General features: G+C 40.1%; 3 protein-coding genes across 4 annotated transcripts; 1 reads left to right on the forward strand and 2 right to left on the reverse strand.

Annotated features, from left to right (window-relative positions):
- Window positions 1-14,090: 14,090 nt before the first annotated feature.
- On the reverse strand, window positions 14,091-17,042 carry tnfsf13b (TNF superfamily member 13b). Of its 2 annotated transcripts, none has more exons than XM_023415844.2 (6): window positions 16,527-17,042; window positions 16,286-16,400; window positions 15,927-15,983; window positions 15,518-15,618; window positions 15,072-15,222; window positions 14,091-14,850 (listed from the first exon to the last, which is right to left on the reverse strand). In XM_023415844.2, exons 1-6 carry the CDS (start codon window positions 16,758-16,760, stop codon window positions 14,738-14,740), a joined length of 771 nt encoding a protein of 256 aa, XP_023271612.1. In that variant the 5' UTR covers window positions 16,761-17,042; the 3' UTR covers window positions 14,091-14,737. The 2 variants fall into 2 exon arrangements, with proteins under 2 accessions (XP_023271612.1, XP_023271611.1); XM_023415843.2 differs by having other exon boundaries at window positions 15,518-15,642; window positions 16,527-17,038.
- Window positions 17,043-17,388: 346 nt separating this feature from the next.
- On the reverse strand, window positions 17,389-23,140 carry abhd13 (abhydrolase domain containing 13). Its single transcript, XM_023415951.2, has 2 exons — window positions 22,960-23,140; window positions 17,389-21,349 (listed from the first exon to the last, which is right to left on the reverse strand). The coding sequence occupies exon 2, from the start codon at window positions 21,313-21,315 to the stop codon at window positions 20,260-20,262; it is 1,056 nt and encodes a 351-aa protein (XP_023271719.1). The 5' UTR covers window positions 21,316-21,349; window positions 22,960-23,140; the 3' UTR covers window positions 17,389-20,259.
- A 17,444-nt stretch (window positions 23,141-40,584) lies between these two features.
- Window positions 40,585-117,880, forward strand: nalf1b (NALCN channel auxiliary factor 1b). Its single transcript, XM_023415961.2, has 3 exons — window positions 40,585-41,895; window positions 109,095-109,266; window positions 112,173-117,880. Exons 1-3 carry the CDS (start codon window positions 41,164-41,166, stop codon window positions 112,472-112,474), a joined length of 1,206 nt encoding a protein of 401 aa, XP_023271729.1. The 5' UTR covers window positions 40,585-41,163; the 3' UTR covers window positions 112,475-117,880.
- Window positions 117,881-144,179: the final 26,299 nt, after the last annotated feature.

The raw sequence follows: 144,179 nt of genomic DNA on the forward strand, positions 1-144,179 counted from the left end.
AAAGAGAGGAGACACTGAGCTAAGGATTGTGATTGGCCTTGTTGTGATCTCTAGCCCCTGCTCTTCAGTTCTGTCTGTTTGTCCCTCAGGGGTCAATGCAGGTCAGCTTCATCATTAATCACACATCCAGATGACTGGCACAGGCTTTGCCGATGAACTCACAGCAGGGAGAAGACCACCCTTGAATTGAAGGAGCCCGTTTCACACTGCACTGTTGAGAAGCAGCTTCTCTGCAGAAGTGTTTTTCAGCGAGACTTCACCAGCTCCGAGGGTGCTGTTCAGTAGCTGACCCTGTGCTTTGATCTCACTGTGGAGTGATAAGACAATTTTCCAAAAGGTGCCAGAGCATTGTCACATGAAAACTGAAAGTATCAGCACACCAAGTTTCTTTACAACAACACCACAACAAGACAGCATGTCTCTCTCTAACAGACATAAACATAATCACAACAGGTTCATGCTCAAGTACAGCACTCAAGTGTGACAACCTATACATGTACCCCAGATTTCTCACAGCACACTGAAATCATTCCTGCACAATCAGCTGTTCATTCCCTGTCGGAAACACACACATTCTTCCACACTAAGCATCTCATGATATATTTAGACCAATGACAACTGCACAGCACATCTGCCTTTCCTTTCATTCCCTGTGGCATGCTGGGAGCAGCACATGACATCTATGACCACTATCACACACATGTCCCCTATCTCTCTGTGTTCGTCTCACATGTTGTCATGACCTGAAGACAGTTACCAGAGCGAAAATCACACATACACTCGCCATCGTCCTCAAAATCAGCCTTCGCTCTAATGAGAAAGGAGGGAACAGAGGAAAAGCGGAGCCTTACCGGTGAGAGCCCGACCACAGGAGACACCAGGGTACGGAGGAGAGAGAAATGTGTCTACCCGACGAAAAACCCAACAAGAGCCGCCTCCCCGTGCTCCGCCACCAAATCAATTTCACACTCTCTCACCTCCCCGCCACTGTGATGTCACTCATTCATCCGTTTCTCCGTAGCCATGGCAACTCTGCCGCTTGGACCTGTTCATTCTTCTACGTCTGCCTTTCTTTCTCTCTGTCTATGTCCCTCCCCCTCTCCAGACCCCAGTGAAGCCAGCCCACTTACTCCATCTGAGGGGTACAGTTACACCCCAAGCCTCACTTGCATCCACCCCCTTTCTTCTCCTTTATTACACTGCCGGGCTGGTGTAAAAAATGAGTAGGAGGGTACAAAACACAAAAAGGGGAGGCGTCCCAGATTCACCTCATGTAGCATACACGCCCTGAGGGAGTTTGTGGTCAAACAAACATACTTTTTTCAAGGCGACCCATAAAGACAGAAAGGGCAAAGAGAACTGCCGGATGAGGGAGACACAACAGAGCCTCATCAGGGTCGCCTTGAAGTCTCTCGTTTGGACGTAAGGCAGCTGTCTTATTTGCACACAGACATACAGAAAAAACACAACATGTAATGCAGCCTAAATGCTGATGCATAGATGTGTTTGTAACTCCCCAATGCACTCACACATAAAACCAAACACTCGGCCCTGCAGTGCACCGTGAGGTGATGAATAGTTAATGACCACCACCGTCATTATTAAGGTGCCCCTCTGCTAATAATCCCCATGTTGACCTTGGAAAGGCGTGGGGGAAAACATGGTCATTGAGAGACAAATCAAACAAAGACACACACTTACACACACTATCACCCTGTCTGAAGCCTTCTCCTTTATTCAAGCACAAGCTGCCTTCTTGCTCAGTCCACATTTCTTCTCCGAGCAAGCCCCCACAACCGTCACAGGCTCAAGATGTTGATGACGGCCTCACTTCAACCATTTCACCCTGCACACTCACCACTCACGATCCCACTGTTTTCATATTTTAATTCTCCAATATGTATCTCAACCACACACACAGAGAGGAACAGATCAAAAACAGAGACAAAGACACATGGGGTTAAAAAAAAATTAAAAAATCTACTTGTCAGACATTATCTGAGGACACAGTCTGCAGTGAAACAAAAGACACAGAGGCAGAGGTACAAAAAGTAATTAAGCAGTGACCAAGTAAATAAAGAAGCCCCAAAGGAAGACAGAAAGAGAGCAGGGTATGTCTGAAATAAGGGGGATCTCCTTTCTCCCCTATCGCTTCCCGCATCATCTGGTTTTTAATTAGCTTCGCCTGCTGCTCTTCTGGAAAATCTTTCCATCTGTCTGCACCAATCCCTCGCTTGACATTGTTAATCTCACAGTTACTTCTCACATAATTAATGGTTAGTCTTACACTGAGATAGGTCTGGACATACTAGTCTTACCCTACCACTAATTACGTACAAGTTTTCAGTCAACTAATGTATCCTGATATCATAAACTGCAGGGAGAGGTTACCTAATAAAAGTTTGTATTTTTTTTTTAATCTCTATTATTTCATCACTATTAGAGCTGAAAACCTAATTTTGGACAGTCGAGCAGCTTAGCCACATACACTGTACATATAGTCGACATTATGGATTACTAACTTATGCTGTTTGAGTCACAGCTAGTTTAAGCCAGTCCCTTCAGGCAGAGGCTCGTTAGATTATTTATATCCGCATAAGGCTAACGCTAACGTCAAGTCAGTAAAAATCCACTGCATAGATAATATTGCTCCACACTGTTAAAACCGAAACTCAAACCAATGCAATCATTTTAAACCATAATAATTGTTCTGACCTTTTCAGTGAACAGCGGTTATGTTCCCCTTGTCCTTCTCATAGTAGAGGAGTTTGGCCAACTAGCATCAATTAGCATCTAACTAGCAACTAAGTGACGCAGAGTGTTTGCATTGTCGTGATGCAGTTGGTTTACCTCTTTCAAACCTGTAGGGTGCTTCCTTGTAGCCAGTAATACTCCCGTTCAAAGATATGAACTTAAAAGTTATCATGCCTAATTTTACCTCTTCTTCCCCACTCTTGTGTGTCTGTCCCATTGCAGTATCGTTACCGTAAAGTAATGCGTTAATTTGGGAACAGGTTGGGTAAGGCGTCGGCCGACCGGAACACATGAACTACATGGACAAGAGGATAAACTGATTTGTTAAAGTTAATAAAATAACCTACGGTACTGCAGGTGAAATCCCTTTTTTGTGTGTTCTCAGAAATATAATAGGTCAAATGTAATTAATTTTATTAATTATTTTATTAATTTACAAATCTGAAATTGTTATTAACTTGTCCGGGACAGGCTCTTAAAATGTAGCTGTTATTGATATGGACCTGGTCCAACGTGGTCTAGATGGGAAAAACGCAGGGAAACCATCCTCTCTTGCTTTGATAAATAAAATAAAGTTGTCACAGTTTGAAGTTTAGGGGGAGGTTTTAAATATATGTAAAGTATAGATATAAAATATATCTCTATAGTATACACTCTTCCACAACAGTAAGAGGTGCAAAAGACAGAGTTTGCTCAGTACTGTAACTTAAGTTTCCCCTTAGCTGTGAACCTGAAGCTAACTTTAACATTCCTGTAACTAACTTTTACATTAGCAATAATAACAATAGTAGCTTGGTGAGATTAGCCAACTTTTCTCTGAAAGTTACAAAGCTACAAATTTTTGTCTGTCAGATGATCTGGCACAGGCTATGGTATCTTTATTTTTTGTTTTATTAGGGCTACTTTGCTTATGTTACACCCCCCCAGTTCTTTCTTCAACGAATTGCAATACAGACTGTAGATCCTTAACAGTAAAATGTCTGAAATACAGATAAAGACGATATGCTATTGATTTGTCTTAAATGTTAATCAATATCTTACTTATCTGATGTTTAAATTGAATAATAGTCTGCAGCTCTGCATACCCACTCATCAGTAATAGTCTGCACAGAAAGAAAATTAGTGTGTTTGGACATGTTGGAAGCTTTGACCTTCATTTTTCACAATTAACAGCATAATGTGCCTCTCATCAGTTCAGTCTGTCTGTGACTATATGTTGGACTGCTAATACTCATACAGCAATCTGTCATGCTGTTGTTAAATCTATAAGCACTGCACCAGTACAGTATGTGCCCTTGAAGTTATCACACTTTACTCTGACAACTCTTTATTGCATTCATCTTCATCTCATCCCCCAGTCACACAGGTAAGTCTGTGGTCATGGCTCCAGCTGCAAGCTAAACTCCCTCTTCTCTGGTTTAAGGTCAATTGGTAAATGTAAGAAGGATCAAAAGAGGTGGAGGTAAGTACAGAGAAAAAGAGACAGGAGAAGTTCAGGGATGAGTGAGTGTTAAATCTTGGAATTGAGGTCCATCAGGGGAATGAAAAATTCACACATACATAGAATTCACACATACACACCTGAGGGAGGGACCTGTAATCCAAAGCCGAAGCAATTCCCTTCACAGTATATATAGCCTGAATTGTTGCTTCAACTAGACATTATTCTTCTCTTCAGATCTCTTATCCACAGTTAGAGAAATGAACAGAGAATACAAGACTAACTTTAAGTCCTTTAGTGCTCCTTCCTCCATATGTTCTCTGTCTCCTCTCCTCTCACATTATCCTTCACCTTCAGTCCTCTCTCTCCACCGTCACTGTGTTCCACCATCAACATATCCTCTGTCTCTCTCATGCCCACTGTTATAAACTACAGTTTGACAGAGATCCACAGAATATCAGCATGATAGTAAGTGGGAGTGTATCATAGTGTTTTCAGAGGGGAGCATCATGCCCCATTAAGTATTGACCTAATTTGATTATGGGTTGAATGTGAGAGATGACATGTTTGAAATAAGGCACACAAACATCACAGCCAGACATTATCTTTCATCTCAGTGTAAAATCCCCCCACGGCTTCTCAGTCAGATCAAAGCAGAGTTTTTAAAGGGAATACTTAACCAATGCTGTTCAAATCATTAACACGACTCTGCAGCTGGGCTCCTACTCAGCACTCTAATATACGCTACATTGTCTAGCTGCAAGCAAGACAACCTGGTAGGTGGACAAGTGTTTGTTTGCAAGGGGGAGGGTCCATGTGTGCGTGCGTGCGTGCGTGTGTGTGTGTGTGTGTGTGTGTGTGTGTGTGTTGGAGGCTTGATAGAGATGGGAGCAGTGAAGCGGCTACATGTCATGCACCTGCCCTCATACACATTCCAGAAAGAGGAGAGAACCAGCTGCTTCCTGAGATACTCTCTCGGCCCCTCTTTTCTATCTTTTCTTCTATCTCGCCTCTCGCTGAGAAGGACCTCTACCATCTTCCGCTGTCACCATCCTTTCCATGTCACACAATCTAGTCATTTCAGCTCCCACTCCTACACACTAAATTACCCTCATAACGTTCAAGTGCCGCAAAATATGGGCTGCTCTTTTTTTTTTCTTTTAACAAGTGTAAATTCCAGCACTGCCCACTTCAGCTAGATTTTTTTTTTTTTTTTACCACTCCATCTACAAATAAAATTCAGCTCTGCCATTTCAGTTCAGGGTCCAAACAGGTGAGAGGCAATACATGTTCATACACACACACACAAATGTAGCAGAGTCAAGTCCTGGCAAGCCCAGACACTGACCCTGACATCGATGTCCCTTACTGACATCATGTCCAATGATAGCCCTGGAAGGGAAACAAAGTCTGCAAGGCCGCCAGTCACATGCCAGTGGCAGCAAGCCTGCATTAGTATGAGGAAGTCTTCTATAGAAAGATGAGGTCACTTGGGGAGCAGCTTCCCCCCCCCCCACCTCTGACAAAGACTATCATATTGGTCAATCTTTGTATGCACCTGTTTATTACTGAACCCATGTGGACAGCTCTGCTTTGATGATATTGTTTCATCAGATGGGGAAAATCTCAGACCAAAGGTCTTGGATTTAATCTTAGCCTGCTGGAAATGTTCCACGCCCAAATAACATGTTGTTGCTGCTGCTGCCAGCAGTGCTTCCCACCACCTGTCATTAGCTATAGCTGCTGTTTGAGTCGACCAACTGTCCAGTCCCTTGGGCCTCACTTATAAGAATAGTCTGGGATTTCATCCGCATCTCAAAATCACTCTTCAACTCATTCGGACGCCAGAGATATGTATACAGGAGGAAGAAAGGTTATGCATTAAATCTCCTGTTTTCATTTTGAGTTCATCCACTTAAGCTCCTACTTCCAGCATTGGACATGATCAACTGACTGTAACAGCAAAATAATTCTCTGAAGCAGATTACTCAATACAACTTTAATTTCACAATTTAAGTAATTCAATTATCTTCTAAACATTTTCCAAGTATCCACTGATTTTATGCATTTGTTGAAAAAAATTGTATGAAGCCTCAGATGGACAGAAACCGTCTTAATCCCATCCCACCCCCACTTCTGTCTGCGCAGTCAGCTGTCTGCTCTCTGACGTCAGGCACATGAAATGCATCTATCTAGTCTGTGTCTGTGTATACATGTGCCTGTGTACTGGTGGGTGGGGGGTGAGTTGGGATGTCTGTCTGAGGAGCTGGAAATCCAGTAAGCATGGTAACCGGCTAGTCCCGTCTAAGAATAGATCAACTGGTAGACAGACCAAGGGTTAGACATAAGAAATGCAGACAAAGGCTTCTGACCAATAGGAGGCCCACAGTTAGAGGTGTTAGCAAACAGGAATTTCTCTCCAGCTTGACTTGACTGATCAGAGAGCAGACAGAAATATTCAAGTAAACAGGTGGTGGCAGTATTTTTTAGTTTTAACTTTCTGAATATTGTGCAGCCGTGACTTTCACAACCACTGAAAATGTCCTCACAGACCTCTGCGAATACATATTGCCCTCTTTAATCATGCATAAAAGGTGTCATTTAAATCTTGCCAAAGCCACGGGGCTTCAGCATCGCAACACAGCTGGTGGGCTGCTTTACATGAGTGAAACGGTGGGGGGGGCCTGTATATTCCTTGAACACCTCTGGAGTTCTGACAGCAGCAGATCCATCAAAAACCTTCCTTGTGGGGATAAGTCTTTGCACAGCCATCCCATCCTCCCCCTTCATCCCGCTCTTCGTCATCATCCACTCTTGCTCATAAATCAACCCATAATTATCAGGGAGGGTGGTGACTAAGTCTTGAGACCATGTGGCTCAACAGCTGACCATAGCACAGGGGACTGGGCTGCGTCCTGACACAGACCGTCAGACAACAGTTTTCAGACATTTGTTTCTTGCCAGTTACACCCAAAGACCAATGCACTCATAGTCATACAGTATTATAAAGTGTAGAAGAAGGAGAAGAAACAAAAGAGACTGGAATGCATTTGCTGGAAAATGGCGTGTGGTGGAGATAAAGAGAGAGTGATACCTCCATGCTGCCAGACAGAGGCCCACAATCTGGCTGAGTAAGAGGACAGATGGGTGTATCACACACACACACACACACACACACACACACACACACATACACACATACACACACATCTTGCTAAAGGGATGGAGGTGGGGGGTGATTGAAAGCGCTGTTCCTTGCTGTACATCAGTTTACCATGATTTATTTTTTACACAGTGTTTAACACACCAACAACTTCAACCCACATGAACTCACTTCTCACACACACACACACAAACACACGCTGGGGTGTGTAGACTCTCAGCCGTCTGAAAGAGCCCATCTGTGAGCCCCTATGAAACAAAAGCAGAGTTTTGTGGGGTGACACATCCAGAGTTATGTTCTACATTCTGTCACATTAGCTTTACAGAGTACAAAATGTGTTCTTCTCTCTGTCTCTTCTCTGCTTTTTATGTCTGCCCACCACTATGCTCTGTTTTTTGTCTCTAATTCCCTCCCTTATGTCTTCCGTCTCTGCCTCTCTTGCTTTTTGACTCTCCCTCTATCTCACTTTCTCTAAATAATGAGACACAGGCAAACACTGTGCACATCACACCACCACACAGCTTTTGGGTGAAAGTTGCCCAAGGTCCTCTGAAACTGGGACGATTCCCAGCTGACATCCAGTAGCCCAAGGGCTTTTTGGAGGGGTGCATGTTTGTGTGTGCAGCGAACAAGCCAACAAACCTGTTTCCCTTTTGCTGCGCTGCCAGCCGGCACACATGCAACATCTCAGGGCAAACAACAGCATGCAAGAAGGGAAAAAAGGGGAAAGAAACAAAGGGCATTCTACGGGCAGTGAACAAAGATAATGCCATTTAAGAAAAAGAAATAGTCCTTGGAAAAATATATAAACCTTAATGAATACAGACAGAAAAAAGACTTTTGACTTTTTTGTGAGATGTTTACTTATGGAAATGAATCAATGCAAAGGATAAAGCATTCAAAATCATAGTGAGAACAAACTGACAGTGGCCCAACAGTGTGTCATCGGGCCTTCTGTGACCAGAACTCACAGAGTAACACACACATAGCAACAGCGAACAACAGAGAAAACACACAGACAAAAAGGAGACAAGTGGCATCGTACCTCACTGTAACATTCCCCCGTAGGTCTTGATGCTTTCTTTCCAGCTAAGAAATAAAATCCAGAGACAATCTGGTCTCAGCTGCAAAGGCTTGAAACACAAGAGAGAGAGACACAAGAGAGGAATCAGCTCCCAGCTCCCACTACATCTACACCCATAGGCAAAAATCCACCACTGACATCCCATCAGAGAGAGAGAGAGAGAGAGGGGGGGAGAAAAAGAGAGAGAGGGAGTGTGCCAATTTGGCTGAATGAAGGGGGAGTAGTTGAAAGGGAGAGCAAGCATGAGTCAGTTAGAGAGAAAAGAGAGAGAGAGAGAGATTTAGGAGTTTGTCAGCGAGTAAGGGTGCGCGTTTGTGTGAGAAAGAAGTAGAAAGAGAGTGAGACGGGAGTTTAAATCTCTAATTACAACTGCTTATCACAAGCCCATAAGCAGCTGGTGGGAATGATTGACACAGGACTCCATGTACACACTCTGTTGCGCCTGAATGTGTGCATGTGTGTACGCTTTGCATTAGTGTTAGGGGGAGGAGAAGCAAACACTCCAACAATGGACCAAAAGCGAAACCAGAGAGTAAAAACTGGAGGACAAAAAAAAAGCAAAACACAGCAGATGTGCCGAGCAGCTCCTGCCTACTACGTGCCTCCTCTCTCCTTTCCTCGCATCCCCTTAACTCCTTCCTTCACCTCACCTCTGCACAGTTTCTCCTCCTCTGTTGGTGCTCTTTAACTCTATTCTTCATCAGCATGACAAAGACTGGCTGGTGTATGAAAACAGAGAGAGAGACATAGAGACGGACAGATGGAGATGTATGATATTATAGTTACATACACTGCTGCTCATAAAGTTGGAATAAAATATTTTTCACCTCTTTCCATGAAATGATTGTGACAATGTCATTTATTTCATTTCACCTGGGTAACTGGGACACATAATGTAATCATTGCACCTGGTCAAAAGTGATAACTGATGCATTTAAATAGGAATAAACAGAGGATTGTGTCTGAAAACAAAATTATTCCAACTTTATTGGCAACAGTGTATAATACTTCACATCTGTCTTGTTTTTCATGATCAATTTTTTTTTTCACTTTCAGTCATGCTCGCGGCACAGCTCTAGGAATGGCAATGTCCATGTTGCTGATGTTCAGACTGAAATAGCTTGAATGAATTGTCATGAAATGTTGTGCAGACATTCATGGTCATCAGAGGATGAACCCTACTCACTTCGTTGACTGCCTGGCTTTTCCTCCAGTGCCAGCATGGGGGTAACGTGTTTGATGTTTGAATAAATTGAACAGCTATTTTGATGAATTGCCGTGAAAATTTGAACAGACATTCTTGGTCCCCAGAGGATGAACCTGGCTCATTTTCGGTGTGCCCTTTTACTTCTCATCTATATCCACCAGCAGGTCGGCGTGTTCACTGATCCACTGAAGTTTTTTCTACATCTACTTGATGGATTAGCACAACATTTTGTACAGGCACTGATGGTTCCAAGACGATGTAACTACTGGATGGATTGTCATTAAATTTAGCAGAGATTACCGCGTTCCTCTGGGCATTTCCTCTAGCACCATCATAACTGTTAGGGTAAGGGTTATCATAATTTCTATTTATCCAATACTTTATGAATAAATACCTGTTGAAATATTCCCATCGCCCTCAGCTGTACTTTGTGTTTAGTACTAAAAAGCAGATGTTAGCATGCTAACACTCTAAACTAAGATTGTGAATATGTTAATGATTATATTTGCTGAGCAGATGTAGCTTGCTTGCATTGTAAACCTGTCAGCATGCTGATTTTAGCATTCAGCTCAAAACACAGCTGCGGTTAAATAAAGCCTCACGGAGCTGCAATTTCGTTCAAATAGACATATTAAACAAATAAATAACACAGAACATGTTTTAGCACAACACAAAAACAAACCTAGACAAATATTGTTGCTTCTGTGAGCGTGCCTGCCAAAAAGAGCCATTATGCGGAGCAGAGAGTGGGAGTCTGGAGATGGAGTGGGGGTGGGGGTGGGTGGGGTGGGGTGGGGGGTATCAGAGTTGTGGCAAACCAAAATTCTTCTCTCCTCTCATCCATTTGATGTTTTTCCTCTCCTCTGTAATAGGCTGATGTCCTTGAGAAAAAGACCAGGAAAAAAAAAGGCAAGATTCATCAGATTCAGCTTTTAAATCTGCTCTTACTTTTCTTGCACACATGCAGATTGCACGACTGGCGCTTCGTTGTGGTTTGATTCCAGGCAGAGGCAGAACCATATGAATTATAGATCAGCTTACATTCCAACAGATCCTATGTACTCCGCAGGGGGGGAAACTAAACCTGTTCAAATATTGCTGTTAAAAACAAACAACACCTCCCATTCTGCTGGGTCAGTCACATTTTTCAGATCAGAAACAATTAGTGTCTCCTCAAGCTGAATCGATTAAGAATCTACAGCATGGCAAGCACAGAACATGGTGTTTAGAATTTAGAGTAACGGATGCCACAATCCAGTTTGTTGATAAACCAAATCCTCACTTAAATGAGAAATCCGCACAGTGCTGCTGCCAGTTCAGCTTGAGGGCTCTGGATCAGCCTGATTACTTTGGGCTGACTGCAGCAGATCAAAGTAATCCCCAAATACTAGAGAAGTACATGGAGCAACTGTGTAGTACACTGAGGCACATGTGGGTGCTGTACATTTTGCTAGCATTTAGTGTACATTGAGGTGCATGTGTGTGTATAGGGCGGATGTGCAAATGTGTGTCAGTCTGCAGAAGCTGCAGCACGTGTTGGAGTGCGTTTGTGGTGGTTTGCTGCAGAAACAGAACATGCTGGGTTTTATAATCAGGATTCAGGGTTCACCTTTAGCCCCTGTCATCAGTCAGACCTGCCCTAAAGCTCACAAACAGGGAGAGAGGGAGGAGGGAGGAAATGAAAGGACAGCTGGGGACAAATGATGCAGCCTGAAAAATGAGAGAGAAAGAAGGAGACAGAGTCTAGGACAGCGTTTCCCAACCAGTGGTACTTGTACCCTGGGGGGAACCTCTGCAGTTGCTATGGGGTATGTGGAATGATTGTAGAGTAGCTCAACTCATTTGAAATTATGATTATATATATATATATATATATGGAATCAGCTGCACCTCAAATAAACACTTGGCCAAACCACAAACATTAACAGTTCAATTGTATCAAAACATTATTATAACAATATCCACTTTTTATATGATTAATGAACGCATTTGGAACAGGATGGGTGGAGTCAAGGAAGGTGGTACTTGAGGTCATTTGATGGAGCTACATCTGCTCTAAAGCACTGGAACTGATTATTCCATGAAATTAACCACTTTACACTGCAAGAAAAAAAACAGCATATCATGTAATGTTGAGAAATGTACTTATATAAAAAAAAACTTAATATAAGGTTATTGTTATTTCTTGCAGATATTAATAGCTATTGAAAAATAAACAAAAATAAAAATAAAATAGGAAAAAAATGCATTTTCTGGTGTTTTTTTCAAAAAAGATGATTCTGATTCTGTAAATAAGACGAGTAAGCGTGGGATCTGCTAAGCGTGGCGATCACTTTTCAGACTCGATTCTTATGATTTGCTAAAAAATGACTAGCAACATGTATGAGTGTGTGAACGATACACAGCATGCCAGCATGTGTACACAGCAGGTCTCATTTCCTGATTCTCCAGTCAGATGCTGGTTTCTCTTTTGAGAGCCGAGCCCACAATGACATCAGCTTCCGCCGCCACACCAGCCGTCACTATGGCACCACACAAAGACATTTCTGACCCAGAGGGAGGGGGAGCATCATGCTTGACACATTTATAGGAGAGGTCTGTGCTCTACTCAGCCTCTTCTCTCATACCCTCCTCCTCCTCCTCCTCCTCCTCCTCCTTCGTCTTCTTTTTCTCGTTTTGTGTTTGTACAGCCGCCTGCTCTGTTTACTAGATCATCAAAGAGCTTCTCTGACTTCTATGGCTGTAGTACCCTGGTTCTGGCCTCCTCTCCTTATGTGTTTTAGCTTCATAGCCTCTCTCTTCTCTTCCGCTCACTCTTCCACTAATGGCTACTTCTATCCATTAAGTCCATTTGAAATCTTTCTTTCCAAGAGTTCTATTTCAGACTTTCTTCCTCCCTCCTCCCCCTCTTCTGGTCTCTCTTCTTGTCAAATGGAGCCATGACTCCGAGGGCAAAATGCCTAGAAAAGAAGTGACCACCCACTGGGCTTTGTCTAACTCTTTGCCCCAGCAGACAGAAGGCCTGTGTGTGTGAGAGAGAGTTGCACAGAGAGGGAGAGACAGACGGGACAGAGCGTGGCAGGTAGTGAAGAGCACCAATGCAAAAAATATTCATTTCCTTCAAAATGAACAAGTTAAATTAAAATACTGATTAAAATAATGTCATAGTTAACTTAAACATGCTCCTGAAAAAGAATTATGTCACCATTTCAAAGAGGTCTATGGCTGAATTATGGTTCATTCTTCACTAATAATTTTGATTTGAATATTAATTGTAGTTAGGAGTTTGTTTTTTGCTCTAAGCATTTCCGGAGAATAAGCTGCTCTCATGTCCTTTCATTGTTTTTGTTTTTTTCATGGGATCATCTTGTGTCTTTTATTCATTTTTACACATCAACAAAAAGGAGGAGGTGAGGGAAGATTTCCCTGAGGCATTTTGCCCCAAACCACTAGGAGGCATTTTGCCCCAGATGTGGATTTTTCACATTTTTATAATCAGTAAAATCATTTAAAAAATGTTTCTCACATGAATCTCCTATTTGCATTACCAAGAGTCTGCCTCTGTCAAAACAAACAGCTCCTTAAAAACCAACGAGGAAAAATTTGATTATCTCAAAATTTGCAGAGTTCCCAGAGAGGAGTGACCACCGAAACCAAACCCCTGAAATGAGGCACTTAGTGTTAGTGTGTGTTAGTCGAGTTGTTCCTTGAGAACCAGATAGCAGCGAGCTTGTTTCAATCAAACTATATGTTTATGGGAAGTATATTAGCATATTAGCATATTAGCAGTAGGTGATGTGATTGAGATCAACATCACAATATTTATAGCTTTCCGTTATCAATACACAGTACATTGTGATATGCAAAATGATGTGAAATGAACAATTAACTTTAAACATAATGAATTTTCACAGCTGTGAACTCTGCTTCACTGTTATTTAAGACAAAACAAACTAACTTTGTAGTTCAGTTTATGATTATACAATTTGTTTTGATTCATTAATTCGTGGGGCAGAGGCTAATGAAATATGTGATGACATCATGATGCTATCAAATAGTATCATCACAATTCTGTGATCAATAAGAGATTGTAAGAGATTATAATGACTTATTGCTCAGTCAAACTGTATCATGCACTCCAAATGTCATGTACATTAATAACTTAACATAATATAAACTGGAGAATCATCCATTGAAGATATTTAACTGTTTCCTCCATGGTCCTCAGGCACTATAAATTCATTGAGCAGCCCCTCGAAATGTGCAAATATCAAATGCAGACAGTTTTGCCTCAAGCTAAAAGTCTGCTCTTTTCCTTTACTTTGTTTTCACTTCGCTTTAGTTTGATTTGTGTCTGTGCTGCGTGGCAGGATGTCGTTTTCCTTCTAGTGGCCAACATTTGAACAACAACCTCCACCTCGACTCCGGATGATGTCATCTCTTGAGCAAGAACTGTCCCCTTTATTGTATCTGAATTTTCATATCATTTAAGACATATACAGTTAAACTGGAATCAAATTGTGGCATTTGGATGATAACCAGACTCTTGTTTGGGTTAAAATATCTAAAAGAAAATACAAAAAACAAATGAAGCATGTGAGAAGAACTATTTCAGCGACATAGTAATGCTGCTGCAACAGTAGAAAAGATTATTGATCAGTGCATGTAAGAATATAAGAATGATTTCACACAAATAACACACTTCCTTCCAAGTCAGCCTATGTCATGTGTTTGTGATTATTTGAAGAAAAAGTACTAGATCCTGGCAGATTTTTATAACATTTTGTCTTGGTGTGTGGTAGAAATGAACACAATAAAGCCGTGGCTATAAGGTGTATATAAACTGTATGTAAAGAGTAAAGACTATGACATCAACTCATCATCCCCGTCATGTCTGCTCACTAGCAAGGAGTCACACAGTCTGTCTTACAGCAAGAGCACAAATGGCTGCTTCCTGTATTCTTCTCTCAAACACCCAAGGTCAGGCAAGGTCAGCAGAACTGTGCCTCGTTGCTCCCTCTCCTCCCAATGTGGCACGTGTTTCCCCTGACAACAGCGTCCCTCAGGTCCAAAACAAGCTGACACACTTTAAGCCAGTTTGACGGCACCGAGGAAGGTGACGTCTCCGTCCAGGGACACGTTGGCTGTGGAACGGGGGATCAGAAGCTCCAAGTGGTCCCCGACCTCCAGTTTCACAATACCTGAAGGATGTAAATGTACTGTTCAGACCTTGAACTGGCATTTTCTCTTTGTTTCCCCCCTTCCACAGACATCTATCACACGTACCCAAACTACTGACACACATATGCAGCCACTTAGGCAAGTAAAAACACACACGAATGCTTGAGCTTGACTGAAGAGGAGAACACACTGTTTGAGCCTCCCCTAAGAGCTGCTGTAAAAAGGGTGATCATAGGCTCACCTCCTGTGTAGCAGGTGTTGAAAGGGAAGACAGGGTTCATGCTCTGGATGCAGCGGAACAGGACTGCAAAAGGATCGTCGTTTCCCACCACATTACTCTTCCACCGGATCACCACGTGACCCATTGCAAAGGTACTGTCCATGTAGAAGACCTGTGAAAATCAGAAACACTAGGTGAAATCTAGGAGGTACGGCACCGGCATGGGTTTTAACATGCATAAACAGTCAGCTGGGTGGTGTAGCATTTTCTATGTCTTTTATTTTGAGTGCATCATTTACATTTTCTCTTCAAGGTCTGCTAACCACCTCATGCTAAGATCGAGCACACCCTTTTTCATGCACTATATGGAGACATGTGCCCCCTCCTATGTAAAATCTGGTGATTGGCAGACAGAGCAGCAGCACCTCCCTGTGGAAAAACTATGCAATGACGACAAATGGACGTACCTGACTGTACACAAAGAAGAAGCCCTCCTGTCTAACTAATATGCGGTCTCCCTCTGCCTCCAGGGCAGAGCCCCTCCTCAGTCCTGTCTGCCAGGGGATACCTGTGTAGAGAGTCGATTCCAATTCTGATCAAAACAAATAAGAATATATTAGAAAACATGTCAAAGCACCTAAAGCTTAATATCCATCCCAGGAGTCCACCTGTTTGAGAGTTAGTTGCTGCTTGGGGTTGATGCATACATGTTTATATCATTTTCTGTGTGAAATGTATTTTGACTCAGTATTTATGGGTGTATTTAATGTTAACTTACAAAGCTCAAACAACAACCAATACGAAATAGTAGAGTGCAAATAAATACATGTTTCAAATAAAAAATATCTGTCACAGAAAAGGCGAGGCACACTGTACCTTTGCTGAAGGTTGTCCTTTTCCTGTTTGCCAACAGCTGCAGGCAAGGTTGAGAAACTGTGACACAACATAGGAGAAATTTAGAGATGTTAACACTGGTCAGCTGTGTCCTGAACGTTGCTCACTCCATGGATGTCTCTCTTTTTCCTTCTGCCCCTTCCAATTTTCCTTGTAGGGTGAAATTCCACTGACAGCACCCAGCAGCAGTATAAACACTGGTGCCCGAGAAATAGAACTGGTCACATAGTGTATTTAATATCTTTTTGGAAGTGAAGCAAAACATTTATATCACAGATTTTGCTACTAATAACTGAATCTCTTTAGCAGTTAACTGTCAGGTGTGCACCACTGTGTCTTACCTAATGTGTCTGCTCCAGCCACGACTCTCCTTTTCCTTAACAGGGTGGAAGCATGTTGAGACTCAGGTTGCTGGAGCGGCTCTTGGTTGCTTCTCCTGCTACTGATATTCTCAGTCTGTACAGACACAATACAGTCCTTAGAAACACCATAAATGCAAGTGAAATATAGTATCTTGCCAATCTTCACCACCCTGTTCAGATGGGGTTTTGTTTTTATGTTATGAGGATAGTTGTCTCTCACCTGGCCTCCATGCTTGGCCTCTTGTCCCTCCTCTCTCCTGCGACAGACCTCTGATTTGAGTCCCTCTACCTCCGCTCTGAGAGCCACCAGTTGGTACAGGGACAAAGCGGAAAGAGAGGAGCAGGTGACAGCAGCTAGTGTCAGCAGGAAAACTGGCCAGGACAGCCTCCCTCCACCTGCTTGTTGTCCAGTCCCAGGCTTCACACCTGCCAAAACTGCCATCGCAGGGCCCATACAATCTCCCGAGAGCTCACGCCGGCAACATGACTCGTCTCACACCTGAACTATGAGGCCTCTCTTCAAGCTTTCTCTGGAGCCTCCAGCTTTACCTTAACCACTCTCTGTAGGCTCCACTGTCCCTCCTAACTCTCACTTTTATCCACCAGTTCCAGTTTTAGTCGGAGGGACTACGCAGAACAAATACAGTAAAAAAAAACAGCTTCCCGTCTACTGTTCCGCTCAGCTAACCGCACTCAGCTTCCTGCCTGACCAGCAGCTCTGACGAGTCTCTCTCCCCTTATCTTCATCCTGCTTCCTTCAAAATGATAAAGCTCATCAAGCGCAGCTTTGCCACATTTTAATAAAGTGTGTGTGCGTCACAGAGTGGGCACAAGAAGCAAACAGTCTTGGCAGTTAAGATGAGTGATTTTATACTAATAAGGAGAAAAAGACAATAGATTTGAACTTGGCAGCCAGAGGAGCCAGCACTCACCGAAAGAAGGAAGTGCAAAAATTATTCAACTGTGAATGGCAACATAACAGAAAAACAATCAAACTGCTATTCTCAGAATATAAAAAGTGAAGTGACGGCAATTTAAATGAGTCAAATTGGAACTTACACAACAAAAATCCAACACGAAAAGAAATTTCAATGTATCAATTTATTGCATGTTACAGTACAGAAAATAGAAAGTGACAATGTGTGCTTACAAAAGAAGTTGTCAACATTGTTTTTGAAATAGAAAAAGAAACACAACTCTAAAATGGAGAACTCACTCAAACTGACTGCTTTATACTGAAGATAAAGATGAATCATTCAGATGTCTAACTGTTCACATATCCCATCAACGTTTCTTCAGTGTGGGGTTACTGGAGGTCATGGTAGATGTACACAAAGTCATGTCGTCACTGTGCAGCTTCATTACAGAAATTTACCAAGACTCAACATAATCACGCCAGCTTGCAAATGCAACTTGTAAATTTGAAATTATGCCAGCACTTTCAACAGCATTGATTCCACTATTCATAATTGTATGAACATATAAAAATATGTTCCATAGTGTACACAGTACCTGGCAAGTGATTTTCTTTATAAAAAAATGAAAAGACATTCAGTTTGAACAGGGCGTTGGACAATACACTTGCCTAGGATAGAAACTCTTATATTCTATTAATTATTAAATTTGCTTTAGGCCAACCACCAAAACAATAAATCAAATAAATGATGACAAGTTCCCACATCTTTTCTTGAATGAAGAAATGGCACAATGCAAACTAACAGCAGAAGTGTGTAAAGCGAAGCGTGTGAAACAAAATCAGTGTATATTCACATGGTTGAATTCAGATTGCACAACGTGCTCTCCCAATGTGTGATGGGATAAAAATCTTTAAACTGGATGCATCAAACTCAGCTCATGGATTTGATATAATACAAAAATATCTTAAACTGTTCAGTGCCACTGGTGGAAAAATGTCACACACAAGGGAGAAAAGACTATAAATTATTTCTTATAAAGCACACTTGTTAATTTAAGACCACATTTTACATTCATGGTAGCCTTTAGACCATTTTTCAAGTTGTCACACTGACACAAACAAATTTTGGTCTTTTGGTGTTGTTAAATTTTGTTTAGCATACTGTTTACAAACAGTATCAAATATGGCTAAGGAGATCTGTTGAGTGTATTCAAATGGCTTTGTTACCACTGCAGTGCAGCGTGCTGCATTTGGAAAGCAGGAGCAGTGTTTTAATCATCAAGCTCTGCTCCACCCCCTGGAAGACATGCAGGAAAGGTTAATTAACTCATTAAAAGCCCTCCAAGTGAGTAAAGCCATTTTGCCACATGAGCATGGGGCGAGATGATAGTAGCTAACAAATAATTACAACATTTGATTAAAAGAAGCTCACATATTACTTTTAGTTCTTGAGATAGGTTCAGGCTTTTTCCAAGACAATATTAATACAGTACTCCAATGCCCATATGTATGCATGTTGAAAGAGCAACTGGTCACTAATCATTCTTCCTGTCTGTACTGGCGGTCAAGAAATCCCCTCCTAATGCGACTCCAAAGAGACAAAACCCACAGTGCTCTTGCAGTGTAAAAAATTCATTCCAAAGTTCAATAAAAGTTAATATGAGGTCTTAGTGGTCTGAGTTAGACAAATAAAGTAACCATCTTCAGTTGAGTCTTTTGTCCTCTTTTCTTTTAATTCAAAATTTCCCAGAATGTTTCCGTGTTGATCTGCACTGGGGGAAAGGGAACAAGTGGTGGTATTTTCTACTCAGACCTTACTTTGGAAAATCCCTAATTAGTTTGTCTTCCTCGTGCGAGGTTCTGCTCAACTTTATTTTTGTGCATAAAATGACCTCTTCATGCTCAGTAACAAGTCCGACCATCAACTCTTTTAGTACAGAAAGACATGTATTATAGTGCTGTACTAAGATAGACTTAAAGAAATCTGAACCCACCCTTTAATAACAAACTACACACAGAGCAAATAATCTTGCTCACCAGACTACTGGAGCCAAAGTTACTCCATAGCAACCCTAGCCCATTTAAGAGTAAATGCTATCCTGTGTGCTAGTTGTTTTAAAATGACACAGTAATAGAGAGAATATCTTGTGGCTTATCCCAATCACACTGAAACAGAGGCAGTTTGACAGGAAATAAGATCTCAAGAACTTATTTTGAAAGACAAAAGTATCAACGTCACCTTATCTTACTGACCACTTTATCTCAGTCAACAGTTTTTGTGACAGTTACTCAAGTTTTTTATGCTACTTTGCCAGACAAAATTTTCGAGGGAATATATAAATATTAACCACTACAATGTCATGACATGCCAAGCTGCTGCAAATACTCAATATTAATGTCCCTTGCCAAAAGGGCAGAGAAAAAAAAACATCCTTATGCTCCTCCAAGTATTGCTCATAAGATGTTAGCCTACACAAGTCAACACTTAAATCTGAACAAAAAAAAGTGCAAAAATATTAACAAAAAAATGTATATATATATACCAGTATAGACCTACATATTATCAGTGTCTCATTTTGTATATTAGAAGGAGTGTCATTTTAATTCTAGTAGTAATCAATTTGAAACATGGTCCTTATGCGGTCATTGTACAATGTGCAACTGTTTCATTTTAATTGATTTCAGCAGACCCATTCTAGCAAGTTCTTCTGTAGTTGTGACATGTCTTGCAGTGTGGGCATGTATGCTCTGGCTTCATTCATAAAAGGTCATAAATACATGCATTCATAGCTGAAACACAAAAGATCCCATGAGGGATTGTTACCCTCTCTTAAAACCTTGAAATAGTCAAATCATTTAGACAAATATGTTACATTTACAGAAGAATAAAATAAAATAAAAACCCAGAAAAAGCATAGAAAATGTACATTCTTTCCAAAAATTAATTAAGTCCCTCCAAGCAATTTCCTTAACAGCCTTCACTTCATCCTGCCCATAACCTGTAGTCACCAACAGTCACTCCCTGACTGGATTTTTTTCAGATAATGGTGACACTAGCTGAGGGCTGAGCACTCTCCTCGTGGGCATGGCTCTTCAACAGGTCCTTCATGAACTGCTCCAAAGCAGCAAAGTAGCCCTGACACTGCCACGTGTCATTGTGTGTTCCCTCTGGAAAGATAGCCAGGCGTTTAGTCCGTGCAGGAGACAGCTCATACAGTTGTTTCATCATAACTGGTGGGATGAGCTGGTCTGACAGACCAGACACAAACAGCGAGGGCATGCGGCACAGCGCCACCTGTCGATAGGACAGGAACTGATTCCTATAACACCACAAGGGCAGCAAGCGCATGGGCAAGAAGGAGAAGAGCGTCGCTGCCATGTGAGGGATGCTGAGAAAGGTGTTTTCAACAATAATGGCTGCTACACGGTGAGGGTTGACTGAGGCCAAGCGCACAGCCACAGCGCCTCCTAGTGAACGGCCAAAGAGTACCACCTTTGTCTTGTCCAGATCAGGACGGGTCATGACATAATCCAGTGTGGCTTCTGCATCCAGGTACAGCCCATCCTCACTAGGCTCACCTTCACTCTTTCCATAGCCACGATAGTCCACCAGCACTACATTGGCTTTCAGATTGACCAGCATCAGTAGGGCGTTTGGCACCCTGTGGCCAATATTACCTGCATTACCATGGAAATAAAGGATGGTGGGTGGAGCAGAGGATGTGGGGCTGCTTTGATTGCCAGAGGTGACACCAGGCGGTGTGTCCCCTCCTGTGTAGCGAAGCAGGATGAGGTTGAGCTTCACACCGTCCTTGGTGCGGATGTACACATTCTCATGGGGGATTCCTGTTGGCATGGGAACATAAAGGCGAGAGGAGGAGGGCTGGTCAGGGAAGTAGAGGAGCACATCCTGAAATTTGTAGAGGATGCCAGCCACAGAGGCTAGGATGAGAGCGAGGAGAAAAAATCCTCCATACAGGTGGAAGGTGAGAATGAGGGCCAAAAGGGAGACTCGACAGGCACCCCAGGACCAGGAGGCCAGAGTTAGGGTACAACGCTCCATTGCCCCCCACAGCCTCCACGGTTTCTCCATGGCTAGACACAAGCTGACTCACACAACACACACTCTGTAAATACAGAAAGAACGAAAGACAAAGTACAGGGGAGAGAAAGGGGAATGCTTTAGTGAATCTGTAAAGAAATCGTTTGACAAAGAAAACAAATGATTTATTTAACAAACATAAAATAGTTACAGAAGATCACTCCAGCATTATAACATAACAGTGCACATCATATTCATTATGAATTAGTGTATTTATTAGCTGACCACTTCATATAAATATAATGACAAGTACCCAGCAAATTACGTGTGTGATTTTACAGGCCAAAATCAATGTGTAATTGCATGAAACGGAGGAAGAACAAATTCTCACATTTGAGAAATCATGACATTTTATGTAAATGACAATTGATTATCAGAAATGCCACCTATTAATGCTCATGTACTTATAGGATGCACTCAGTCATGTTTGTGGAATGCAGTATTGTATAAATTATAAGGAAATATCATTGGAATTGCAATATGGCCAAAACATAATTAAGCTTTGTGGTGCAACAGAGATGCCCCTGCCTACAAATCATGCTTGCAAAATGTAAAGGAACCTGCCTGTTTGATACAAGACCCACACAGGTCACACAGTTTATTCAGCCACTGTAACAGCACTGTCCATTTCCATCCTGTGTTCAGGGTAATACACTATGGCTTAACAATATGAAATAGTAATAATAATAATAATAATAATAATATAAAATCATATTGCAATTACTTTGGCAGATATTGCAAGTGATATGTGAGTCACAATTTGAGTTGGAATGGTAATTTTTGCCTTTAATTTTAAGTTAAAAAACATTAAAAAATTATGTGATTTTTGTTGGGTCTTGTACTGAACGAGAAATGGATAGTTTATTTTTCCTTCATCGAGAAAATTGCAGCTGCTGCGATTTAAATATTGCACAAATTTCTATAATTTCTATAGAATTAGCAGTGCTCACTGTTGGTCCTGGAGAGCCCCAGCACTTTTTCTCCCTTACCCTGTTGTACCTACACCTTATTAGATGGATCAGGGGGGGTCGGCCACTCAAGACCAAATGGGCACGAAGTCTTGATGAAGTGTAAACCCCAACTTTAGTTAATTAGGTGTGGACAGACGTAGAAACAAATGTTGCAAGCATATGCTGTAGCGGTACTCCCCAGCGCCAGGACTGAGCACCACTGAAGGGAATACGTTACGTTAACGTTAGTGTTGCTTGGAATAAACGGAGTATACATAAATATTGCAAGACTTCAAAGTCTCTTGACCCCACCCAGAAGGAAGAGCTGTTAACGGCTGCTGCTAGCCTGAGAATCTCATACGACTAACGTGAAGAGAGCTTTGACAGTTAGCATTAGCTAGCTAACATTAACTAACGTTTAACGTTAATGTCACCAATCACTCAGAAATCTGTGTATGGACTGCCAAAAGAAGTTGTAAAATCAGCGACGGCAACACACCAAGCTTTGAAGTTACCATACAACCAAAGTAAAGCCTATTTAAATTAACGTTAGCTAGCAGTAAGTTAGCTCAAGTTAGCTCAGTAAAAAGCGTGCTAACTATTAAGCTATCATTTGCTCCCTATGTATATGGCTACTGCTATCGGAACTGCTATAACTAGCCACCTAGAGCAGCCACATACTCACCTTTCTCTCATTTTTAGCGCCTCAGCTGCATGAAATGTTGACAAATCGGAGACGCATAGACAGCACAGTCAATGTCATCCAGCTTTGTACCAGTTAATTAAATTACAATGAGCGTTAACTTGTGAAAACGCGAGGTGAGTGACTGACAGCTGCAACCGGCAAGGCTAGCTACACAGCTGGTTAGCATTACTGGTGTAGCTTTAATGAGGTCCGTGTTGAGCTCAGCACAAGAAAAAGGTTCCGCGAAAATGGTTTTCACACACGTCCATTAAAACAGTGCTGCAACATGTTAAAGTGCTGTAATAGGGAGCTCAGCAACCACTACTAATGTCTCACATTAATCTTATAATGTTTATTTATATTATTTATTTATATAATACAACAGGCGGGATGTGTGTTTTAATATTGGTCTGGTCTAAAGCTGAGCCATCACCATTGCATGTGCTACTCGACTGTTGTCCACCAGGTGCTGCTCTTAGAAAGAAAATAATAATGACTGTTAATCCAACAGTTCTCAAGTAAACTCCCCAAATGTGAGTGGCTGGTTTCGTGATGCTTCATGAATAATGAACAGTGCCATGTATAGAGAGCACGAATAAGCAGGTTACTGGAACTCAGCTATCAGCTAGCAGCATGCATAACAAAGCAAAAAGCAAATACAGGAAGTTGTTTTTTTAGTTGTATTTTTAATGTTGATGTAGGGATACAAGAATCAGCACTGGTCACTACAAAACTATGTTACAAGGAAAAACAGTCTCAAAGGTAGAGACTGCTGTAAGCCATTCATTCCTAACACATGATCCTAATATAAAGCATAACTCCACAGTTTATATTAGCCTGCTGCTTTGATCTCAAAAGCAGACTATAAAAAAAAACTTTTTTTTTTTCCTTTTTGCCTTGGTAGAGTCACAGTTGACACATCTCACAGCCTACAAAAGTGGGTCAAATTGTAGATGTGACAGGGAGCTGTAACACTCTTGACTGCTGGCAGATAGGGTGATGAGAGAAATGTCCTTGAATGAAATGTCCCTTGATGAAAGAACAGTGAGGACAGATAGCATGTCAACCTGCACACAATGCTCATCTCAGTTACTGTTTAAGTGGGAGAATGCTTCAACCCAGACTCTGATAATAGCCTGAACAGTGTGAGGTCAGCAAAATAAACAAAGGTACGATTACTTTGGATTTAAGTTGACTGATTGTGACTGTATATAGAACTGACAATGACTTTACAAATGATGATCTATCGAATTAATCAGAAAATACACACCTGACATAGAAATATGAAGCAACGTGCTTGTTAAATACATATTTGAATTACTGTATGTTGATGTTTTCCCCTAGTCCTAGGTTGCCCATTGGTATTTCTGTATTTAACATCTTGCTCACACTCAGCGTGACCTTGGAGGAGACAGACAGATTATGTGCAGACTAGCACAGCTGTTGGCCATTCAGCTCTGTCCTTGAGGATCGTTGATTTGATTCTGTGGTGTCTAAGTCAGCATCAAAACCCCTATATGGAGCATGCTGTTCTATTCTGTTAGATAAAACTCATAGGCTACCAAAATTAAGTTAGTATACACTTGAAAGCATATGGTTAGTGAGAATTAATTACTGCTGAGGCAGAAATGCTGACACTGCAGTAATGAGCCTTTAAGATACAGCAGAGATGCAGATGAGGAGAGGTTTGCTGTGCACTACTTTGGAGGAGGTGGTTAATTTCTACAATGGCATGACCATTGTATAGCTGACCATATACTGTAGGTAAGTAAACAAATTGTTATCTCAACAGATATATGTTTATCTATATACTGTGGTTGGCCTGCTGACAATTTACCAGGCAAATTGCAGGATTTGATGAAAACCTTCCAGGGCCCTTGCCGTTTCAGAACTACAGCTGATAACCTGCATTAGCCTAGCCGTGTTGTTGCACTGTTGTTTGTATAAGAACAAGGAGTTCTGACTCAAGTCCTGATTTTCAGGCCTCGTGACTCGACTTGGACTTGAGAATTGATGACTCCGACTTGGACTCTGACTTAATCATCGACTGCATTGACACTCGGAAGTTGGATACGATTACTCTAACTTTTTTATCTTTGTTGCAGTGTGTGCTTGCATGTCAGCTCTTTGACTGGAGCCCATACTTGGGTAATGTGGACTCGACTTGGACTTGACTCAAATTCGTCTTTGGTGACTTGGACTTGGACTCAGACTCTAACACTTGGGACTCGAGACTCGACTCGGACTCGAGGTTTAGTGACACTACGACAACACTGCTATGACTCAAGTTATTGAGACTGAAGAATATGGATGAGGGACTTTAGTTTTTCAACTTGAGCGAATTGACTTTGATATTATATCTATGTTCATACTCCATTCATTATATGCACGCACACACACTGAGCTGAGACTGACAGCTGGCAGGTTCACTCTCTCTTACCTACTACTCAATTACCTTTGACATGGCAGTCAAAACATCTATTACACACATCCACTGATGGGTATATGCGCATGCGCATGCGCGCACGCACACACACACACACACACACACACACACACACACACACACACACACACACACACACACACACACAAACAACCTCTCATACACACTTATACACACACACTCTCTGTCGCTCCACTCCCGTATCCGACGACTCAATTACTTGAAATATAGCACTCCAAACAGCTGGAGGGCCCAAGCTCAATAATACAAAGTCAGAGCTGCTATAGGATGAGGAGTGACTTTGATGACCTGGCTGGGCATATCATATCATCAGGCCAAGGGACATGCTTAACATTCACCTCATGCCATGCACCCAGTGGTCTCCTAGGGACACCAGAGCAACAGAATATAAATCTACAAGGCACCCATGGTTCCCACTGATAGAATGAGAAATTGCACTTGGCTTTTATGCAGAAGCCAACCTATTGATACACATTGATTTTTCTGTCAGTCAGCATCTTTTATGACTGGTGCTGTGACTTTATCTCTGCAAGTGTAAGAGTTGCTATAATTGCATTTTTGCTGGGTTTATGAAAGACATAGTTGAGCTCGCCTGACATCATCGTGAGTGATTCATCTTTGATTTGCAAGTCACTGAATGCCGTGCACAGGGTGATGCAGTGTCCATGGCTACAATGTAAATGTGTTGTCACAGAGACAGAGTCAGAGTCAGAGAGGACAGCTTCATAATAGCAACAGTAGGAGCTGTTGTAGATGCAATGGCTCTGTTCAAGTGTCAGTCAACAAGGTTGAATGAGGCTGTATATTGTACTGTGATTGCCTTATCGACTAAGTGAGAAGACGAGCCTGCCTGGCATTGTGGGCATGTAGCAAAGAGTTCCATCATGTCAAGTCAGGTTTATTTGAATATTGCCAAATCATAACAGAAGTTATCTCAGGGCACTTTTCATACAGAGGTCTCAACCATCCTCTTTACAGGATTACTAGATTAGTAGACCCAGCATTCCCCCATGAGCAAGCACTGGGTGACAGTGGCAAGGAAACAATGGAAAGAAACCTCGACCAGGAAATAACTCTTGGCAAGACAATAATAATAATAATAATAATAATGATAACGATAATAATAATGACAATAATAATAATAATAATGATAATGATAATGATAATAATAATGATAATGACAATGATAATGATAATGATAATGATAATAATGACAATAATAATAATAATAATAATACTTGTAGCAGTGGGTGTTGAGTAGGATTTTTTGTGGCAGTAGGTGGCTTGCAATCTCAGATCCAGACTGCAGCTCCGGAGGAATAAATACCTGCAGAAAGCGACAAGAGTGCCCTATACACTATATGCCTGCCAGGAATAAATTGGTTGGAAATTGCTGTATGTCTCAGGCAGCAATTAGGGGCCTCCTGTGGTGAAAAGGCAGACGTTTAATACAGGCTACATTTCCCTCATTTCCCTTGCAAATAAACCTTCTGCCACACCTATGATGATATCAATCACTGTAATTAACCTGCAGATATAAGTTTGTGTGTGCATGTGTCTTTGTGTGTGTGCTCCTGTGAAGGACCCATCTTCCTAAAGTGCATGGAGTGGTGTGGGTTTGGAGAGTAAGGTTGTAAAAAGAACCAAGCCAAATCAAAGCCATTCAGTAAAGTAATAAGGAGTAATAGCGATACAGATGGTAGTTACATGTTGACACAAAGTTTCCTAATCGTGCTGGATTTGAAAAAGGTGCTGGATTTTGTGCAATGATGAACTATCCTTCACAGGTCTTGGAGCTCCTTCTGTTTACATTCCTCACCGTGTTTACGATATTCAACATGATACGTAGGACATTAAGAAAGATGGTCACCACTTACCCTAAAATGCTCCGAACATTATCCTAAGCATCTTTAGAGTGGGAATGATGCTATCGAAACCATCATTAATCTCCTGGTCTTTGCCCAACCTCCGGTGATGGTAGAGATAGATAATTAGCACATTTGTCCATTGTGCCAGAAATAAAGATGAAACGATGACTTTCTGAGAAAGCTTTCTTTGGCTCTCCAGACACTTGAACAGCCTCCACAGTGGTAAAGTAATTTACCAGAGCTGCTAAATCAAGCAGTCTTCAAGTGGTTTATTAATGCACTTCATCCAAGTCTGTTTTCCCTTCCTCATTTATTTGAGATAAGATAAGATAAGAAGATAAGAAAGAATGCAAGCTTTGGTCTTTGACAATCTTTGTTTATGATAATGCCATCGCAGAATTTAAGTTAAAGATTTAGTTCAACATTTTGGAGAAGTAAATGAGAGCATGAAAACCACTCTCATGCCTATGCCCAAGTATGAAGCCAAAGCCAGGAAACGATTAGCTTAGCTTAGCTTAGCATAAAGACTGGAAGCAGGGGAAAGGATATGCCTTCCAGCACCTCGAAAGCTCACTAATTAACATGCTGTGTCACAGTGCTTTATTCCATATACACATACAGGTTGTCTTTTACAGAGAATTACATGCTGTAACTATTTGAGAACGGTGGCCGGGTGCAATGACTTCCTGGAGTTTCTGCTGTTTGCCTGCTAACCTTACAGTGATTTGCCTGATGAAGGTCTACTTCTGAACTGTTGCATTAAATTGTTTGTTACAAGTCAGACAGTGTGCAGGATTTTTTGATTGCCACTTTGGATCCACTCATCCTGCTCCTCCTACGCACCTGCCTCACAAAATAGATGTGCAAAGATTTCTCCTGCTTTGAAACCTCACAGTGATGCCAAACTCCAACAAGTCACTGTGTCCGGCCACTATTTCCGGCACGAATATAATAGTTATGAAAGGTTATGTCGTATGTATAGTTGATATATTTTTGAACTTTGGACAGAGCTAGGCTAGCTCTTTCCCCCTACCTCCTACCTCTTTATGCTAAGCTAATCACTTACTGTTTCCAGCACAGACAAGAGAATGGCATTGATCCTCTCATCTAACTCTTAGGAAGAAAGGGAATAACCATACAGTATGTCATGAAATGTCAAACTGATCCTCAGAAGCGATAACGACCACTACAGTTATTGTCCTCCTCCTCCTCCTCATCGTTAGCATCATTACTAATCCCAGTTACAGTAATATTTTAACGGCGACCTTGTGCCCAGAGCTCATCACATTGTGACAAACCAAAACATGTCTTATCTCTTTGAAGGGCATTTTCTTTTTGGAGGAATTGCAACCACAAAACAATGTCAGCAGCAAGCCCTGTTTGAAAAAGTGCAATATCAAGGGCATACTGTAATTACAATGTGTTCAATTTGGCCTGTGGAGACATCAGTCTGTGCAGGGGAATAGAACCCACTGTCCTTGAAAAATGCAGCCACATTGTCTGAGTGAAGTCAAGAGGTTTCTAAAGGTGGGGTAAACTGCAGGAATGTGAGTGCATACGCAATCGTGTTGGTAACTGCCGTCCACTTAAAGAGCAAATTCACTCAATTTAGTGCAAGCTCAGTCACTTTGTGAAGGTCAGTCAAACCAGTAATAAGTGATTGTTTGAGTTGTTTTGGGAGATCACTCCTGACTGAGCCGATACCAGAGGACACGTAGACGCTGGTCGCCAGAAGAAAAAGACAGGGTTGTGGTCCAGATTAAAGGTTACTGTTTTATCCTGTGGGGATGGAAAGGCCATCTTTCATTTCCTATTTAATAAGTGTGTGTGTGTGTTTGTGCACGTGAGTGTGGGTTTGTATGGGTATGGGTATGTGAATTAGCAAAAATGGTCATTTTTAAAGGAGAGTGAATAATCTATTCTCAAATTTAGGTTCTTGACCTTTGATAAACTGATATGTAAACCTGATACATAAGACTGATCAGGGGGGTTTTCATAAGATAGATGTTGACTCCCAAGTTCACAATTTTAGACCACTTACAAAATGTATATTTATCTTTTAGATGCTAACTTAAAGATTGCATTAGGCGATGACTTTTTCTTAACTTATGCTCACCAGAAGAAAAAGCTTACAAGCTGAACAAGAATGTTGCTGTGCATGCACTGCAATAGGTTGTTGTAAATACCCAGTACACACACTGTCATTTATTAATGTATGGTATCATTTTCTTGAAAGTAATGCTTCAGGTTATGCAAGTGGGAGAGGAAGGTGCTCATTCATCAGTTTGTGTGAGCGGGTCATATTCTCAACAGATCATGCAGCAGTGTGCTACAAATAAAGACTAATAGCTCAGTTCAAAGGCAAATAAGTCTACTAGCACCAAATATTAACTCTCAAGACATACAGGCAGAACAATCATCCATCCATTTAAGAGCTTTTAGCAAACACACTGGACTGAGTGACCAATGCTACAATTCATATGTCCAACAAGTTGACAGGAAGTCACACAAGGTGGCTGCTATAAAATCAGGGTAAAGAACCTGGGCGTAATTATACCACAGTATGTAATTTTCAGAATGTGACATATTTACCCATACACAGTCCAACTGGTTTGGCTGCACGGGGAAAGAGGGAACAAAGGAGAGAAAAGCGGAGTGTGAGAAAAGGCAGCAGGGAGAGAGACAAGGGAAACAAGAATGATTGAGAGGAAAGGCCCACATACAAATCCATGCAGTGATATATGTATTCGGCGTCCTGTTTCACTCCCTTTTCAGTCATATGACCCTGTAGTAAGTCAGCGTAATAGCCATGGCTCAGGGAGCCATGTGATTTAAAGACAAGAGTTTCAACCTGTGAATCTGGACAATATATCACTGCCTCCCCTCCTCTCCTTCCCCGCTTTATCTCCACACTTGGCTCTTAGTTGTTGTCTGTTTCAAGCTATTTCTCTCTTTTGTCTGTTCTCTCTTTCTGTTGCTTTCTCTCTCTCTCTCTCTCTCTCTCTCACACACACACACACACACACACACACACACACACACACACACACACACACACACACACACAGGCAGACACACTCTCCCAGGCACCTCCCCTCCTCACCCCTGAGGCTCACACAATAAGAGCTTAATGAAAACGTACTTTACACTGGCGGCTGTGCACTGGGGAGATATCTTTAAATGTCACTGTTAATGGGAGGAATTAGCAGACAGCAGGGTGTTCTGTATCTGCGTGTGAACGTGAGCATCCTGATGACAGTGTATGATACCTGGTTAAATGAATTATAGTTTATTTGTCCTACTGTGTGTTTGTGTGTGTGCGTGTGCCAGTTCACCAGAGTTCATGTGCTTGACTTATGTTCCCCAGGTCTCGGCTCTCCGGATCCCGACTTGATTACAGCATATCACTGCAGATACAGCCATGACCCCGCTGTGACCCCAATAATTTAACCCCACTGGCTGATGGGAGTTTGCAAAATCAGATGATGCCGATCTTCTTGAGCTGATTGATTTAACTACAGCCATAATTCAGCATATCATTTATTCTTCCCCAGTCTCCTTCCTTCTAATCGAGTATCTCAGTGGTGCAATGCATCACAACTCCAGTGAGCCTAGAGGACTACAGCGAGAACGATTGATGTTGTTCCAGGGATCATTGCTGAGAGGGTCTATTTAATGGTTACAGTAACAGTTGAATGACATGAATGAATGAATGATTGAATGAAAGTTGAAAAAGAAGGCAGTTCGTGTTGCAGCAGTCTTATAATCTCAGCTGATGAAATCGTGATACACTGAGGTGGAATGATAGGTACTTTCTCAAACTTTGGTTTTACGCTGGGACACAGTGGACAGAACCACTGCAGAATTTATCACTTTTGACCTTTTGCTGAACTTTACCCAGTCTGTGGCAGATATTTGCAGAGCCTTGTAGAGAGGAGCATGACTGCTGGAGAGAGAGAGGGATAAGTGTCCAACAGAGAGAAAGGAGGAGAGTAGTTTAGAAGGGAAGGAGGTCATGAGTGTGTCTGTGACTTGCTGCCTCCTTCATATCAAAGCAGCTTTTAGGGAGCAGTTAGCAGAGCTGCAAATAGGCGAATAACACAATTTACAGCGACACAATCTGTACATTTAACATGACCCCAGGTTAACTGAATTTAAAATGGCGCGTTCAAAAAGGAACTTTTGCTAATGAACGACACTCCTCCTTTGATTGTCTCACTTAGGCATAGATTTTAGATTGCCAGGAGATGCACAGATGTGTGCTGTGATCAGAAGTAGAGCAAGCCACCACAGGGAAAAAGGGAGAGATTTGCACGTGACTGCTAGACTGCAGAGTGTGTCTGCAAAGTCATCTGAGGTCGGCCAGTCTGTGTGTGATGAGGCAGATGACGCAGAGTAAGGGCTTAGGCCGAGTACAGCACTGTGCCACACAGGCCCAGGCTCCCACACAGAAACACCTTGCATACTAGATTAGAAAGTGATTGAACCTTGGCTTTATTTGCCAACAAGAAAGCCATACAGAGAGTGTCAAGTGGAGAGCTAAGCTACATGATAAAAGATTTTGAGTGTACACCCATATCTCAACTCTGTGAGGATGTGTTTTGATCGCAATTCAAATGTCAAAATGTGAAAATGCTAATGACAATGCTAAAGTTAGCCTAAGTTTTGCCTTCACCCTCTTGATTTAGTGTGTTAGCATGCTAACATTTGCTACAACGTGAATCTGACTGTACAGAATTTCAACAGCTGTAGTGATATTTCAGTGTGGACCAAAGTGGTGGACGTACCAACTGACTGACAGACAGACAGCATACAGTCAGACCACTAGCACGGCTTAAAATTTTAACAAAGCAAGTCAAGTACCAAATGAGAAGCAATAAGCCTGCAAAAAAAAGGCAGCAATAACACATATATTGTAAAATATAAGCTGCTTTTGCCAATGTATTGTAGCTGAAGGAAGGACTGGAGCAGAGCTATACTGGCCTTCCTCCAGCCCCATCCCAGGCACAGTCTGGGCAGTGGCTGTATATTGGTTCATGTGAACACACCACTCCTACAGGATGAGAGGTGACTGAATCTAGGCACTGGATGCAGCTCAGATTCCATGTTAGCCAGGATTTGACTTCAATCCCAGTTCTTCAAAGGCTGTACTACGCATTTTTTTCCACTTCCACTGTTGGATCCAGGGGCAGACATATCCCTTTCATCAGGAGGTGCTTTTCTCTGACAGCACAGATTAGCGAGAGGCAAATGCATTTAGAAACGCCATGCTCATTTTCCTTGCTCACACACTGAGCTTTTACCATGCTTTGCATCAATAAATGGTTCATCCGAGGTCTTCTACATGTTGTCCCACTAAATTCAACATATGTATTTTTATGTAAACCCAAATCATATGAGGAATACAAAGTTCAAATGATACCAACAGTTTAGCGCATATGCAAAAGAATAGCCACTTCAGATCGGGTTGATCTCTATCTCTAGAATTTAATGTGAAGATAGGGGAATGTGAGGTATGGACGAATAGGGAGACAAGGAAAGAATAAGCTCAGACTGGTGTTGACAGCAGGGAAGCTTGGTGACAGGAACTCTTTGGGCTGGGCCTCAGCTCTCTCTGCTGGAGTGTGGAGCCTCGGTCTCTGTCCTGGAGTTCCTGTAAATCCTGCCTTCTGCTGTTTACACAAGGGCTGACGCCGATGTTACAGGGGCCCACTCCTTCCATCTGGAGGAAACAGGCCCACGGGGTGCTGATCTAGATACTGCTTGAATTTAAGATCTACAGTGACAAATGCTAGCATGCTGTTCATCATATTAGCATGCTAACATTTGTTTATAGCAATTTACATAAACTACAGCTATGGCTAATGGAAATATCATTGGTTTTGCAGGTATTTGGTCATAAACCAAAGTATTCCCATGTGCAAATGTAATATACCGTTTGTACATATATATATATATATATATTTCCATATATGATATAGATGTACATATAAAATAAAAACATTCCCTATATGTAAAAATGATATATAAAACCTATTAGAAACTGGAACAATTTCACATATTCACATATACTGTATGTCTAGCCCATATGTTTATGTATGTATGCTTATATGTTAGACATATGTTAACATATATCCACCCAAATGCTTGTCAATATATGTTGATATTATACACAGTAGGGTCAAAAAGTCAGAGACCACATTTCCAGAATGTGTAGACTTGGATAGACATGTTTAAAATTAATAAGATTTTTTTATTTGTATGTTGTTTTCATAAACTTGCATATATATACACATTAAATATATATTGTCAACATATGTGCTCACAACATTATACTATATAAAAATTAATCAAAGATATTTTACAAATTTTACTAGTACTTCATATATGTTATGAACTTATATCTTCATGTATCCAGTGGATGTATATACTGTATGTAATAATAAAATATCCCTTTTAAGGTGACATATATGGCAACATCACTTTTGATATACATCTCTGTATTGGTTGGACAAATCAGAAATTTGACCTAATGGCAGCACTGGATGAAAAGTCAGAAGACAGTAGGGTTCATTTTCTGAGCATCATGAATATCTGTACAATATTTCATGGCGATCCAACAAATAGTTGTTGAGATATTTCAGTCTGGACCGAAGTGGTCATGTGTGGTGGTCATCCCTATAGAGTCATGCTGCTAGCATGGTGAAATATTTGTTTAATATCTCAGAGAACTTCAAAATACAAAATCACATTTTGTGCAAAAGAACATCGTACTGCTTAAAGAGGCAAAGTCTTTTGAAACTGTTCTGCTCTTAGAACTAAAGTAAGAGGAGTTAAACCCGCTGTGTGATTATCATTTCTACAGCCTTCTGGTCCTTTCCCAGAGAGAGCAATCATTCCCCATGCAAGAGATTGTGTAGAGACTGTGAGAGCATCAGGCCATCACTGATGCAACATCTGGGTAAGAGAGGATGAAGACAAACACTCACCGTAAAAGACACAAATATATTTATGTTATGCACATATTCAACAATGTTTTTGATGCATATAACTGTTGTTGTGAAATGTTGTGGTTGTGATAGCTCTGGAATTTTGCACAATATGCCATAAGAGAAAAGTGGTATAAATAAGATAATGTAAGGGCCCTGAGATAAGTAGATTTTTCAAGACAAACAAGTCTCCTCTATCATGTATTTGTATTCTGAATGTTTCCTTGCCAGGGCAAAAGCTGCCTTTCCTGACAGGCACATTTCCTTTGAAGCTGGGGGCTGGGTGAACGCAGAGATCCAGATTGCACAATGGGAATATGGGCCAGGAATCCGGGATCATGGATATGGGAATAGGCAGTGTCCTTGGGAAAGTGAGCTGTTTTGATAAGCCGCTGAGGGATTCCTGGAATGGAAATGGGGTGAGCCAATCGATCAGGAGAGTAAAACCCTGAGGCGGAGCAGAGGTGGTGATGGGTGGAGTGGGAGGTTCAACTGAGTGATGGTATCTCCATCATTACTCTAATCCCCCTCGATTCCACAGACCAATTGAACACTCTGGAAAATTAACATTTGTTTCACCAATCGCCCCTCACACACATGCAAGGGCAAGCAATTCTGCATACTCAGTCCCATTAACAGTAAATCATGGATACTTTATTGCTGACTATTTTGCAAACCACTGTTTCAGGATTTTTAAATAGATTTTTTTTCACCCTCCAGGCCACCATTAGTATCCATTCGTTTCTGTAAGGTTGAAAATCAATTGGCTGACTCTTGAGACTTTCTTACGCTGTGCCATCCATCACAGTGAACATCAACTATGCATTTATTTTTGTCAAAGTTACAGTTGTCAGGGAACGCAGTGCACACCAAACATAATAATCAGCAGTGATAATGAAAAATACTGTAATAAAGCAGAATGATGCTTTAATATTTTTTAATATCTAAAGACCCCCTCTGAAATAAGCAGTCACTGCCATGACTGCATGTTTCCATCTTGCAGTGAGTGACTGGCTCATAAGACGGATTCAAACAGCCAGGGCTTCATACGTCATACCTGAGGAACCAAACCTGTCAACTTACTGGGAAGGGGGGCGGGCAAAATAAACACGAAACCTTGTCAGTACAGAGAAAGAGAGTTTGCATTAGCACAACCACTAACACTGTGTCAACCACTGCCAGTTGTGAGCTAACAAACAACCAAAACAAATAAAAGACGGTAACTACGCTAACCTTTCTGATATATCTGCTGAACAATAAACTCCTCACTCCTCAAAAACTCCTGAGTCTGGGTCTGACTGAGGCTCAAACGTGTGGCTGAGTCTCTGCGGTGTTTACTTCACTGACCATCTCGATACGCACTGGCACAAGGCCTGATCCAGAACTTCTCAATGAGAAAGTAAGAGCAGATGTGCTTCAAGCCCCTGTTTACCTCTTTTCTTTTTTTTTTTTTTTACTTTTTATGAGGGAAAAACTATGTGAAACAAAACATTAATCATAGCAGAGTATTTTTTACATAGCTTAAAAAACTGTCTGGAGAGGAACTTTAAGTTATGAATGTCCTTATATGTGTTTCATTTCATTTAATTTTCCGACTATACAGAAATAAAGTGAGGTTTAGTTGCTGCTGAGACGTAATAAAAGATTCATTATAAATTCTAAAGCTAAATACTCAGCAGCAAGTAACGAGTTAAAACTTGCAAAAACAATGGTCTTTTTCGATACAACAACTGTGACATTAATATTATATATATGATTAAATATAGTTTAATAGCAACCATAGTTTCATACTATGTTATGTGATGACAGCTGAGCTGATTCCATCCACTGATGAAGGCTGTCAGATGTGGTTGAGAGCTGGTTTCTGCAGCTGACCTTGAGTTATTATTATTTTATCAAACTACCACTCCTGGCTTCAACAATGATTCTTCATGCTTAAATGCTTTGGTATAGCGCACACTCAGATCATTTGATTAACATAAAATACATACTAATACAAACACAAATGTGTACGCGCACCTGTATGCACTCACATATGATATGAAACACACTTTGCAGGTGCAAACACTACACTTATTCTTCAGTGGAACTTAAGTTACACTTCTCTAACGTCCACTCAGGGCAGTAAGCCTTGGCTGAGGGTGTTGTCTTCTCTGACCAATCAGAGAGGCTGAGCCTGTCTCTTTTTCCTCTCTGACGTCAGGCAGATGAAAGCAAGGAAAGAGAGAGAGAGACTGAGAGAAAGAGGAAGACGGGCTGATGAGGGTGAGCGAGAGCTTAAGGAAGAGTCATATCAGAGGAGTTGCACAGGGTCAGCTGAGTGGGAGAGGAAAAGAAAGAGAGGGAAGGAGAGATATGTGGCAGTGGAGGCGAGGAAAGAGATGCAGACAGATCACTGAAAAGAGATGGAAAAAAGGAAAAAAAGTGACTACTGAAGGGGAGCGAATGAGAATGAAGAGTGTGCATCTTAAAGCCAGCTGTAAAAAGCGAACAGGAGATGAAAGAGATATAGTGACAGGATCACTTAAAAAGGTCCTTTTCCATGCTGACACGGTACGTAGGAGGTGTGAAGGTTGTGGATTTGACACGACTTGGCAAATGGCCATGTGCACAGTTGGATGATGTCACCTGTCTGTTTTTTCTCGCTCCATTCTCCTCCACCTCTGACTGTCAGAGGGTCCAGTCCACCTCTCTCCTCCTCCCTGTCTCCCTCCATCAGGAATGCTGACAGCTGCAGAGAGACATTGCAATGATGAGACAGTGAACATCAGGGTGCAAAAAGGTCCTGACAAAGACTTAAAATGTTCATTAAGAATGAACCAACAATGTCAGCATCAGTTTAAGCTTCCTGCATGACTCATGGAAACAACACAGAATGTGGTTACTGTTTATAGTTTGAAGTCAGTCAGAATCAGAATGACTTAAGAAGCATCAAAGAAAATCATTGGAAAGGCCCTGAACCTTCCACTTGGTTATTTTTGATTTGTTTCTAAAATATTTTTAAAATAGACATTTACACATTTTTTTTCAGCTTAATCTGACACAAAAGTACCTCAAAGTGCCTTTGACAAACCAGACAGGACAACACTTTAAAAATAGATATAAAGGGGTTTTGATAGTGAATGACTCACTTATTATTTGGTACTGAATTCCTAGAAACTACAATCGAAAGAAAGCAGAGGCCTCAGCTGTGCAAATTACCCTTGAATGAGCAAGTGCTATCAGTACAGCGAGATAATACAATCAGTTCTACACATGTATGTACAGTTGTTTCAGAGAGGACGCACACACGCTCCCCAGCGTGGATAGTGGATGAGTCATGTCTGCCAGCCCTTACTGTTACTGTGATGGCTCCAGATTTAAGGGCCAGTAATCTGCATTCATCTCACAGACATTCTCTCTCTAACCCCCCCACCCCCATCTCTGTCTCTCTACTCTGTCTCACTGTTGCCCTCACACTACTTCTGTCTCCTTCACACGCACGCACACACTCACTCACGCACACAGGTAGGAAAGTGTTGGGAGTGGTGTCAAACTGACAACTCTTTGTTGTGCCAAACACACACTCCTTATGTTGTTGACTGGCCACCTCTCAGGTGCTGAACTAAGTCAGGCGTTCAGGTGCAGCCAATCAAATTGCAGATCAGGAAATTGTATTATGAGACTCCTGGCCAGGTTCCTATCTCCATATGTCTACTAACAGAGCAAGGGGAAGCAGACACATACGCCACAGTTACGTTCAAAGACAGAGCATGAAACTGAGAAACTACAGTTAAAGGCAAACAAGACAATCCCTTCCAAAGTAGGACATCTATCCCACTGCATGATCGCAGCATCCTGCAGTGACATAATATTTGAGAGCAAGGAGTGATGAATGATGAGCATTCAAGCACCCCTAGCAACAACACAACAGATGTTTGCCATTAGACCATCCGCAGTTTCAATTCCGGTTAATGTTCCTACCGAAACCCAGTCTGTGTACCGTGAACTGTTACCATTATGATCAGAGGTGAATCACAGAACAAGGAGTTCAAAAACATCAAGCAAATTGAATCTCCTTGTGTGAGCGCCTGCTGACATTTTGGCGATAAATCAGCAAATTCTGTTAGGGACAAGACTTATTCCCCACGCGTCAGGAAAACACGACACTAGTGGCCTACATCACTGACTTTGTCCCTGAGCAGTTTAATACAAAAAGATTCCTGAATGCAATTTGTAAGCTTTTGGAATTTTTCAAGCTTAAACAAGTACACTGAGTGAAAGGTGCAATACCATCATCAACACAACAAGAGGGAATAAACACCTTTATTTGTTGCATTAATGTTTGCGAGCAGTTTCACAAAGTAAACCTCTGCCACAGGAAAATGCTTAAACTGCAGCTTTCATACAGGCAGCAGTAAGTGGTGGGGAGTTATCCATGGTGCTGAAATTCAGTGCTGAAGGTTTCCTAACAATATGTAACATTTGGTTTAAATTCCCGGAAATATTCAATACATTGTTGCATGATTTTTTGGCAGAGGGACACTGGCTGCACTAAAACTAATTGGATTGGTGTGAGATGAGCACTTTTCCCTCTCTACAACAAATTGTAGAATAAGCTGCCTCCCACCCAGCCTTAAGCACAAATTAATCAGGTAATCATCTCTTGTCTTATCCCCACTATACAGCCCATTAAAATTAGGCTACACTCTCTCGTCTCTTTGGTAGCGATCCATGCCATGCACGCTGACAATGATTAGTAGCTTTAAGGACGAGGATAAATACTGTAATTTACTTTCAGCACCCTAAGAGCAACTACAACCTATCTCTCCTCCCCTCTCTTTCTCAATCTTTGTCTCACACACACAAACACACGCGGGAACATTGCATATAGGGCCATACTGTAAGTCGTGTTTGTTTTAGACCCACTGACCAAACACAACACAACTGATAAGATGGGACCCACATACAGGAAACAGGTACGTGATATTGTTAAACCTACAAGCACAAACCTCATGCTTGTTCAGCTGCTTTCCACTTGTCCACAGGCTCAAGCCTGACTAGATTTCACTAGTGTTGTCAAAGCCTCAATTTACATCTTAATTTCATCTCCCTCTGAAAACAGCAGTGTTGTTTAAGGATCTGTGGTGTGTAGAGACTACATTCAGATCCTTTACTGGAGTAAAACTACCAGTACAGTCATGTTAAAATACTGCATTACAAGTAAAAGCCCTGCATGAAAAATACTATTTAAGTAAAAGTGCATAAGTACTAGCAGAAAATGTAGTTAAAGTATTAAAGTAAAAGTACTGGTTTGGTCCTTTTGACTGATACATTACTATATATGACAGTGTGTTACAACATGTTGCTGCTGGAGGTGGAGCTAGTTTCTCTACTTTATATACAGTTTTATTTACAGGGACACCAGATAATATGTGGTGTCGTGAGATGATTAATGGGAGGAGAGAAGAAAGAAACTGATTTTGTGATACACAAATCTGTTTTCAGTTCTTGGGCTTTTTCTAACATCTTTGATTTTTGGTGAGACTTTGGGTCATTTGAGAATTTATTGAAATTAAACCATGTGAGAAGTTTAAAGGGAAAAATCCCTATTCGGTGGACTCATCATCATCTGAGTTGTATCCCTGACAACACACTGCTTTGTATAAGATGTCAGAAGCCAAAAGGGTTGGAGGCCACCGGTTTAATCTTTAACAAAGTGTTGTATTTTAAAAGCTTCTTGTCCAATATCCAAAGAGTTAACCTTAAAACTAACAACTGCAGCTGTCAAATAAATGAAGTTGAGTAGAAAGTACAATAGTTCCCTCTGATGTAGTGGAGTGGAAGTATATTAAGTAGCATAACATGAAAATACTCAAGTAAAATATAAGTACCTCAAAATTGTACTTAAGTACAGTACTTGAGTAAGTGTACTTGGTTACAACACTGCAGCCTACATCATCTGTAGGAAATGGACCAGATCAATGAATCTTAATTACTGTATAGAAGCAGTGAGTGTGATGACTTAACTGCATTATTGTTCTTGTGAATGGACTCGCATCTCTTTCCTGCACCAAAAACAAGATGTCGCCAAAAGTGAGTGTGTGTGTCTGTGTGTGTGTATGTGTGTGTCCTGCCAAGACAATATCTGGCGACTATTACTCATGAAGAGCAGAGAGGATAGCCAAAACACCTTTAACCACCTTTATGTGTGCGAGTGCTCCCTCTCCCTCTCTCCGTGTGTGTGTGTGTGTGTTTGTGTGTGTGTGCATATAGGCAATAAGCTGCTCCGCCACTGCGCAACGATGGAGCTATCGCAACGATGGAGATGACGCAAACAGACCCAGCTCTCCAAAAAAGTGTTTCAAGACGAACATGGCGGCAACTTAACCGCGGTCCAAGATGACAATGGCCAACGGGAGAAAGGATTCTAGGCTTTCCGCCCAGGTACGGGACAGAGAAACCAGCCTGCCTGCATCGAAAGGGCTCGTTGCTCTCCTTTAAGTGAATCTGCAAACCGAACGGCGGCAGACGCGCAGCATCAGTACCGAGAGGCTCGCAACAGCTGGTCTCCCTGCACCCCCGACGAGAGAACAAACCCGGGGAGGGACGGTAAGAGAGAGGGGGGCATGCGGTCAAAGAGGACGCCGTTTCCCCCCGGAGAGCCATGGAGAACCGGGATGCGGCAGCGCTAAGCTTAATGTGTGCGGGCGCGCTAATTGGATCGGAATAGCACCAATTGCTGCGGGCGCGATAGAGGAGCGCCCTGGACCGGCGGAGGCACGGCACCCCACCGTTACAGAGGAGAACCAACCGGACTCCATCTCCCCCCCAAGTCAATGAGTATTGTGGCAGAGCAGCCCCCGCGGTGGAGTCGGCCAGGGCAGCACTTTTCTAAAATATGACCAGGGGTGCTTGGATGCGTCGGCAGCATGATGAAGGCTTAAAATACTGGTTTGCACCCCGAGAGAACGAGAAGCCATTTACCGAGTCGGAGCGGGCCCAGAGATGGCGACTGTCGCTGGCCTCTCTGCTGTTCATCACCGTCCTGCTCTCTGATCACTTGTGGTTCTGTGCCGAGGCGAAACTGACGCGAACCCGAGACAAGCGGTCGGACGAGGGGCTTGCAATTACGGACATGGGCGAGTACCCAAACTCCCTCCACCGACACCATACCCCAACATCACCTGACCCCTACCGCCTCGCCAGAGAGCAATATGTTATTTTTCTAGGGAATTCTACCAAATCTCTGTGGCGAATGGACGCCTGTCACCCTGACAGCCTGTCCAAAGACTGCTTTACTTTCACGGACGCGGAGACCGTGTGCCTGGGCCTCTCCGGTGGAGGGGAAAAGGGGACACAGTTGGCGTACGTGAATCTGAGCGATTTGTACCTTTCTTTTTGTAATTCCTACTCACTTTTGGATTTGTTTTACGGGTTTACGAGTCCGGTCGTTTTGAATTGCACCCTGGATATGGCCATGGGGGTGGATCTGCTGGGATGCAGCGAGTGTGTCCGGGCTTATCAGCGTCTTGACCTGGAGGCGGAAGAGAACTACCGGGAGTTTGAACTGCTGGTTCAGAAATACGAGACGGATGCATACTCGGTTAGGACGTGCATGGAGGAATGCAAGGTAGGACTAACGAGGCCAGGTCGCGCACGCGCATACACGCCAGTGCATTTAAGGGGGTGGGTTCACAGTCGTCATGGCAACCGTTGGGCATATCTGTCAGTATATTGGTATTTATTTTTTGAGTTCAGGCTGCCATTGGGCTACCTGTGCAGTTACTGCATCATGTGGCCTGTCAGGGTTTGCACAAGTGCACAGCTGCACGGAGGGACCAGAGGAGAGGTCAAGAGATAATCTTGCAAGCCATTCACAATTTTCTCTCTCCATTTTCCTTGTTTCACCTTCTCAGGCTTTCTAAGTCTTTTTTGAGCTGTGACTGTGGAAGTGACATTTGACATTTGGAGGAAGGTCCAGGCTTGCACTGCAGCTCTGTGAGACGAGTGGAGAGAGGGCTGTTGAGTGGTGCTCATTTCAATATCGTTAATAGCATGGGAGCGATTTCTGCACCTAATCCAGGCTTTGTATTGTCCCCAGTTTGCTTGTTGTTCCAATAACATGGCAGCCTTAGAGCACATATCTCAGGCTCTGGAGTAGGCCTACATGTTTTGCTTGTCAGCAGCGTTGCACACCTGGGTTTACATGAACTACACTGACACACACTTGGTTTTGATTTGAGTGCTACAAAGCCCACTCAGCTGTGCTGGACAATGAAAACCTATCTCTAAACAGAAACAATGGGGATACATTGGTTAAATTACACTTGAATCTGTATCATTTGTTGTATGCTGGAGTGCTCCAAAGGCTCTGCCCCCTCCACCTGATTAGCTAAATCAGGTGTGTTCATGAGCTCTTCTTTGGCTGAACACTCCTTAGAGACGGACAGGATTTAGAATCGGTGGTATTGAAAGCATGGGATATTGTTAATGACAGTAGGGAATATGCCTTACAAGGGTAGCAGAGATTTACGTTGAGCCTGGCTTATACTGTATCTGGTATACATGCAGTGCACACATTGTCATGCTGCATACACCGTATCTAAAGCTTTACTTGTGCTTGGCCGATCAACTCTTCACCTTTGCAGCACCATGTTTTTGATTGATGCACCATCCCATGGCCAATTTTCCCATCTTGAACATGAAGGTTTTTAAAAAATTTAAATGACAGTTTTTATCAAATATGTCTAAGGCCAGGAGGGCTGCATCATCACCATGACAACATGATGACACAGGTCAGGGGATGAACTTTCAAAAGCAGGAAGTCTTCCCTCAAAAGTGCCCAAATAAAGATACTTCAACCCAAAGTCGTTTCTACAAGATGGATGTTGTATAAGGGCAGATGGTCAGGGAGCTGGGCCGTGAGTGCTGATAATCCATGTGTGTGTGTGAAGAGGGAGAATTACTGGGAGGATATACTGTGGGTAAACCTTCACATTGGAATCGTACGCTGTTCATATGATTGTTAACCGTGAGTCATACCTTATTGTTATGCTTGTTTGTCAGACAGTGTGTACATGCATATAATAGATATATATATGTATATATACAGTATGCGCTGTATGTTTGTGCATGAATATATTTCCTATAACATCTTATAGCCTTCCTTCTAATGCAATCTAATCAGTAGTGTGCATTTGCACTCCTACTCATTGCTAATGTAATAAGACTCAGGCAGGGCTACAGCAGCCTTTTAGCCCCTTTAGCCCAATCTGAATTGCTAATCTGCTTCAGTGTTCGTATGACCTTTGTGAAAGCACAGCACCCCAGGCCTGCATCACAAACCAATGCTCTTTGAAGAACCACTCTGTTGGACAGTAAAGATACTAGACAGCTTGAAACAATAATTATTCACTATTAACTCTTCGCTCTTTTATTTCTCTAATCTCAGGCCTGTTCACTTTAAACAACAGCTCAATGTTTTCTTTTCAAACTATTTAAGTGATTTGGAATTGTAAGATCACACGGTGTTTGTGTAGGATGCAGATGAGTGTTGTCAGTGCTGTACAAGTTTAGGTGATGGAAGAACAGGTAGGCGATAAATTGAAAACAAAGGAAGAGGGATAATGGAATAAGTGAGGTAAGATTAAGAGGTGAATTTAAAGGAGGTAATAGAAAAAATAATGTTGTGTTGAAGGTGGGAAATATCATATCTAGCCAACACATATAAACATTACACACACACACATACTGCACGCATCAAAGACATAAGCAGCCCACCAGTCACTATGAACAGATGTCAAATGTGGGTTGCTCTTTGAAAAGTAGTTTTCACCTGGATGGTGTGTGGCACTGAGTCTGCCTCGTTCACTGTCTGAGAGGGACGTGTAACTAAAGTTTGTCAGTCAGCTAAACCAGAAAAATAAAATCAAAATTCATTACAAAGCAAGCAAACGACTCATACGTGTGGATATCTGGTTGGTGCAAGTGAGGCATACTCTGCAGACAATAAAACAATCATTTTTGCAAAGTTATGTTAGGATTTCAAAAAGGTGTGTGAGGGCCTGTTATTAATATCTTTTAATGCTAAGATGGTTTCTCTATCGTGAGCGATATTAACTTAAATCGGCTGTGGGGGGCCTTGATATGATGCAAACTGGTGTGTAGAGTATAAACTATTTGAAGCAGTGAGGTTGTTCTTGCTGAGGTGTATGATCAGAAGAGGCCGATGCAGGAATTGCTTCAGTGACAGACCTCCATCATGTGTGGTATAAACACAAACAGAGGCTTTCTCATCGTGCTTTTCTTATTCAACAAATCTCATGAAAAGACAAAACATGACAATTTCCTGATCCCACTGCACTAACAAGTATTGTCAGAGTAGCTCAAGCCTGATAGATTTTATTCCTCTGTGCCATAAAGCTCGCATTGTTGCACTAGGTGACACGTTTTTTCAAAATTACATCCTCAGAAGAAACAAATGAACTTGGTGTTGAGAGCCACAGACAGAGGAGGGAGTTTGCATTATCAGATGCAGCCTTTAACTGTGGTGGCTGTGGCTGTTTCTTGTTCTGATTCTGACTTGTGGCTCCCAGGCTCCATTTCCCGGGAGTGTGTGCACAAATCCCACATCGTTTGCTAAATGAACAGTCCCAGACCATAGCCACCACTTCTACTATTAAATTACTCTAAACCCAAACAAGATCGTTTGATAGGCCTTTTTCACTGAGGATACTTTGACTTGTCACAGCCGGGAACACACAGGTGTCAATAATAAAATGAATGATGGCCGAATTCCATATAGCTGTTTCAGTTTCAGAGTCCTGGCATTGTGTGCACTGGATCACAGTCGCACTGTGGAGACCGTCCTCCCATAACCGTTGCTAACTGATAGTCAATGTTGTTTATTTTAACCACGACTGCAGTCGTGTTGATCATTGTAACCATGATGACGAAGGTGCTTTAACTTTAGTGAAGTAAGTATTTGAATCCAAACTGTGAACTTTCCCTAAACCTAACCATATTGTTTTTGTGCCTAAACCTAACCAAACCATTACCATGGTATTGTCACATCACAGTTCTTTTTTTCAGCAGTGATTTTTAGCGGTTTATCTGTGGCATATGTACTGCCGTCAATATGGGCACTAATTTAGGAGACGGTCTTGTGGGTTGTATCAGAGAGTAGGAACAAACAACATATATGGCTGATTAGGGCTGGAGGACTTGTTGTTACTGGCACACACCAATAGAACAGAGCAATGTTCAACGTTATTAGTAACACCTGTGCTTTTCCTACTATGATGAGTCAAACTGTTTGCTGTGAAAAAGGTCTATTGATGTACATTGTTGGGGGGCAGCAGTACCTAGCCTAGTGCTACCTAGTTGCTCCCTGATGAACTCATTTCAGGACATTAAAAACATCAGGACAATAAAAAAACGAACCATGTTTATAGTAGCTTTGCTAGGATCTGAGTATATGATGTTTTCAGACCTCCATCATTTGAGATAGAAGAATGACAACGTGGCTGTGTACACAAAGGCATACAGACAGGTAGCATGAAAGGAAGTTCACATTATTATGAGCAAACAAGGCTCTTCCGCCTCAGCCATCGCTGCACTGCCACAGATCAGTCAATGTTTTCAGTGTTCAAGAAATTTGAACCTTTGGTGCAGAGTGGCTTGTGCAGCAAACAAGATCACCAACAGAAAAAACATCTCAAATTATACAGGAGGGATGTGGAAAAGCTGTCTCTCCTGTCTCATATACAAATCTAGTTTTTATGTGCTCGTGCTTGGCAAAAGTCTTGCAGACTCGTATGTTGTAACTCTCCCTTTGCTTCCTGTTTTTCTCTTTCCTTCGCTGTTTCCCCTTGTGTTCTTTACACCTTTTGATCTCTATATGTACCTATATGTTCCACACACACACACACACACACACACACACACACACACACACACACACACACACACACACACACACACAGAGCCCCATATGCAGTGTTTCCTGCAGGTCCAGACCTGACTGTCCCTTCCGGTGTAATTTAATTTGCACTCCCATAATTCTCTGTTTCTCTGGTGGCTGTGTCTCCAGGGCTCTGTCTCAACATGTTGATGTCCTTTCTCCCTCTATCCATCACTGTTTCTCGCTTACTTTCACATCCTCTCCCTCTTTGTCTTTCTCCCATCAGTGTCAGAGCTCTGAGGAACCAACATCACACATACACACGTCCAGTATCTGTCTCTACATCACTTCCACTCGTCACCCCTCCTCCTTATGGACTTACTTACCATTGGGGGCCTTGGTCTCTCTCTCTCCCTCTCTGGAAATATATGAGTGTTGAGCTCTCTTTTCTGGCTGGAGTGATAGATACTGATCTAGGTTAAGGTCCTTTCCTTCCCCTTCAATTACAGTCCTGTCCACACAGATCCCACTGTGTGCTCCTTCACCCAGCCTCTCTGGCCCTATGCTTATTAAATCACCTCTCCTCTATCACTCTCTGTTTCTACAAGACTATTCAGTTGAGCCTTCATTTAATTTAGCTGTTTAGGTTTCTGTGTTACAGGAGCACTAAACACACAGTGCAGCTGAAGCATAAGTTTTTCAGGTATTGGGTCATAATTCAAAGTACTGGACACAGTGAAATTCTGACCTGATGATGGCGCCATCTGAAGAATTAGAGCGTCATCAAAATGATTACAGTTTGTTGTGTGTTTGTACCAAATTTCATGGCAATCCAGCCAATAGTTGAGAGTGAAAGTTCATTCTTGATATTGGAACAAATCTCAGCACAAGATCCATCAGTAGCTGTTCTGGAGCTTTTGATCGTATTACATGATATTCCTCAGTTGGTGATGTTGTGTTGCGTATTCCAGTTGTAATGGACTTGTGGATGCTTACATTTGCCAATCTTTCTGTTTAGCATAAACGTTGAGAAATTAAGTTGATTCCTCATCATTTGAAGAAAGCTCAAAGTTCAAAACAAAAGCTCATCATCATCATCATCATTCAAGAATTGTGGAAATGTTCCACTGTGAACCACAAGCGTCAACCTTCTGGTGGCACTAGTGCAAGTGATGTCAGAAGTCAGATGATCAGCAGAGTCAATAGGCTACCGTAAATGGCTGAGCAAAATTTCATGCCAGTCTTCCCAAAATTTGTCAAGATAATCGACCAATCACAGTGAGCCCCACTGCCATGTAGCTGAAAATGACAAATGACAAATCAAAATCAGAGTTTTATGCAGTGCATTAAGCTATAGCCCCATGTGTCAAAGTGTTATGTACACTATGCCCTTATATTTTAGCTCAAAATGACAAAATAGACGTATATAAAAGAGTATTTATATCCGTATCTTACATTTTACATTACAAGACTACAACATTACAAGTTTGGGAGGACTAGACATAGTAACACTATAAGAAGACACAACATATGTTTCTGAAAACACTTTTTGTTTTAATCTAATGCATATTCTGTTACTTTGCACATTTGTTAAAACTGACAGTTTTTAAATGATTAAAAAGGGCTTTAACACAGTACATAATGAACATATTGTTCTGCTATCAGCACAGACAGCATGGCCCCACTGCAAGTTCTGCACTTTTCTCTCTCTCTCAAATTCAATTAGGGCTCTGTTGCTTCTCTACGCAGCTCAAATAGATCCAGGGAAACTCCCCTTCATATGAGCTGCCAGTGTTTGTTTCTCCCCAGGCAGGAGATAAGGGAATGCGTCTGTTCGAGAAGAGCACAGCAGCACTCCCATGGAAACGCCTCCTCGTCGTCCTCTATTCCCCATCTACGCAGCACAACGAGACCGTACAGCTCCCTCCTTCACTGCCATGGGCTTCAGCTCCTATCAACACATCCACACCCATTTCTTTCTCTCCATATTCTCTCTCTCTCTCTCTCTCTCCTTCTCCCTCCCTCCCTCTCATCTGTAGGCCACTACTCTGTAAAAATCCTTATCCTCACTCAGTTAATATCTGGAGGAGTGATGTCCTGTTTCTCTGGTGCGTGGGTACTGGTTGGGTCTGCTAAAAAAGTCAAAGACTACAGTATGTGCTTGTCCGATGTACGTGTGTGTGACTGTGTTTTGTGCCTGTGTGCAAGAACAAGCTCCATGCATCCAGTAATTCTCCGATTGCCACAGCCCGGCTCCGCTCACAAAGAGATAAAAGTTGCAATGAGTTCTTTTAAATGCATCCAATTCAATCGGATCTATGACATGAACAATTGATGACTTTTTTTTTTTTCCTGCTGGTCTCTCCTCTCCTCTTTCTCACTGTTGTGCTCACATGAATGATTTGTTGAGTGGGTGATGTGTTATGTTTGATTTTCTGTGACAATGTGAAGATAGAGAGAGAGAGCAGAAATGGCTGCTATCGATAACTGACTCCATATAAAATGCATTAAAAGCTGGGGACATAAAATCGGTAAACATCAGGCATTTATTTATTCAGGCTAATGATGATTTCAAATGTTTAACAGACCATATCTATATGAAGTGCTCACCATCTGCATGGCTTTAGAACAATACCCAGGATGCTTCTGTGCAGGAGATTTTGCACTTGATGGTGAACAAAAGGAAGGTGACAACTGCAATAAAGAAAATCAATAGTATAAGGAGACCGATTTTAAAACACAAACCTGAGATATGCCAGTGCTACCAAGAGAGCCCTGCTCTGTTTCATATTTCTGGTCTGAGGTTCTCCTTTGTTTTGCAATGCACATGTAAATCCAGCTCTCTCTGTAAGCATGACATTGATCTGTAGACTGAATTGTTTATTTGCAAGGAAGAGAAATGGGCTTTTCAGTGGGATGAGTCATTGATAAAAATGGAATCCATTTAATCAGAACTTCATTGAAGCAGCTCTGTGGAAGCCATTTATAGAGCGTAAAGTGCAAGTGCGTGCTCTTTAGACACTATTTTTAGAGTGATGTCAGTAAGCTGTTTAATGGCGTTGTAAATATTGGATGAGAAATGGAATGGAGCAGCACATCACACCTCATTTACAATCTCTGCTGCAGGTAAAGGCATCTCAATTATGAATGATAGATTATGCTGATAAATAACTGGTTGTGATCAATGTACGTGACTTACTGCATACACTGCTGATGCTGCCGTATATCGTTCAAGTTGACTGCAGCTTCTTGTCACCTCCCCCGGCTACACCCACCAGCTCTCATCCTTTTTTTTTCCAAGTGAGAAGTGATTTGTCTTAAACATGCTGTTTTTTTTTTTTTTGTTTGTTTTTTTATGTCAAATCTCCAAGCACTTCCTGCTCTCATAGAGGAGTTTGTTCCCCTGAGCTTGACTTCTGAGGCGGCACTTCCTTTTGAGCTGTTTACAACTCCTGGGGTTGACAAAATCTAAGCTAAATGTAAAACATCTAAACCCTAACTTTAACCATGCTGATCGTTTCCAGTTTTTTATGAAAGTTCACAGAAATTGAGGTCATCACAGATTTTAGCAACAGTCAGACTCATAGCATTTTTCCCCATATGGCACTGACTGAACTTGAGTCCACTCTACTCGACTCGCTCTTGGTACCAGTTACTTTTTCTACTGCAGATAGTGCCCCCTCAATGTCCCATCTTTCCAAGATGCATATGTGATGTTTTGTCCTCCCATGTGTAAGTACATCATTCAATGGTCTGTGGAATTAGCAACTTACAAGGTGTATCCTGCCTGATAATGGAATCTGAAGTGACACTGAAATTACCATCCATGTAGCTGTCACATTAAAAGCAACAGGAAGAAAGTAGGACAGTGATTTCAACGCATAAGGCCATATAGAGGACACTGGCATTTAACTGATCCCTGATCAGTACAAACACCTAATGATCCATGTGGGTGAGAGAGCTGTGATCAGGAAGCAGTGTGAGTGAGACCCTGCAATGATGAGCAAAACTTTTGTCTTAGTTAAGATGCTAATGTTGTGAGTATACGACTGAACTGCTTAAGATATTTTTCTTACCACCACCTTCTGGTGAAAAAGCTGCAATCAGATCTGGGATCTGGCTGTAACCAAAAGTGTATTAAATTGCATTTGGATTTTATCTGCATTTGAGACAGTGAAATTAGGTCTGAGACAAGAGAGGAGAGGATAACAAGAAAAAGAAACAGCAGCAACAGCGAAGGTGTGCTGAGAAAAGCTATAGTGTGAGCGTCACTGGCAGAGAGACAGAAACCAGTCACAGTTCCCAGACTCTGGTGACATTCTCACATTACTGAGTCATCATCATCATCGTCAGCCACTCACAGCGTGTCCTGATTCAGAGGGAGCAGAGCAGAACGGGAAGAGAGAAGACATGCACATGAACATGCAGTCCCAATGTCTATAAACTACCACAAAATGTACTGAGCTTACACTACAGGAGTAATACTAAAGAACAACCAACAAACACGCGCGCACGCACACACACACACACACACACACACACACACACACACACACACACACACACACACACACACACACACAGGAGAGAGGCCGACAGTGATCAGGTGATCAAATGAATGGTTAGATCAGAGGGAATACTCAGCGGTGTGTGCAGCATGATGCGTGTCAGATCCCCTGACATACTGTATTTTCCCTGGGTTTGGTACAAACAATTCATTTGAGCACCTGGTCCTACCTAATCCTTCCCATTTTAATCAGGCTAGTGTTTCTATCAATGGATGAATGTGTGTGTATTTGTTGAACGAGAGCTCGTGTGCACGCATGAGTGCATGTTGGCATGGTGGCATAGTGGGATGCTGTATTCTAATTGTTTCCATTGTCAACTGTCATAAATTTAGTATGGAGAGTTACAGGAGCTTTAAAGGAATAGTTCAACATTCTGGAAAAATAAAAGTTTTACGCTTGCTGAAATATATTTTTCCATCAGTGGTAAACTTGAAAATAAAGATTATTTTCATTCCCGATTAATCAGCCAATTATTTGCTCGATTAATTATTAACTTATTTAGGTCAGAAAATAATGAAAAATGCCCATTTTAATTTCCAAAATGAAATGACAAATCGATTATTCAAATAGCAGCCAATTAACTTTCTGACAATATCATTAAAAAAAAAAAACGAATTGTTTTAGCTCTAGCTTCAACGTCCTGATATTCATTTGACCAGAGGTGACATTTAGACATAAAAGCAGGTTTGAAAGGTTTGAACAGTTGTCCTTGTTTTTCTGGAGTGTGAAAAAAATGCTATGCTTTGATCTAAATGTTTTCAGTCATGATGGATATTGTTTTTTATCCTTGTCGGGTAAATATAGAAATACAGACAACAATATTGTGCTGTCTCGTAGTTGTTTCCAGGGCTGCATGATGGAAGGTTGCACTCAGCCTAACATCCGCTTGCGTATGATACAGACTCTTTTAAATCTATGTTGTTTTTTCTTTTTGTTATTTCCAAATGCAGGTTTGTGAGTGATTGACTGTGTTTCTCCTAAAAAGCTTTTTCCAGGTGGGGTGGAAAAGCCTCCAAAATAGCATTTAGAGCATATTACACTAAACGCCTCCATTCAAACTGATGCAAATGAGTTTGTGTTGTCCTCCTCACAGCCCTCATTATGAAGCCAAAGAGGCTGATTATTCACATCATTACTCCAGTGGCACCTAGCAACCACCTCACAGCTGAGCAGCCTTTTCTGGTGTGTGATATACAGTAGGATTGTATGTTAAGTATGTCAGGCCTATACGTTTGGCCCAAGTGAGGATTTTTGTGAGTTGGCTGAAGCGAGCAGTATCCTCACCCCCACACCACCTTCAGTCTGACACAGTAATTTGATTGTGGACGGAGCGGGGAGGAGCGGGGAGAGAGAGAGAGAGAGAGAGAGAGAGAGAGAGAGAGAGAGAGAGAGAGAGAGAGGTTATTGATGGGTACAGATAGAATGTGGAAAAGGAACAAAGCAAGACAGAAGAGGAATGGAGGGGAGCTTGACCTGATGATGAGGGTCTTATCGGCACCTCTTCGTAATGGTTTTTTGCCTGCTGTTTGTGTGTACGTGTGTGTGAGGTGGATGGATGGTGGAAGGGTTAGGGGGAGTTTTCACCTGCCGAAGTTTCCCTCTTCGTCTAAAACCTTTTTGTCCATTTGTCCTCAGCCCCATCTGTCATTTGTCAACTGCAGCTGTGCCACTCTTTCTTTATCCTTTACTTCATCTTGGCTACTGTTATCCTTCATTCTTCTTTTTTTATTCTCTTCCGTGTTTTCCCTACTTGGAAACTACCTGTTCAACTTGGATGATGCTGCAGACCTATCCTGCTTTGTCTCTTTTGTTGCAGTTTTGCTTTACAGTAGCAAAACTGCCCCGACTGATTCTCTAAATTATTCATCTCTCATTGACTTTTCAAAAGCACAGAGGTATAACTAGAACACTTATGTCCCTCGATGGTGGTATCTAGTGTCCATACAGTATATACAGTATATATACACTTACACAGTATACAAGAAAAAACACTTTAGAGGTCATTGGACACAGGCAGCTTTACCTCTCTGGTTTTCTAAATCTCCCTCTCCATCTCTGTGCATCCTCCTCCCAGTCTGCTTCGAAAAACATCACAGGAACACAAACAAAAAAGTACCCATGATTCATGTCTCTTAGCATGCAAACATTACATCTCAAGCTAGATTGATGCTTTCTTGACCTGTCTAATTGTTACGGATAGAAATGTCATGGAAACAAACGAACAAAAACATAATCTCAGCTCCTTCTTTAGTTCCTGAGGTTTCCTCCAGAGACTGCTTCATTTCAGGAACCATTTGATCAGAGGCCCATTGATGTGTGCTCGAGTTACAATTAATGTTCCATGCTAGTGGTCGACTGATGTGGGTTTTTCAGTGACTGATGCAGATATTTAACGGCTGATATATAATGCAGAATTTATGTTTTTTTTTTGCACCTGATAAAATACAGCTATTCAATACTTTAATACTTTATTACTTTACATAAAACTATGCCTTTTGGTGGTGTCCAGGCAGGCACTGTATCTGTGTGTTTGCCTTAAACTAGAGGGTATGCATGTGTTATGGTGTAGATATCGTCTCTCCACTGTAATCCTTTAGACTCTGACCTTCATATTGGCACTTTCTCCACAACTCTCTTCTCCCTGTCTTCTCCCCCCTACCCATTTCCTCTTTGCATCCCTTCCATGCCTCTTCTCATTTTATCAAGGCAGTTACCCATCACACAATCGCTGCCCCCGTTCCTCAACCCCCTCCCTCCTCTCACTAGCTTGCTCCCTGTAGCCCTAATCCTCCTGTGCAGGCTCTTAGCTGGATAAAGCTGTCTCCCACCCTTTCTCTTTATGACAGGATTTACAACAGTACCCCTCCATATCCCCCTTTTAGCACTCTTATGGTAGCTTCCACAGTTACAGGGCCATGCTCTTTGGAGAGCACAGAAATTCAGTAGCATAGCAGAAGGAAATTCCTGAAGGTCTACAAAACAAACTAACCACAGTTTGAACGGGTTAAATACAATTGAAAAGACTGTAATATTTTCATGCAAAACTTTAAAAAGCTTACTGCATTGAACAGACATTAAAAATAGAAAGGTCAGGGAAGGACATTTTGAAAATGGAGACATTTTGATTTTTAACTGGCTTTTTTAACACACTGGTAATCATTCATGTTTTCACAAGCTGTCAAGTGGAGATGCCTTTTTAACAGATTATAATTGTCTAAAGAAATTCTGTTTGGACAGAATTTGTGGGTTTGGGACTACCCTTACCCCTTTTGGGACTGTCTCCCCCACTGCAGTTTTTCCATTAAAAAGCTTCAGGAAGTGAAGTCTTTTCTCATGCAAAACAAACACGTCTAGGGGCTTCCAAATTTATTTTCATCAGCCACTTTTTCAAATGCGATTGTGCTCACTTTCAATTGGCAAATAAATGCCTGGGCTCTTCATTTTTCCAGAGTGTCCTCTTGTCCTTGATGTCAGTTAGTTGTGGTATGCATTGCAGCACTTGAGCATAATTCCTACAGTATAATCCGCTGTGTGGGTTATTTCATTCCCGCAGTGCAGTGTCTTGGAGTCGGACGGGATGAAAAGGAGATGTGAATTTGCCTGATTTTCCACATTTCCAACATGTAGTGTTTGTTGTGAGTTAATAGCAGTGCTGGTGGGCTACGAGGGAAGGTATGTCACTGCATATGTGACTGTGTTTGTACGTGTGTGTCACTGGTGTGAGTGAGTAAATGAAAAGAGAGAGTGAGAGAACGAGAGCGACTTTCACAAACTGACTTATTGATTTCCCATTTTAAAGCAGGGGTGAGGTTTCGGACGGGAGGGATTGGGAGGTGGCGTCGTCGAGAGAAAAGAAGAAATGAGGTGGAAAGAAAAGACAAAAAGAGAAGGGAGGGGTGGGTCAGAGATTGACAACAAAATAAAATTGATGATGATTTGAAACATAGCGAGCTGGACACATGTAGGAGAGTGGACAAATAGGGGGCGGGATGGTGGTGGGAAGTATGGGGATTGATGCTTTGAGTCAAGGCACTCAAGATGCTGAGAGCACAACTTTGGCATAGGAAATGATTGTTAAAGGAAGATGAGGCTCACATGCTGTACAGAGGACAGCAGGACTGAAACACCGTCTCTCTTTTTCTCTCTTTCAGCTCTCCCTCTGTCTCTATCAGTCCTCCATTCACCTCCCCCAATCCACCACACCGTCAACTCTGCCTCTGGTTTTCTCTTCTGGGAATGGTCTGATCTGACTTTTTTTCTTCCCCCCACTATAATGCTGATACCCAACCAGAGGGTATCTTGCTGATTCTGAGAGCCAATCCAATACCAGCTCTCTTTCCAAATCTGCAGCTCCCTTCGGCTTTACAGACCCTTATAGTGAGTATTAACTCATTGTTTAGCTGTTCGATCTACAACTCACCATTTTCCTGGGGTTGCCAGATCTACAAACTCACTGTACACAACGTGCTCAGCACCAAACAACAGACAGACACGGTAAGCCACTAGCTAGCACAGCAGAGTACTTAGCAGCTAATGACTTATTTCCCTCAGGAGTTGGTAGAGACCAAAATTAGAGCGAAAAGAGGATGAATATTGGACTTGCATATTTGGCAGGTGGCCAGAAACATGACTCCAAATGAATGATAATGTTGCTCCATAACTGCTGGCCTTGAAAATGTTTATAGCCTACTTTCAGCAGGATTATTAAGTTGTGTCATTCAGTGCATCAACCTCCTGACAGCAGAGACATCATCATGTCCTTGTCTAACTCATGCAGTTCATGCTTTCCAATGACTGTTGTCACGGACCTCAGGAATAGGTTTCCCTCAACGAGTTACATGTTTCTACATCTCTTCAGCAAACCACTTCACCACGTGCTCTGTTTTCCCCCAGGCCAAAACCGACTTAACTGACTTAATGCTAAACAACTTAACTCCTCCAGTAATGTTTTCAACTCTAGTTGCAAAACGGTTGCAGTTAATAGATTCAGACCTCATTTTTGGAGCTGTGCCTTTTTTTTTATCAAGTTTTGTTAAACATGTAATAGAAAGTATTAAATCAAAAGTTTGCAAAGTTTTAAAATGATATTATAATGAATAATGAATGATAATAAAGTACATCTTTGGTAATAATAACTAAAGGCTATCGTCATTGTTAGCACTTCTGGTTTCACATGTCTGTCACTGCCGTCACGTTAAAATGTATTTATAGTGAAGCACATGCAGGAAGTAGCAAAGTATCAGCAGTACCCTTACGTATGTGTGTTTCATGTGGATCGGTGACGTCGCTGACACCTGATCTGCTCAGTTTGGTCAATACCACTGTCGAAAACTGATCCAAAAGTTTGAATTGGTGCATCCCTGTGCTTTTCCACTGCCTGCCTGGATTTCTCTTGCTCAGTCTCCCTCTCTCTCTCTCTCTCTCTCTCTCTCTTTCTTTGTGTGCGTCTCTCCCTCTTGAAGCTGCATAAACAGTAGCACAGTGCAGCCGCAGCAGAGGAAGAAGATTGCAGGTGGAGCACATGGTGCTTTTATAGGTCTTTGCTGGTGAAACCTCAAATCCATTTATGTTTCGACATGTTTGAATATGATTTGGTCATGCATGTGGCGTGTAATGTGTGTTTGTGTGCGTGTGTGTATCATTGTGTTCCTGTGTGTTCTTGGGGCTCAGTGTAATCACAGCTCTAATCTGTCTGCTAGGAGTCTGTGTGTGGGTGACATTAAAGTTCTCATTAGCACTGTAACTCAGCACCAATGTCACTGTGAAGATACCAACGAGACATCCACTGCAGCAAAATCTACCCACCATATCTGTGTATATGTGTGCGAGAGAGAGGGTAAAATCTTCCTAACATTACGAATGATTTCTTGCACCTATTCGCCTCATTTTTTCCTGGTCGTTGTTCATGTGCTGTCAATTTCATTACTCATGTAGGCAAAATTAGATAAAACAGTACATGAGTTCTTCGTTTAAGAGCATGCACTATTAAAAAGCTGAGGAATAATAAGTAATGTCGTGCTGCACCACATATTCATTAAATAACTTAACAGTTTTGTTTATAGGCACACTATTTGATCTAGCTTCTGCTGAAAGGCGGGAAGAAGGAGAAAGAAGAGGTGGAAAGAAGGAATAGTTGGGAAGAAGGAAGAGAGCGGTTGCTATGGTTACGGGTTGGAATTGAGTGAAAGATGTGGTGTAGACCGTTTTACTGAGTGGAAACCACAGTAAGTGAGTTACTGTACAGTACAAGGTCTACTGCTGCTATTGTAATCAGAGAGGCTGCCTGTGCTGCTGTTTTTCATCCTCCGACGAGAAAAGAAGATAGATATTGGCATCCTATTTCCATCCTACAAGCCTCGACCCACCTCTCAATGGTGTTTGAATAAGCACGGCTATGAGCGCTCCGCACCAAGTTAACCTGAGTTGTTTGCAGCATGCATATTAAGTAAAACAACCAGAGTGAGTGAGTGCAGTGGACAAGAGGAGCATATGGGCATCTGAGCTCAGGCTGGTTCTGTCTGATTTCATACATCCCAGCTAATCGCCCTCTAACACTTAGCATCCTCGCTTTCTTTAGCATGCTAACATACAAGCTAGCTGCTCTTGGGGGCTGGGGGTGATGCTAACATGCTAACACAGAGCTAATCATCTCTTGTGTACAGGAACTATATCCCATGGAGGATATTTGGGTGCTTTAAGGCCATCCAAGCCAATCAAGCATGGTCTTACTACTGTGTAAGAGTGGAAACTGACACTTCATAGCTGGTCTGGACTGCCTGGATTTAGTGTTAGCATGCTAATGGGCAGAGCCAGGTTTCCCATGTTCTTAGCTGTGGGAAGTAAATTTGGCACAGACCTGGTTGGAGGTTGTCCCTGAATTAATGATTTTCTTTCTTAAAAAAAGACAGGTTTATTGAAAAAGGCAGCAAAAAGTGAGAGCAAGAAGAAGAGTGAAGAGAGTGATAGCGGATCCGTCAGACTTGTCTCTTGTGTCCTTGGTGACGCAGATCTGCAGTTTTTCTGCAGTAGGAACAACGGAGAGGGAGAAAGAAAGAAACAGAGACAGAGAGAGAAAGAATACATTTCCAGGGTCAGGGGCTGAGACAAACAGTGAAGCTCAGGGAATGAACATTCGGCACCTGCAGTTGAACTTGGCTGCTACAGAGTTCATTTTTTTCTGGAAGAAATGGGGTCTATAATTTGCATTAAATAGCATCCTAGATGCCAGCTCTACAGCAAATAAGCTTTATATTCAGTAGCTGGCCTTGACTTGATGTCGGTGTTGAAACGAATAGATATCTTATTTGGCCTTTGGGCTGAGACCATGTCGTTTTTGTTGTTGATGATGTGTATATGTGTGTATGTGTGGGTGAGGAAGCAGGGTACTGAAAGCCCAGGGCTGTCGTTTTGCAGTTGAATATTGAGTTGTGGCTGAAATTAAAGAATGGATACAGGAAGCTGAAGCAAGCTGATAAAGCTTAGGCTACTTTGACTTTATGAACAGATATCTTCTATTATTTTGGGCTGCATAATACTAAATTGGCCCCTCTATACGGTCACCAAATGGAGAGAGCTCTTACTAGCAGCCAGCGTAATGATATGAGGTAATAGTATTCCCCTTTTGTAGAGGTAAATGAGGGCGAAAGCAGGTTCACTTAGTCATGTAGAGTTAGCTTGATGACAACCACAGTGTTTTACTACTATGCTCACCTGTTAAGTGGTGCTCTTGTTACAGCATCATTTTACCACTTCAGCTGTACAGTTTCACTTAAACATGCAGACACTTCACTTTTACTCACAGCACAGTTTCCCATACTTGTAATTTCCAGTAATATTTATAACTAATTGAACTTAGTTGCCTCACCACTTTTACTACACAAAGGAAAACAATACTGAATAAACAGGATCTCTATAATGTATTCTGAAAATGGATGTGGGATGGGCAATAAAAAATGGGCTGGTTTGATCTAATGCCAAATAATAACCAGGTCCAATACTCATATTGGTAATTTTAATTTTATTAAGCTGCTCATACAATGGAGAGAAATGTGTCATGATTTACGAAGAAGATGCCTCATTAACTTTTGCATGTATTTTAATGACCACTTGCCAGTAGTCGTCCTCACGAGGCATGTCCTTTTACGATTCTCTGTTAATTCAAATGCGTGTGATCTAACACAAGGGATCCTTTTTTTTGTATTACTAGTGTCAATACTTTTGGGATTGATCTACCCTCCACTAACTTGAATCTCTTACTTGATATAACTTAATATAATCATCAAAGATTATTTGCTTTTGTTTCAATTTTTTGTGCTGTTCTTTGTAACTTTTTTTTTTTGTAACTTTGTTATCCTTCACATATTTCCCCTTCTACATGACGTGGGATCCTCCTGCATATCGTTGTCCAGCTCAATGAGGTGCTATACAGCAAATGTCATGACTGAAGATACAGTAGAGTGGGAACTTTTTTGTATTTTCACTATTAAATATCCAAATCAGTCAGTATGCTGCAGTCTGTGTATGTGTGTGGTTGTTGGGTGATGAGGGTTTGGAATGGAGGGATTTAATGGGGATCGATGATGGGCCAGAAAGGTGTCATAGTGAGGAACCCAAGCAGTCTTCCTCCTTTCTTCAAATGAAAGAAGGAAGATGTCTTACAGTATGTGTGCACAGAGTTCATTAAATGTATGCTTTCGCTCTGCCTTTTTAAAATTTTAACCAGCCATATTTAAGCTGATGCAGTCAGAGTGGTTCTATAAATGGACCACAGAAAACTTTTTTCTAAATTAATAAAGGTTAATGCATTCAAGATGGAACACTTAATCCTGCAATACAAGGGCGTTCGGCTGAACATTCACTTTCAGTATGTTTGATATCAGTTTCGTCAATATTTAATGTGGAAAATGAAGTTAAAATTTAAATGGTCTTTCTGGGCCTTTACCAAATGAATCATTCTGAGGGATAAAAGGGCTTTGTTTTTTATTGTTCCTCTGCTACTTTAGTAATACAAGCACATAAAGAGCATGTGAAAAATGTTTCCACACAAACACAACAGGTGAAAGTGATAAAATTGCTCTCTGATTCAATAAGAACAGTATTTCTCCACAACGATAGCTGCACAATGTTTCTACCTGTTGAGATTGGGCAACTTTCCAGTAAAAAATTTGACATGGTATTATTAACACCGACAACGTTCCTCATCACAAAGAAAGCAAAATATATTTGGAAACATAGCTCAGAACCATAGTTTGGTAACTGTAAAACCTAGAATTTCAGGTTTGCGTGAGTACAACAGCATAATAACAAAATACCAACAACAGTGTCACAATACTTCTTGAATACTGCTTCCCTGACTACTTAATACAACTTACCTACCTAGCAACACACTCAATGAATGTGTGAGCTTTCAGTGTAACTTCAGGAATGAAAATAATTATAATTATAATTTCCACATCACACTGGGTCACAGCTTCTAGCCAAGGAACTCACTAGGTATTCCTATCAACCAATGATCATGAAACTGAAGGGTATTGAAAATACAGTACATGTCATGTCTTTTCGCTGTAACTGCAGTGAATGACACTTTGGTTCCCTGCTGCCACCAATGTCAAAGCTCCATCTGTGCTTCCCCGCAGTCCACAAGTGTGATGTAGCAACAAGCTGGAGGCTTGTTGCTACATCACACTTGCTTTCCAATCCAAGTGAAATAATAGATATTAAACGTACAACCTTTGTGCTCTTTGCAGCTGTGGAAATAACAAAAAGTAACTAGTGTCAGAGCTGGATTAATCTCCAAGGGGGCCCTAGGGAAAATCAATAGGTCTGAAATGATTCCTTTATTGATTTTTAGATTGGTTAGTTGCTTGAATTAAAGAAAATGCCAATGTGATATTTCATTTCTTTTTTTAAAATAAATTTGCAAAAAATTTTTAAATTTCTGTTCTTCAGTTTGTCATTATGGGGAATTCAGAGTATATTTGATGAGGGAAAAATGAATTTAAAGGATTATAGTACAAGGCAGAAAAAAGCATAGCAAGAGAGAGTTGTGAATACTTTCTGAATGCTCTGTAGATGTAGGAGATAGGAAAACCACCAGGGTTTGACCACACTGTTGACAAATATATGAAGTTAAGTGAGGCAGTTACAGGAACTTCAGTCTTGTGATTCATGATGTGATTTCTGCCATATATGAAAGAGATCAAATTGATAGATAGCGCTTCAGTGAGTGAGAGATGCAAAGCTGCTGGTTCATATTGATATTTTACAGCCAAGATGCATGGTCCATATGAAATTCATTTGTTTTCTGTGTGTTCAACAGTAGCCTGTCTGTCTGGACATATTGGTGGTCCAATTTTTACGTAAGCCTGGCTGTCAGAATATTTCAGAGCAACTATACCAATACTGCAACCTATTACATTAAAGGTCATACGATTCCACACGGCGGAGATTTCTGTGACAGATGATATTAGAGCAGCTGGACATATCACACCTGCAGCTTCTGTAAGGTTTCCCCCTTAACTGTCAGAGGTTTACCCATGTAAGTGCCTGTGTGTGTGTGCACAATGTGCGGTGTGTGCTTGTGTTTGTTGCTTTACTCAGAAACAGAGAGAGAGAGAGAGAGGGAGACAGAGTCAGTGTCAGCTGCACACCTGTGTATGTTTTGTCCTGTGTCAGCATGGCCTCTCTGAAGCCCGATGTTATCAACCTCTGGTGATGAAAGGTAGATTTTGTCCGTTCCAGGTGTTCCTGATAGAGAGAGGGAGGGAGAGGAGAATATGAGAGCTTTTCCATGGGCTTTGCTGAACATTTATGACTGGCTTGTTAAAAACTATTACAATCATAGTTTCAAATCAGTCGTGGGTCTTAAATCCCTTTGGATTTATAATCAGCCTTTTGTATAATCTCACACAGGACTGAAAGCCATAGACTGTCACCATGATAATGAAGCACCTTGTGGCTGAAGACTGAATAATGGAGTCTTAACTGGCCACAAAGCATCTATTTCATCAACGTTTCTCTGAAATTTTGCAATGTGCAAGTAAATAGCTGCTAACGTTGGCTATGTGCCAATACCAAAATTTACAAAAAGCTTCTTTAAAGGACCAGTCTAGAAGAGTTCAACACGCCGAAAGCAACCCTCTTGTTTTGCTTTTATTTCTATCACTTCTTATCCTCTACTGAAGTTAGCGTGCTAACCAGGTAGCCACGGCCTGATCGGCCCGTGTCGTCACTTTCCGATACCGAGTCCAAGTGGCACTGCTCGGAGGGCTTGTTATAACCTCTTCTCTTTTAAATGCAACAATGGCGGAAGCTCTTTGGCAGATTGCTAAGTAAACAACTGTTAATGCTAACACCGTGTAGCAACAGCCAAACTCCAACTCCAAATAAATTCCTTTAAGGTTATAATGTTCCATTTTAGAGCGATGTTGATTCAACTCTTAAGGCTTATTTGGAGGTGGCGGTTTGTGGTCCTGTTGAACTATGTTATACTGAGAGGTGGTTAATATTTAGCCTTTTCACAATGATATATAAATAGGGTGGACAAAATATTCGAAACACCTCTCCGTGACGCAATGAAATCTAACAAGAAATTCATTAAGTTGGCAAGCACTGCTCAAGCTATTAAATTATGTGAGGAAATAGCCTCAACTTTCTTCTTCTTTTTTTAGTGTAATGAGAACATAAAAACTGACACATAAGACAAAAGTCTGCACACTGTGACTCATGCAAAAAGTATTATTAATGTCCATGGACATAATGTGAACAAGTACAAAATGGTGGCAGAAATATGTTGAGCTATGAATTGATTTGACGACAGGATAAGTAAACAATGCGAAGAAAGTATAGCATCAGGAAAAACAACATGAAAACACAATACAAGCATAATATAATATCATTTCAAATTTCAAATGAACCACTGAAAAAAAAGAAAATGTAGAAAATGACCATGGCTTGTTTGCTTTGTGGGTGCTTTTTTGATGCTCAGTCATTGTCAGTGCTAATCTCAGTGACAAATACATATTGTATTACTGCCTCACACTAAAAACCACCCTCTGTTTGGCAAGTGCTTTTAATGTGAAGCACCAGCAGTAGAAACTGTTTGGTTTGTATTAGCAGTTATTCTAAATACAGTTCTGTTACAGCTGGAGAGAGTGAACAGTAAACGGTGCGGCTGTATTCAATGAGTTAATGTTTTAAAAAGAAACACTGAATTACATTAGCAATGCTAATGGTTCTTGGGCTCAATCAATCACTAAAAACAGGGCAAAGCACCAACATACAGTGTTTCCTGTTCTTGTCCTCATGATTCATCCTTTGTAATATCTTCATTTTCATTTTTATCCTCAGAAAACCTGCATATTTGTGTGTTTCTTCTACACCATGTGGCATCTGTGAATAATGTCGAAAACAACTGAGCAGGCTAGGGAACAACACAATACTCACTCTCTCTGCCACCTTTCAGGACACAGAGTTTATATTAGGTGACAAAGCCCCTGCTGAATATTTCAGTGATACTGCCTTGCTACTGGGAAGAATAATTCTTGAAATGAGAACACTGTAAAGAAGAAAAGGACCATATGTCACTGTAGTACCTGAACACACTGTTTGTGTTTAAACATAACAGGTTCCTTTTTTTGGGTAGAGTTGTTGATAGCAGTTTTTAACAGCTTGGTGTGTATGGTACATGATGGGACTCAAGACACAGGCAGATGGGTGTATTTGCGTTTCAATTCTTAGGTTATGGCCAAAAAGGTGTTTTGTTAGGTCACAGTGACTTTGACCTTTCAACTTTGACTGCCAAATCCTAATCAACTCATCCTTGATCCCAATTGGACATTTGTGCCAGATGTAATAAAATTGCTTCCAGGCGTTCCTGATATATCGCGTTCACAAGAATGGGACGGATGGATGGACAAAAAGAAAACGTAATGCCTCCGGCCATGGCTGTCTCCGGCACGGAGGCATAAAAAGTATTAGGAATAAGCCTGTCTAATATAAACCTGTTTCAAATCAAGGACTTTTTCTCTCTGGGCTCAAGGAGAGAGAACCAGGAGCTTTGTCACCTAATATAAACTCACTGTCCTGAAAGGCAGCAGAGAGCCTGAGTATTAGTTGTTCCCTGGTTGTACTCGGCATCACACGTCAGCGCAACAGGGTTGTTGAGGGAACACACAAACATGCAGGTTTTCTAAGGATAAAACAGGAAGAGGAAGATGCTGAAGAGGATTCAATGCTATTTGAGAATTTAAGGTATGTAGGAATATTTTAGAGTAGGTTTCGAGCATAGTGTGGATAACAGATATCAACAACAACAACATCCAAAAACAAACCAATTATAAATGAAATTACAATGCTGTAATTTTTACACTTCCCGTCATGAACACACTAATTGGTGATGCTTCGCTTGGTGCTGTCACTACCTTCCTTTCCCAAAGTCTCTGCCACAAGACTTGAAAATTTCTGGCAATATGTGTTAACCCGCTTGCTCTTTTGTGTCTGTGTGGCTGATAAGTGCTTTCCTTTGAGAGAGTCGTTGCAGGAGGTAGCCAACTACTGTTCAGGCCGCCCCATTTCACCTCGCTCTGCACCCCCTGCTGGCTCAGCTGGTCTGGAAACCCACCTTAATATAGATCAGGCACCTGGGAGAACAGCATGGGGTCCTGGCCCCCTGGCCTGTTCCAGAGCTTTATTGATAGGCACTGAGCCGGGCTGCCAATATCACAGCAGCACATGGACCTAGTGGCTGTCCTTTAGTGTGTGTTTGTGTGTGTGTATGTGGCTCTTTTGTGCACTGGGTGTGTGTGTGTATATTGTGGCTCTTAAAGATTTTTTAAAAAATGTTTCTGTTTTCCTCCATCTTTGCTAAAACATATTTTATGGGCATGTAAGAAAATTGCTTTTGAACACCCAAACAGCCATGCCTGCATATACATGCATTCACTCACTCACACACACACACACACACACACACACACACACACACACACACACACACACACACACACACACACCTGTGTTTTTTTATTCCTATAAATCATGACATTGTAGTGTTAAATCAATAGCATGGAAAATGAGAGCAGGGAATACGCATGAACATCTTGTATCTCTACTTCATTTTACAGAGGTTTGACTTCTTCTGTACAGCATGTAAGAACATGAAAAATGGGGGTAAAGAGGATGGGTAATAAGAAACACAGAGAAAAGTGTAGAAGGAGGCAGACAGAATAGAAGGAGAATGAATAGGTGGTTAATATTTCATTAGTTAATTAGAGACTGTGCTACGTTCTGAGCGAGTGTGCTGTAGCTCTAGGCTCATGGGTGTCATTGTGGCCGGCACAGTCATCACTTACTGTACCAGCCTATTTCCGATGGCCTCCACTTCACAACAAATACAGTACCAGGACTTGAGCAGTTCTCTTGCAGTCACACTAAACAGGAGAAAGTGGATGCAGGAAGAAAAAAAAGAAAAGAAAAGAAAAAAGGAGCGCAAGTATTTTGGAACAAGGTGCTGTTTAAGGTGCTGTTTTTTGTATCTTTGCGGCAAGAGGTAGGTGGTGTACCCAGGTAAACTTGGATAGAGTGTGAAATATGATGTACTCCATTATTAAACATAGCTAGAGGTTAGCTACAGTCTGGTATCAGTAATATATCAGCATTATATCAGCTCCTTTAAGCGTTCTCCCACCATGAAAAAGTTTAAAAATTCTAATGAAAGTCCAGCACACCTTCTCCTATAAGAAAACTTTGTTATTCCACAGGATGTTCGGAGTCATAATGTGGATATACAACAGTCCAACACTTTCAAGTGCTGACTCTGTTTTAGTGGTACAGCAATCTCTGGCTTCATGTTAACTAAAACAGAAATGAAAACAAAATATATAGATTTTTAATCTGGGAAAAAAAGGGCTCTGTGGTTGGATTGGTATTGGCAGATACCCTGTTTATTAGAGTCAGAATTGGTTTTGGGTAACAAAAAATTTGATTTATGCATCCCCCTACTTTTAAGTCAAATTCAGATTTTATGTTAATTATGCTTTATGATGTGTGATTTTATTTGGAAACGCAGTGATTCATAGAGCAATCATAGGTAATATGGGGCTGAAAATAATTCTAATAATAATTATTGTAGTAAAATAAAGCCTCTAGTGGTAGTGCCCAAAAACACAGTGTGGTACACAGCAATGCACGTCCCACATAAGCCTTTATATATTACATTAATTGACAGTTTCCTTTGTGCACGACTCGTCAGTCATGAAGTGCAGACTTCTGAAAAGAAATGCCTCCTTCACATTTAAGCAAAGCAAGTGTCTCGATGATTTTTCTCTAGCACATCACGTATCACAGCAGAGATTCTTCTCTATTCCAACCTCTGGTGATACGTTTCCAGAGAGAAGGTGAGCACAAGGAGGCAGGTAAACAATTGCTTTTGGAAGTGTACACAGAAAAAAAACACACACTTTGTAAAAGACTCTTAAAGGCATAACAAGAAACTTTTTCAAGCTAGGAAAACAGGGTGAAGTCATCTTCTCTGATTCATGCTTCTTTGTAGGGCAGCCCAAATTGACTATAACCATCTTGACAGCCCAGGAGTTTTGCAATCACAGAAATGTTAGAACATATGTTAAGTACAACTGAGCTACTGTATGGTTATGATGGCTGTTGTTATTTAAATCATTATTTCGACCTACACTAAGTTTCAGTTTTGCGAGACTTTATAGCAGCCTGATGCTGAAAGCTGGAGATCGAATCACCCACCTTCCATTTATCTCACGTCTACACTGCTGGCATAATTGGATTGACTTCGCATTCTGCTGTATAAATCTGAATGTGTTTTCTGATTCATAGTCAAAGTGAAAATAAAATGCATGGCGTAGCTACACATGCAGGAACTGGGTAAATTATCGTTTTTTCTTCACTCTAATGCAACCAAACACTTCTGTGCTCTGTTGAGTGCACCGTTTGTGCTGGTTCGAGCAGGTGGAAGCACAAAATGCAAAGCACAGTCCTACGCTATAAACTAGAAATGCAGCAACCCCAATGGACCGCTAATGATACACCCCTACTGTTATCCCACTTCGGTGCACAGCAAAGCCTTCAAAATAAAGAAAAGGTAAAGGAATATACAACTTTGGCTGTCAAAGCTCAAAAATAGGGCCTAGAGACCCGAGGATTGAGACAGCAAGGACATGAGGTAAGAATAATCGAGGACGGAAGAGCAGGATTGAGGAAAGCAGTGGGAGGTGTTGCCTTCCTCAGAGAGACACCATAGAAATGCCAGTTACCTCAGGCTTCTGGGGAAGAGCAATGAGAGAGAGAAGACAGTGAACATGTGTGTTGTTTGTGTGTGAGAGGGAGCGAGAGACAGAAAAAGAGGGCATTTGGAAAAATAAAGTTTTTGACACTGTTGCTAAAAAACGACGATTAAAACATCTCTTTTCCGCGGAGCGTTTGCCGGTTCTTAAATCGGTCTGATTTCAGGAATAGATGTTGAGACAGAGGTGAGAATGTTTCTTCTCTTTTCAACGAGCATGTTGTGATGTGAGAATATCACACTGGGTCCAAAAAAGATACAGATGTCTCACGATGAGTCATAGATATCACAATAAGGAGTGAGTAGTGTGTGTGTGTGTGTGTGTGTGTGTGTATGTATGTGTGTGTTGTTGGAATGAATAGCTCTTAGTGTATGTGAGCGGGTAGACAAATGGAGGAAATCCTGATCAGGTCTCTCTATAGTTGTGTTTTGGTCTGTACTTTGGCAGCAAAAAAAAAATCTAGAAATGAAAAAGATACATTCAGAGGCAAGCACACACACACACACACACACACACACACACACACACACACACAGGAACGCACATGAAAAGCTTTATGTTGTTTTGTGAGTCCCCTGAGCAACAGCGTCTTGCCAATCCATGAATAAAGTTTTCCGCAGAGAGCGGAGCAGAGAGAGACTGATGCACATGAGCTGTGATTGATGCTTTATTGAGCTCATCAACCCAGAGGGGAACAGAAAACCTAATTCTCCAACTCTTGTCTTCTCACTGCAAAACCAGAGGAAAAAAACAAAGAGAGCAGCCACCAAGGTCTGCATGTTAATTACAAATGTATAAGATAAACCCAAGTGCAATGTGTGTGTGTGTGTGTGTTTGTACTCAGTAATTAGCATCAATACTACATGAATTAGAGGTTTAAAGCCAAAGGAAACCATTCATTCATAATGACAGGTAGCATCATAAAGGGACTTACATGTTATTGCAGCTATGGATTTTTCATTTTACTCAGGAAAACATTTTTTGAAAGTTAAAGTATTTTCTTTCCTTCTTTCTTTCTCTTTTGGTTTATGTATTCATACAAACATTCATATTCGTACTAATAAAAAATGAATGTTCGACTTCAGCGCACTTCTTGCACCAAACACCATAAATAGCTTGTAAAATGTGTTTTGACAGACTTCTTAGTTCATTTGTTTCCCGAGCTGTGACTGTCACATCGCTGCTGCTCATTTCTCTCATGTCTTCTTCCCTCTTCACTTTTTGCATTGCATCGTGGGGCAACATTCTCCATTGACAACATGCTGGAACAAAGGGAAATTATATATACATTATCCTCAACCACCAAAAAGTCAGTCACTATCACAGCATTTGGCATTAAAATGTTTAATTATGACTGTTCACTTTTTAAGGAGATAACGGGCAGAGATTTTTGTGGATCAGCAAGCTACATTTTTCTTCTGACCCCTTAAAATACAGAATAAATGTGCAATTCTACTCTCATTTGAAACCCACAGTGTCCAGAAACAGATAACAGTTAACCATGTTAAACAAAATATTAATGATAGCACAGTATTTTTACATACTTTAAAACGTGTCTGGAGGGGAACTTTAGGTAATTTGGGGGTTATATATTTAAAGGTACAATTGTGTCTTCTTTGATTTAAGCCATTAACCATCTTTCTGTGATGCTCTCATGAGAAGTTATTAAGCATTAAATAGAGGAATGTAAAAATCTCGAGGAAATGGTCTCAAAACAGCCACCGAAGAAAGGGTTTAAGCACAATTTGTCTTTTCTTTCTCTCCAGTTTAAACTATACATTCTGACAATATGGTAGAAATTATTTCTTGTAACTGATAATACAAAGTTCAGTATTTTACAGTTTAACAGCTTCCATTGGCAGAATGACCTCATACAACCTTACATGGATTTTATTTGTGTGAGTGTTTGATTGGCCTTGAGCCGGTTTGTTATATGACTTTACACGTATTCGATGCGAAAGCGTGAAGCCTAAAGCGTAGCAGCAGTCGAAGAAAATGCATGGAACCGTTCCTGTGAGAAGTTTGAGGACATTATGCAACCAAGCCACCATACTGTTACAGTATCCGAGGCAGCACTTTCATATACAACACATCCTCAACCCTTTACACCGCTACACCTGTATGAGCGTGAGCCCCTTTTGCACTTCAAATGAATTACCACTCAGATCCAGGCTGGCAAGTTTGCAGCCCCTACCTGCAAATGTTTTACTGAACAGAGTTTGTTTCACGTTGGAAAATTAGCATTCAACAGTAGCTTTCACCCTCACATCAGGGTGTTGTTGCTGCTGTTTTTAGCAGCTTTCACTCCTACACTCCTGGTTCTAGCCAGCTATGATTCAGGACTACTAATTGTCTTCATGGCATGAAGGAACCCTCAGGGGTATCAGAAAATAATCCTGAGTGATAACTCACGTTCATACTTTAAAAAAAAAATTTTTTTTTTAGATCAGTCCCTTGCTTCCAGGTATATCGGTACCAGTATGTGTGTGTATACTGTATGTATCTGTGAATGTTTTTGGATGCACGCTTCTCTACAGAACATATACAGTGTGTCTACTCGTCAAATGTTTTTTTCTTAGGACTATGTATACCTGTGTGTGCATGGATTGGTGTAACTGTGACGACCTGGCAGTGGTGTTATTTGGCTGAGAAAAGACTCTGGCCCTCTCCAACCCTCCGCTGTAGTGATTACTGACTCCTGACTCCTGGCACTTATACCCCAGCTATAGGCCAGGGCAGCTCCACCCCATAATCACTATTGATTACTGATAATCCAGTTAGGAGAAGGAAAACTGCCTGGGTTTTGGCAATGAGGAGGAGATGGCATCAGTTAGACGAGCCAACCTCTTACAGTGGCGCTGAAGTAGGAAGGAGAGAGAGCATTTTATAATTTAACGTCGCTTCTAGTCTCTCTATGCTCCCTCGAAATTTTGGCAATTTCACATTACTTTTTCACAAGAGCTGTAAAGGCAATCTTACTGGATCAGACCTACAGAAGTAATTGATACTTAACTGTATTAACTATGACACAGTCAAGGTTTAATGAAATATATATAAGTCTTGTTACTCTTTTTAAGAGCACTCAGAAAAATTTAGATATCGTATATTATGCACAAATAGATAAAGACAATTTTTTATAGACTGTCAGATGAGTCTATAAAAATTGTTTTCATTCCATTTTATCGTTGTTGTCCTCCAACCTGAACAACCCCATAGGGTGTTTGTTCTTCTTTCTGATATGACCCATAGGAGTGTTTCCTGAAAAAGTGGCCCAACAGCGGCAGGTGTATCAGACTTTAGTGGTGGTGGTTTCAACAATAAATACTTAAAGTGTACCCACAGCGGTGTACCGGACATTCATCACCATGGTTACAATTATAAGCAGTCTTGGTTAGCTTTTTCCCCAAAAACTACTTGGTTAGGTTTAGGAGAACATCATGGTTTGGATTAAAATAAGTACTTCTTTAAGATTAGACAGTCGTTGCTATGGAATCGATTATCCATCCATCCATCCCAACCTCCTTCCAACAGTGACTTTGTCGCTCTATATTCTACATCACCAGACTTCTTCTTCGGCTCCTGACAATTACTACAGCCACTAAGTAACACCTAACAACAAAATGTAACTCTGGGTCATAGGAATCTGCTCCACAGACAACCTATGGGCTTTTTACTAGGACAGTCTGGATCTGGGTTGGTTGGACCAGTGAGAAGAGATGATGAGTGTCACTTGCACTCACAGCTGGCATTACTCTAATTAAAAGTCCCCTGTGGAGTTATCTTGTAAACAAAGACATTAAGTGTTTCTTGCCAAAAAGCCATTGTGTGTATCCATGAGGGCTAAGAAGAGTGTTAAATGCAATTCCTTCCTCATAAACAAAATTTCCCAAAAGCGAATTTTAAGAAATGTTTTGAATCCTACACTTGCAGTCTTCGTCTTCACTGACATTGTTGTTTCTTGGTGCATTACCGCTAACTGTTGATCAGTGGAGAGGCCTGCACCAGAATGTGAGTTGCAAGTGCATGAGATAAGGAAACCATTAGAGTGACTCGTAAAGACATAGCTCCATAATGCTTCTAGTGCCACAAGTGATCAAAAACTCTGCAGGGTACCTTTAAGCCATGATGATAAACAATCATTCAGCTGCTAAATAAGTTTGAAAAACTGTGAAATTTTCCTCCATGGTTATCAATACTTTCCAGCTCATTGCTGTTCTCCAGCAACAACTCCACTACTCACTCACCAGAGGCCAAAATATTGCACAGGCCTTCAAACCTCCAACTATTATGGTTCAGTCACAGTTGAATACTTCCAGTACAGAACATAAACGCAACAGCTCTTAAAAGATACATCAAACCGGCAATGTTACATTTCAGATTTCATGTCTGAAAATGGTTATGTTCTTTGTGAGAGTTAATGAAGGCCATCTATTTTTGGTTGAGTGGCCATCAATAAAGAAATTTATGATATATCAACAGTTCGATGCTGCATATTTTCTGAGTGAATCAGATCGTAACAGACAATAAATTTAGAGAGAGGAGAGAAGGAAATGAAAAGGGAAACAGACAGGAGGAGCAAAGAGGGGACGGATGGGTTAAGAAAAAGAGCTTTGGTTAATCTGCAGTGTGGGAGATAAAGAGAAACTGAGAGATGCACTGTAGGTGTATGAGGCTAAACCGAATTAGGCATCAACACACATGTTTCTGGCACAGAACTTTTTGCGTTATATTATATTGCAGGTTGGGAAATATATGAAAATGAAAACTCTTTGCATGAAATATTGAATTCAAGAAAGAATCATGTGGAAAAAAATAGACCATGCAAGAACATTGAATTTAAAATAAAGTTCATCATTATCAAGAAGAAAAACTTTGGGTAAATAAAATCAGGAAGTCCATCTTCACATACTATATTGTGTTTTCCACTGGATGCAAGACAGCCTTCAGTTAATGGGAAATGATACAGGCTGTATGCTTTGAATCAACCTCAAACTTGAATTGAATTTTGAAAGAAAGTACATTTTGCTTCGTACAGATTCTTTGAGATGGATTCCTGATAATGGTTAAGTGTGATAAAGCAGGCATCTACTGCGCTGTGTGGCATAATCCTGGCCATCAACTCCCACGCTCTCTGCATCTCCACAGCATGGAGCATCCACTGTCTGTCAACACTCTAATGGGAGGCAAACCAAACAACATGGGGGGAAGGGGACTAGAATATGCGCACAAACTACACAGATACAAATGGATACTGGGCCAGTGTTTTACAGATCAGAGCATCGCGAGTTATCCTGATAATGGACGTTGTTTCAGACATTCTGCGATGGACTCTTCCTTGTGTCACATTTCAGCATTTTCGCTTCAGTGAAAAGACGCTGTGTCAGTTGTAAAGCGATTAGAAATGCTGCAGCTGGGTCACAGGAGGAGGGCAGGGTTTAGAGGGTCATTAAAAACGGAGAATAAACAAAATGTCCTCAAGAACAAAACCAATTAGCACGATGATTTAAAGACTGCATGGCAACATACTGACAGAAAAGCTACTTTACTGTTTTTACCTTTGTCAAACGACAGTAGATTTAATAGTGCTTTCATAAAACTGAAGCATGATTAAGTGAGTGACTGAATACAAGATAATTGTATTTATTGCAATGCACACATGGGGACAATACTAAGAGTGAATAATGCTGTTGCATTTTGTAGTTAGACGTGTACAATGCTGCAGGGCTGGCTCGTGTCCTTCCTGTTCTCTGAATATGGGGTCCCGTTGGAGTCTGAAGGCAGTGATGGCAGCTAAGTGGGCTCTGGATTGATGTTCTACTACAGCAAAGCACTGCAGAGGCCTGACGCTCGCTCACGTCTACCCCCCCGCTGAACCTCTTCTTCACTTACCTGCATTGCACCAGTTATTTCTCACCTCCAACTTAACATCTCCTCCTGTCCTATAGATTCAAGGCTCCGGAGTCCTCCCGCCTCCCTCCCTCTGTCCTTCTATCTCTCTCTTGGTGAACACTGCAGGGTTTCATTCGCATGTACTCAGGTGTGGGCTGACTTCAGGGTAAATGAAGGCTGATAATCCTGTTAGCAACAATTCTGCAATATAGATATATACCATGAGGGAAATAATCATAACATGGAGCTTCCCAAAAACTGAGCTTGGAAGGTTTTGGTTCAAGGTAAAACAGGATGTTTTAGATAGACAATATTGAAATTATAATAAGATTTCAGTCCTGGTTGATATGGCAACACCTGGTTATAACAGCAAGTGAGGTTCTACAGCAAATACTAGTTGAGCAGCTACTTTGTCAGAAATACAGCAGATGAACAACTGGTGTATCTGTTTAGTGTTCAGTGCAGCCAAACAAACTCATGTTGTTTTCATAAAGCAGTCAGTCAGAGTTGAAGGTGTGCAGCCTGTCACCTGCAGCTCCTCATCTAAGAGCTCAGTGTGGTTGCTCCTTCTTGTTCCATTACTACCTGCAATATTTCAAACTAATCAGCCATTAAAAGAATGCAGAAAAGGACTTATTTTATACACATTTCAATGAACGAGCGTAGTCAGCACTGATTGCAGTGAAAAATACATAGTGTTTTGTGCAAATGCTTCACAATAAAAGCTACTCTGTTTGCATTAGCAGTAACTTAATACAGCTCTTCTATGGCTGTTGGAGAGTGAACAGTAAACCGTGAGGCTCTTATCTGTGAGATGAAATTACAAACAGCAGTACTGGATTACATGAATCCCTCATGAATTGGGGCAATTTGAATCCAGCACCAGAAAGACAGAATCCAGCACGAATAATGAAAACTGCTGAGAGGTAATTACAGATGGTTAATACACTCAGTGGTTATGGCTGAAAACACGCGGACCATCAATGGCATCATAATAATTCACGAACTTTTAAAAGCAAATTTTGCCATTTTTAACGCGCTGTTTGGTGGGAAAGTGGGACAGACAACAACATAATGGTTTTCTTTCACACTTACACATCAAGATATTTGAAAATTAATATCATCAAATAAATAGAAGAGCACCACCTACAGTAGGAGAGAGTGAATGAAACGGGAACCAGACCAGCAGCTATCCCACTCCCATTTTATTTTTTACGCGTAGGGCAAAATAAAATTAGATCGTGATTATTTCCGCAGATACAAGCGATATGAGTCACGACTTCAGTTGGAATGGTCAGCATTTAATTTGCACTGAAATAAATATAGAAATGATGATGATGGAATTTTGCTGGGGATTGTACCAAACAAAGATATTCCTTTACGTCTGGATAATATCATTAGTAGGCATGGGCATCTCTGCAGCACTTCGATGCTTCATTTATGTAGGTTGTGACAACGTTTACACACCTTGGACATTGCACTTGGCCATATAGTGATTTAGATAATATTTCGAGTAAGTGTGCCGCCCTATTTTACGAATAAATAATATATAGTTTTGAAACATTTGCTTGGGATTTTTGAAATAACTACGCCACCTGAATAATTATTGTCAAATGTTTAACTGGTAGCTAACATGTCAAGTAACATGTTCAGTTTGTTAAGTCCCCATAACATCACATAGGTGCACCACCCTTTTTTATTAAACTGGACCTCCTCAGCTACTGGGCCGTGGCGGGCTCCTGACTGTTGTTCAAGACCTTTGCCTTGAGGAACAGAACCCAGCTTTACACCATCAACTACAAGATTAAATGGCTAAGGGGAGGAAAAGGAGGAAGACCCGGATGTGTGTCTTTGTGTGTGTGTGTGTGTGATTGATTGTGGTAGTGGGATGTGTTTACAGCATTTGGTGGGGCCACTGTAAATCAGTCCCCTTCTTTTGCCCGTCGCTATGGCAATGGCTTCCTGATCCACTCTGGGCTGATTTAATAGTCCTGGGGGACCTCTAAACACACGCCATGGATGATCTCTAGGCTCCGCTCACCAGGCTTAGGCTGCCGTAAATTCAATCAGTTACACATTAGAGCACCTGTGTGCACTTGGGTGAATATGTATTTGTCTGTGTGTAGTTTATCGATGTGTGTGTTGCACTAAACAGAGTAATCATTTTGTGAGGTAATTCAATAAACCAGTCAGTGTTGAAGTTTTAAAAATGTATAAATCTGCATATCGCAGGAGATTATACGTTTTCATTTCAAGCATCATTGTGATCTGCTTTGTTTTTAATTGCTCGCTTTCAGTGGATACAATTGTTTCATAAATAAGTTAACTTTCTTTTAATCTCAATTAAGCATTTATTTCATATAAACATTGAATTAAATAGCTTCTGTTAATTTGACTTTGTTGCTCATACTGTCCCACTGAGAGTTAGTACCTCAGTCACTGTGCAAGTAAATGAGTCGCGTGCACCCACACAAGCACCCACACGCGCAGCCGCATCTGGAAACTGCCCAACACAACCAACCACAGTCTTGTGTGAGTGAGAGGGAAGCATGTCACTATATCTGTCTGCTGTTGGGGTAATGTACATTGGGTTTTTAGAATCTTTGTTGCTAAACAATAGCTGCCAGCTGTGGCCAAAAACAATAATATGAGAGTAGTGAGAGTGAACCAAGACAGTATTAAGTTTTAAGCAAACAATGAGGGAAAAGATGCTAGAAATATTGCAGCCGACGGAAAACCACAGAGCCGAGTGATAATTTTCTGGTTCCGTCCTTTCTCATCACACATCAGTCATTTGTTATTGTAAAAATATTACTCTTACAGTAATGACTCAGTGTTTGGTGCTTTGACTACTTGCCTCTGAGCAGGTGTCTAGCATCAAGTATGACATACTGTATGTTAATTAAATATGGCCACCATTTAAATGAATGACCGTCACAACTGTAGGTTTTTCAGGCTCATCTGTGTTGTCTGTGCCAACTAGGTCTACTATAAATTATATTGATATACAACTAAGCTGTTTTAAAAAATTACGTTGAGGTGGCAGCATAATCACGGGCAGCATTTATGAATGAAAGAACCGTTCCATTTATCAACCGCAGCGGAGTCACCAGGTGGTGGTTGGGCTGGATTGCACGTGTACAACTGTCACACCGTAGACCTGCGTTCACATCCACGGCCGTGAAAGATTGTGGTTTTGCTTGAATGTAAACACATTGCGTCTGAACTTTTTCTCTAACATTAACTGAGTGCTGTGAGGGCCTAAACATAACAATAAAAAAAAGCAATAATTCAACAATTTAATAATGCTGTAGTCACTGGTAGTGACTATTGTACTGCAAGATCTGATATTCTGACTGAAAACAAATATGTTGGCTGTGAACATTTTGCCACAGACATCAATTGACAACATATCCTCATTAAATTAACAGAAAATCTAATCTGAACACGATTATGTTTCCTACAAAATGTATTTGCTCGGAAATAAGCCGTATATAATAGGTTGTTTGTGCAGACATCAAGTATTCCTATTTGGCGCCCTGATGTCTAAGTGGTTGTCTATCGTGTATACTGGTAAATTCCCAGTTTGATTGTGGCTTCGTCTTTATCTCTCACTCTTTTGCTCCCTTTCTCTCAGTAAGGTCTACTCTCCAATACAGCAGAAATGCTATTAAGTGAATCTAAAACAAAGTATTTACATGAATAATTAACTCTTGCATGAATTTTACAACATCGTCACTGCATAAATTTTGAATAGAGTCATGAGTGCACATCAGTCAACTGGCAATATTAGCCATGTTTTGTCACAGAACTTTTGAAAAAAAAAAAAAAAAAAAAAAAACTTAAATATGGGAGAACTACCAAAAACCCTCTCTCCATATTTGCAGCCACAGAATCATAGAAAAAAAAAATGTCAACACACAAACATGGGTGTTTTTCCTCGCTATCTTGCGGTCTTTCTTCCCTTTGAAGTCTCTCACAACAGCACACACACACACACACACACACACACACACAGGAATGAGATACTAGTATAGTATATTTGTTTGGGTTCAGTTTGTTAACTGATATTACAAGAATCAAGACTGATCTCAGAGGAGATTGCTGGTAACAGCATGACCAGCATTATGTGTCTGTGTATGTGTGTCTACTTGCGTGTCAGAGGAACCATGTTATCAGATAACCGTAATAAGCTGATTGATCACATGTTCATAAATATCCCTCTGCTCGTTCATCAGTGAGAGCTACAGGCACATGTACAGCAGCCCGGTCATTCTCCCAGTGGAGTCTTTGTCCGATGAGTAACATGCATGAAAACAAGGCATGTTGCAAAAGTATGTGTGTATATATATGTAAGTGTAGAACCATTTAATATGATAGACCATTGACCTTTTGCACATTCTTGCAGGTAGATTGGATTGCAACTATTAAACAAACAAACATATTTTATCCTAAGAATCAATACAAAAACATACGATTGCTAAATTACTATTTATTCCTTCATTAATTAAAAGCAGTCAAACTGCATTTCAGTACTGGTCTTCTCTAAAAACATAATAGGAAGATAATCTAAAACACATGTTTCTCATCTCTGAAGAAGGCATAACCCTAATCCTAACCCTGAATGCTGAGTCTGTGTCTTTTGGCTTGCCAAGAACGGATAAAAACAGCATAGCATCTATAAAGTAGAACAGTCTTGAAATACTCTTTAACAGTCAAGAAATGTCCTAATTATCACCTTTTCATTTGTGTTCTGATGGGGATTATAAGAGTTGTCCCATTAAAGGTACCCTGTGGAGTTTTCTCGTAAACAGTTTGCCTACATTCAGTGTTTCAGATCAGAACTGACTGTGTGAATCTTTTATGCCTTACAAATGTGTTGAAGGCATTTTACTTGTCATAAAGCTCCTGCAAAGCCAATTATTTTTATATTTTTAAAACCTGCATTGTGAACATCCAAGTTTACATAAGCTAGTTCATCTTCCCTGCTGTTTGCTGGTGCATTTGCTACATTTATTTTTTTATTTCTTAGCTTGACTGTCATGAAAGTGAGCAACATCAGATAGCTCCCACATGATTGTCATGGCCAGGGTTTGAGGTATATGTCAGTTTGATTAAGCATCATGTTGGGTGTTTGGATTTGTTGCCACTTCCTTATCTGTCCTCAGTCCTGTGTCTTCTCTTGCTTTGGCCTCATATGGATTTCCTGGCTTCAGCAACTGCTAAAACAGTGGCTAGCACTAAACTCAAAGCTATATAACTATAATATAGCCATGTTGTAGGCCACGTCCGATGTACAGCACAAACATGAAATATAATTGGGAATCAGTTCTGTATTCTGTGAATCTGTTAGAAAATCATCAATTGTAATATAGTTGTTTGTTTTTAGGATTGAGCCAACCTTTCCTTCCCTAATCCTTTCCATTGAATGTTTTCAGACATTTACTTTCTGGATATTCAAATGTTCTGTATTTAACTTGGCACACGTAAACAACATATTCTGTTTACAATATGTGGGAGAATGTATGAAAAACCTGAATATGCTAGCTGGGATATGTTGATATAACAAACATGAGTCTGATGAACACTGCAATTTTCTGAGTCACAAGGATAAAGATAAAACAGGAGGAACGTTTTTAAACTTTAAACCTTGAATCACGTAAAAGTGTCACTTAGCACTAGACTGAATACTCCCGTTGAAAGTTATTCCCTGCCCCAGGCCAATTTGGAATTAAACTATCCTGTGGCTGAGTGAATGAGTGTGTGATATCGAATGACTGAATGAATGACATTCATTACAAAATGCCTTCATCATGCTTCAGGAGCCTGCTTTAATACACTTTAATAGATGATAAATTTAACCTTTAACAGAAAGTGTAAAAGCATGGAAAACATGGTTGCACTTTTCACCACTCATACTTCCTAACAAGTGCTGTTGGTGGAAGTAGGTCTGCAGTTGTCATGGAAACCGCTCTATTAATGCCGGGTGATGTACGACTGCTTCCTGTTTGCTCTCCCATTGGACATGTCAGCTTAATCGCTTGGAAAAAGTCCAAATATGAAAATATGAAGCAAATACGGCAGCATAGACGAACTGTAAAACACCAACACATTAAATGCATGAACGCTTGTTTGGCTATTCCTCCTGCGATGTGGAGGGCATACACATGTGAATTTGGATGAGTTGTTTTTGTGTGGCTTTGACTCTGACCGTGTTATTGTTGAAATAATTTCTCGGAGCTTTAGCTGACTCACTTTCCTTTATGGAGGAAGACTGATGTCTTCCTCAGAGCCCACAGCATCTGACCAGTAGCTGTCAGCTCGCAGTTCTGAAGGTGAGGATCTGTCTGCCCCTGTAGACATATTTGACACATATACACACACACACTCATCCACACACACAAACACACACGCTCCAGTGCTCGTAGTGCATCAAACCTACTCTCCTTTCACAGGAAATGTAAAAGAGCTCTAAGCAATAGCCTAAGGGCATTACAAGGTGGCTAGAAAGACCTTTCAGCCTGCCTTCAGCTCCTCTGTAGCAAACATGCTAGTATGACAGCAGCCAACATATCAGAGTATCAATGATTTAAAAGTACTACTTCACCCTCAGTATTGCCCCTCTTGCCATGAAAACCTGTAATGTTTATATCAGGCATGTTGTCCATGATATCTGATGGCTTGGGTCTATGTGTCCGGTCTGTAACAGTGTGTACCACTACCCAGTAAACTGGGTAATGGTAATTTACATTACGTTCATTTGATAGTGCATTCAAACTCAGAAGGCGTAACAGCTAGATGTCATCAAAATTAGAAGTGAAACCATCCTTTTTTTACCCCCATTTACAATAAAATCTAATAGAACAAACACTTTGAAGAATCTGATTCATCAAAAGTTAGTCTGGTTTTGGTCTTAATTGTAATATTGCTGACACAATGACATTATTCATCAACTTGCAGATAGTCTGAAAATTAATTGGCAACTATTTGCACACAGTATAGTCAAACAAAAATGCCACAAATGCTGCTTTTCTTTATTTTGAATCATTGTAAATGAAATATCTTTGACTGTTTGAAGCTGTCAGAATGGGCTCTGGAAAACAATTGTGATTGTTAATTACAGCCCCTTTTTGCTAGACTCCATTCTGCATCAAAGTTCAACAGGGACAAACCCATGATAAAATAGGAAGTGATACTAATGTCTCTGCTGACAGCTGCCTCAGAGGACACGTCAACAAGACATACTGTGTTTTAAATAAGGGCGGCGACCTTCACTTGGTCTGAACTAGCAACCAGTATTATTAGTCACCCAGTCACACATAAACTTGATGAAATAATGAATACCTTATAAACAAATAAAACAGATGAATTGTTATTGTTGTAAAGGCTGTATCGAAATATGACAAAAGTATCCAAAAATTTCACTTGATGCTCTTTAGAGTTACTGAAAATCATTCTGGGGAATGTAAGAAATGAACAGTACAGCAGGAATTAGACCACTTAATTTGAAAGTAACTTCTGGACTACATTAAACATAACTAATTGATGTTATTTGCAATCTTTCTCAGTGACGCATCGCTTCTGGTCACCGTCTTTTGCAGTGACATCTGACCTTCTCCCATGAGGCTGCACTCCAATCACAGAAAAACAGGAAGAACATTGCCTCTGACAGCAGGCGTTACGAGTGGCCTCATGGGAAATGTAGTGCTGGCAATCTAAAGTGGGGTATGAGTCACCATCTGTCTCCCTCACTCAGTCAATACACAAGCGCTGCACAATGCTGTTGTGGTGTGTGTTTATCAGTATAAACTGTGATTGTTTGTCCTACTGACGTCTTACAGTTTGAATCTATTGCGTTTTTGATGACAAGGAAATTGTGAGTTGACCTTGTAAGGTACTCTGAGACTCTAAGATGTCACTCTGTCTGGTGTGTGTGCAGTTGATTTCTGTGTGTCTGGGAAATGCCGTTGGTGCTGGTAGCTGTTGACGTACACAGAGTGGATACACATATACTGCATGACTGCAACACATGCACGCACCACCTCAAGGCTGAGACTGTCCTACTGTGTCTCTACTCGGCAGCACGTTTACGTATTTCAGGCTTCGCTCATAGGGTGTATTGACATTCCTGTCTCATTGCTCGCTCCATTGTGCATTCTGTGAGAGCTAAACCACCCCCCCATTTCTCTTTCTCTCGCTCACTTTACAGAGCATCAGACTTATCCTCACTCGCTCTCAGCTTTACATACATTAAAACAGGCACAGAAAAACACATGCAAACACCCACCATACAATGATCACTTTACACAGGCAATATTTGAAACATTGATTTAGTGACCCTATTCATGAGACCCATTTAATGATTTGTCAACACACCAGTTTATCATGATATCAGTCTCTCCTTCAACAAAACTGAAGGCAGGGCTTGGTGTCAATACAATACAGTACCAACTGAATATTGATCAAGACTAAGAGTTTACAGCTATGCTACCAGCACTGTGAGCTAACATCAGCATGTTGACACTCTCATGACAATGCTAACATGCTGTGTTGTAAGTATAATGTTTTTACTTGGATGCAATAACTAGCATGAAATACAAGGCAAAGCCGAAGCTGATGGGAATGTCATTAGTTTTACTTTGATATTTGGAACTTAAGTATTGGACAAATCATTCTGAGGGGTGACTGAATATGTGTAGCAAATATCAACATAGGGGATAGGTTAGAGTCACCAAGTCATTAGGATTCATCTTTTGAGCAAGGTGGATGTCTGTACCAAATCTCATACCGGGAACACACTGGATCCGTGGCGTGTGTGTGGCAGCTAAAAACATCTTAAGTAGGATTCATCGTCTTGGGACCACGGATGTCTGTCCAGAATTGATGGGGATCCATACACTTGTTGTAAAGATATTTCGGTCCAGACCAAAGTGGATGACCAACCGACATTGCCATTCCTTGTGCCATGCTACCACCATTGATAAAAATGTCAAGTATGTCAAGTAAAGTTTGCAGTCCATGTTTGGTGTTTATATGTTCACTTATTCTTTGAAGAGAAATTAAAGTCTCTACTTTAAGGATTACTGCACAGGGTTTTCAAAGTCTGACACTGTGGGACAACTGCACCCTCCCCAACACCCACCATCCACTACTTGTCAACAGTGCACTGTCTTGCAATGATTTGGGAGAAAATAATGTTCTCAAGTTTTGGAACTGCAGTTCCCATAATGCAATCAGTTAGCCGGACTTCAACTGCTGTTTCCTTTTTAAAAATAGTTTAAAAATATCCTATTTTTTTTATATTTTCGTTAAATTGACACCATTAACAATATGCTAAATTAGCTATTAGCAGTTTCTGTTTGCACTGTATCACCGGATAAACAGAGAGCTATTGCTATAAAACTATGGATTTCTTTGATGCTGAGGAAAACTTGAAAACGTGATGATAAAGAACATCTATTTCTATGATTTCTAGCAAATTCATGGAGGTTTATTCAAGATGGACAGGAGATAATCCTCTGAAAGAATACGTCACACTGAATCTCTTGGACAAGAGATCTAAATCTCAATGAGACTGACTGATTGAATTAAGATTAAATAAAATAAATTAACAAATAAAAACCATGTGTATCATGTCAGTCTGTTCAGATTTGACTGAGTTATGATTCAGAGAGGGCGTATACATTTTGTTGCAAATTGCGACAATTGAGCAATATGGGTTATATTAAATAACCTTAATTGTCTTTCATCCAGTATCTTTGTCTCACATCTCTCCCTCCTCCCTCACAAACCTCTGCTACAGCCATCCTACTCTGCATTTGGTCACTCCAGTAACCTTGGTTTACCAAAACCAAGCAGCATCAGAGCTGCATAACTCTGGGTTAGAGGCCTTGAAACTAGCCATATCTAGATCATACAGTGTAGTAATCCACACTGTACCATCTAACAGCAAATACCTTTTTTTTTTTTTAAATGTTAGCTTTGGTTAGTGGTTATGGACAACTGCAACTCTTTCTCTTGGAAAGATAAACTGTATGTAAATGTTTAACAAGCAAATAACATACTTTACAATATGTGTATTTCGCTGCAGTATGAGCAGAACAACCAATGCTTGTTACTCCATTGATGTAAATGTACTTTTTAAAAATGATCACATATCATTGTTGGCAGATAAAAGTTCAATCTCAGGATCTCAGACCTCAGGAGTTGGTGTAGTAAACACATGTTCTACCAACCATTGCAAATAGAAAGTGATACTGCAGCCATAGTCTTTGTATCTTGTGATCAACAATGACACATGGTCAACTAAGACACAGAACGACACAAAGACATGCTTGATTCAACAACAGTCCAGAACTAAGATCTCTGTGTTTGCTCGTCTTCATCTCAGATAAGCAGTAGCTCGTCTGCTGCCTCTTTATCTCAGTGCTGCATGTTTTGTAAAAGGAAGACATGCAGGTAAACCTCTTACAACACAAGAAGTAGTGGTTTAGAACAATTCCTTAGTTATATATTTCACACCCAGAAAATAATCCACTAAAAAAGGTAATAAGGAGAAACAAAACATACAAGCATGTAAAAACAGTGAATCAGTTGAAAATGTGTATTGAAAAGGACAAGAAATAGAAAGTAGCACTCATATCCATTACACACTTTGTATACAAACAGTCCTAGTTCGCACGCACAAATTTGCACACCTTGAGGAGCTGGAAGGAATGTATCTTACTCGTATCACGCTGGCCTGTGAACTTGGTTTGTTTACATGTGCAGAGGGAGTGATAACCTGCTACTGTAGCTAACAACAGCAACACCAGCTCCAGTGGCAGCCCGCACTGAGAAAATGAATGGGCAGAAATTAGTTAGTATGTGATGCAGCTGTTGATCTCTTTGTCAGCCTATTTGTCCTGACCATGCTGCATCCTTAGCCTCTTCTCACCCACATCACACCTCTCACTAGCTGTCAAAAGTTGTTATCTGAACTTGTGGTTAGGAGACATATATTCTTTTCTTTTGATTTGTTTTAACATCACCTCAGGATGAACTTCCTTCACTATAGCTACACACTCGCTTGGCTGGCCCTGTGGAAGTACAGATCTGGAAGTGAAGTGAGAGTTGAGCAAGTACTATTTTAACTGTGCTCCTGATAATATAGTTTTTTGTTTTTTTTTTCAAGTTTGGTCAACTTTTCAAAACGTTTTATGCTATTTCGCTCCCAGCTGTGGGAGTTGTGAAGCAACTTTATACATTTACTTCAAGCAAGGCCAAAAGAAAGGGCCAAGACTTAAAAGAGTGGAAAAAAAATACAAAAGAAGTAAAAAAGACAGACGGAGCCCTTTATAGGAAAGCAGAAAAGTTGGAAGGGAAGATACAATATACTTAATGACATACAGTAACTCAGAAGATAAAATATGTGGAAAGTCTTAGAAGAAGGGGGATGAACTATAGTTAGCCATTGTTGAGAAGTCAGACAAGCCACTGTAAAATATATGTATGTACACAAGCATAAACGCACGCACGCACACACGCTATACATAAATTTACAGTAAAAAATGAGAGGGTCCTTTGTGCTTATACTGTAAATGTTCTTCCTGAGAAATCATGTACCCATCTGTTCTTCATCAAATTAAATTTAGTCTGTGAAAATGGGTTGAAACCTAATTATTCTTACCCTCTTCTGCAGTTCACTTGCTTATCTTATAAAAACAAGTATTACGCAGGGCAGGCGGAGGGCAATTCCTAAAACTGGTGAGAAAGAACAGAGAATTTGTACTTTCATTTTTATGGCACTTTGGCCTTTATTTGATAGTATGGCTGTATGTAAAGAGAGGAAACACAGTGACACAGTGATAGGATATGATGACATGTGATAAAGGGTCCTGGCTGGATTCAAAGGAAAAATATTGTGGTCAAGGCCGAAGCCAGAATTATAGAAATACTGAGGTCATAAGTTCACCCAATGTATGCCCCAAACTAGGAAAACTTTGACCAGACACCTAATGTAATGTAATTAAAGAGTAACCTAACACCAGACTTAAAAGCAGCACTTCATTGCCCTCTCTGGCCACACAAAGCTACAGTCAGAAGTTTGTTCTAATCCGACGTTTTCCACGCCCAACAGTGATGACAGAATGTAATGATGCATCCTGTAGTACATATCTACATCGCTGCTGCAAGGTGATTGCCTCATTTTGCATGTCACACACGGGTCAAGCATTAATCTATCAAGTTCATATAATAAGTAAACAAATGTTTACACATCACATAAACAGGCATTTGCACGTTAGCACGGAGACAAACACAGACACACACACGCTCACACACACAGGCCTACTAAACTGCATTAAGCGATTCAGCATTGATCAGAACCCCAGAGTGTGGACCTCTTAGCTGTTTTATTAATAAGTGATACAGGCCAGGAGAGCACTGGGGCGCTCATCTTTACTTAGCATATTAAGGCAGGAACCTTTTCCTTCAAGGCTTAGAGGCAGAAGCCACTTATGGGAGGTTTGTGGCTACTGCATTCGCATGCTGATGACATTTAGCTGAGCAGGGAGTCAGGGGACCTTATTTAAATGATGGAGACATTAAGACATGGTTGTAAGCTGGTAGACCAAAGTCCTACTATCAAACCGAATAATGCGGAGAAGTAGAGTGAATCCCCCATGAGACATGCTTGTTTGCTCTGTTATCATACATATTTGCCATCACTGCATCTTTTACAGAGGTACTCTTAGAAAGAACCTCCAGTAATGTGGAAAATAACTCCACACCAGTGCCTGCTGTGTATAGTTTTTCAGAATTGATAGAGGGCTTTTACACTGTATTACATAAGATACTTCTTTGTGTGTTCTGACAGGTAAGGCTGAACATAGATTGAGAGAGTTTACAGAAACGTTTAATGAATTGTTTTTGTTCTGATATAACTAAATTAAACTTAGTGATTTAGAGGATGAGAGGTGGTGTAATTGTAGAGTTAAATGATAAGAAAAGTGAAGCCTGGCGTGCTGTCCAGCAGGGGGGCAGTCACCAATCACGTACAGATGACACAATCTGCTGTGATGCCACAAAGCTGGTCCAGCGGGTACGCAGGCAATACACATCCTGGCATTTCTGTGTTATGTAACTGCTTGTGCACTGTGGAACATTTAAGGCCACACTGCACCTGAGGCAGTAGATGCACGTGTTTTCAACACCCTAAATGTTTTTGATGTCTCACTGAGCAATGAAAGTATCATGTCACGTGTCATGTGAAAGCAGCCTCAGTGATGTTGCTCTTAACCTGATCCAGGACCATACACTATGTATCACGGTCCTCTGTGGCTATCCCTCGTAACCTGTGTACTCTGAGTCTACCTTTCTCTAGACGGGCAAGTTAGTATCATAGCTCCCCAATCCTCCTGCTGTGCTGGGCTTAATATTGTGTGTGGGCCACAAGGTCAGAGCCTAGATGCCACCTTAATGCTGTACACATTCACATAAAATCTATTCAATATGCAATGGCAGACTGATGTATATGTACTTCAAACTCACAAGATATTAATTATATTACTCTTACACACCACAGGTTGAAACTAAACGATGCTATCATTGCTAGACGCCAACAGAAATACACAGTTAGCCGCTCGGTGTCCAGCCACTAGCTGTCTAAGCGCTAGCTGTCTGCTCGGCGTCACCTGCGCTGATTCGAGTCACTAAAAGTGACCTCTCGGCCGTGTTCGTGGTGTTTGGAGGGTTTTTCATGCAAATATCGGAAAAATAATACAGCTTGTGATGTGGTTATTTGCCAGAACACAACGTCAGTAAGTCTGTGCTCCTTTTTCTTTCTTTTTTTTTGAGGTGAGTTAAATTCTAGTATTATCTAATTTATATGACCCTAATTAGCCCTAATTAGCCGGTATCTTTTTTATGCGCTCACTATACCTGGCTTGTTAACTAGCTAATCAGCTAGTAAATAAATTAGCTTGGTTTAGCCTTTGAGTAAAACGCCCTAATTAAGCTCATAGAACAATCTAATTCAAGTAAGACTGTTTCACAAAAATAAAGACTGACTAATTTCAAGCCAAAAACATTAGACACCTTACTCCCGGGGCTAACTCAGGTCTAAGACTAATGTTACCATGGTCAGTGACACCTGTGCTGGCCAGTAGCACACAACAACAAAAAACAACAAAACATGGCTCATAATTTGTGGTTTGCTAACATTATTATGAAAAGAGCAATGCGAGGGGAAAGAGTTTTTAGAGACCGCAGTGACTGCTTCTCCTCCTCTGCTCTCATCCAGACCGTCCAAAGATAGGGACGCTAAGAAAAATAAACACCGACAGCACTACTTTATTCTGAAGGCCAAGTTGTAGCGTTTGTTGACAGTTAACTTGCCGGTAGCTTGCACATTAGGCTGTATCGTTAAATCGCTAGCAGCTAGCTACCGGCTCAACCGTTAGCATACCACAACTACCATTACAAAGTAAAACATTTTTCTTTTGACTGCTGTCATTCAAACAATCACTAGAGACATTATTGGCCTAATGTTACCTGTGTTCTCTTGGCTGTCACTTGTCTCTGTCTGTCCCTCTCGGGAGGCTGCTGGTGGGCTGCTGTCAGCGCCAACGCTGGCCGATGTGGATGGGGAAGCCTCAGTGGCACCGCTGTTGACCCCGCGTACTGTCTGTCTTTATCCTCCAAAAAAGGCGACTGCCCATCTTCGTTACAATTTCTGTAGTGTCTTTAAGCTTTTTTTGTGGTCCTCCTCCTGATTTCTTCTTTTAAACATTTCTTTCTTTGCGTCTTGTCTCGTACCATATTTGTATATCTTTTCTGAACTTCTTTGATGCTTCTGTCAACGGTGGGATTGACACTGTTTACTGTCGCTGCAATTTTTTTCCAAATCGGATTTTCTTCTTATTGTTACACTCTTCGCTGAATTTCCAAAGTAAAACGTTCTTGTAACTGTTGAAATCTTCCAGTAGAAAAACATTTTCCGCTGAGGGTAAACAGAGCTGAGTGGTTGTATGCGTTGGGTTAGCCATTTTCTTTTAGTTTGGAAACAAGTCTTAATTTACCCAGAATTCATTGTACCACAGTCCGATTTATGGCAGTCAAGAACTAAACTGGTTTGTGCAACCGACGAATTTAGATGTTTTTCTGAAGTCTGACTATCTATTATATTTAACCCATAGTCAAAGTGTGGCTTTGTGAAACCGGCCCCTTTATGCCCAACTGTGCTACGATGCTAACAGGAGCATATGCTTTCCATAGTATGCACCGAAGTCTCGGCTCCACACACGCCCCAACTCTTTGCCCATCTTTGAATTAGCCAAGAGTAAGATTGGGTCACGCGCTGCCACTACAGTGGAGCAACACAATCTGAGCTTCAAAACCGCTCTTCAGAAACCTCCCTGACGTCACGGAGGCTACGTCCATCTTTATATACAGTCTATATGCCTGACTACATTTCAGCAGAGGAATGTGGACATTAACCTGCAAGGTAAGAAGGCTGCTTGTGCTAGCACTGCTAATATTAGCCACACTAGGCACACCAACATAACATTTGTTACCAGCAGACGCTGAGATCATGGCAATTTTTAGTGTTTTTTTTTACTTTTAGACTAGTCAGCTAGTCTAATTTAAAATTCCTGTTTAACCTAGGTAAATTGGTCATTAGGAACATCCCTGGTTGAAACGCAGGTAGCTCCTGTCTGTAGTGCGCCATATTTATAATGACACATTCAAAAAAGTATTGCTTCCAGTTGTCCTTCATAAATTCATATCTACCGTTACTTGCATAACCCTTGCATAGATTTACAATCTGTAAATAGGTGTCATGCCTGACATCTTGGCAAACTGTTCATGCTGTTTTATGGTAAATATTGGCAGGGGTGATGCATGTATGTGTTTCAGCAGATTGTCAAAGTAGTAGCCTGGGAATGTCAACTCTGTGCAGTGATTGAATACATTCAAAATTATGTCAGTATGGTAGATAGGGACCCCTTGCATTTTGTGTCAGTTAATTGTGTCTTCCCAAGCATCATTTCCCTGCTTGATGGAATGCAGTAGACAAAGTGTGTCCTCAGACCACAGCCACTGACCACAAAATAGAGTCATCACTAAGAACGCAAAGAGCTCACAGCAGTGCAGGAGTCATTGTGTTCTCCCTAATGACAATACAAATCCTCACATGTCCTCCTCTGGCACTGACATGGCTTTGTGTGTGTGTGTTTCATTGTGTTCAGTCTGTTTGTGTTCATGCGTGTGCACCCTTTTGTGCATAGTATGTGGGGGAGGAAGAGGAGGTGTCAAGCACACAGTGGTATCCAGGAAAAGATTGTTCTGTTCTTGTAGATGTGTGTGGGAGGACGCTGTGGAGTGGGGTCATCTGGGACTGTGGATACTCAGGGAATTAAGGAATTACTTACTGTATTTTCGATTTAAATGCAAATGTTCGGAATGTGAGCTCCTACAAGTGTGCATAGACACAATGTGAGGAGAGTAAAGTGGGCTACAGTATGTGTGTACAGTACAGGGATGTTTAGAGGCCTGAGTATATTATCCATGATTGGCTGTTGTCGGTAAGATCGCCAAGGGCAAGACCTGGTGGGATCATTACATCTCCCAGAGAATGACCTGAAGAAGGTCAGCATACTCTTTGTGCCAAGTGCAAGAGCATGTGTAGCTTTGTCACATTTTCACAATCTGTTGGTTACTGTCCATACATAATGTCATGGTAATTCTGTTAGCTACGGGTCCAGTCACTGCAGTCCGTCCAGTGGAGGACGCAGCATATGTAGGGTCTTTATAAATGTCTGCCCTGCTTTGTAAATCCTCAAGAGTAACTCTTACAGACTCATTTACATAATGGAATAGAACAGACTCACAGGGGATTGTGACTATGCAGAAATATGTTCCAAATTTTCAATTTCATACAACACATTGCCATGGCTCAGCAAACCATGTCCCCATGCTCAGGCACTTCTCTGCCACACCTTGCCCACCTTTATTTGGCAAACTGAATAGGGTAGCAGACTATGGGATTGAATGAGCAAAGGAAACACAGGAGAAAATCAAGGAGATGACAATTTGTGAGAGATATTGAACTGAAATTGGGAAGAGAGGGCAGAGTAATAGTCAAGTTCAGAAAAAAAATAAAGACATAAATCTGGGTGAATCCATTACTAGCAAATAAATCAAAAGGAGAAGAGAGCATTATAATTGTAGGTAAGAATGAATGAATGAACAAATTTGATCATCTGACTGGACTTGTGATCCTTCTACAGCCTGGCACCAACCCCTCTTCTTAGAAGATTTATATGAAAGGGCCCTGAGCTGTAATGTCCAGCTGAGCAGACCCTGAACTGTAGGGAGATATAGGCTATCAATTATTGAAGCGTGTTGTACTTTTCGTCACAGTAGACAGTTGGTGAGAATGTCCCTCATTAAGCAGGCCCTCTGTGAGTGGGTGACAGTGATTAGTGCTGAAGAGGACACATATACATGATGAGGCTAAAGTGTAGTATTAGCCTTTGTTACATGGAGCGCGTGTTTGGAAGTGGAGCAGAGTGCACCAGGAGTTCCTGTGTTCTCTCCTCCTCACAATGGAGGCAACAGAGTGGAAAATCGCTGGATTATGAAGAGCCTGACCCAGGGACATGCACACACACACACATGCACACACACCACTGCACACATGCTCCACCCACCCTATTTATGTAAAACTGCTGCGCCTGTGCACCTGTGCTAAATGCACAACACGGTGATCATGGGTTTTGCAGGTATTGCAGTGTTACTATTATGGGAAACTGCTGCTGCCCTGAAACTGCTCTCCTCTCATCATCTCATATATCAACTCCCCTAAGCAGTGGTGAGTTGGGCCCTGAGGCTAGCTTTCCTCCACCCAATGATACTATTAGATGGTCCATTTTGTCATCATAGCCCAATGGAATTACAGCCATGTTCCTGTTAGGATAAATATTAGATGTGTGGTGAAGCCTTGATAGAACACACGTTTATCTGCAACCATCACTCAGTATCTCTTTTTTTTTGGCAAGAGCCCTTAATGTGAATGTATGATATATATTCTGTAATATGTTATACCATAGTGTAGATCAATGATACAAGATGACAGGCGCAGTGTTTCGAGTGGGCCCTTGACTTGTAATAAGCCAGCAGGGAAAGGAACGCAACTGTGTTCCTACACAGCCTGTTGTAATGGGATGTATAGCTTCGATTAATGGACCTGTCAGGGCTTGGTCTGAACATATGTTCCACATAGACAAGAATCATTTATTGAATTTCAGTGCATATACACTTCAGATCCATTTTCCTGCAGATCAGCAGAAGCACTCTAAGCATCTGTAAGATGTTGTAGTTTTTTTGTTTTATAAATCTCCTGCTAATGTGTTGAAGCAGTTAATCAGCACTTAATATCTTGTTTTATTTTGACTACTCTTAAAAGTTGTTTTTGGAAAATAACATCTTGTCCTACTAAGTACTTGTTACCTCTTTGCCCGTTGAATCTCTCACCCTGTGGTAACTGTTGCTATGTCTTTTAAGCTTTCCAATCCAACACTGGCTGCATGCAGTTCGCAGTGATAGCAGAGGCAGAATCATGGAAAAGGGTCTATATGCATATGATGCTAACTCAGTGCTGTGTAAGACTACAGATTAACTTGTCCCGAGTAACAGGCGGCATCTTTACCAGTTGATGATCCATGTAGGAGATATGGAAGCTGTATTGTCACTGTATTACAGCGTAGTGCTTGTTTACCCTTATAGCTACAGTAAGAAAACATACCATATGTTGATGTAAATACTCCAAAAATATGTAAGTTACTTGGACAAGCAACACAAAGATTAGACTGCTTTAGTATAATTATTTTTCAAACAATATGTTTCATGTTGACATGAAAGAGTGCTGAATAACTTGGCACTCATCTTACAGAAGCCTCCTGAAATCTAATACAGAGCAGTGTTACACTTACTCCCCACAAAGTAATAATGTTAGCCGATGATAAGCCAACTCTTGTCCTTTGAAGAAACACTTGGTAACTACTGTAGGTAGCTGACCTAGTTTGCCACACACCTAATGTGAGGGGATTAGAGCATTAGAGCCAATGAGCGCTGCTTTATTTTTGTTGTTGGAAAGGTGATTAAAAAAAGACACAACCTTCCAAACTCTTTAAATGCCAAGTATCTCTCTTACTTACACCCCATATGCACACCTCTTTGGCATGATTAGAAGCTGCTGCTGTTGCTAACCTCTGATCGGACAATCGCTGTCTGTGGGAGGGTTTCAGCCAATCAATTAATTTGTGTAATTATAAAATGTTAGCTTTTAATGCATGGCTGTTGAGCAGAACCGTTTACCAGGGCAGACACATTTATGGTGTGCATGGATACACAGTATGCATTTCGGTGCATATCTTCTTGGACCTTGAATGCTTAGCTCAGTCATGATAATATTCTCTGAGCTATCATTATAATTCAGTGTAAACTTTATGCTTTTCCCTGCAGTAGGCCTACCAGCAATGTGGGGGCTGCTCTGTTCTGCTCTCCACTGCTTGCACAAACTCTCATTCTCTCCATGATACAGAGCTGTAGCTTATCCTGGCAGCAGCAATCAGATTAATAAGTAAACAAGCTAGTAATTGGCCTCAATGAAATATTCAAATGATACGGCTGTTTACTAAAAGGATACTCATCCTGGAATTTCAAGCATTAACCACCCATGATGATATGACATGTCATTACAAGTACAATCTCTCTCTCTGCCTCCCTCTCTCTTGCTTCAGCTGCCAGGCAGACCGTATAACATGCATTTACTTTCCCTTCAGTCATGGTACATTTTAGAATAATATACTGCAACATATCAACTGATTTATGACTTAATTCTGATCAAATGTACTGAAAGTGTGCTTTGAAAAATGTAGTGCAATCTCTGTGCTTTCACTGAAACATATATCTACGTATGTGCCACTGCATGCATTAGATTTCTGTGTTAAGCCCTTCATCTTGCAGTGTATGTGTGTATGAGCGCCCATGTATGCTTGCGTGCCTCTGTGATCTTGCTTTCTGTCTAAGCGCAGCATTGCAGAGCACAAGCTGCATACTAACCCAATCATTAAGACATAAATGAGAACATCAGAATCTATCTGCAGTCTCGCACAGCAGTCCTGAGAGAGAGGCAGAGGGAGGGAGGGAGTGTGGTGAGGGTGGGGGGTGGGGGGGCTGACCAATTTATCTTCAGTCTCTCCTTCCTCCTCTTCTAATGTTTGCATCTCCCCATTTCTCTCTTGCTCTCCGACTTCCTTTTCTTTCCCTGACAGATAGAAGCACAGGGGCAGAATGTGGCCTGGTTGAATATATCAGACTCAGACTTTCTTGCTGTAGTTTTTAGTCTAATTGGGAGCAGCAAAGCAGCTATGTCTCAGGTTTTAGCCCAGATGATGTGACCCCATCAGATTCTACCATTCCTTTCTAATTTGGTCCTGCATTTCAAACATTGGCCAATCTTGGCCCACTTTCCCATCCATATGTGGGATAAAGAGATAACATCAGAGACAACATGAAAAGACAGAAAGCTATCTTGACTTGTTCTTTCTAGCTCATCTAAAACAAGCTCTCTTAACACACTCAGAATATTTGTTTGCTGGAAATATTTTCAGAATATAGTGAAATCTTGGTTAGAGGATTCCCAGACATGAGCCATGTCATAGCAGCTCCACATGTTACCTTTGATCAAGAAATGTTTCCCCTAAACTGTCATATTTAACATTTTCTTAGCTTCTCTCTAGAAAGCAACACTGACTGGCTGAACTCAGAAAGCAGTGTGTATTAATGGAGGACTGGTGGGTCAAATGTATATCACAATACAAGACTTTATATATATATATATTTGTACATGTGCAAAAGTAGAAACATGCATGCATGCAGTTAACAAAACCCTGCTTATGTTGTGTTAATATGTTGCTCCATTGTGTCACAGTTACAAATTGTGTTCATCCAGATGCAATGCCCGCTCACACACACCTGTTTTAACTGGTTTGGTGGGCAAGGGCTGTCTTGCCTTTATCGTTGTTTTGACTTGACAACATAAAATTTCCTAAACAGTATCTGTTTCAGTCTAAGCCATTAAACCATAGTACCATATAATCTCATATGACTGCTGGAATTGATAGCTATCAAAAGATATGGTACATTCATGGTTAATTTGATTTTTGCAATCAGTAACACCTTTAATTACAAGCTGCTTTTAAGGTCACATTATTAACCCTGTCTGTCCTGCCAAATATAGCAAATGAATATGTTGGATTTGATAAAGCATTTATCGATGTTTTAATGCTAACACAACACCATTTAGTGTATGTACGTAACATATTCAATGAATTACACTTCACGTGTTTGTCTGCGGGGTTTGCCATGTAGCTAGCAACAAAGATGATAAAGGTTAAAGGTTGAGACTTTTCATAGTGTCAATTAGGGACCATCACCATTTATGCCCCTGCATGTAGACATGGAAACCTGCATGTGCACCATCTCACTGTCATAAAACCTTCAATGGCAAAATATCTTCATTATCAAATCCATGGATACATCACACTGATGGGCGGTAAGATGTCCCTTGATTGACGCACAGTTGAACTGATTGAATCATGTGATATGTTGCTGAAAGACACGTCAAATTAAGTGCAGCAATTAGTTTAAAGAATCAGTGGTTAACTTGCACTAAATCAATTGCTGTAAATTTCTCATTGATAAATTAAATGTCAGGCTGATCAAATATAATCATAAAATGATTCGCTGACAATTTCATTTTAACACTGTGAAATCATGTAATTTGGGTAATTGGTTCTAACACTTCCACTATTTAATTTAATTGCATTTAATCTGAATCAACATTTATTCATTTCACCATTTAATTTGTTAATTTTTTATAGAATCACTGTTTAATTCATCGTTTTTGTCACCTCCAGCCAAGTCTGAGGACACAAGCAGCTAAATTTATCTCCAAATTTGTAAATGTATGCAGTTTTACCTCCACTGCTGTGTTTTGATTATAACATTCAACCATATTTAGAAGAACAAAAATAAGTTAATAAACCATAGTCTAGCTTGTGTTTAATGAAGAAAGTGGCATCTGCAGAAAACACCTTTTACTATAATGCAGTTCAATACATTCAATACCACCACCATCAGCCATGACCTGAAAAATGACTGCTCACACCCCTCTGACACAGTATCAACAAATACTGAACATTATGAGCTTTTACAGAAACAGAAAATTGTTACAGAATAATTGTATAGGATTGCATTTGATTCTACATAATCACCTGATAAATTGGTAATTTGGTGTCCAAGGGTTGGATACTCTGAGAGAGTCAAACCTCTTGTCAGCGGAGTTGGCCTCAGCACAGTGTGGGTGTGTGTTTATGTGTAATGTAATTTAGCAGCTGGTATTGGGTTCACACTGGACCAGCCCAGACAAGACGTCCATTATCAATACCTCCTCAGCTCTGGTGGCTCCTTATCTGATAATTAAACAGTGTGTAGTGCTGATTTTCTACTGTGTGCCGAGAGACTGGGCGTCTACATGTGCCTGCATGTAGTGTGATTGTATGTACTTGTGTGTCCAGTAAGGATTTTCACAGACATGTGTTTTAGTATCTCACATGTTCCAGGCTCCATGTAGACTTCACCTTATTTTTATCCATGAAAGTTATTTAAATTATGAACAATTTTGTATCTTTGTAGTATGCAGTACTGTATGTTCCAATTCTTTAAACATATTGACTAAAATGCTTTAAAAAATGTCATGGCCTACTCTTTATTCCAATCCCCCGTATTTAGCATTTTTAGTAGAAACATTTAATGGGGCAATTTGGTTAATAAAATTAAAATAATACATATATTTTTTTATAATTTAATCGATGTTGGCAATTATGGATATCTACATTTATTATCTTTAATGAGGAAGGAAACACATTCAACGTGTTTGTTATACACATTGTGTTTTGCTGAGTAACCTTGAATATAAACATACGGTAAACTGTTTGTTTACCTACACAGGGTACCTTTTAATTTGAAGTTCAGTAGGGTATATTCATTTTAGGATTGAATCCTAAATAAATAACATAAAGGTTTGTTATGGCTCTGAACTATCATTTAATTTTGAATCAATAACTTGGTGTAAAATTTGCACCTTAACAAGGCAACAAGAAAAAGGCTTTTAAATCACAGAGAAGATCAACATGTTATATAGTTTTAAAATAAGAATACAGAAATTTGAAGAATGTCACTTATAAAATGAAAAAATCAGTTACCGGTCTGGTTCCTATTAAAGACTCAGTAGTGGTTGAGTCAGACAGGAGCAGGTGCTGCTGTTTGGACTAATTTTACCACAAGAGACTTGTTTGTGAGCTTGGATGCTAGTGCTAGCATTGTGGGACTGCAGACTTACTGTCTCTTTCATTATCTGTCTCATCCCATTATCTAATGGGATAATGGGATGAGACATTACCTTTTCAAATAGTTCCTGTCTTCATTGGCCATCGACTGCATATTTTACAACAGATTTCACAGTGCTGTTTATCCAAGTTTAGATATCCAAACCAAATCACAGATGTTGATTTTGACATCTGCTTATTTTCACATTTCCAATAATGTGTGTGTGTGTTTTTTCCCCTTGTCTTGGCCCTACATGTGTCAGCTATGCAATCCTGTTGATGTAGCCTGATAGAGTGACTGTCTATGGTAAATTAGTCATCAGGTTATGGAAATTTTCTTTCATTGTCGTTATTAAGGTAGTTTTATCGCAGAGTTAAGAATTGACTTCAGGTACACATAACCAGTGTTGTGCCAGTTCACACTTTAAAAAAACTAGTTTCAAAGTTCATACAGATGAAAATGAACTAATTCACGTTCATAGTTAATTATTTTTTTAAATAAATAGCCCGCTTTTCCTTTTCAATAGAACCCCCTTCTACCCATCCATCATCAGCCCCAAATCCTTGCCACTCCCAAACAAAATGAATTATTTCATAGCACTGAAGAATCATAGACATGAGTTACATTTAAAATCCATATATAAATATAATCCGTCTTTACTTGTTTGTTCATGAAACTGCTTCAAATGCTCAAGCAAATTGACTTCAGCAGTAGTAGATGCGTCTGTACCGTTAGCACCAGCCATGCTGGGCCGTATCTATGGAGACGCCATGTGGCATGCCGTAAAACTGTCGTAAAACGTGAGTCACGTTCATCATTTGTAAACTGATTCGTTCAGTTCAGCATTCACAAAAAATATGAACGTGTTCAATGAACGAGCGTTCATGCACAACACTGCACATAAACAAATCTAACCAGCTAGGTATAACAGATATAACAAAATCAATTCCATTACACATGTTTTCTTAGTTGGCTTGTGTTTTGTCTATTTGCAAGTAATTTGGTAAGTTGCAGTGCACTGAGCTCTGAGGGGGACTGTAGTTTTCAGCAAAAAAAGCTCTAAAAACCCACTGAACACTACCAAATGGCAGACAGGCAGGCAGGCAGACAGACAGACAGACAGACAGACAGACAGGCAAAGCTGGCAATTAACTGGTGAACATGGTGGAGCATTTAGCAGCTAAAGATCCAGATATTTCCCTCAGGAGTTGGTAGAGAGCAAAAATGGAGTAAAAGGACAGTGAAAGTTGGAATTATATTGGACGTGGCTAGAAACATGACTCCAGTTGAATGATTATGTTACTCAGTGACTGCAGTAACCGATGGATATGTAAATAAGCAACTCTTAGCTAATGAGTTCATCACATCATCTTAAAAGGTGATGATATGTCAATGTTGTGTTCACAACTTGTCTTCACCGCCCCCAGTTGACCAAAAAAAAAAAAAAAGGTGAAGAAAAAATTATTGCTGGTTTTAGGACCTATAAGATGTGTCCCAATTCAGTGGCCACGTCCTTCAAAGACTGCATTTGAAGACTGATTGTGTTACAACGTTGTGACTAGGGTGTCCCATTTTGAAGGCTCCTTCAAATGCAGCCTTCTTTTCCTGGGCCTATCCCAAGATCCATTGCATGCCGGTAATGCAAATAATATAGCAGCAAACAACATCAACAGAGAGCCCAAGAATTAGACTTTTAAATGTAAGTATTGGATTTCAGCTCAGTTGAACAGTTAATGGTACAACTGCTAAAAACCAATAAAAAATCAAGTCAAAACAAGTTACATGTTTACAAGGTTGCGAGGTGACAGGAGTAACACTTAAAGGCGACTTAAAGGTTAGGGTGAGCACAGCTGGTGATGTGAAGCAGAAATCTTCCATAGCCTTCATGGTGGCCCTGCGTAGACCACCTCTGAATAGGGACGCAGCTATAGACCATAGCTCATGCATAACATGTCACATTGAATTGTAGCAACAGTGTGGAGGATTCTCTAACTAGTAGAAACTGGAATACAAATAAACTAACAAGCAGTTACGCATGTACTGTAAGAAGAACTATGAGTCTGTGACGCCTTTTCACTGATGTTCATAAAATTCATTGGATTTAAACTTTTAGTGTTTACCACTCGGCTAACGGGCTAATGCTCTTTTGAGCACTCACACTTGTGCCCTCTAATATAAGTTGTGTTCACAGTGTTTCTCCAGTTGTGCGGCAGTGGCTAACATAATCGCTGGCTGGATTATATTTAGAGTAAATGTGTTTATGTGCCACATTTATGAACTACACTGTAGTGTTGTTTCTGGTTAGGTTTATGCAAGTTGATTGGTTATGATTAGGGAAATATTCTGGTTTTGTTTAAATTAACACATTGTGAACTTTTGCTGGATTAAACATTACCATAAGTTTAGCAATGCTTTAGTCACTACAGCGGACATTGAACTGCAAGATCAGATATTTTGGCGGAAAAAATATGATGTGTTAGGAACATCTTACTCATACATTCAATATCAACATATCTTTGACTTGTCGAATGCATAAATTAATAACATTTCCAGATTATGTTAACAGAAAACATTGCAATTACCTTCCCCCTGATCATATTTGCTGTTGTACATGAACTTAATTTCTGGGTGACAGGGTTGGCAGAGCAGGTGGCATGTTTGTCTTTCACTCAGCCTCCTCTCTCTCTGGTCTGTGTGACTCTGTAGGTCCAATGGGAGCTGTGTGCTATAATGGGCATATTTAACAGCAGGAGCAGGGTATGTTCATTTTTAGATAAGGTGAGGGTTTTTATTTTCTCTAGCTCTCTACTTAGACCTGCTGCACATATCATTCATAGCGCTGCAGAGGAATAGCCAGAATTACCTCTGAGTCTTGTGGACCCTGATTAGCTTTTTCCTTCCCCTTCTCTCTACCTTCTTCTCTACTTTCCATGGATCTTACCTTTGCATTAGCTTATAATTTAAAAAAAAAATTCCCTCCTCTGTTGTTTTGGAAAAAGCTTTGATTCCCTTCCCCCAACAAAATGAAGAGATAAATTTCAGTGGCACCCTTTGAAGATTCCACTCTCCTTTCTCTTTGACTTTATCTTTCACATCTGTGAAAGATTAACATGGATGAAATGATTTCCTTTTTATGATGTGAAAAGCAAAACATCTGAGAGAAGTTATTAAAGGAATGCTTTTGTGTGTGTTCTTACACATGTATGCATGTTGTCAAATGGATTACTAACATTAAGTCAATTAAACGCTGTGTAGATGTCACATCTGTTAAACAGAAACACACTATGACCATTTGATTTATGTGCCTTTTAAAACAAAAACGTATTTAACTGAAAAACTTAAGAGGCCAATGTAAAGACATGGGCTCAGTTTCTAGCGATCCCCCTTTAAGAGGCTCCACAAGGTCTGACATGGCTGGCCTGGCTAGGTCAGTAGCACCCAGGGGAGGAAAACCCTCTGATAACAAGCTACTGTCAACTGTAAGTTATTAATACTGTAAAGCCCCGCCGACACCAGCCATCCCTCCTCGTCTGTCTCTAACTCTTTCTCTCATTCACTCTTGTTCCACATGCCTGTGTGTGCGTGTGCGTGTGTGTGTGTGTGTGTGTGTGTGTGTGTGTGTGCTTCAGCCGTGAAAGAGACAGAAAGAGAGCAAGCTAGAGAAATAGCACAGGAAAACTAGAGAGAGAGTAAGCACAGTGTGTGTCTGAAGGTGAGCGTGTATATATGTTATGTCTCTGCTGGCAACCTTGCACCAGCCCCCACTTCCAGGCCATTTTTCATCCAACTGCTGCAGTACACACTGCAGAGGGAGACGACGAGTAGGGGTGAGGTGGGATGGGGGGATGGGGGTGGGGTAGCAGCAGGAGAGATAGTGCTGAGAAGAGAAAGGGATTTTGCTGTGATACTGTGCAGTTGTGGTGAACAGTTGTCTGTTGCTGGGATTACTTAGATTATTTAAAAGGTTTGCATGGTTTGGGGAATGGAGAAATGGGACCCCATAGAGACAGAGAGAGTTGATAACTGAGCTGCAGGTGCACGCACATGCATGCAAGCATGGCCTGCTAGAGCTAACAGCAGTGTGACTGCAGTGGGTGTTGATTCATCACTCACTCACAGTAGGCTCATCTTGCTGATAATTATCTTTGCCAAATTAATTATCAGTGTAAGTGTCAGCATGACAGTGTCGATGAATTACGTCCATATAACCTTGATTAATCAACAAAATGAGTTTTAGGCCAAACGCTTTGTGTGTATGGATGTGCTCCCTGTAGAAAATGTCCTCCCCCTTTCATCTCCATCCTCATGTCCATAATTCCTCATTGTCTCCCCCCACCTCTGTCTCTGTCGCTCTGCTCTGTGTATTCTCATAGAGGAGTTTTTTTCTTCTAATCTCATCTGCTCAGTCTGAAAGCAAAGCTGTCTGTATACAGTAGGTAGAATCTGCATGTAGTACAGCTGTGAGCTGTGGATGATACAGTAGTATAGCATCCATGTGTTTCTATTCAGGTTTTTGCCACACCAGCAGCATGGCTCTGCAGATGGCAATGTTGGTTTGCCTCTTGGTCTGAAATATCTCCAAATATCTCACAACCACCGGATGGCTCATCATTTGTCCAGATATTCATAGTGACCTGGAGGATGCTTCCTAAATTAAGATGGTGGACATGGTAAACATCATACCTGCTACATGTAAGTATGATAGCACACTAATAATGGATTTCAGCTCAAAGCACAAAACGCTGTGTTGCACAGCCTCACAGAGTGCTAGTGTGGATCTGGACTCTTAATCTTCTTAGTTCACACTTTTTTTCACGCTTTTCTGCTAGCCCGGACTGTCTACTGTTCACTCCTCATAGGACATAACCTGTATGATGAGATATCCCTTAGCATCTGTTGTCCTGTTCCTGCGTGGCCCACAGACTTCCCATTGGGATGACGTCAGCACTTTAAAATCACTTCTCTAGTCTCTGGGGAAGTGTTACAATCCTCTCCAATCCTCTCCATGGTTTAAAAAAAGCTGTATATGAACATGATTTAAACTGTTTATGAATGTGTACATAATGGAAGCTTGGCGATAATTTTATCAAGTGGCCCGGACTGAATGACATCCTGACAGGAGGACGTGAAACGGTCTATCTCACAGGCTCATAGGGCAGCACAGAGCACCACCTGACACACTCATGCAGGCAGTGAACACCTCCAGCACGGAGGAAATTCACTCTTTCATTATTAATTCACACACTGCCATGACCGTATCTTTCATTCATACATTTTTCATGTAACCCTGTACTGCTGCTATTTTGCGATTCAATGCTCATAATACTTGTTTTTTTTTTCCTTTTCACTGAGACTCACACCACACTGAAACATGGCCTGTCAAACATGTCAGTATTACAGTCTGGTGAACTTTGTGCCGCCTGTGTTCTGAGGTTGTTCTATTTTACACACACACGTCCGTCTCTCCTCCTCCCTCTATTTGTCTGAATGTTTTTATTTTCCCTTTTAATAACCTCACTCAATATAATAATACTCTATGTCCTTGGTGTGTGGTAATTACATTAGCATGGCTTTTGTTTGTCAAATGAGCAGCCCATATTAAAAGATATGAGGTGGTGTTTGGATGTCTGTGATTGAGTGTGTGTGTGTGTGTGTGTGTGTGTGTGTGTCTGTGCATGTTTGCTGTACGTGCAAGCGTCGTGCATCCACCACAAACAGCTTGTGGGTCATTATTGAGAAACCAGCCCTTGTGTGTCCACACAGTCATTCAAATGTAACATGAATGTAATTGAATAGGTGCCTCTCAGGGAGTTGCATGAGTTCTTTCTGCTTCACTTCAGTTTCAATCAATGTATTGTGTCGTGGCTTCAGTCTGAAGGCGGCCTCGCTCGTCCTTTTGTTTTACTATTACGCTCTCACCAGCTCCTCTACCCATCTTGGCTTTATCTGCTGTTTATTTCATGTCTGTCTTGTTGTTTAGATCATTAGTTACGTTACATTTTCCCTGTATAACTGCTGCTGACACGGTTCGCATGCTTGCCAGGTGCTGCCCCCAGGCTAGTGAATATACACACATGCATTCAGTCTCTTTACAATACACACAAGGGAAAGCACATACACCATATCTAATTAAATGTTGCGTAATTAAGTTAGCATTATAGTTCTGAATTGATAATATGTTCGCTTTCCTCGCACAGACCACGCGTTTGTTTTTCCTTTGTGTTTGAGTTCACGCTTGATCACATTCATTGACCTACCAACATGTTTAGCCGTGCACACTTGTTTGTTTGCGTATGTGAATGCGAATGTTGCCTTTCAGATTATATTTGGTGTAACCTTTGCTTTGCTTTAACCTCTTGTTGTGGAACTCTCATGGGGCATTGCTGCTGCTGCTGCTGCTGCTGCTGCAGGGATTAAGGAGAAGTTTACATGCTCGCTCTTCTAAAGAACACCCTCTATTTGACCCTTTACATCTGGCTGCCTATGTCTCAGTGGACAGTATACAGTACATCCAATTAAGTCATTTCAGTATAGGAAGGGTCGTAAAATGTATCTTTTTATTTAGCATATTTTACGAAAACTTGACAAAAAACAGATAAGTAATGAAGAACCATTTTTAGTTCTTCTTCTTCAAAGAGAAACTGGTGTGTTTTGCATTTCTTTTTTCTTAACTGTGCTTGTTGACTCTAAAGCACTTGCCTGCACTTGCTGCAGGACACACATTGACTTTTTTGGTCATGAAGAAAAAAAGTCTGGATGATACAGTTTTAATCAGTGTAAAAGTCAGAGACCCGAAAGAAAATCTGTGTTTTCCCTGTGCAAATCTGTAAAAACCTTAAAGTCTTAACTAGAGTTCACTCAGTTGTCATCATTGCCTTCTGTTGTTTTAATCCCATGCCTCAGTCTGACACAACTTGAAAGTATGCTAATAGCAGGCTATTGTGCTGTACACTTGTCCTGGTTCACTATTTAAGCCATGGATCATTTAAATAAACAGAGCAGAAAAGAGGATAAAAGAGAAGAGGATAGCTTTAATACAGTGGAGCAGTAGTTAATTGACGAGATGGCTCATGAGACTCACGCATGTGCGAATGTGTCCGGGTCTCTCTGTAGCACTGCTGTACTGTACTGCATGTTGAAGAGGAGTGAGTTGCAGTTATCTGTTGTGTCTCTGTCAGCAGTTTAGCCACAACCACAAGTCCAGATAAAGCATTACAGACGAGGCACTGACAAGGCAGGGCCATCCGGGGCCACTTAAAACCAATACTACGGGGCAGAGTAAGGCCTTCCATCAATTACAACTTTAATAGCCTAATTGTAATGAAGTAATCCAACCCAGGAGAAAGCTGAGTCTCAGTTCTGTAGATCACCAGCAGGCAAGCAAACCAGTGGGGAGCAGGAATGGGCGTGGGGTTTAACAGAATATTGAGGCATTATATTTTCTGATTTTAAAAATGAGATTCATTGTAGAGCTGAAGATTGGATTGTAGTATCAGCTAAATCTTCTAAATTGATTTTCAGGTTTCAAAAGCAAATTTACATCTCGCTTTGTCCACTGGGGTTTTTTTAGTCTTTCGTCAACAAACAATCAAATTCCCCAACTGATTTCTGCTGTGGTAAAAAACACCAACACTGTGCGTGACACGTGAGAGCACACGGACTGATATTCAGATTAATTAGGAGATCCGCTTTCTGTTATTTTCCTCAAGACTTTCCCCTTTCGGTTGATATCTTTCTTTACACAGTACATCTGCATTGATTCATCTCCGTTCTCTTCTTTCCATTGACTTTGTTTGCATTCATTCCACCTCTGAATACCTTGTTGCTTTTGTAAATTGCAACTGAACTGAAGCATTTGCTTTGGAAAATAGATTTGTGGCCATCTAAGGCAGATGGAGAATGTTCAGCCTAGTCTAACCAAGTCCATACATTTGTTCTTTATGTTAATAGAGACTGTCTCTTACATCACATCTATTCATTTACATGTATTACATTTACATACCTTCATTCTTTTATCCAAAGTAAAATCATTTTTCCCCTCACATACAGACATTGGAAGCAATTTGAGAATCAGTGTCTTTCTCAGGGACACTTAAACATGTGGACAGGCGAAGTCAAGAATCTACCAACCCTTTGATTAACTGCTATTTTACATGAAAACCAAGCATAGAAAATGAAGAATGGTAAAACAAAAGACGATTTATGCCTGGAGGAATGATATTTTATCATATTTTTGTAAAATATTTGCTTGTATTCTGATCTGTTCCCATTTTGCTGCTAATATAAACTCAAAAGCTCCTTCGTGTTAACCTGTTAAATTAACCCATTCTTCTAATCCCATCTGTACATCAGTGTCATGATCTGAGTTTCTCTTTTAATCACATATCTTGTTTTCACTCACTGATAAATTCCAGTTGGTTGAATATCACCATGTCTTTCTTCTTTTCTTTTTTTTTTGGATCATACTTCCTGCATTGATATTTCACATTAAAAGCCTAACCCTTACAGTGATAGACAAAACTGCAAAGTAGAAATGATTGTAACTTATTAGTGAGTCAGACCAGTATTTCTTTGAAAATGAAAAATGGGGCACATTTACATCACAGTGCTCTTGATCCTTTAAGAAATTTTTTTAAATGCAAGTTATTTTTATCATCCAAAATGTAATTTAAATGTTTGATTATACAACAGGTCATTCTGGGGGGAGGAAAAATGAACAATTGGAAGAATGAATGACAGCTAGCTAGCAATTATCTAATATGTTTTTGCTTCAATAAATATCAATAATTATTGTATAGATAATACTTTTAATATTTTCAAGGAAGGTGTATTTTCCAAAATCGTGAGACACCTCATATTTAAGCTAGACAGACATTTCCCCAGCTGATTATTGTGCAAAAATGTACTGTATGTACTTAGGCCTCAAGAGCCCTTCTGGTGCTGGCAGATATATAGAAACCTCCCGGCAGGGTGCGCTTTGTGAGCACACATAACCAAAGAAATTTCACATGCGTGAAAAGTCCTAGGGGAAACGCTGGAGAGAACACAATAACAGGAGTTACAGTTAAACAACAGAAGCAAATGAGAGATGTAAAAGGAAGTGAAAAGTGACAGCAAAAGGAGAACAGAAATTTGAGAGCCAGCTGGCTGACCTCTAACTCACTGACTCTGTAATTGAGGAGAAGGCAGTATTTCACTCTTTCCCTGAGGGGTTGCAAGAACACACCAGATAGGAAAAAGTTATATAAATGCGAGAAAGCCCATCCTACCACTATCTATATCATGACGCTCCTCTCCCTATCCCTCTCACTTGCTGCCTTGCTCTCCCTCTCTGAGATTTGACAGTAGGATGATAAATTACTTCATGGGTCTAGAGTAGACTGATGGTTGAGGGAGTAGAGATCTCGTATGCCGTAGCAATGGGCTTTACTAACTGCCGCTGAGTGCAAGAGGACACAACTGTGTGGCAAAGGGCCAAAAAGAGCTGTGGTTTTTACACGACATCTGTTGCATCTGAGACAGATGTTAATTCTGACTGCCAGGCTCACAGGGCGCGCTTGCCATTTTTTGTTCAACTTGTCACCTAGATCTGACTTACTGCAGTTCTTTGTCCTTGTAAGTAACTGTTACTAAACAGATGGAATAAGGATGTAAGGACATGAAACAGATGGGTGAGACCTTTTCTAGGCTCAAGTCAAAGCTAGGATGTTGCTGTAGGTGGCATTTAAAGATAATGTCTTCAGTTGTGTTGTTATTGATTATTCAGCCTTTGATTTTTTTTTTTTTTCTTCATTTATGTCTGAGCCTCGGTGCAAGTTGTTCTGTCATTCTGCTGAGTAGGGGAAATGTCTGATAAATACCAAGACAAATACTACTTGATACTCATTACCACTGACATTGTTAGTGTAATGTGATACCTTCCAGAATGAGAGGAAAAAGCCAGTGTTTGGTCCGGTTCGTCTTTATATCCCCATGCTGACAGCTACAGGATGAGCAGTTGTCTAAACACCGAGAACAGCAGGACATGAAATGGAAAATGTGTTGCACAAGCAAAACCGGAAAAGACGAGTGTCCTCTCACACAGGCCTGACAATCAAGTTCACAGACACACACACGCACACACACGCATAAATGTACACGGTTTGTTAGTAATTTTGAAATATCAGCTCTAATGTGTACAAGATGTGACAGAGTGTCATGTGACCACATTTTCATCTGTGACATTTACATAGTGATAGCGGATTAGAGAGAAGGGCAGTGTGTGTGTGTGTGTGTGTGTGTGTGTGTGTGTGTGTGTGTGTGTGTGTGTGTGTGTGTGGAAGGGGGTGTATCCTCAGGAACCAACCTTATCTTCAGCTGGAAATCTAATTATTAGCACACAGCAATTTACTGTGCAGTATCTATGAATGTGTGCACAGTCTCTGTATGTGCACATGTTCAATCATGTAAATAGTCTGTACATCTGAGTCTACAATATCCGTGGCAGGTGTTGCAACCCAGATGTTACTATGTTACTTTGAAGCATTATTTATACCATAATATACAACGATAGAATACATTTCAGATGCTGCACTACGAGATGTCACTGTGGCCTTTATGACCACAACAGATAGGTGAGTAACAGGCAATAGCTTCTTGTCACAGTAAGGATGATTGTTAATATTTTAACTTAGGGCAATTTGCCCTCACTCAAATTCTGAAAAATTTGCAAACATGACCCATGCATAACAATAATGCATTGCATTTAGTTTTTTGTCCTCATTTCAATCACATATTGCATTCTCCTTTGCTTATTTACAGAATATTTAGAGTACAGAGTGCAGAGTGTAAAATGAAACACAAATATAGGTCATATTCAAGAGAAGCATTAAGGAGAGAAAAAAAAGAGGATGAGTAATAGGCCAAGAGGAAAATGTCAGCAGCTTGTTTGTGCAAAAATGTTGCAAGATGTGCAAAGATGTTTGATGATTTAAACACAACATTATGATTGTGTTGTATTTATTTGTTTTTCCTGTCCTCTCCACTGTTACCATAGTTCAGCTCATATGATTTGCAGTGCAAGCTTTTGTATTTATACTGGACATCATAGTCTTTTTTTGTTCCCCTTTTACACACACACACACACACACACACACACACACACACACACAGACGTCAAATGTCTACATGGAGAGGTGATAGGATCTATGGTTTGTTGCACTGTTTTTAGGCATGATGATTAACTCACAGCAGGTGCTAACTTGCCACTCAGTCGCTGGAGAGGTTCACAGGAAATAGCTAATTGCTGCAGGTGATAATGCCACACAATGAGGCAACCACCTTATCACATGAGAAAAGAAACATAAGGTGCTAACCAAATCATTTGCCCCCACTTGTGCACTTGTAGAGTTGAGAAAATGGGTGAGAAAAAGATTAACAAATTACTACACGCAAACATCAACATTACGTAATATAGTTTTGACTGAATTCAAAATATAACGGACATGAACAAAGCTAACAGCGACATTAATAAATTGATCTGTTATTTACTAGTAATTTTGTATTGAAAGAGCTGTCAATCAATCCGGTAGTTGTGGCCATTCACTGTAATTTTTTTTCTTTTTATAATAGTTGTTCATGGCAGAGTCCGCCTTTCCCATGCAGGTTTTAAATTGCATACCTGCGCATGAGAAATTGATAGAATTCAATGCATGCGTGTAGCCTACTGCACATGATGTGGGACAGGTTACATTACAAAAAATGCGTGCATGTGTGAGTTCAGGGGTTCAGTTTTACCATCTAACACTGCTGACTGTCTTCTTTGGTCATCTTTATTAAAAGAGGATGACTCCCCTTAGCCCATGGTTTGTTTGGGTGTTCTGTAAACAGACACATGACTGTTTTTACTATTTTTTCTTCTTGCATTTCTGGCACACACAAACTATTTTGTTGAGGTTTTCCTGATCGTCACTTAAATAAAAGATGAAATGTATTTGTGAAAATTCTACATTTAGCTTTCGGTGTTTGCCACTGAGACAACTATTGCTTGATTCTCTGGATCATAATTGATTGTTATACTGGTGGAGCATTTTATTCTTGTTAAAAAACATTACTGATGTAAACAAAGCCTTGCAAGCGTCAGAAAACAATAGTACTTTAACTTTGATTTAATTGTTTTCTGAAGGGAGTGTCTGCACTGTTGCGACAATGCCAAGTTTCTAATGTAACTAGACATTTTATGGCGGTGACACTCATTTGTTTATATGAGGGTTACTGTTATAAATTGTGACTTCAAGGCTTGTAAAATGAGTTACAGTTCCTCTGGTGCTTTAAATGTTACTCATACTGTATGCGGTGATAGTGAATGACATGTCCTGGACTCCTCCATTTGAGGACCACTGCATACAAAAACAATCCTTCTGAAAACAATAGAAATGCAGGCAGAGTAAACAGTAACGCTCAGCTGTTCCGAAGAGGAGTTTGACTGACAAAGGGACGACTGCCCAGCAACAGCCACGTTCATTAAACAGTAGATATCAGAATCAGCAGGATATCTGCTCAGTGCTGTGTGAATCAATAGCTCTAGAGGTCATAGATGATGCACGTACATGTGAGAGTGTGCATGCGTGTATGCGTATCCTCCAAACCCTCCTTAACTCATCAATATCCTCTCTCTGTCACCCCCCCCCCCCCCCCCCCCTTCCCCCCCCCCCCCCCTCTCACCTTTCTGTCTCCCACCTAGATGGTTTATAAGCCCTGGCTGTGTTCTCAGTACTTCCAGACCACCCAGATGCACTGCAGCAAGCCAATCCCCTGTGGTCAGTACTGCCTGGAGGTGCAGCAGCGGTGCCCCTTCATCCTGCCCGACAATGATGATCTCATTCACGGAGGCAGCCCCAGTTTTATATGCACAGGTACAAAAAAAAAAAAAATCGTTTTACAATTTGTGTTTGTTTTCTTCAGATTAGCAACAGTACACCACACGCAGCTGCCTAGTGCAACGTTAGGAGTCTACCAGTAGGAACTGAGGAGTTGTGCTTTGTTGACTGTTTGAGGGATAAAAGAGCCTTACCTCCCCAAATCCTGGGATTCAAAGCTATGAGTAATAAGCTTGTCTAACCTCTACTGCTTTTGCCCACTCTGTGTACTTTAGATCTTGCTCTTGGCCTGATTAATTTTATACAATGAGCAAACACCTAATGAGCATGTAGGGAGTGTACAGTCATACTTCAGTAGGACACACTTTGGACAGGATGTTCTGTCTTATCAGCAGTGTATCAGAGTGATACACCATCACAACTTACTGCTGACAATTACTCACAGCACAGCACAACAATCAGCTGCACAATGGTGCACCGTCACAGTAAGTCTGTATACTCTGTCTGTACTGAACAGTATATAACACTCTGTGGGCCACTGTAAGTGACTTTACTACTACACAGTGTAAGTGCTTACTCCCACCCCAGGTCACAAGCTGAATCCTTAAATAAACAGTTAACCTTGTTTGGAGCAGATTTGCATTGCATATACATGGGAGTTGAATCCCCCACAATATGAATGCGTGAGCAGATTTTTGTCCCCAGAATTCAATTAAAACAAAGGCACACATTTTACATCACATGTTGATGCTGCCCTCTGGTGGCCATGTTGAGCATCAGGTTACAGGCATGTACAGCATGACACACAAAATTTAAAGCACAACATTTAGGTTGCTCACTGGTGCTTGCTTACTGTTTTCACTGAAATGGAAATATAATTCTGGTGATATGTGACAACGAGGCACATGATGAGGCCAAAACCAACAATGTGCCTGTCAGTCTCTCAATAGATTCTTATTTCCCCAGCCTGTCTGTGGTTTTCAGCCCTCAGCCAATTTGTTTAAAAGGAATCTTTGAAAAATGGGTCATGGATATGAACTTTCATTTTTTAAAAAGTAATTAAGGAATTATTTCCTAAAACAGGTGAGCACTGTAGTTTCAGTAACACTTGGCAAATGTTGTTCACACAGGAATAAATAGTTCATTTGTTGGGGACTATTCCGTGTTAACGGCAGTAGGACAGTGTATGTGGGATTGACTTGAAATGGTCAACAGATCAATGTTGATCAGTTCCATGTAATGAAGGAACATATCACACAGCGCAATGGTGCAGCTTAGTGATGTGTTTTTAATAGTTTCGCAACAATTATGGAGGTCTATGCACAGAGGAATAAACTATATCAGGCTTGGGAATACTTAGTAGGATTGATTAATTGATTTTGGTCTTTTCATGGGCTGAAGAATATCTTATCATTCAAGGTCGTGACTAAGGTATCCAGTTCAACCATAACAACATCAACTTTAATCTATAGTCTGCTATGAGAACACATACTGATGCACTCAGCAAGACTGATCCAGTGTTTACATACATACTGTTAGTGAGTAAGATGACAGCAGCTATTTCAGTTCTGTAGGTTGGGGTCTGTCACTTCTGCAGACTGTATATATACCGTAGGCCAATGTGCATGTGCATATTTTGTCTGTAAGTGCAAACACGATCACTCTAAGTGCAGATTTTGTCAGAAACTTGCAGTAATTACACGGTTCCTCTTGTCCCAGTTAAGCTGTAGACAGTCAAAGTGTGCTGAGTGGGCACAGACGTCTTCAAAGTTCACTCCCTCACACATGCCGTGACAGATCCCCTTGGCTTATGATGTCATTGGAAGGTGTCAGTCTGCTGTTTGTGATTACAGTCCTTGTGTTGAGGCAGTACAGTTTGGCACAGCACACAGTGTATCTGTACTGTGTACTTTGTGTTTCCATGTATCTTCACATTAAAACAAAAAATACTGTACATTTTAAGAAGGTTTTCGTACACTTTCTCGCCATCAAAAGTGCCTCTGTAGCGTATATGTAGGCATACTTTTACAGACAATATTAAATTACAATAATTCAATTTGGAAGAAGAATAGAATATAGATGTTACTTTTACCACTTTGATAATGGCCTTCATAATTTTCCATAATTTTTGTTTGAGCAGCAGTCCAAAACCTGGCAACACTCAGTTTAAACAGAAAAAACTGTTCATATTAATATTTTAGACGGTAAGTGTTTCCTTAAAAATTACTTTAACAGTTGATTATGAAAAATTGTTGATTACATTTCTCGTTGACAACACAATGAATCAAATAATTGTTTCAGCTCTGGTTGCCAATAAATAAGAAACAAGCAAATGCAGAAATTGCTTTTGCTTACAACTGATGTGCATGTGTGGATGTACGATTAGTTTTGTAAAATGAGTTAACAACGTTTATTTCAGTTTCTCTTTCTGATAGCATGATATTATATTATTGGAGATATTAGCTGTACACCCACCGTAGTGTTAGCCATTCACTAATTAGTGTATTCATGATGTTTAGTTTTCTCTGTAAGGTTCTTTTGTGTTGATTTGTTCCTCATGAATTGTGGTGTTTCTTTATGTGTTTATGTGCAGGTGTTGTCAAATTTGTGAATGTGTTTGATTATTTTCTTGTGTTTTTCCTTTCGCAATGCGTTGAGCTCTCTTGACTTTCCAACCATAATTTCAACCTGAGAATAATCAAGTTTAATTAATTTTCTCTGACTGTTGTTGTTATTGTCTTTTCTATCTTTAGGTTATCAAAGCTGTGCTTGTCAGGGAAGCTGGATGAGCTGCATTACTTTTTTTCTTTTTTCACAGGAAGATAGAATAGGATTTATTAAAAAGAAATGTTTCATGCCACATCTTTAAGACAATGTATGAGCTGTGAGCTAACTTTTTATATCTCCACCACCATCCCACCCCCCCAAACCCTAACCCCCAGGGCTGCTGGAGGACTATCCATCAGGTGTGGATCCAGATGCAGAGTGCTGTGACGTGCGGTGGGACTTGAAAGTGGACAACCGATCCCGGGGGACCCTGAAAAGAACTCACCCGCCATGCCAGCATCGTACCTCCCTCAGCTCCTCAGCAGCCTGCAGACTGTGTAACAGCCGGCTCAAACTCTGCCTGCTGGTCCTCGTCCTCCTACACACTGTTGCCAGCCTCACTGCATCCCACAATGCAACAGGACTGGGCCTCCCCGCCATCACGCCTCTGGAGGAGAGCCCTGCCAATGAGGAGTGATAGAGCTGCCAGGAGGAGGTGAGGTTGTTGGGGTGGGGGATTCCCTCACCATGGCAACCGTTGTGGAAAAATACAGGCACAGGAGCTGTGTGCCTGTGGACATTCTGCAACGCTTTCTGGCAAATGGAAAATGTGGGACGCTTTGAGATGAAAGACACACAAATCAATCAAAATAAATAAATAAGTAAACAAACAGACATACTAAGGGTCTCAACCAGTCCCTTAGCTAGGAAAAGGGGACAATGCCACAGCCTTTGTTGAGTGGGAAGGTCGGCTTCCTCATGGCTGAGTTTCTCTCACTACGCTTTTTTACACTTCCAATTATTGGTTTCTGTTGCACTGGCTGACTATGGAATAACACAATCATATTCTCTTTCTAATGTTCATCCTTTGTGTTTGTTTCTGGGTCTCTCATACAGGAAGAAAATGTGTTCTCTAAATAAGACAGATAATGTGTAAAAAAAAAAACAAAAAAAAAAACAATTAGCTGCAAGTTTGTGTGTGTGTGTGTGTGTGACGGTTTGTGTTTCAGGACTGTGTGTGTGTGTGTGTGTGAGTGTGTGTGTGACGGTTTGTGTTTCAGGACTGTGTGTGTGTGTGTGTGTGTGTGTGTGTGTGTGTGTGTGTGAGCATGTGTGTGAGCATGTGTGGGCATGTGTATGCATGTCTTTACACATGTTTGTATGTGTGTATGAGAGAATGAGTGTGTGTGTGTTGCTGACAAGTACCCTAAAAGTCTACCTAACAGACTGGTGTAGAGATGAAATTTTTATGGAGCCCCCCCCCCCGCAACCTAACGGGTGTCACTTAGCTCTGCCGTGCTGGTTTGTTGGGCACAATCCCATTAAAACTTAACTGGGTTTTGAATGTGGTTCTGATGTCCATAATAAGCTCTATGTTTAACACAGGTTTATGGTTTTTCCTCAGTTTGTTTTGTGAGATAATATTCATCTATTATTACTGTTTTTTTTTTGTTTTTTTTACAAGGATCAAACCATTTCGGTAATTAGCATCAGTAAAACTCTACCACCTGGCTAAACTGTGAAAAGCATCAGGAAACAAACAGGATGCATTCCTCCAATGTCATCTGCACTCAAAGTCGCAAAGGTTACCTCCATTTAATTACAAATTGGGCCGTATTTTGGTTTTCACCAATAATTGCGATCACAGCACCATGTTTATTGACAATGATTAAATGAAGACTGACGTGGGAAGAAACACGAGCAGACAATTTAAACAGACCCCAGATTAGCCAAACATATTTGGAGGATGAAATGAAGGCTGAGTATGTGCACACAGTTTTCCTGAAGGATTGTTTGGGACATTTCAGGTGCACTCACTTTTAGTTTTGAAATCATTACAAATAAATAATAATAATCATAAATATTAAATTAATATGTCTGATCATCTGACCCCTAGTTGAAATGTTCCCACATCTCAGTCAAATATAACCAATAGAAAAAATGGTCAAGGCTATGATCTTTTAAGCTTCAGGCTAACACTATGACAGGGCTGAGGCATATGATCAAAATATATTTACCTCGATAATCACGAAAGCTGAAATAGTGATTATTTTAACATCACGCTGCACACTGCTGTGTTTTGAATGAAGATGAAGGAAAGACATTACTAGATCCCTTTTATTAAACATATTGACATGAGCAAAATAAGAAGCCTCAAAGAATCTTTAATTTGGTATAAATGTTTGGTTCATCACCCATTGGTACTAGTTATAGTTAGTTGGTAAACTAACTAAAATAACCTTAATTTACAAAGACAGGATAATGAAATTCTTCCAACAGATCCTCCTGTAATTCAGTTTTTAAACAGTTAGCCTTTTGTCAGTAAGTGTCTTAATTCACATGATGGTAAAAAAAAAAAAAAAAAAAAAAAAAAAAGCATGAATAGGATGATTTTATCTCACAGAACAAAATGTGACTTTCTTAAGCTTGTTGTAACCAAAGATGTTATTTCAGGCATTTAACCAAAATCCCATTCAGATTTTCAGCCACATGGGTCAGCAAAGTTAACTGACATTGGAATATTAGCACTGGACCAATATATTTAGCACCATTGCTCCAGACGTAGATACTTTTGTTATTTTAGATTTTAAAGGTACCATCCAGTCCAAGTAATGTCTGCAACATAAAAATCCCTCTGTTCCCTCTGCCTCAACAGCTTTGGTTCTTTTCCTGCTGCAGGTTAATAATCAAATGTGACAGCAGCATGAGTAATAAGTGATTATATCCCATCACCACTACTCGAAAACAACAACTCAATTTACTGTTTTCCCCTGAACCAAAAATATATTTGTGGTGTAATTTTAACCTCAGGCTTTTTTATTCCCAGGAAACATACTGACTGGATGTTACCTTTAAGGACTTTTCATACCTGGTAAACTGCAATTCCCAATCAATTATGATGACCATAAAATGTCAGCATGTCACTAAGAAAGGTAGCCTGCTACCTGCTGTAGCATTAAAGGAAATCCCCTGACCCACTAATAGGTATATAACAATTTTCCCCCACTCCCGGGCCACACAAAAAGTTGTAGAATGACATTCAACATCTCACCAACACAGAGACAATTTGTTGAAAAATGTTCACTTTGTTTTGAATCAAATTGTGTAATCTATTCTCATTAACTGCATGTGGAGGCTCTCTGTAACGTTATGACAGACTCTTTTTTGTTGACTGCCCCACTACCTGTATAAGCACCACACCTTATCCCGAATCAGCTGCTGTAGCATGCCCACTGTCTTGTACTTTTCTCCTCAAAACATCAAACTAATCTCATTAAGTAAAGGGCTTATTAAGAAATACAGTACATTGTCATCAACACAGTCAAACACACTCAAACACTCCAAATTGTTAGCAGAGAAAGGGTAAAATCATGGCTCATTCTCCTGAAGTACAGAGGTGGGAGAGCTCGAACAGAAACAAATCCAGAGAGAGGAGCATGTCATTGTTTGTGTAAGCACTATTGGCAAAACCTGATAATCATCTAAGTCAGCTGATACTTATGTTTAGCTTTTAAATGTTGACCAGCGTGTGAACAGAAAGGAATGGTGTGACCTTAAGGGCTGACCTCTTCTTCAGTTTCTAGTTTTTATTTTGTGTCTCTTTGATGAACAAGGCTGTGAGATCAGGTATTCAACGATAAACAGATGTTGCTGAATGCATTTTTTTTTTTTTCCACACTGAGTATGTTGATTACTTAAACGAGATGTCCAATCCAATATCTGATGTCAAGAATTTTATTATACAGCTTATATGAGGATTTAAAATTCATCGTTATTCAATCCATTTCTGTATAACCAATATATTGGCTTATTTTGACACTTATGCTGTTAAGACCCTGCCCCACTCTACACTTAACCATTCCTGCTTGCATGAAATAAATAGCTGCTCATTGTCATTCAGCACAGCACACCCATGCCCATCTTGGATGACCGCATTCAGTGACAGAAAAATGCTGCTATACTATTGGCCACCAGTAGATGGAGATATTTTTATTCTTTTATATTGCTTCTGCTGCTGAGGACCTACCACACAAGGACTGTCAGATACAGAGGAATCAGGAAGGCCGAGCTTGGGAAGAAAAGGTGACGGATCTGTGGGTAAAAGTGCGCTGTTGTACTCTATGTGTGTGTACGTCTGCGTACATGCACATGCAGAGATGTGTGTTTGTGTCTGTTGCTAATTGCCATGTTCTCTGGAGAGCTCATTAGCATTGCCATGACCTTGGTGCCTGCAGGACAGGTGTGGCACCCACAGGGATCTGCTACACTAGTTGTCCCATTATTCACTGCAGCCCTAAAGCTGCATGGACTGTAGTATGAAACCATTGTACTGTACAATGTGTAATCACTGTGTCACCGCCCCAGGACCCAAAACAGACTAGAGTAAATCTATGTTTTCCCTAAACTGTCTAGTAGAATATTTCCCCAACCCTTGTCTGAAATGAGGAAAAACGGGTGTCAGAGGCAGTGCAGAGAAGGCCAGGGTGAATGAAGTGGACAATGATGTGAATCTGGTGCCAAAGCATACCTTATATTGAGTAAAATAAACCCAATTCATATCTGATATGACATGCTGCTTTTCGAAGGGCAACAGGAGGAAAAAACAGGGTCTGTCAGTGTCATAGAAATGTGCCATGCAACCTTCACCACAAGCACATGTAAGGGATCTTTTAAGACGTACATGTGTTTTCATTCTGCCTATCATGTCAGCGGCCATGCTGTGATGGAACAACCATCACGAGCCAACCGCTGGACATGTATTCATACAGTAAACCTGCATTCAAAAGTCATGCAGAGGCCATGTCTGCTTTACATGCAGTAATGCATCCTTACTGTGTGCTGTGCATATTTGTTGTCCTTCATTCCCCTACAGACATGTTTGCACCAAGGATGGACATTTTTGTGTGCAAGATTTCTTCCAAAAATTCATAGAATTAGATTTGACTTAATGTAAAACTCTAATTTGACTTTTGTTGGTAATGCAGGCATGCACGCAACAGTTACTCTGCTGTGATAACTTTTTTTGTGTGTGTGTTTTGGTTTGTCGATTTTTTTTTACTGCATTATACTGAGAAGAAATTGTGTAGGGTCCTATACAGTAGATTCCATCTAGATCCCTGACAATGGTCTGTAGCAGTCATAGGGTATGGCCTGTCACATTGCATAACACACACCAACCTACAAAAACCTTTTTGTGTTTTAACCCTGCACATATAGACTATGTATGCCTCTTGCCCCCGACCCCCTGTGCACCCACCACCAAGTGGTATGTACACAAATATTTCCCTCTGTCACTCCTTCTCAGCCTCTCTCTGTTTTCACAATAGTTCCGTTCTCTATCCTGTGGATCTATGCAGAAGCCCATTCCTTTTTTGGTTGTAAATACGTTCCCTAGTATGCTGAACAATGTATGTCTTTTCGTCCAGGTTTTCTTGTGTATTTTGAGTTGATGTCATGCTATTACTTTCTTCTTCTTCTCTAATTCTTTTTGTATTTTGAGCGTCTGAAATCATTGATGTTAAAAGAGAATGTGGTGAGAATTAACCATTAGAATTGTCCTCAGCTTCACAACCTTATTGTAAAAGGTTGTGGCTCTGTGTGTGTGAAAGCGAAAGATTTATTATTATAGAAATGAAAAAGGTTCAAAGGCATATAGAAGTATCATTGCGATTATGATTATTATGATTACTATTATACTACCAGTATATTGTAATATTATAGATGCTTTAGTTCAAGTAACTTCTTTAATTTTTTTACAAACAACTTTGATGAAATGATTTATAAAACAGTCTCACAAGTCATGATCTTTTCGAGAATTAAGAAAACTACTGCTACAATGATTAAAATTGTGTTCTGATGAAAATAAATACAGACATATAATCTGTTCCTCTGTTGTGTTCTTGTATGACATGATATTATTCGATGCAAGGATGCACAACATGCAAAAAAAACTGCAAAAAACGAAAAAACATGTCCATATAAAGACATATTTTTATACTTGACTGACCTTAAAACTGACAACAGGCAACCAGGGCAAGTCTCAAAACAGTGATGAACATCTAAGAATGTCTGAATAGGCAGTTTCCATTTCCCAAACCATGATGACGATGGAAAGTGCAATCGCGTTGCATGTTTTTTTAAGTGGTGCTGGTGCTGACAGCAGTTCAATGATCCCTAATGAAGCACTCTGCTGGTGGAAACAATTGATTCAGCAAAGGTAATGTGTGCTGTCAGCTGCCCGAGCATAGAACAAAGCATTAAAACAAACTAGCTTTTAAAAGCTCATTCAGTTTTCACTTTAATCGAACTTATTTAAACATTAGGATAAATTTAGCACTTCTATTTATATTTTACAATGGCTTTTTCCTTTTCCAGAATTGGAAGCATAATTGATGTCACCGAGTCAGAGTGCACCTGCTCAGTTGATGCAAATGATCTTCATGTGTAAAATTGTTGGTTAAATATTTGATTGGCTGAGATATACTAGGCTACTTAAATAAATCAACTCTGACAAATATATTTTCAGCAAAAACAAATTGATGTTCATATTCTCTGAAGGAAACTGCACGGATTGTTTGTCATAGTCAAATGATACAAAAGGAATTTTAGGCTTCTGTTCATTACAATATACCCTAATATTCACAACATATGTTCCACTGTCTACGTTAGTTTATGGTATGGAATTGTGACAACATGTTGTTCCACTTAAAACCATGAGATGGCAGTATTAGCATATTACATGCAGTGAGTGCTGGTATAACTCCAGGAGTACAATGAAACAAATGTAGACAGCTTATCCACAGGGATTATAAATGAATACTATTCGATTTTATTGACTCATTTTTTATCTTAAGCAGAGGAATTAGTTTACACAATGTCCACTGGCTGCCACTGAATATATAGGCTACCACAGTGTTCAAAAGGTCCTATATTTTACAGTTTTCTAGTATTACGACTTCGGTCGTATACTATTCTTTTTGTTTTTTGAATGGTGGCGTTATGTGAGCGTATGCAAATGAACGTGTGGTGAAACCAGACGGTGATTGGGGCGCAGCTTTCACGATGGCAGCTGATTGGCTCCTCTCAGATGTCCACCAAGATTTAAAGAGCCAAGATGGCGCGGCCGAGCAGCTAGAGGAGAGGCCTACTTCCTCCGACACTCCCGACCGACTACACTTTTTTTTATCCGCCATTGTCTTATGATAGTTGGGGAGTTAGTAGGGGTGCACTGCCTTTTTCTTTCTGATCGCTTTTTCTCTTGGTTTTTCTTAGATGGGGAGCTTGGTTCATGTGTTTTGGTTTGGTTACCTTTGGGCAAGTTATGTTGATGTTTTGTTTTCAGGTAGTCTTTATCGCGCATCACAAACATTATGAAGCGAGTCAGTGAGTCTCCGGAGTTAGCGTAATGTGTGAAAAGTGAAGCCAAGGCAGTTCCATTCATACTTTTTGTGGACCATCTATTACGACACCTTATGTGGATTAAACGACTGTCAGTGAGATGGGCTGCCTAAACTGTATTTTCCACTGGTGGTGCTCTATAACAGGCTCAACCCCCAGTGCTACTGTAATGGTGGATTATAAAACAGAAGAACAATGCCAAATTGCATATTCTCGTTCTTCTTCCACTCTGTGCCAGTGGCCCTTCCACCTCGGATTAAGTCCTCATTTCTATTTCAGCTTGTTGGGGGGATGAAGTGCTCATCTGACTAATCCTCAACTAGCCTGCCAATAGTCAGCATCCAATATTCCACCTGTCATTCAGCCCACAGTCTGGATGTGTGTGCGTGTGGGCTATGAAAAGGCTGTGTTTTTTTTTATAGGGAATAATTGATTGTTATAATACTGGCACTCAGCACTTCTGATGGAATTTAAGCAGTAGTAGGGCTGTCATGCTGATTTTGAAATCCTCTATCAATGACATTACTACAGTACAAGTATTTGTACTTAAATGACATAAAAATTTGTACTATGATTGTTGTACTCCTGGAGCTCTTGAATGTTCAACTCTGTACTGCCATTTACTCACCAACAGGGGTCAGTAGTATGCAGGCATAAAAGGAAACATAACAGAAATTTTAGATTGATCTGTTGTAATAAGGTGTAAAAAAGTATTATATAGACAATGTGTCCCTTGGAAACAAAAAAATGGGTTATACAGCATTGTTTTTCATATCTTTGCATGTTTGTTCTTGCTTCAAATCCCAAACAATCCTTGAACCAAGAAGCAAAAAACCAGGCTGTGTGGCAAGCCAAACCACTGAACCAAGCTGAGCCGAGATGAGCTTGGCTCAACTGAGCCATGTTTTCTTTTTTTCTTCTTTCCACCAGCCTGCATGCTGCTGATCGCTTGTAGGCTAATCCGCAGAGAACAGACATTTGTCAGCTCTGCTGGGAGCTTTGCAGGTGTTACAGAAACTGTAGGAATAACAGAAATGAATAAGCATCTGACATGAAAAATCACTCTTTCACCACCCCCAGTTTTAATTTAGTATCAATTACTTACTGTAGTCTCATGGAGGTGCTGCTACTGTGTTTTTGTGTGTGTAGGCTTCTGTTGTGAGAACAGTTGAGAAATGTCAGCCTGTTTAAATATTTCACAAAGTTAAAGCTTCTGAAGTCCTTATGTAACTGCCCCTCGTAACAGTTTTTAAGCCAAGTCTCTGGCACATCCTATTTTTATTTTTTTTTTCTTGCTTGTTTTTGCAGCGGAGTGTGTGTGTACTGTGTGTGTTCAGATTTTATAACAAGAGGGAGGGGAGGAAAGTAGCATAGGACTACAGGGATTTAAGGAGATGATCTGCCTCAGTGGAAATTCAACACATCAGACAGACCAGTGTCGTTCACATCACTGCTGACGGAAAAGAAATGAAGCTATTTATTGTGCTGCACTGTTCCCAATCCATGAGCAACAGTTTGGTCACTGTTAAGGGCTTAATGGATGAGGCAAAATTAAACAGATGCTTGAGCATAGTTGATTAGATGAGCAGAGTTGGGTACTGGGTTGTGAATGTTGCTTACAACAGTGTTAGTGGCTTTGTGGCAAGCGTCAGTCAGGGCAGAGAAGCCTAATTACACACTAATTGTTTCTTATTGTCCCTCAATTATTAATGAGGTGCATCCATTCTGTAGGTCTCCCTGGATTTTTGCCAAGGAAGAAGAGGGAATCTACCACTGGCAGCTAAATGTTATGACCTTAATAAGTTAAGTCCAAAGAGCTACCATGAGAATTACTGTCTCCAAGTTCAGCAGTCTATCATTTCTGCGATTGGAATATGGAATTTATAATAATGTGAAATAACATAATATGCATTTGATACACAGGCACCATAGAGTATACAGTTGTCTATGGTCCAAGACTGTAAAGAGGAAATATAATGCTGGAGACGTTTACATGCCCTGCATTTGTCCTCCATCATGCAACAGCAACATGACTCAGTATTATGCAATCTAAGCATAAGCACCTGACTTCCTCCATGGAGCTGCTGTGAGCCTGCAAATGATAGAAACTATAAGCAACCTTGCGGTTGGGTCTCAGGATGGAGAATGTGAGAGGAGATACAGGTTTTCAACAGTACAGCATCTGTCGCAAGCTACATCAAAGAGCATGTATGCGAATGGATGGTGCTGTGTGTGTGTTGTGCCCTCTACTCACTGAACTGACGGTCAAGCCAAATCAAACAAACCTTTTATTTGAACACCACCAAACTGATTAGGATCATCATCAGCACATTGCTGGTAGATTACTTTGTAGTGTGAATTCTACTATTTGCCTCAGCAAAGGTGAAATTGTTGCCATGACTTTCCAGAGTTGTAAACTCATGTCCCGCTATATTATAAACAGCTCCACGAGGTTTAAGCCTCTGATAGACTTTCAGATTTCTGAATGCTGTATTCAAACTGGACTTCCTGAATTGTGTGGTATTTCATCACCTCAGCAGTGCCTGATGCAATGCCCAAACCAAAACAGCGCCTTATATTTTTAATGCAGTAAACAGCAAGGAGAATGATGTCATAATTCAAAGCACAATTAAACACACTACAGCTCCAACATACTACTACGACTTAGCTACTCGCTGACCTCAGACTGTCTGGTAGCACACACTGTGGGAGACGCACACGCACACTTGCACTGTCTTAGCTACCGTTTATTTCTTTGTGCTGTTAAAGAGTTTATTAGGGTAAAGCTTATTTGTATTCAGTCTAGGTATGCTGATATTTACAGGCAATTAAATGAATGGAGCAATTTTTCCATTCACAGTTCTTGTTTCCCATGACTACCGTTGCTGTGACTAACAGCACATGTAATGAAACACTAAATCACAGTGGGAAATATGCTTATTCTATGTCTTACCCTGTGTTGAGCTCAACTGAATGTCTGTGCATTATAGGTGCAGAGATCCAGATTGAGCAAACAAAGCTGGGCAAAAGATTTGAAGCAGGAGGAAATAATATCCTTGCTGTGTAAAAGGTACCTTCCATTTTATCTTCTATCTTCTATTTGTGTATATGTGAAAATAAATATATAAAGTATATTTTTTAAAAAGTGATATTGTAATTGAAGGAGTAGTTGCCATAGACAAACACTTAACTGTCTTATTGAGTCCTTCTACATCTTCACATCCAAAACAGTTTGAAACACATGCAGCAGGAACACCCCACCAGTCCAACATGTTATTTGTGGAATCCATTGATGAATAGATGTTGCATCATACATTATAGATGTGGTGTGAGGAAACCAAGGGTGAGGAGACCATGAAGAGGAGCAAGTATTCCAAAATTGTAAATTTTGACAGGAGGTGTCTATTTTCATCATACATTTTTTTCTGCAGACATCTAAATATGGATTATGCATATCCTCCACACCACACACACACACACACACACACACACACGTACAACCAAGTGCCATTCCTCATCCCCATCATCTCATCACCATGGCAGCACTTCAAAGAGCTGGTCTGAAGGTCTAATGTGCAATAAGAGCTTCTTATAGACTTGTCTTGAAGACTGGTCACACTGTTTTTTGTTTTTTTTTGTGTCATTTCAGATCTGAAATCTTACTCATTTTTGACAGAGACAAGACTATAAATGAGCAAATGATGAGCATAAATCACGGTATAAATTCTTCCACCGTGCTCCATTTGAAGACTGGATGGATGGATGGATGGATGGATGGTTGGATGGATGGATGGATGGATGGATAATGCATGAATGCATGGGGAAAATGCATAGTTTCAACCAATAGGTCAGTAACTGCACTCTCTCCCATAAGTTTAATGTATTACCAGTGTTAAGCCTTTTTGTCGGACTTGAATTTTAGCCATGCACAGCTGAGTTCAGATGCTGTTCTCAAAAATATTTGCATGTCATTGTGACATAATGGAGAGTGGAGCCACATACCATCAAATTCTCCTCACCTAGTAAGGCCGTGCGCCTTCTTTGAGTTAAAATCTTCAAAGCGCGGATAAAAAGCTTTGTCCAATTACTTAGATGTTGCAGACTTGTCACTTTTGGGTGACAAATGAATACATTAACATGTGAAAGATCACAGAGCGAGACCACTGAATCAAATTTCATTCTGCTTTTTAAGTGTCTCTTGACTTTTTCTTGCTAAAATGCTCTTCAGTGAACAAGACAATATAAGACTGATGTCGAGCTGCAGTAAATGTTATCGCTGTTACACTTTAGCTAAGCTAGCACACAAGTGAATGTGCGCGCTCTATCATGCTCAATGTAGAGGTCACCGGCCACACAGATGGGATGATGATTTAAGAGTTACTGTGTAATGGGGTAAAATATTGTCATCTGCCTAGCTCTCTGCTTTGGGATGGCTTCTTTTAGGACTCACTAATCCTGGACACACATACACACACATATACAAACAGCAAACAAACAGAAACACTTCTCCATGCAGAAGTAATAAGCAGTTTTTAGTTGTTTAAACAGGAGTAGAGGGATTAAACTCACTCACACACATACTCAAATGTCTGTCTGTCTGTCTATCTCTCTCTCTCTCTCTCTCTATCACACACACACACACACACACACACACACACACACACACATAAATACATGCATCCCCACATGCACACATGTACACAGGTCACATAGGGCATCAGTGATTAGACCCAAATGGAGTTGAACCCTGACTGATAGCATCTGTTTCTAATGCCATCTGCTGCAGACATCAGCCACACTGATGGTGTCTACAATAAATTGACCAGGAACATTCACAGAGAGATTTGCATAACATTGTTTCCGCAGTGCAGAAAAAAAATATGAATGCATATTTATTTTTGTATGCAAAATTGGGATCTTGACAACCTACTATGTCTAGTGAAAATGTCTGCTGTGAAAAAAGGCTTATTGTGGGATGTATACGCAGAAACAAACTACACCGACTAATGAGGAAATATAGAACAAATAATTAATATAATTTGCAACCAGTGATGCGGTCAGAGCAGTTGGAGTTAGAAAATCCTTCCTCACAGATTACAAACCACAGTACAGTGTTTTTTTTTTTTCTAATAAGCTTGACTCTCTCGTTCGTTTAATGAAGAGCTACTTTTTTTTATCCACTTCCCATCTGGTTGACTGCATCACTGGGCTAGTTCACTACTCCCCAGTTTGTTTCTTATATTAATTTGGATTGGTAATTCTAAATATGCAATTTTAATTTGAGGGGAAACAAAATTTAAAGTCTTGCAACACAGACTGAGCCTTCACTGCATGGGGAACCTTTGACTTCACAACAGCTTTAATAAATGCAGCAACATGAAAATGAAAAGCTAATCACTAATCCTGCTTGAAAAGTTCATGTTTACCGCTGATAACTCCTGTCAACACAAAAGACAGTCAGAACAATGTCTGAACTTGACACATCGTGGGTCTTCATGGGTCTAATAAATGATCCTCTACTCTGAGTCCCACAACAGCCAACTAGTTTCCCTATCCTCTGATAGCAACACTGTGACTCACTCCCTATTCTGAGGAACTCTGACAGAGTATCTTATGTTTTGCAATGTGGACACTGACATGTTTTCCTCTCAGGGCCTTGCGTACCAATTCAGAAAACAACCTGAAGAAACCTGAAAACTGAATTTGTTTAAATGTAATGGTCAATACAAGCGATTCACCGATAGCTGGGAGCTTGATTGCATGCCTGGAGTTCATTAGCCAAAGCTGCAGCTCTCATACTGTGTGCAGGTTATACACTGTGTCTACCCCGGAACACACCTAAGGGATGGCTGCCTCAGAAGTGATCAACGTCTGTGGCCTCAGGGGAAGTGTCTCTAACAATGAATCACATACTGTAAATAACATACCACGCAAGGGTATGAGTAGCCATTACAATAGGAAATGAAACAATCAGTCATGAATCTAATGGTTGCTCTGTCATGAACGTTTATGATGAAAATGTTTTTTACCCTCATCTGTCACAGGACTTCTTTTCAGTGTAACCCTTCCCATACAAAACCATTACACTTGTATAAACATCACATTTATGCACTTTTCAGACTTATAGACTTCACATAGTTGATAACAGGATATTATCTTAATCATGGGGTGGCATGACTGACCCCGTTTAACTCATTAGCAAAGGTTGAACCTTCACCTTAAATTGAGTCATGAAAGGTATACAGGAAAGAGTGAGCATGACAAGGAATATAACGGTGTGTACTAAGAAATTCATGTACTCTGTGGATGTGTCAGTGTATCTGCACTGTATCCTATAGGCAGAGTGTGATCCATAATGGTGATGGTACTTTATGTATATATATATACCGACACTTTCAAAATAGATTAAACAAAAAAAAAAAAACTCCATAAAGAATCGTTAAATAACATAAGAATTAGGTGAGATTAAATGTCTACTCGTGAGCACTGCAAAATAAGCCACACTGTAAAAAATGACAAAGTTAAGAAAGCTAAAAAACAATAAATATTGTGTCAGTTAATTTCTTAACCTATCCAAACCTTTACCATAGCATTATCAGAGTAATTGTTATATCAGCAACACATTTTAAACTCAGACAACTAATATCTTGAGTGTCTTTGATAAAAGATATTTGTTTGGTCATAGAGCTGACAAAAATGAGGATATAACAATGTCAGTTAACCTTCTATAGAACTGTGCACGTAGTAGTTGTAACTAGCAAAAAATAAATAAATAAAAGTTGAACTGAAAATAAATTTTGGTGGCAGAATAATGTGAAGACAAACAAATACAATGACATCACACAGAGAGACAGATACCAAAAACCTAGTTATTCTGCTTCACTTGTATGTCCCTGAAGTCAAGAACCATGAAAGTGATGCATTAGCCTTTTCTTAATGCAAAAAAAATCTAATATAGAGAAAGCAGAGGATCTCCTGAATGCAGTTGCGTAAACAAAGCTCTTATGTTTGGATCAATCAGGTTGATTGGGTCTTTTACTTTTCTTCCCATACATCACCTTGGCAGGCAGCAATTTTTGCCATTTTTTCCTGCTGTATGATGTTTTTGATATCGTTATCTTACTGGCATTACCTGCTGGCAATTGCATTGGCATCAGTAGAATGATATTATCTGATTCTACCAGCTATGGTGTCCTCAAGGTTAGTCTGACACTACCCTTTATGTATTTGGAAATGGTCTGTGAATCAAAATGTGGGCTCTTCTCGGAGGCTCTTAGTAGAAGTGGTTTTTAAATATGCTACACAGTGTGCCCATGTGTAACTCAGGTGGACATTTGCCATCGATTACATGTAACCCTTTGGTTACACACACCAAACACAGCTGCTACACAAATATATTACGTGTAATAATGTGTGAAGAAGGTGTTTTAAAAACGAAGCTAATGCATTCTGTGAGCATACAGTGGAATGCATGAACTTTCAGTGGTGTTTCAGTGGAGAACATACAAAAGACATGTAAGTGCATGTGCAATATGTGTCCGGTGGCATAGCACGAAAATCTGGGCCACACAAATACGCAGCCGCACTCCCCTTTCCCCTTTTAATCCCTCCGTTGTTACAGCTCTATACTATTGACTAAATCAACGAGTAAACACATGCATCTGTAGCGGTAATTAGTAATTGTATTAGTAATCGGTCAAATGCATTTAACAAAGTCTGCACAATCTGAAATGTCGGCATATTTCATCCTCTTCTCCACACATACTGTTTTTACTGTGTGAAGCTTTCACTGTGATGTTCTACAACATTGCAGAACATTTATCTTTAATATCATCCCTATTAGTTTATTGAATTTGATGCTTTTACGTACTTCCTAGCATAGCTCAGCCAAACATCAATGTGAGCGGAGGTTTAATCCACCAGAGTCACTGAAAACACTTTCACTCTTCACTTGATTGTGTTCAGTTTAACTTGTTTTAGTTTAGCTTTTTCTCTTTTAATGTCATGGATCTTAAACATGTTTCAAACCTATCCAGGTCTGTCAGGCATGTGCTGTACTGAGCATGACACACTTTAAAATGTGACTGTAATCACATAAACTCGCAATACGTGTTTTCACACTGTCAGAATTCAGTTTTCATTTGAGTCTGGAGCATCAACAGTCGTTTGCTCTGACTCAGACTGAGCTGTATGCATCATCTTGTGGGTGTTGTATGTTCATGACATATCAGCACAGCCAGTAACGCTGTCTCTCTGTGTGACAGTTGAGTCTGGCAGTGCTGTGACAGCAATCGGGAGCAAAGAGCAACAAGTGGTGATGAAGAAATGGCTTGCTCAAAGATTAGCATGAACAGTTGAATGAACGGTTGATCCCATGTGAAGGTGATGTCAGGGCAAGCATCATCAACACAGCACTGACTTTAGTCAGATGTAAAATTCTCCTACAAATCCTGATGTCTCACATTTTGTCACTAAAAAGAGTAAAGTTTCCCGCCAAATGGGAGAATTAACAGAGAAGAGTGAAGACTCCGGGAAGATGTGTTGAAGCTTGTATGAATTACATTGGTAAATAATATACTGCGTGCCTCAAAGACAAGATACATCCAATTATTTAGGAATCAGATCAGCATTGTGAGTTTAAACACACAAATTTCAACAGCAGTTGGGTCTGATCAGCTCTTAATTAATAATTACTCAAAAAAATCTTTTGGATCACTAAATCGAAGAAAACCGTGTCAAACCCACTGCATGAAGCAAATATTGGGTTTCACATTAGATACTTTACAAACACCTAGCTGCTTAACCTGTGGCCTGCTCCGCTGGATGGGCTAATGTGATTGTAAAAGAGGATTTTGGAGGCTTTCAGGCTGAAAGACCAGAATGGCAGAGCAGGGATTAATTTGGTGTTTTCATCAGCAGTGCAGAGGGCCTGTCAGTATAGACTCTGAATGCCAGAAATCTTCTAAGCTGTTTTATTTAGCCACCTAGGCTTTAAGTCTATTTATTATATCCCTCTAGGTGGTGAGATTTTTGTCAAAAGGCAATGGACACTAAACACAAAAGAGGTTAAAACTCAGATTGAATGTCTTCATGTAACCTCAGACAGTATCTTTAGTCTTTTAATAACATTTATTGCTGTGTTTAGCTGCTGTTCAACCCCAAACTCCTCAGTATGTGTTTTGTTTTTTACTCTTTGAAGTTATCTGGGTGAATTAGAACCTGTTTTATAACAGAAGCACTTGTGTTGACTGGTGGTTACTTCAAGTCTTGCATAAAAAATTTTTAAAAATTCACTTATATAAGCTAAATTTAAACAAGCTGTGTATCATGTGTAGTCTACTAGAAATTCAGTGGAGGAGAGTCATATGTACAATCACCTGCCTGAATAAATACAATTTGTTGATATATAAATGTTACTTTCTGATGTTAGTTTTCTCAGATTATAGCTAAAGTTAATTGAAACAAATCCATATTTATCCTGAATTAATTAACTACAAGAATAACAATAACCCTGTAAGTCTTGCTAGTACTGCAAATCCCACTGACAATCAATATCCACTTTGCAGGTTTCTGTTGCTTTGGGCAACCAAAACTTGTTTTGGTTTGCTGGTTCAAATGGTTGATCCACTGGCTCTTATACCTGCTCTGTAAAACCATGCAGAGCTTCTCTCATGTCGAGTGTGTGTTTCTTGCCCATCACAAAAGCTCAAGTAGCTGGTAAAGAAGTTCAATTTCGAGCAAGCTAAGGATCCCAGATATTAAGAGGACTTATCCCCATGTTGCTCTGTTTTTTTGGTGAATGGGTAAATAGCTAGCTTGATACATCAATATTTTTAACTAGTCAAAACCACATTTAACTAATAACATTATGACTGCTTTCCATCATAATCTGTTTGGGGCCTTTTCTTCATGTTTTTGTAATTTTTCACAACAGCTCTGTTAAAATCCAAAGAGGAAAAAAGCTAGTGAAACATTTTGGCAGACAAACGTATGACCCTCCACCCTAGACTGCTCATCCTCAGAACCAACTGAATCAAAACAGATGTTTGCTCAGTGGCGTAAAAATATGAACTGATGTTATGAAATACTTCTAAGCGGCTTGGTGAGTAAAAATAGCAGCGAGTGTATTTGCTTTGAGCCCTACTGTGCTCAAAGTGTAGTGCTCCCCGTCCTGGACCTTCTAAATATCACTGCTGGAAACACAGCTTGGCTTTCTCCTCAACTAGGTCTTTTCACATACAGCCTCAAAACATTCAATTCATTACACCAATGCTAGATTTAAGGTTTTTGTTTGACACATAAATCACGTGCATTATAGGCTCCCTGCTGTTCAATTGTCATCACAAATCCAAGTGGCCTGGTGCAGTCAGCCTGGCGTCATCTGTGGCAGATAGATTTGAATATTTTTTATATTTTGAGAATCAAATTATTTTTTTATCTTGATAAGATTATATACTTTCTCTTGCTCTCTCTCCTTCTTAGTCATTCTTTTGTGTAAATACGAATAGATGTACTTTGTTCATTCTTTGCTTTTCTGTGTCTGAGTCATTCGCTCTCTTTCTGCTAGTTTATGAACATCTTCCTTGTACTGTATGTGTGTGGGCACACATATCTGTATATATATACTGTTTGATGTGTGGGATTGTGAGCAGAATGCAAAGGGCACCGTGGGTAAAGCCTCCTGGACCTGTTCCTCTTCCTTCTACTGGTAGCATTGAGCCACCAGTTAAGCCCTGGCAGATCAGTGCGTCAACAGGGGATTCCAATCAGTAGAGCTGCTGTGGGTGGACGCCTACCCATCAAGGCTGAGCGTTGTCTGTGTCACGCACTTATCCACCCAGGAGTGGAAACTTTGTCACTTTTCCCGTCCTCATCAAAGCCTGCGGTGTTACCGTCAGTGTTTTTCATCAGAGGCTGATGAGAGGTTCCAAGGCCAGGCTATTGTTATGTGTTGGGTAAAGACAGAAATCAGAGGCTTGTGTTACTTTAAGTCTCCATGGCAGGTGCCTGGATCACCTAGGACATCCCAAGTAACCATGCCATCATAAGTTTAAACAGTAAATTCATCCCTCTATCACAGAAATATTCAATTATTTCATTGTAGTTTTAAAATTTTATCTCTTGAGATGTTTTTTTTCTGACGCAGTCACATGATGTCATATCACACCATCAAATCATAGCACAGAATAAGCACATTTACATTTACATTTACAGGATATTAGCATTTAAACAGCTGTGTTTGCCTTTGAATTTTAAATTTAAAAATTAAATTAAAAAAATGGCATGGTTACGCAGAGGAGAAGCAAGGAGCCTCCAGAGTAATTGTTTTTGCTTTTTTTACTCTGGCTTTCAGGCTCAAAGACCAGAATGACAGAGCAGGGATTAATTTGGTGTTTTCATCAGCACAACAGTGCAGAAGGTCTCTCAGTACAGACTCAGACTAAGATGTCTTTTTATTTAACCACCTAGGCTTTAAATCTGTTCATTATACTCCACCAGGTGGTGGGATTGTTGTCATGAAGCAATGGACACTAGAATAGATTAAATTCAGAGTGGATATAACTTTCATTTCTGTGTTTTTCTGTTGTTCTTGTTCAGAAAGTGTCGATCCTGAGGACTCTGTGGTTAAAGTTTGATTAGGTTTTGGCACAAAAACAACTTGATAATGTTTACTGAAACAGCACAGTTTGTGTAAAATTGCTACTTTGTTACATTAGGGGACCTTTGTTGTCATGGTTACATTAATGAACATGTGGTCATGGTTGACCACATGGCACGCCTTCCTGCTGATGTCCAGATTAAATTGAATGTGTACTACGTTGGATCAATGTTAGCCCGATCTGTGAATGATGATCTGACACTGGCCCAGATGAGCGACTGCATGCATCCAGTCATCATCCATAATGAAACCTGACCAGCTGTCTATGGTTGTGTCAAGGTAATAAGGATAAATGCCTAAATCTGGGGACTGCTATGACATGCATGGTAAGGGTCAACAGCTGAAGGCATCAGTAGGCTACTTTTGGTAGCCTTGCTAGCTTGTCTACTTGTAAAGTACGAGGGTAATCAGTGAAAAAGCACAAAATAATTAATGGAATTAAACCTCTGGAGACCACAAATGTCTTAACCAAATACGGCAAAGCATGAAAATGGTTGTCATGATATTTCACACAAAAACAAATATCAAACTAATGGTAGAGCTAACATTAGCTTGAATACCGTAAATCTTATCTCAGAATAGGGCAGTTTTTGATGCCAGTTCAAGATACCAAACCTGCATGGATTGGGGAATAATGTTTTCCGCACAGGTTTACCTTTAAATCTCATTATGTAACTGGTAGGCTGTTTTCTTCAGTTGTTGTAAGACTGATGATGATGATTTCACATCTGATGTGCCCAGTTAGTGAGAAAGATGCAGTGGTTGCAGGACTGGAGGACTGGAGGAGGGGCCATGAGAGGTCAAGGAACGAAAAGGAGAGCAGCTAGAGTGGCACGATCAATAGCTGAGCTTGAGGAAAGAGTGGAGTAATCTTAATCTTTAAATTTTTCAATTTAAAATACTTACATATTGCCACTTACAGTGTTCTTTATTATGATCTCCATATTCTCAGATTTCCATAGCATATTAAAGCGTTTGATACAGAAAATGTGCATTACATGAATCTCAATTTCACACACTTTTTAAAAAATCATTGTTATGTCCATCTTGTTCTCTTGTTCTATCTGTCTTGTTTTGTGTTTTTATTTTTATAGCTCACAGACACCATGCAAACTATCAAGGATGAAAACAGAAAAGTGAGAAAGTGTAATCTTGCAGCAGTCAAATCAAATCAGAGGCAGGAAGTGAGGTCTAATGGGTTAGAAATGGAAAATGCTGACTCCAGAGGTACAATGGAGAGGCAGAAGGATGAAAAACAAAGACACCTCTTTCACCTTAACTGGTGGTATCATCCTTGTTGCTTTTTTCTTCTGTTGTATTCAAACAGTGATTTCACCTGCAGTGTTAGGCACTGAGGGGAAGCCAGCAATTAATCCTGATAGATTTGATTACCTGAGTTGCCAACCCACAGTGTGACTATAAAAACAACCTTGGGTCATCTACATCACTAAGCACAAGAGGAAGGGGCAGAGGATATGAAGAGCTGGAAGGTTAATTGAAGGTTGATGAGATCTTTCATGCCTGGGGCAGAAAGCATATATTAAGCTTTCTGCCTCAGGCATGAAAGATGAAAGATGTTTAATAATACATGACACCTTGGCTCAGTCATCATGCCAGTGACATTCATGACTGGTCTTTACTATAACTACAGACTGAGTTAATTTATCTTGCCATTGATAGTCCATATAGCATAATAGGCCACTTGTTTAAACTGAAACATATTGGATATGCAAGAGTTTCATTGTGCCATCAAATATGTACCAAAGAGTATCTGCTCGCCTGAGTTTATGGTGTCTGTCCATGTTTTGCTTCCTGCTAAATTAACAGCTGATTTCCCTTTGGTGGAAACAGTCTCACTTTTTGATTAGCATGTTAGAATTCAGCTCTGTTGCTGCAATTTACCAGCATCCCACAGGCAGACAGAAGATGTTGAACACATGCAGCAGTATTGCACTTGCTCATTCCTCCCTATTCCTTTCCTTCCCTTCCCTTCCCTCCATCAGTCATCGTTAGGGAATGTGGTGCAGGACACATCACTAATTACCTTTAAATATTTTGATTAGATGAATTTCTTACCAAAATTTGGATTTGTGTGTGTGTGTGTGTGTGTGTGTGTGTGTGTGTGTGTGTGTGTGTGTGTGTGTGTGTGTTTGTGTCTGCATGTAAGCACACAAACATGTATGCCTCTCTGGACACTAATTAATTCAACCTCCATTCAGCTGGCTGGTATTCGCTTCACATAATCAAATCATCTAGATGAAGAGTTCCAAGTTCCACTTGTCATCTTTCATCTTTTAACCTTAAAGTTTGACTTATCTAATAAGGAACTTGACCCTGGCTTAACTGGTCTAACACGGACAGAGGAAATAAAATAGAGAATTCAGCTGCTGTCAGCCTTGTTTGATATGTTTCAAATTTGATATACTTCATCCCACATAGTAGGAAATGTTTGCCCTCCACAGGACTTTACTTCCTCCACACCAAAACAATTTCAAATTGTTTTCATTTGTACATGTTTTTGTAATTCGGGTACCTTAACACAAACTACACTATATGTCCTTGGAGAGACAAACAAGAACAAGTAGGTGAACTATCTGTACTAAAGCTAAACCACCTGGTTTTTCAGTTTTCTACATTATCTGTTTGTCATTGATAGAACAATGAGTCAAATGTTTTGATGGTGTTCAGTAGCATTTTATCTGAAATGTGAAGGCAAAAGTCATCTATTTATAAAGCTTTGGTCTTCTGTGTATCAGTCGCTGTCTAAGCAGTGAAATCAAATGCAAAAGGACAAAAAACATCTTTAGTATTTTGGAGGTGCTTTTACATATGCTTCGCATTTTTAAAAAAATGCACGAAATAAATAAAGTCAGAGCACAAAAATAATTATTCCAGTTAACTTGTCTGTTGTGCATGGGGAATATATTGCTCTCTCATGGCCAAATACAGTACCTCCTAGTGAAAACAATAACTGAAGTATGACTAATTGATTTACTGATTTAAATTAATGAAAAAGTAAGACTCAGATTTTCAAAATGTAATTGCAAATCAAACAGAAGAAGAGTTATTTATTTTGTTGGTCATTTATTTTACAGTGACTTCAATGCATGGAAACCTCGGTGACACATTATTTAGGGTTGAGCTCCAGTGTCACCTTCCATGAACCTTGTGACCTCAAAGTGACTGAAAACTATTGATTGACCTATTAATCAGCCTTTCCGTTACAGCACGTCTCTGATGATGGCAGCCATGACTTTAATGTACTTTACCCTTCTCGCCATGGCAATATCCTGTTAGCATGATGAAATGACCTAAAGGCCCCCTATATGTATCATTTGCAGGTCTCCTCCTGTCCCTCATTGTTCTTATAATGTATTCCCCCAACAAGACAGCTCATGTTAGCATGTGCCATATAATTCAGAGTGAGAGTCGCACGGTTTTCTTTTGGTAGACATCACAGTTTTATCTGGAAATCATACTTTTAATGTAACTAATCTGTATGTTCATTATGTCCCCAGCACTCGCAGTTTCTCAGTAACATAAAAACACTACTTCTGTGCTGCAGTATCGCCGTATTAAAAGGCTTGGAATAGGTATATTATTGGTATATCGAGTAGTGGACCAATTGTGTGGAACTTAAAACATCAACAGCTTGCTCATGAAATTTGAAACACATGCCTCGTCATGAATTTGGTAGCATCCTACAACTACAACTCCCATGAGACCAAGGTGTCAGAATCTATCACCTGACATGGGGGCTCAGGCACAATCAATGTGTCCAGTTTTCCTGAGCAAGCAAATACTTTTAGATGAATGTACTTTTAGGTTAGTGGAAATCGAATTAGGTGTCATTGCCCCCACCAAATAAGTGCAGGAATGTGCCAAGCTGAATTTATTTTGTTATTTGTTATTTGTTTTGCCTTCATCCTTGAGAGGAAGTGAGAATAACTCTATTTTCCTTGTGAAATTTGATTAAACATGGTGTGAAATCACACTATTTATATTTCTATAAAAAATGATGAATGTTGAATGTGCTATCATCCTCTATGCAGCAGTGTGCTGGGGCAGTGGGGTGAAGGCAGCTAATGCCAACGGTGGTATATGTAATTTTTCCCTGCAGCCGAACGTGGGTGTTTCTTGTGGGTGGTGGTGGTTATAATAGCCAATTGCAAAGAGCTTCAGACAAGAGGTTAGAATATGCCCTCTTATCAGCACTCCTCATTCATCCTCTCATGTGGAACTGGACACAGTACTATTATGGGATGGGATGGAACGGGGCTAGATGATAAGCCTGCTAACCTCAGTTGAAGAAAAGAAGTGATAGAAATAAAAGCAAAACAAGAGTTAAAATTTGTGCTTTCTTGCTCTGGAAGATGTGACCCTTTATATATAGATATGGTAAATCACTAAGGGAGTACTGCTGATTAATTTACTATAACTCGGATTAACGAAACATCCAAAATAATGACACCAGTTACCAAAAGAAAAGAGCCATCTCCCAAATCTATAAAAACTATTCCCCCGGACACAAATGTGTTAAGATTTTTTTGAACTTTGTTGAAATGTTAAAAAAAAAAAAAAAAAAAACTCACACAAATCCCTTCATATATCACTGCCTGCACCCATGTGCTCATTTAGAAAGAACTGGCATTCAATATCATTAACTCCAGGCATCACAGCTGGAACCCAATTAACACACAATTCCCCAGGTGTAAACACTGAGAGTCAAAAGTGTTCACACACCAATCAAAACCTCAGGATAGATGAGTAAAGGGGCCATGGGTGAATTCCCTTGTTTGGATCATTAAAGGTAGAGGAAGAGAACACAGGAGAGGAGGAGGAGGAGGAGGAGGAGGAGGAGGAGGAAGAGAAGAGAAAGAGGAAGGGGAAGGACAAGGAGACAAATAGTTTTTGATGAGATTCGGGCAATTCTAGTTGACCATATGTCCTTGTCAGTATGTCAACAAGAGAAGCTGGGAAAAGTGCATCCAAATCTGATCCACTTCACAGTAGCCACCTTCAGAGAGTAACACAGGTTGGTAATTTACATACTGCTCTCTACTGTAACTTTGGAGTGCTGTACTCTGCGTTGTGTTCATCATGTGAAGAGGTTGTTCTGGGGGGAAACCATAAGTGCCATTATTTGTTGCAGTAACAGGTTTCTAGAGCAGTATTTTGAATTGATCTCACCAATGGCTATTTTGTAGTGTATGTGTATTTGATGGTTTGTTGTATTTGATTCATATGTGCCTGAGCAATAGAGTAAGTGGAGAAAATGCATCCACATCATGCAATTATCATATCATATACAGTCCCTGCAATACATCAATGATCCTTTTTTTTTCGAAGGAGCCGAATCAAAGTCAACAGGGCTGCCAACTCTCAAGCATTGACACTTTTCACACACTCTCTCGCCACATGTCTATATTCTGTGAAAATCTAATTAACAACTGATAATGTTGCCGTGCGAAAAGAAGACACATGACATGGGCAGACAAGACGAGATGACAGTGCAGCAGCAGCACAGTGCAGCAGTGTGTTATTCAGACCATGAGAGGAAAGTGAGAAATACCCAATAATCTCTTATATTGTAATTTTAATCCCATGCATGCTGCTCAGAGGAGCCGGCATCTCTCCCTCTCCACTCGCGCCGTGTGAGAGGAGAGGGAGACACGCAATAATTCCCAATTTAGGTTAGTATGTCTTTGCAAAATCAGGAATGAAATTGAACCTCAACACTGAAATCTTGTAATATAACATAATTTTCCATTTTTGGTTAGGGTTGCCAACATGCTCTAATCTCTCTCTCAAAAATCATGCCACATAAGAAGAAGCCTCCTTCATGAAGAAATAGAATTACATATGTTAGATAGACTTTCTGTGCACACAGAACAAAAACTGAACATCAGGCTTTTTTCCAGAGCCAACAGTATACAGTTTGTGTGGCTTTAGTTGACAGAGGTGCACACACACACCCACACACACACACACACACCGCTCCAAAATCAAAACACTTTCCATGAATGCAGAGTATTGGTTACCTTTGCTCTGCAATTTCACATCTATGACAAATAATAATGTTGGTAATTAAGATAGGTAGGCTAAATTAATTATGCTCACCAATAATGTGATGATATAGACCACTGAATCAAATCACCCGTTAATCGTCCAGTACCATTGGTTAATAGTTTAATTTAGCTAAGGTTAAGGCACCTTTCACATAATGAGATTTTATTTCCAAGGGGCACATGGTAAAATTAAGTTTAGTTTTTACATGCATTTGTATTTACAGTTTTGGAAAAATGGAACATAATTTCAAGTCTTAGTTCGCAGAAGTTTTTCAATAACCAACATTATGTAAGGTATTCTGTCTTCTGGGGCTCCTCTACTTTTATGAAGCTTTCAAGGCCACTGAGATGTGCCCTGCATTTCTGAGTGAGTATTGTAAAACTGTAAGACAACTTAGAGCACAGGTCCAGGTTCCCATGCCAGCTGCTGTTTGACTGTCTTCTGTTCTGCAATGTACCTTGCCATGAAGGGTTTCTTTTTTCTGTCTTTCAGAGATAAAGATATGCTTAATACCAGTGTTTTCTTGAGTCAGAGAAGCCTTTCTATCATATATGTTGATATTCTTCCTTTGGGTATGTTCCTTCAAAACAAGTTGTCAAATAACTGATTCATTCATCTTTAAGAGCTTGATAATTAAAAGCTTAATTTCAGCCTTTGAAAGCTAAAATTTTAATTCAAATAGTATTGCATTATACAGTCACTTCGCATTTGTTTTAGCACTTATTTTTGAAGAGTACGTATCAAATTCCTCAAAAAGACTAATTTTGCAAGTTAGCTTTAGTCACTGGAGAATTACTATATTCTAGAAAGGAAATGCATTGGCTCCTTAATGGATTTTAAAGTAGTAGGTTTGGAAAATAAGAGAGCCCAGTCTTCTCTGAGCTTTTAGCCATTTGGTTATGATATCTATGCAGAGCTCCATCATGTCGGTGAAATTGCTGCACTGTGCATTAAAACTCACTCATGTGTCTATTTCCATGGCCCTTGGGGCACTCTGTCCATTTTTTCCATCCTGTCTTTTAATGTGGCAATCAGGTAAAAGCAGATGAAAGAGTCACTGACCAATCAGCCCCTATATGTCCTTTTCCTTTTCGCAGCTCTGCTGTCCCTTTATTGTAGGTCTTACATGGTCATCTCCCTCCCGTTATCAGTCTTCTTTTCTGTACTTCTTTTCTGAGTGTGCTGGAGTACAGATGAAACAAAAATGATCCAAAAATAATTTCAAATTAAGTCAATGTGCCGCATGCAAGAGCCAATCAGAAGAAGATTCATTCTTAGTGTGTATGAGCCATTTAAGGCAATTTGCGGCATTCACCAATTTTCTTGTGCTAAGGCTTTTCCCCCTAATATATGAGCAAAATTCATTAGTGGTCCAGATCTATCATTTGAGTCATGAACAGATAAGTGCCAGTATGTTAGAGGGCTTTTCCCTCAGTATAAACCAGGTGCAAACCTCTAAATGTATTGAATATTTTGAATATTTTGAGTTTTTCAGTACTGTACACCTTTCAGGCCACAAGCGTGCCTGACATACTAACATGATATGCCATTATTGAGTGGAGGCAAAACAATATGCTTCATTATTCTCCTTTTACTTAACTTACTGTGTTGATGCTATGTGTTTATACAGTGAAACAAAACTGTACCAACTTGTACAAAAGGGAAAACACACTTGTTGGCCTCAAGCATTATAATGGTTTAATCTGAATGCATTTGGAGGTTAAATACGAGAGCAAAATTAATATTCTGTTCACCATATCATCATCATGGCTGGGGCAAGCTGGTTAGCATGCTGGCTTCACTAGAAGTAAGGAAGTGATAGAAATAGAGGGAATACAAGAGGGTTGCTTTCAACCACTGGAGACAGGTCTTAACAAGGAAAGGAATGAATTGAAGTCTCTCTATCTCTCTATCTCTCTATCTATCAAAAAACACGTTTGTGTAAATGGACACTGCCACTGCTTGTATTTGTCCAACCCTTCCAAATAGTGTTCAATGTCTCATAAGAAACATACATCCCACCGTAGTGTCACAAACAAGAGATGTCATTTACATTTTTATCACAGTTAGTTGCTAAGCTACTGAAATCGTCTAATGAAATGTTCCATTCAAAAACGAGTCTATTGAAAGAAAGACTCCCTCAAATGCTTTGTATTTCTTTTTTCTTATTTGTTCTTTGGGTTGTCTTGTTGTGCCTACCTCTATAAACTGCAGGCTACTGTGTAAAAGTGATTTGTGTCATTGTGTTGCCTTGTTTTTCTGCCTTTCTACATGCTTGCGTCTTAGTATTTCTCCATCAGCATGACTACAAGGCTGCATCAAACTCTGTGGCTGTTTCCCTGCTTGGATGGAAATTTTTGCATTGAGTTCTATTGCTACATACTACAGCTGCATCATTAATCTGATACTGTTGCAATTTCATCGAATAAAAAGAAATGTACCTTTTATTTTGACTTGTCACTGATGTCGTTTAATTCACCATGTTCTTATATTTGTATATATACTGTAAGTTCCTTTCATCCCTTATCATAAAAATATATTAACAGTTCAAATATAAATTTTAAGAATAACATTTTGTCAACCAGTCAGACAGATAATGAGATGAAGCACAAAATGAGTGATTAATTTTAGTACCTCCGCCAATGAATCACGGGGCTGGAGGCCTGTCTGTGAGAAAAGGTTTTGGGTTAGAATCCCAGGCCTGGGACCCTTCTTTGTGGAGTTTACATGTTCTCCCCTGTGCCTTTCTGGCTTCTCTGTGGTTACTCCGGCTTCCTCCCACAGTCCAAGGACATGTATGTTGATTGGCAACTCTAATTGATTTATTATGCCTTGATATACAATTAAGTTTTTATGCCATTACTATACCATGGCGTTTTTTATGCCTTATTATACGATGACTTTTTATGCCTTACTATACTATGACTTTTTATGCCTTACTATACTATGACATTTATGCCTTACTATACTATGACTTTTTTATGCCTTACTATGCAGTGACATTTTTGCATGTTCTCCCCAGGTGCCCGCGTGGATTCTCTGCGGGTATTCTGGTTTCCTCCTGCTGTCCAAGGACATGAACATTAGTTTAATTGCAAAACTAGCTAATTTTTATATGCCTTGCTATTCGATTACTTTTTTATGCCTTCCTATAATACAATGTTTTTATGACATTCTACGCCTTATGATACTATGACATGTTATGCCTTAATTACTATGCCATTTTTTGATGGATTAAAGACTTATTATACTATGACATTTTTATGACATTTTATGCCTTGCTATACTATGACAATTTTTATGCCTTACTGTACTATCAAATGTTTACGGCATTTTATGCCTCACCATAGTATGACCTTTTATGCCTACTATACTATGACTTTTTTATGACATTTTATGCTTTACAGCATGACATTTTTAGATTTGTTGATGCCATATTATACAATAATGTTTTTTTATTTTTGTTCCTTATTATACTTTATACGTTTTTATGACTTTTTACGCCTTACTATACTATGACATTTTTTGACGTTTTTATGTCTTACTATACAATGACGTTTTTATTCCTTATTATACTATGACTCTTTTATGCCTTTCTATATTCTGACATTTTCATTTCTAACTATATTATGACATTTTTATGACATTCTATGCCTTGCTATACTATGACTTTTTAATGATATTTTATGCCTTTTTTGGCTTTTTATGCTTTACTATACTATGAAGTTTTTCTGACTTTTCTGACTTACTATACTATGTCATTTCTATGCCATACTATACTATGTCGTTTTTATGACTTTTTATGCCTTGTAACACTATGTTGTTTTTATGCCTTTTATATCTTAATATACTATGATGTTTTTTTTTTACCTTTTATGCCATATTATGACATTTTTATGACTTTTTATGCCTGTCTATACTATGTCATTTGATGCCTTATCATAATATGATGTTTTTATGACCTTTTACGCCTTAATATAGTATGACGTTTTTTTGACATGTTATGCCATACTATTCTATGACTTAATTTGGCATTTTTATGGCTTAGTATACAATTTAGTTTGATACCTCACCATACTATCATGTTGTATATTTCCATAGATGTTTATTCTATAGATGTTTATTTTTCTGCTGTGGTAAATTAATTTCCCATTGATGGGATAAATAAAGTTAATCTAATCTAATATAATGTAATCTAATGTTTTTTTAATGTTTTAAATGTTTTTTTGTTTTTTTTTTATGTATACTATGTTGTTTTTATGACTTATTATACTATGACATTTTTATGCCATTTTATGTGTCACTATACTATGTTGTTTTTATGAGTTTTCATGCCTTAGTATACTATGTCGTTATTGACCTTAATATACTAGGTCGTTTTGTGTGAGTTTTTATGCCTCAATAAACTATGTGCCTTTTATGCCTTATACTATGACGTTTTTATGACTTTTTATGCCTTAATATACTATGACGTTTTCATAACCTTTTATGCCTTATTATACTATGATGTTTTTTGACATTTTATGCCTTAATATACTATCATGTTTTTTTATGTTTTATGACTTACATACTATGTCGTTTTCATGACTTATTATACTAAGGCATTTTTATGCCGTTTCATGCGTCACTATACTTTGTCGTTTTTATGCCTTTTATGCCTTATTATACTATGACGTTTTTATGACTTTGTATGACTTACAATATAATTTCCTCTTATGGCTTGCCATACTATGATCTTTTCATGACTTTTTATGCTTTAATATACTATCATGTCTTTTTGACATTTTATGCCATACTATACTATGACGTTTTTTGGCATTTTTATGCCAAACAATACTATGATGTTTTTGGGCCTTGTTATGTCTTATTATACTATGTCATTTGATGGCTTACCATAATATGACCTTTTCATGACTTTTTATGCTTTAATATACTATCATGTTTTTTTTGACATTTTATGCCATACTATACTATGACGTTTTTTGGCATTTTTATGTCAAACAATACTATGATGTTTTTGGGCCTTGTTATGTCTTACTATATTATGTCATTTGATGGCTTACCATAATATGACCTTTTCATGACTTTTTATGCTTTAATATACTATCATGTTTTTTTGACATTTTATGCCATACTATACTATGACGTTTTTTGGCATTTTTATGCCAAACTATACTATGACATTATTGGGCCCTGTTATGCCTTACTACACTATGTCATTTGATGGCTTACAATAATATGATGTTTTTATGACTTTTTATGCCTTAATATACTGTCATGTATTTTTGTTTTATGACTTACATACTATGTCGTTTTTATGACTTATTATACTAAGACATTTTTATGACTTTTTGTGCCTTAATATACTATGACGCTTTCATGACTACTACATTTTTATAACTTTTATGGCTTATTATACTATGAGGTTTTTATGACTTTGTATGCCTTACAATATCATTTCCTCTTATGGCTTGCCATACTATGACCTTTTCATGACTTTTTATGCTTTAATATACTATGATATTTTTTTGACATTTTATGCCATACTATACTATGACGTTTTTTGGCATTTTTATGCCAAACTATACTATGATGTTTTTGGGCCTTGTTATGTCTTACTATACTATGTCATTTGATGGCTTACAATAATAAGATGTTTTTATGACTTTTTATGCTTTAATATACTATCATGTTTTTTTATGTTTTATGACTTACATACTATGTCGTTTTCATGACTTATTATACTAAGGCATTTTTATGCCGTTTCATGCGTCACTATACTTTATAGTCTTTATGCCTTTTATGCCTTATTATACTATGACGTTTTTATGACTTTTTATGCCTTACAATATCATTTCCTCTTATGGCTTGACATACTATGACCTTTTCATGACTTTTTATGCTTTAATATACTATCATGTCTTTTTGACATTTTATGCCATACTATACTATGACGTTTTTTGGCATTTTTATGCCAAACAATACTATGACATTATTGGGCCTGTTATGTCTTACTACACTATGTCATTTGATGGCTTACCATAATATGACCTTTTCATGACTTTTTATGCTTTAATATACTATCATGTTTTTTTGACATTTTATGCCATATTATACTATGATGTTTTTGGGCCTTGTTATGCCTTATTATACTATGTCATTTGATGGCTTACCATAATATGATGTTTTTATGACCTTTTATGCCTTATGATTTTTTTTTGACTTTTTATGCCATACTATAGTATGTCGTTTTTTTGGCATTTTTATGCCGTAATATATCATTTTGTCTTATGCCTTGCTATATTATGACCTTTTCATTACTTTTTATGCTTTAATATACTATCATGTTTTTTTTTACATTTTATGCCATACTATACTATGACGTTTTTTGGCATTTTTATGCCAAACAATACTATGATGTTTTTGGGCCTTGTTATGTCTTACTATATTATGTCATTTGATGGCTTACCATAATATGACCTTTTCATGACTTTTTATGCTTTAATATACTATCATGTTTTTTTGACATTTTATGCCATACTATACTATGACGTTTTTTGTCATTTGATGGCTTACAATAATATGATGTTTTTATGACCTGTTATGCCTTACTACACTATGTCATTTGATGGCTTACAATAATATGATGTTTTTATGACTTTTTATGCCTTAATATACTGTCATGTATTTTTTGTTTTATGACTTACATACTATGTCGTTTTTATGCCTTATTATACTATGACGTTTTTATGACTTTTTGTGCCTTAATATACTATGACGTTTTCATGACTACTACGTTTTTATAACTTTTCATGGCTTATTATACTATGAGGTTTTTATGACTTTGTATGCCTTACAATATCATTTCCTCTTATGGCTTGCCATACTATGACCTTTTCATGACTTTTTATGCTTTAATATACTATGATATTTTTTTGACATTTTATGCCATACTATACTATGACGTTTTTTGGCATTTTTATGCCAAACTATACTATGATGTTTTTGGGCCTTGTTATGCCTTACTATACTATGTCATTTGATGGCTTACCATAAT

This window comes from Seriola lalandi, unplaced genomic scaffold (genome assembly GCF_002814215.2).
Source record: "Seriola lalandi dorsalis isolate HSWRI2012SDOR001 ecotype SW California unplaced genomic scaffold, Sedor1 jcf7180002054559, whole genome shotgun sequence".
Classification (NCBI taxonomy): domain Eukaryota; kingdom Metazoa; phylum Chordata; class Actinopteri; order Carangiformes; family Carangidae; genus Seriola; species Seriola lalandi.

Excerpts from the sequence above, each read along its gene's own strand:
- tnfsf13b (XM_023415843.2), bottom strand. The coding sequence starts at position 16,760 with ATGGGCCCTGCGATGGCAGTTTTGGCAGGTGTGAAGCCTGGGACTGGA. Across the intron at positions 16,401-16,526 it reads AGGCCAAGCATGGAGGCCAG|ACTGAGAATATCAGTAGCAG; the intron begins GTGAGAGACAAC and ends GTGTCTGTACAG. Across the intron at positions 15,984-16,285 it reads GGCTGGAGCAGACACATTAG|TTTCTCAACCTTGCCTGCAG; the intron begins GTAAGACACAGT and ends GTTGTGTCACAG.
- abhd13 (XM_023415951.2), bottom strand. The coding sequence starts at position 21,315 with ATGGAGAAACCGTGGAGGCTGTGGGGGGCAATGGAGCGTTGTACCCTA.
- nalf1b (XM_023415961.2), top strand. The coding sequence starts at position 41,164 with ATGACCAGGGGTGCTTGGATGCGTCGGCAGCATGATGAAGGCTTAAAA. Across the intron at positions 41,896-109,094 it reads CGTGCATGGAGGAATGCAAG|ATGGTTTATAAGCCCTGGCT; the intron begins GTAGGACTAACG and ends TCTCCCACCTAG. Across the intron at positions 109,267-112,172 it reads CCCCAGTTTTATATGCACAG|GGCTGCTGGAGGACTATCCA; the intron begins GTACAAAAAAAA and ends CCTAACCCCCAG.